At 38.6% G+C, this 144,179-nt stretch overlaps 1 protein-coding gene and 2 pseudogenes across 8 annotated transcripts; 2 read left to right on the forward strand and 1 right to left on the reverse strand.

The window, feature by feature from the left end:
* The first annotated feature begins 53,464 nt into the window (after window positions 1-53,464).
* Window positions 53,465-98,092, forward strand: LOC126625438 (jasmonate-induced oxygenase 2-like; annotated as a pseudogene).
* Window positions 98,093-106,281: 8,189 nt separating this feature from the next.
* On the forward strand, window positions 106,282-113,150 carry LOC126626044 (protein NRT1/ PTR FAMILY 6.3-like; annotated as a pseudogene).
* A 20,386-nt stretch (window positions 113,151-133,536) lies between these two features.
* On the reverse strand, window positions 133,537-143,212 carry LOC126626043 (oxysterol-binding protein-related protein 2A-like). 8 transcript variants are annotated; one of them, XM_050295214.1, is made up of 13 exons: window positions 143,085-143,211; window positions 142,281-142,810; window positions 141,554-141,631; window positions 140,654-141,013; window positions 137,881-137,977; window positions 136,678-137,123; window positions 136,238-136,393; window positions 135,892-136,059; window positions 135,601-135,741; window positions 135,235-135,461; window positions 135,018-135,131; window positions 134,113-134,303; window positions 133,537-133,954 (listed from the first exon to the last, which is right to left on the reverse strand). In XM_050295214.1, exons 2-12 carry the CDS (start codon window positions 142,701-142,703, stop codon window positions 134,120-134,122), a joined length of 2,394 nt encoding a protein of 797 aa, XP_050151171.1. In that variant the 5' UTR covers window positions 142,704-142,810; window positions 143,085-143,211; the 3' UTR covers window positions 133,537-133,954; window positions 134,113-134,119. The 8 variants fall into 8 exon arrangements, with proteins under 8 accessions (XP_050151171.1, XP_050151170.1, XP_050151172.1 ...); XM_050295213.1 differs by having other exon boundaries at window positions 142,275-142,810; XM_050295215.1 differs by having other exon boundaries at window positions 135,246-135,461; window positions 142,275-142,810; window positions 143,085-143,210.
* Window positions 143,213-144,179: the final 967 nt, after the last annotated feature.

Raw genomic sequence — 144,179 nt, forward strand, 5'->3', positions numbered from 1 at the left:
CAGAAACCGTAGGCTACCTTAGTGCACTCTGTAGCAACTTTAGGGTTCCAGGGTAGCTATTTGTAAAGCGTACTTCATAATGTGCCCCTTCCATCTCTGGGGCCCAATTCCCCTCGGATAAGGCCAAGAGACCCAAAATCCTTCAGCTAACTAAGCCTTAAAAAAGGCCATTGTGGCTACTTGTTGTATTAAACTTTTATATGTTTAATGAAGGGTAAAGCTTATTGTTAATCACTATTTATTGTATCATGTGTTTAAGCAATAAGGGAATCCAAGGAATGTATTTGATCTAAGAGATAAGTGATTTAAGTAAGTTAGATTATCGAGACCTTTCTCTTATGTTCATTCCTAAAACATTCCTAGCCATAGGATTGCCAATTGGGCATTGACAATCCGCTAACGTTAGTATGTGTTATGTCGACTCAAACGTGAGTATGACTAGTTTCATGTCATTTAGTGTTGGACACTAAGGCAAACACATAGGTGCTCGAAAGAGTGATCGAGTACACTGAACAACGATCAAAAGAGAGTTCGAACATACATGTCATGTAAGAACTCGAAAGTTGCAATATGCAAAGTAGTGCTTTGACCTGAGGCATCATAGATGTCTAATGGTTAGGTCCTTGATCTTTGATCATGTCAAAGGCATTCTATTGGAGTGTCCACAGCATTGTTGTGGTCAAGCTACCTAGTCATTTAGGCATATGAATGCACAACAAGGAATCTCTAACCTTCCATGGTGGAAGGAGAATACTCTAAGATATGATTCAAGAGTCATTGGCCAATGAAGGAAAAATTTTGTCCTAGCTAAGAACAAGTAAGAACATTTGAATACATATGCAAACTATTAACACTTTAAAGTAGGCATGCATTCAAAAACAATTCATAAAACCCATGACTTTCAAAGCCTAGTAGATGGTGAACCAATAAACTCTTTAACAACATTAAAGAGAAGTAAAGATTTAGAGTTTCTTTACCCTTGAAGCTCATCCTTGTTTACACAAGGGATTCACCCAAGTGGAGGGCCTTCAAGTCACCTCCTAGCTCCTTGGATATTGCTTGTGATTTCCTTCTCCTTTTGTGCTCCTTTGGACTTTGTGGATGTAAATAAAGGATCTCCAAAACACCAAAAGTTTGGTGTCTCTAAGTCTCCACACCAAGGGTTAAGTGTGAAGATGAAATGGATGACTTAGGGAAGAAGAGATTGCTAGATTAATCTCCCTAAGTGGCCGGCCTCTTTGTAGAGAGAAAGAGAGAAAATGTTTCACCTCTTTGCCTCAAAGAAAACCCTCATGAGAAAATAGCTATAAAGTTGCTTTTATAACACTTTTCTTTGGTGAGTGGCAAACTTGCAATTAAGCAAACTTTCACCATCTCCTCACCATGGCCGGCCTATATGTTGTGATTGGGCTTATTGCCCATTTTGTTTTAGTTGTCATACAACTTAAACATAATGGGCCTTATGGACCAAAACACTTTTGGGCCCCGAAACCCAAAACCAACTTAAAAGCCCAATACGAACCTTTCGTATAATTAATTAACTAATTAATTAATCTTGACCATTCTTCAATTAAACCATTTAATTGCATATCCATTTCATTTAATTTCTTCACTATCGCCCTTACTCGGTGTACGATCCATTAGGTTCCAATTAGCGAGGTAGTGGGCGGTTGTTACTCTTAACGATCGATTGTGAATTGAAACCACATTTCAATTCTCCCTTTATGATTAGTGTTTGCTAGTCATTAGGGCTTCCACAAACCATGAGTGACACCTAGCAGTATGTCATGGTTACCCAAGCTAAGTAGAATTGGTTGGAGAACCTATCCAGTTACAACTACAATGCAATACGGTCATTCTCTAATACAATACTCTTAATCACATTGTTTAAGTGATAGTTTGTTTCATGTCTACTATCCAATGTGATACTTTTCTATATGATTCCTTTGAATATGAATTGGAACAAACTTCCTAAGTCATATTCATTTGCTTTGGCCAAAGACTTACGAATCATCTCTTAGAGTATTCTCCTTCCACCATGGAAGGCTAGAGATCCCTTGTTGTGCATTCATATGCCTACATGACTAGATAGCTTGACCCCAACAATGCCGTGAACACTCCGATGGAATGCCGTTGACATGATCAAAGATCAAGGGCCTAACCATTAGACATCTATGATGCCTCAGGTCAAAGGACTACTTTGCATATTGCAACTTTCGAGTTCTTACATGACATGTATGTTCGAACTCTCTTTTGATCGTTGTTCAGTGTACTCGATTACTCTTTCGAGCACTTATGTGTTTGTCTTAGTGTCCAACACTAAATGACTTGAGACTAGTCATACTCACGCTTGAGTCAACATAACACATACTAACCTTAGCGGATTGTCAATGCCCAATTGGCAATCCTATGGCTAGGAACGTTTTAGGAATGAATATAAGAGAAAGGTCTCGATAATCTAACTCACTTAGATCACTTATCTCTTAGATCAAATACATTCCTTGGATTCCCTTATTGCTTAAACACATGATACAATAAATAGTGATTAACAATAAGCTTTGCCCTTCATTAAACATATAAACGTTTAATACAATAAGTATTCCAAAAGCTATTACATCAAATGAGTGGCTTTGTGGGCATACTTCCAACAGCCAAAGCATATGAATATGACTTAGGAAGTTTGTTCCAAATCATATTCAATTGAATCATATAGATAAGTATCACATTGGATAGTAGACATGAAACAAACTATCACCTGAAACAATGTGATTAAGAGTATTGTATTAGAGAAGGACCGTATTGCATTGTGGTTGTAACTGGATAGGTTCTCCAACCACTTCTTCTTAGCTTGGGTAACCATGATATGCTGCTAGGTGTCACTCATGATTTGTGGAAGCCCTAAAGATTAGCAAACACTAATTTTAAGGGAGAATTGAATGTGGTTTCAATTCACAATCGATCGTTAAGAGTAACAATCGCCCACTACCTCGCTAAATGGAACCTAATGGATCGTACACCGAGTAAGGATGTTGGTGAAGAAATTAAATGAAATGGATAAACAATTAAATGGTTTAATTGAAGAATGGTCAAGGTTAATTAATTAGTTAATTAATTATACGAAATGTTCGTATTGGGCTTATATGTTGGTTTTGGGTTTCGGGGCCCAAAAGCGTTTTGGTCCACAAGGCCCATTATGTTTAAGTTGTATGACAACTAAAACAAAATGGGCAATTAGCCCAATCAATTTGATATGGCCGGGCATTAGGGTGAGAAGTGTCAAACTTGGATTAATTACAAGTTTGCCACTCACATGTGATGAAGTATAAATTCAACTTTATAGCTTTATTTTCATTTAGGGTTTTTCTTGGTGAAATGAGGTGAAACAATTTTCTCTCATTTTCTCTAAAGAGGCCAGCCACCTAGGGAAGGAATAGCTAGCAATCTCTTCTTCCCTAAGTCATCCATTTCATCTTCACATCACATTCTTGGTGAAGAGACTCAAAGAAGCAAAGGAGCACAAAAGGAGGAAAACCACAAGGAAGATCCAAGGAGCAAGGAGGTGACTTGAAGGCCCTCTTGTGTAATCAAGGATGAGCTTCAAGGGTAAAGAAACTCTAAATCTTTCCTTCTCTTTATTGTTGTCAAAGAGTTTATTGGTTCACCATATACTAGGCTTTGAAAGTCATCGGTTTTATGAATTGTTTTTTAATGTATGCCTACTTTATTGTGTTAATAGTTTGCATATGTATTCAAATATTCTCACATGTTCTTAGCTAGGACAAAAATTTTCCTTCAAGTGGTATCAAAGCCTAGGCCTAGTTTATGGTGAATCCTTTTGGGTTTTGTGATTTTCATGATTTGTGATTTAAATGTTGTAAATGTTACAAGCTTTGTTCTTGCTTTTGAATATAAATTTTGGTTGAAAATTTAGCATCTCAAATGTTGTAGATGTAATTCATTAAAGCATGAATATTGGAACTAAAATTTGGTGCCATGTATGTTGGGAAATTCGGCCAAATCCAAAGGGTGGTTTTTTGGGTTCATGTTTGTCTTGTTAAAATGGTTTTAAAGTGACTTTTGGAACCCCTAAGTACCCTAGGATATTAACCCTCTTTTGAGTAGTGAAAATTTGAGTTTTGGTGAGTGAAAACATTCATGGAGCTATTATGAGTTTTCCTGAGTGTTCTTCAATGTTCTTGAAGTTCTTGCCAAGAACAAAAAGTTTTGAAGTTTTGATTCAAAAGTTTTATGTTTTTTCATAAAGTTTTGGTATATAATTGATGGGTGATGTTTATTGGTGAAACATGTTTAATGCCTTTAATGTTTTACAAAACATTTTATTACAAACCATCTAAATCACCTTTATCTCACCTACCAAATCAACTTACAAAAACTTTTTAGAAAATTTTTTCACTTGTTCTCTCATGGCCAGCCAACCTTTAAAATAGGGTAATTTTGGGCCTTTTGTGCAATTACATAAAGTTTTGATACTTTTGTGTTTTTGCATTTTGGCCCAAAAGTTTACGTATTTTTGCGTAAAGGTCCAAAATCACTAAAGGACAAATTGTTTTGTTTCTTTAATGAAGTTTTAGGAATTGTTGAAAATTTTGGGTTCTAGTTGTAATTACATAAAGTTGTGGACTTTTGTGTTTTTACAAAGTGACCCCAAAAGTTTTTTTTCTGTTTTTGCCAAATGGCCCAAATGTTGTGGTCATTGGTTTTGGCCCAAATTAAATAAGAACAAAATGGTTTTGTCGCTTTAAATGAGAATTAGATTTTCATTTTATTTAGTTCCGTTTAAATCAATTCTATGAATCCGAAAACCAATTGTTTAAGTTGCTTTCTTAGTTAATGTGATTGATTAAGAAAAGGGTGATTATGAACCAAAGGCCTCGATAATTGAGCTATGTGATTGGCCGCTTTACATTATGAATGTTTGGGTTTAGTAGTGTAGAATTGAATGTAATTTGATTAGTTCAAATTTGTTGTAAATGGACATAAGTCCATCATTTGTGTTGTAAAAGGGCATAAGCCCTTCTTATTATTTCATGTATTCCTTTTTGTTTATATGTATGCAAATTGGAATAGTTGGGTCCAACGCCTAATAGAAAATAACGGTTTAATTAGATTAAACGCGTAACTAAAATCAACAACTATCTACCTTAAACCCAAGGTCCAACACAAGGCTCGTGTTGGATCAAATCAAACGGTTCATAATCATCCTAAAACCTAATATGACTATATAGTCCATATGAGGATGCAAAGCATTCGTTAGTAGTTCCATATAGTCTCGCTTATTTCATCGAAATAGTGGGAGTATTATAAACTACTAATTCATATTAACTTGGACCAATGGTTGTGATAGGCCCAAGTTCTTTTAATAAGATTAAAATAATTTTGATGTAGCCCAACACTACTCCCTCAACAAAACGAATATTAAGTTGATAAGCGAGAGATGTTTTGAACATCTCTTCGTAGGCCTACCACCGTGGTGGGCTCCAATCGTTTGTGACTCCTACACCGGCTTCACCCTATCATGGGGAAGTTCAAAGTATGTGCTTACATCCAAGAGGAGTCCATAAACATATGATGAGGTGAGTGTAGGCAACGAGGATGGCCGATATCATATCATTGTGAGGCTATTCTTGAACCCCTTCACGAACTAAGCATGGTGGGAATGACTTAACTAAGTGCAATGGTGCCGATATCGTATCATCGTGAGGAATCATTCTCTAGAGGCCAAACAAGATGGGAAATTACAAAAGTTGTAAATGAATAAAGCGTTATTCTCTCATCATTATTTTTGTTAACCAATATCGTATCATCGTGAGGTGGGCTTGGTAATGGTGAGCCTATAACTCTCGAATTCCATTGAGGGATGTGGAATTTGCCCAAAATAGTGGGTGATATTATTTGATTTAAGACCCAATCAAGTAGTTTTAAAACAAACAATCTAATACGATTTCTGTTATGTTATGTAGTTAACGACATGCCTAAAATAATACCCACCATTATACTTGACAAAAGGGGCCTTAAGGGCCAACGTTTCCTTGCTTGGTATCGCCACATTGAGAATGTCTCAAAGGTGAAAGACATATTGTATGTGCTTAAGCAATCCCCACCTCATGTACCTCCTACGAAACTAGCTTCAAAAGAGGAGTGTCAAAATTATTTTAGACACTATGAGGATGACTTACAAGCCAAATGCTTAATCCTCACTTCACTTAGTGAGGCGCTTATAAAGCTACATAAGCACATGGACACTTCTTGTGCCATGGTTGAAAGTTTGCATAAGATGCATGACAATGAGACTAGTAATGTACGATTCTCAAATGTTTGTAGTCTAATGAATGCCAAAATGGCAAAGGGGACATCGGTCCATAAACATGGACAAAAGATGGAAAGGATCTTTCAAGATCTTCAAAGTTTAGGAACTTCCATCGATGGGAAAATGGCCCAAGACTTTTTCCTTGCATCTCTCTCGGATGATTTCACTAAGTTTATTGTAAACTATAAAGTGAATAGATTCGATCATACTTTAAACGAGATGATTGACATGTGCTGTAAATTTGAAAAAGGTTTCAAAAAGGACAGTGGGAGTGAGGATGCAATCACAAGGAAAAGGTTGCATAAGAAGAAGGCAAAGAAATCCAAAGGAACATGCATTCATTGTGGAAAGGATGAACGTTGGAAGAAGAAATACAGGGTGCGCATTGCGAGCCTTATGACACGAACTTTTGAAGAGACTATTTCCGTCATAGAGAGTGCTTTTACAGTGAGCTCCAGTTCCTGGATATTTAATTTAGGCACTAGCCAACATATCTGTAATACGATGCAGGGACTAGCGGGGAGCAAGTCACTGCGCAATGGGGAGATGGTTGTGCGAGTTGGGAACGGCACTAAAATCTCTGCAAAAGCAATAGGCACCTACATGCTTAAACTACCATCTGGGGAAATCCTGGAACTTAAAAATTGTTTATATTTTCCTTCATGTATAAAGAATTTGATTTCTATCTCTAAGCTTTTACGAGATGGGCACTCAGTATTGTTTGACAAAATGAGTTGCACTTTATACTTGAACGGTCGTATTATCTCTCATGGTAATATGATAGAGGGACTTTTTTACCTAGAGACGAATAGTGGGATGCACTGTATTGAAAGCGGGAATACCTCAAAACCCAAAAGGGCTAGAGAAGAAGTTAACCAAGAAAAGATGTGGCATCTTAAACCTGGACATGTGAACCTTGATAAGAATCGCAAGATGTCGAAAGACGGATATTTCCGCCCATTAGGTAATGACCGGATGGGTACTTGTGAATGTTGCTTGAAAGGGAAGATGACTAAATCTCCATTTACTGGAAAAGGATAGCGTGCCACTGAAATTCTAGGGTTAATCCACACTGACGTATGTGGACCTATGTCTACCACGTCGAGAGGAGGCTTTTCCTACTATATCACATTCACCGACGATCACTCTCGGTTTGGCTATGTGTATCTTATGAAGTACAAGTCAGAATCCTTTGAAAGGTTCAAAGAATTCAAGAATAAAGTTGAGAAGCAAACTGGGAAACAGATAAAGATCCTAAGATCGGATCGAGGGGGTGAATATCTGAGTAATGAGTTCCTAGATTATCTCAAAGAGTGTGGAATAATATCACAGTGGACTCCACCAGGAACTCCACAACTTCATGGAGTTTCTGAAAAGAGAAATAGAACCTTGATGAACATGGTTTGTTCTACGATGAGTTCCGATGATCTACCAATAACATTCTGGGGATACGCTCTATATACAGCAGCTTACTTGCTTAATAGAGTACCTTCCAAGTCAGTTTCACAAACGCCCTATGAGATATGGCATGGAAGAAAGCCAAGTCTTAATCACATTAAGATTTGGGGTTGTGAAGCATATGTCAAGAAGCTTGAAGCTATTAAGATTGAAATGAGATCAGTAAGGTGCTATTTTATGGGATATCCTAGAGAAACTATGGGATATGAGTTCTACCATCCTGACGACCAGAAAGTCTTTGTCGCCAGAACTGTTATGTTTCTAGAGGAACAATTTGTTCTCAAAGGAACTAGAAGTAAAACGATGGAAATTAATGAGATTAATGATGAACCACAAATAAGCACTCGACAAGTTGACAACCCTGTTCCTGAACCCCTAGCTCCACGTAGATCTGAACGGGTTAGTAAGCCACCTAAGAGGTATGGCTTAGACAATGACTTTGAGGAATTGTACCTTCTAAGTGACAATGACACAAAGGAGGACCCTAGGGACTACACTGAAGCAATGTCCGACATTGATTCGAAGAGATGGCAAGAGGCCATGAAATCTGAGATGGATTCCATGTATCAAAATCAGGTCTGGACTCTTGTAGACCCTCTAGAAGGTATAATACCCGTTGGAAACAAATGGGTCTTCAAGAAGAAGATAGGCGTTGATGGAAACGTGGAGACTTATGAGGCTAGACTAGTAGCCAAGGGTTACAGGCAACGAGAAGGGATTGACTATGAAGAAACCTTCTCTCCTGTAGCCATGATTAAGTCAATTCAGATTTTGCTTGCTATAGCTGCGTACCATGATTATGAGATATGGCAAATGGACGTGAAGACGGCCTTTCTAAACGGCTACCTAGAGGAAGAGCTCTATATGACTCAACCTGAAGGTTTCGTGTCCAAGTCTGAAAAGGCTAAGGTATGCAACCTTCAAAGGTCCATTTATGGACTTAAGCAAGCCTCTAGGAGCTGGAACATTCGTTTCGATACTGAAATCAAAACGTTTGGTTTCACTCAAAACGAAGACGACAATTGTGTTTATCAAAAAGTCGTTGGGGATGCAGTGGTATTCCTAGTGTTATATGTAGATGACATATTACTATTCGGGAATGACACTGCAGTACTTTCTTCTGTAAAAGTGTGGTTGTCCAAAACCTTCCACATGAAAGATTTGGGAGATGCATATTATGTACTTGGGATAAAGCTCTATCGTGATAGATCCAGAAAATTAATTGGATTATGCCAATCTATGTACATAGACAAGGTGCTAAGTAGGTTCCAGATGGAACAATCTAAGAAAGGTCTTCTTCCTGTAAGACATGGAATTCACCTTTCTAAGTCTATGGGACCTAAAACTCTTGAAGAGATACGGCAGATGAGTGTTATTCCTTATGCTTTTGCCATAGGAAGTCTCATGTATGCCATGATATGCACAAGGCCGGATATCGTTTATGCTGTGAGCATTACTAATCGATATCAATCTAACCCAGGATCAGAACACTGGGCAGCTGTTAAGACGGTCCTTAAGTACTTAAGAAGAACTAAGGACATGTTCCTCGTTTATGGAAGCCTATACAGACGCAGATTTCCAATCTGACGTCGATGATAGAAGTTCCAACTCCGGATATGTATTCACTCTAAATGGTTGGGCTGTTAGTTGGAAGAGCAAGAAGCAAAGTGTAATTGCTAATTCCACGACAGAGGCTGAATATGTCACTGCAGCTGAAGCCGGCAAAGAAGCGTTCTGGATGAAGAAGTTCATAACTGAACTTGGAGTGGTTCCCACCATTACATCACCAGTAACTTTGTACTGTGATAATAGTGGGGCGATAACTCAAGCCAAGGAACCCAGGGCTCATCAAAAGAACAAGCATTTTGACAGGCACTTTAATATCGTTAGAAGATATGCTGCTGAGGGGAAAGTCAACAACCTCAAAGTTGCCTGAGCAGATAACGTAGCAGATCCACTGACAAAGCCAATGTCTTAAATCCAACTTGACCGTCATATGGAAAAGATGGGTATGAGATACATGGGAAGGTGGCTTTGAGTGCAAGTGGGAGATTGTTGGAAGTATGCCCACAAAGCCACTCATTTGATGTAATAGCTTTTGGAATACTTATTGTATTAAACTATTATATGTTTAATGAAGGGCAAAGCTTATTGTTAACAACTATTTATTGTATCATGTGTTTAAGCAATAAGGGAATCCAAGGAATGTATTTGATCTAAGAGATAAGTGATTTAAGTAAGTTAGATTATCGAGACCTTTCTCTTATGTTCATTCCTAAAACGTTCCTAGCCATAGGATTGCCAATTGGGCATTGACAATCCGCTAAGGTTAGTATATGTTATGTCGACTCAAACGTGAGCATGACTAGTCTCATGTCATTTAGTGTTGGACACTAAGGCAAACACATAGGTGCTCGAAAGAGTGATCGAGTACACTGAACAACGATCAAAAGAGAGTTCGAACATACATGTCATGTAAGAACTCGAAAGTTGCAATATGCAAAGTAGTGCTTTGACCTGTGGCATCATAGATGTCTAATGGTTAGGTCCTTGATCTTTGATAATGTCAAAGGCATTCCATTTGAGTGTCCACGGCATTGTTGTGGTCAAGCTACCTAGTCATGTAGGCATATGAATGCACAACATGGAATCTCTAACCTTCCATGGTGGAAGGAGAATACTCTAAGATATGATTCGAGAGTCTTTGGCCAAAGCATATGAATATGACTTAGGAAGTTTGTTCCAAATCATATTCAATTGAATCATATAGATAAGTATCACATTGGATAGTAGACATGAAACAAACTATCACCTGAAACAATGTGATTAAGAGTATTGTATTAGAGAAGGACCGTATTGCATTGTAGTTGTAACTGGATAGGTTCTCCAACCACTTATACTTAGCTTGGGTTACCATGATATGCTGCTAGGTGTCACTCATGGTTTGTGGAAGCCCTAAAGATTAGCAAACACTAATTTTAAGGGAGAATTGAAATGTGGTTTCAATTCACAATCGATCGTTAAGAGTAACAATCGCCCACTACCTCGCTAAATGGAACCTAATGGATCGTACACCGAGTAAGGATGTTGGTGAAGAAATTAAATGAAATGGATAAGCAATTAAATGGTTTAATTGAAGAATGGTCAAGGTTAATTAATTAGTTCATTAATTATACGAAATATTCGTATTGGGCTTACATGTTGGTTTTGGGTTTCGTGGCCCAAAAGCGTTTTGGTCCACAAGGCCCATTATGTTTAAGTTGTATGACAACTAAAACAAAATGGGCAATTAGCCCAATCAATTTGATATGGCCGGCCATTAGGGTGAGAAGTGTCAAACTTGGATTAAATACAATTTTTGCCACTCACATGTGATGAAGTATAAATTCAACTTTATAGCTTTATTTTCATTTAGGGTTTTTCTTGGTGAAATGAGGTGAAACAATTTTCTCTCATTTTCTCTAAAGAGGCCGGCCACCTAGGGAAGGAATAGCTAGCAATCTCTTTTTCCCTAAGTCATCCATTTCATCTTCACATCACATCCTTGGTGAAGAGACTTAGAGACATCAAGCTTTTGATGTCTTGGAGAACAAATCCTCAAATCCTCAAAGAAGCAAAGGAGCACAAAAGGAGGAAAATCACAAGGAAGATCCAAGGAACAAGGAGGTAACTTGAAGGCCCTCCACTTGGGCGAATCCCTTGTGTAATCAAGGATGAGCTTCAAGGGTAAAGAAACTCTAAATCTTTCCTTCTCTTTATTGTTGTCAAAGAGTTTATTGGTTCACCATATACTAGGCTTTGAAAGTCATGGGTTTTATGAATTGTTTTTTAATGTATGCCTACTTTAATGTGTTAATAGTTTGCATATGTATTCAAATATTCTCACATGTTCTTAGCTAGAACAAAAATTTTCCTTCACATCCAAGTCTGGATATTCAGAGTGTAAGTTTATCCTCTCGCCTTGGAGAGCAGACCTATGTGTGTCGGGGAATTGGTTTACCCTATCGCTCTGGAGAACAATTAGTTTATCCTCTTGCACTGGAGAGCAAACCCATGTGGGTTTCGGGGAATTGGTTTACCCTTTCACACTGATGTGAAATGTTCTAACACACAAATTAAACCCTATTAAGATAGTTGTAGTATATGAAAGTAGGGTTCGTTCTAGGCCGGGGATTAACTAGGGCTGCTAATCTGCACAAATATGACTCAAAAACACAAAACTAGACTTAAAAACACTTAACTAGACTCAAAGAACTCAAAACAAACGAAAAGACTAAAACCAGCACAAAACAATCAAATAGACTCAAACTAGACACTAGAGGGTGAATTGGACGAAAATTGATTTTAACTTGACTCAAAACACTTAAAAACACAAATTGGACAGATTCTAACTAACTTGACACAGCAAAATAAAGGGGATTGGGTTTTTGACGAATTTAAAGTAAAGACAATTAAATTAAAAACTTAGACAGATTAGACACAAATTTGGGGGAAATATGGTTGATTGGCTAGCTAGAGGGTTCTTCTCCACACATGATACACTTGCATACAAAACGATTTCTAGTTGCTTTTCCAATAAACCATGAACCTCAACGCCCCAAATTAACCGTGAAAAGCACTAATTAACCCTCAGATTTTCCTTAAGTCATTGAATTGGATGGACAACGCATCGGCAACCAAATTATTTTTCAATAGTTCCCTACATTACAGCATAATAGAGATACAATCAAAGATCATTAAGGTTTGTGAAAATCATAAGCATTGACAAGGCATTCATAACTACGAACAACATGATAGTCCTGCTAGGAATTCACTTAACGCGATAGTGACTAGCAACCTCCACTACTTATAAATATAAGTTCATAACTATTATGTGAAACTCCCTTATATTTTAGCATCAAATCCCTGCATGCAAACTAAGTATGCACCCTTAATCAACAAACAAGAATAAGTTCTTAATCAAACAGTTAAGTAAATTGCATTCATGATTCATGAAATCACAATTGGAAATAATCAATTCATATTGCAAATATGTTCATGGCTTTGAATTTCCCCCTACCTAAAACGAGTTTAGCTTCTCATGTTCGCAATTAAACAAAGACAATTAAATTGAAACATTAAAACAATGGATAGAATACACCTAGAAACGCTCCAACAATCTAACGTCTTGAATGCTAAGCACGTCTCCAAGGGTCTCCTCTCCTTTCTCCTTGCAAATCTGTGGCACAATAGGATGAATGTGTATGGGTGTATATGGCACGAATTTGTAGTTAATGGTGGTAGAGGGTGGTATTCTGAATGAATGCTGCAGCAATTATATTTATAGGGAGAAAAGGCATGGCCTAGGTAGCATTGGAAAAGGATTGGCACTCCAAAACCCAAGTGGAATGGGTCAAAACAATCAGAAACCAAGGGAAATTAGGATGACTCATCAAAAACCATCAGGAACAAGGATATAGGGTGCAACACAACTAGGGAAAGGGGTTTTAGAAGGATTGGGGCACCACTTTTGTAGGGAGAGGAGATAAGGCTTCTAAAATCTGAAATATGTATTTTAAATGCATAATTATCCCTTATAAATGGCTAGAATTAAGGCACGAACTGATTTGGATAAGATAAGATTGGATAATGCTAGATTAGGAAAGGATAAGGTAAGATAAGGTTAGTTTGGATAAGACAAGGTTAGATAAGGTTTTGGATAATGCCTCCTTCTTTTGAGCTGATTCCTTATCTTCTTTGTCTTGGATTTATTTTCTTCATCTTTTCAGCACATTCCAAGCCTCTTAACTTCAAATTCGTCCATCCATCTTACTCCACTTATAAACTATCCATTTGATGCCCAAAACTACCTCAAAATGCTCCAAATTACACTTTATTGGCAACTTTGTCATTTGGACCTACAAACACACAAAAATAGCTTAAAACACTATAATAAACACAAACTAACTATGAAAATACAAGAAAACAAGCTAACTAAGTCACATAAATATACTCCTATCACACACTGGAGAGTAATTAGTTTACCCTCTCGCACTGAAAAGCATGGTTGGTCCATCGAGGGGTGCAATTCCTGCGATGAGTCCTTAAGAAGGATGCGGTCTTCTTTTGAAATGCAAGAGTGATAAGTTGTTGTAAGCATGCAGCCAAGCCAAGTTGTACATTACTTATGAATTCCTCATTGAAAAACGAGTGAAACGAACAAGAAGGTAAGAACTGCATAACAATTGGATAGTCCTCAACTTGTGAGGTAGTGCTTGTCAAACTGCTTGAGTCTTCGGGCTTTGATGTAACGGAAGGTCACACATGGTACTTCTTCATATTGTAGGCGGTCCACTGCTTTTCGATCTTTTTGTCGTTTCATGGTGGCGAGGGTGTAATTACTCTTGTCGCCTACTCTGCTGATCTTGTACGGACCTTCATAGATGGGATCCATCTTTTTGGAGCCTTATCTGTGGGCAGTGATGAAGGCTTTTCTTAGGATTAAATCTTCGGACTGGAATTGCTTCTTAGGACTAAATCTTCAGATTGGAACTGCTAGATCTTCACCCTTTTGTTGTAGCTGAAGAAGAGCTGCTGCTTGTAGGCTGCGATACAGGTGATGATCTGCTCACGCTTTTCCTCTGCCAGATCTAAGCTTGTGGCCATCTCTTTACTATTCTGCTCAATGCTTGGTAGTAGAGCGGTGATACTTGGCTTAAGGACATTGGGATAAATGATTGCTTCTAAGCCTAATGCCAAAGAGAAAAGAGTCTCACCGGTTGCTCATCTTTTGGTGGTGCGATATGCCCATAAACATCTGGGGAGTTTATCTCGCCATTTTCCCTTCTTGTTGGAGATTGACTTCTTGAAGCAGTCGAGGATCGTCTTATAGGATGTTTCAGCCTACCCATTGCCTTAAGGATATCTCAGCGTGGACGTGTGCTGCTTGATGCCATACTTTAGGAAGAACTTCACCAAATCTTTGCCTACGAATTGCGAGGCGTTTTTTGTGACAATGGATTGAGAGATGCCAAATCGGCAAATGATGTTCCTCTATATGAAGCACTCTATGTCCATCTGTGTCATGGTAGTTATGGGTTCTGCTTCTACCTATTTGGTTAAGTAACTGGTTATCACGATCATCATGCCTTTACCCCAGAAGCAGACGACATTGGCCCTACCAAGTCGATTGGCACTGCATGAATGGCCAAGGACTCATATATGGGTATGATTTGTTGGCAGGCAGTGCTGGTATCGATTTGTAACGTTGGCAGCGGTCGTACTTTTGTACTAACTCCTTAGCATCTTGGTGTATGGTAGGTCAGTAGTAGCCTGCGTTTAGAACCTTCTGTGCTAAAAATTAGCCTCTGGAGTGATTTCCATAAACGCCTTCGTGGATTAAGCTTAAAACCTTTAGGTCGTCAGGACGCACTCATCAGCAGAGATGTGGTCCAATGTAAATCCTTTGGACGAGAATGCCGTTCCACATGTAGCAGCGTACTGCCTTTATTTATAGGTTTCTAGACTCCAACCTTTCCCTGTAGAATGTGCCATTGACCAAGTAGTCTATAATAGAACTTTGCTAGTTTAGAGTTGTACTAAACTGTGACACTTCAGCTGCTGGCTCCACCTCTATGCTTGGCTTGTTTAGATACTTCATTGAAATAAAGTATTTTAAGTTGGTGGTCGAGAGTGGAGCCTAGGACGGCTAGTTCGTTCACGGGAGCGTTGTCTGCCTGTAAAACTTGTGTGAGGGTGTAAGTCTGAAACGCCTTAAGTAGTCTTGCTAGTGATTAGCTAGGAATCAGATTGAATGCGAGCTTTTTCACTGCTAAGTCTTTTGCCATTCGGAGGCCTGCTAATAGGGCCTTGTAATCTGCTTCATTGTTGTATGCTTTGAAGCCTAGAGTGATCGCCTACTCGGGTATCAAGCCGTCTGGGGTGGCAAGGACTACACCTACTTTCGAACCTTTGTAATTGGATGCGCCGTCACCATGCAAATGCCAGAAGTCTCCATCGGGTGGAACAGGCATGGCTAGGGTGTGCTCAGCTACCTCCGAGGCATCATTAGGTCACTCTGTTGCGTCACCTGGGCTAGGTGTGAAGGTGTAGTAGGGAGTTGTGGAGCTGGGGCCATGCTACACGTAGTAGAAAATGCTCAACTGCCGATATTGGGCTACTCTAGAGTTGAATTATGGAACAAGGGTCGATTGAGGTCATGTGTCATGTAGCAGGAGGTGGTGTTAGACTGCTGATACATGTTGCTCTTATGTAGAATCTTTTGGGACGACGAGGATAAAACTTGCTTCCGAGTATGTCCTAATAGCGTTCGTCTTCCCTTGGCGCGCCTTTGGGCCGAGTTGTTGCGTTCGTCAGAAAATTTTGCATCTGTCAGTGTCTACTCATTTAACATCGCGCGTCTGGATTGGGCAGAATAGTATGTCATAAGGATGCATGCGTGCATCTGAAGGTAAAACTTGAGCTTTCGGGTTGCACCAACTATCGCCAAAGTTAGCTTTTGAATTTTTGGTAGCATCAAGCAGAGTTTTTGAACTCTGGAATATAGGTAGTCAGGCCCCTAGCTCTTCTCATATGATGGTAGGGTTTATTCCTGCTTCAGATACCGTCAAACATGCGAATAAGTCTTCCACTACTTCCGGTTTAGATAGTAAAGAGGTGATGTCGAGTACTTCTTCAAGTCCTTGAATGTGCATCGGTGAGCCTTGTCTCAAAGTGCATACTTCTTTGCCAGAAAGATCTGAAATGTGACATGCTAAACTCGCGTGGAGGCTTTGCCTGCTCGATCTTATCTGTGAAGGGTGACCTACTTATGTTAGTCATGTTCCGTCATAATGCCTCATTGGTGACCTTGTTGCGTTGGAAAACACATAATCGCTTGGTCAAGAGTCTCTCTGAAGGAAAATTTTGTGAAAACATGTTCATTTAAGCAACATCAATAAGCATGCAATTAACAATTAAAGGCGGAATCATGCTAGCATGCACTTAAAAACAAAACATTAACCAAGAAATTCAAAGCCTAGTAGATTGGTGAACCATTAATCAACTCAAAACAAAGTGAGTTGAGATTTATACCTTTGTAGATTCCTCTTTGCATAAGCAAAGGCTAATCACCCAAAGAGAGGGCCTTCATTCCTTGCATAATAAATCTATGGATTTGGATGGAAGAATAGGTTTCTCCAAGTTCCCAAAATAGGGAACCTCTAAGTCTCTTCACCAAGGAGAGATTGGAGAAGAAATGAGTGACCTTGGAGCAGTGGGATTGCAAGATGCACCCCCAAGGTGGCCGGCCTCTTTAGAGAGAAATGGAGAGACATGTTCTCTCCAATTTTCTCCAAAACAAAACCCTTAATGAATTTTAGCTATAAAGTCATATTTATACCTTTATTCATTTGAGTGGCAAACTTGTAAATAAGTCCAAGTTCACTACCCTAAACATCATGGCCGGCCATTGGGATATTATTGGGCTATTATGCCCTTGTGAATCTTTATTCATTAAGTTGTCATACAACCTAAGTCAATGGGCTTGACGTTCGAAGCCCATTGGGCCTAAACGTCCAAAACTATCCCGAGGTCTTTAACGAACTTATTCGTTTGATTAATTAACATATTAATTAATCCTTGCCATAAATAAATGATTAAACCATTTAATCATTCTTACTCATCTCCATTTAATCTCCAATCTCCACCTCTTATGGTGTGCGATCCATTAGGTTCCTTTTAGCGAGGCAGTGGGCGATTAAAACCATTTCAAATCGATTGTGAATTGAAACTTACTTTCAATTCTCCCTTTAGTGATTATACACGTTTAGGGCTTCCACAAACCATGAGTGACACCTTGCAGCATATCATGGTTACCCAAGCTAATCAGAAGAGGTAGAGAAAACCTATTCAGTTTGGGATTACAAATGCAATACGGTCTTTCTCTAATACAATACTCTTGACCACATTGTTTGGTTTGATAGTTTATTTATTCATGTCTACTATCCAATGTGATTCGTGTGCTTATATGATTACCTTGAATGTGATTTAGAACGACTTTTCTAAATCTCATTCATACTCTGGCCAGAGATTCTAAATCATATCATAGAGTATTCTCCCTCAAACAGTTTAAAGGTTAGAGATCCCTTGTTGCGCATTCACTTGCCTCCATGGCTAAGTGGCTTAACCCCAATGATGCCGTGGACACCCCGATGGGGTGACTTTGACATAATCAAAGATCAAGGACTTAACCACAAGACAACTGTGATGCCTCAGGTCAAAGGACTAATTTGCATTATCCCAAACATGAGTTCTCATGTGACATGAGTATGAGAACTCTTCGTTGATCACGTTCAATGAACTCATTCTCTACTGAGCACCTACGTACTTGTTTTGATGTCACACACACCAATGACTCGAGACTAGTCACTCTCCCTGAGAGAAGACATAGCACGTACCGATCTTGATGGACTGTCAATGCCCAATTGGAAATCCTATGATCAGGAACATTTAGGATGTGTCCACGAAAGAATGGTCTCATGAATCTAACTTCATTAGATTACATTCTTCCAATCACATATTCCTTGGACTTTATCGTTTAAGCATATAACATTTATATGAGACGGCTCAAACAATAATCTTTGCCCTTTATAGTTAAACTAGATTAGTTTAACATGTAAAATGTCCGTAAAGTATCATCATATGATTGGCTTTAGGGCACATTTCCAACACTCTCTACTTCTTCCTGAATTTGTCTTTGTTAGGGTAGCGAAGCTCTCAGCTGCTCCCAGTCATAACTTGCTGGTCTAGGTTGTTTTTCCATGTGTTTGGCTCGTCTATGCCATAGATGCGGTGCATATGGTGCATTCCTAATAGGTGAGCGAGTTCTTCGTAGGTTGCCGATTGAACTTGAGCAAGATTGAGTAACTGCTTCTCTTCGTCCGTCGGGCTGCCTACTCCGATATGAGGTGGAGGATGCTTCTTACGGGCTTAGTTGCAAATGAACATTTCGCCTGAAAGGTTGCTCATGTTTACTATCAGAGTGCAACCCCAACCATGAATGTATGCTCGTCTGTGGGCCTAGTCGAGAGTGCACGCTCCTCCACGCGCTAAGACGAGACTATATGCTATCCTGAGGGCCCAGTCGGGAGTGTACATTGCCCGAACACTCGGTTCATGGCTGGTCGATTGGCTGCTAGTCGAGGCACTACTGGAAAGGTTCTTCGTCTACTCTTGTCCTATTTCGAGACACCTCATCTTGGGCACATTGCATCTCGGTGCGCTGCAAGAGCTGGTTCACCAAGGTCACCTGTTGTGCAAGGGTGCTCGTCAGCTCTATGACTTGTCGAGACAAGTGTTGTTCTTCATTTGGGTTGAAAGAGCTTGGAATGAATATATCTCCTTGAGCAGTGGAAGTGTGGTAGACTCCGGGGCAAGATTTGAGTTGGGAAATGTTAAATCTGCAGAAAAATATGGTGAAAATGTTCCCGGTTCGATCATTGGTCTTGAAATTTGAAGCCGGGATGATTGAACTAATCTAGAACCGATTTGGGCTGCTTAGAAAGCCACGGGAGCAAGCTGGGCCATGGCAGTGGGCTCCTCGGCGGGAGAAAGCTGGGTCGTGGGAGCAGGTTGGGCCACGAGAGTGGGATGATCGATGGGAGCAGGCTAGGCAATGGGAGTAGGCTACTCAGCGTGTGGTGCACGTGGGTGCGAAGCTAGGGTTCGGCTTGGCAACGCGTTGGGTTCTAGCGGCACGGGCTGGTTTACCTTGGCCTTGGAATGACACGACTTGGGCCTTGGTGGTGGCTCCATGGACCTCGCCGTGGGTGGCTATCGTGGTGGCCACCTCAGTGGTTGCCATGGTGGAGCCTTGTAGTGGTAGTGCCTCTCCACTTATTGTCACATTTAGCCTCGTGGATCGTCGTGGTCCCATCTCTTGAATATTGAAGTTTTCATTCGTTGAAGTTTCCAAACTTCTTGCCATTGTACTTTTCTTTTACGTTTTACCATAGAATTTTTGCAAATAAAAAATTCTAAAAATAAGAACATACAAAAAATCTACAAATGGACAAGAAAATAGAAAACCTTGGATGCGAGAGTCTTCTATGAGTGTGGGACTCAACTCTCAATGAAAGCACCAATTTGTGGATGCAAATTTCTTCCTCCTTGTTCTTGGACAAAATTGTACCTACAAAACAAATAACACCTTAGGTCAAGGCCAAGAGCCTCACGCGCCCACGATGAAGGGGGGCATTGGCCGAAGAACCTCTGATGCCAAAGTTAGAATTTTGAGGGAAAAGTGTTTGGAGAATTTTGAATGTTTTGTAGGAGTGAAGACTTAGGTTTTTAGAGAAAATGAGGTAGAATATATAAGGCATGGCCGGCCTCCTTAAGAGAGAAGGTGACCGGCCTCTTGTGTGTTTTGTGGGTGTAATTGGTAGTTTAATTAGTCATTAATAGATTAATTAGGTAATAAATCCATTATTTAGCTAATTAACATAATTTAAAAGGAATGTTTTAGGGGTTACCTTGTGGAGAAGATATGATGAGGGCTGGATGAAATAGGTTATAAATAAATACCTATTTGGACATTTTTGACTTGATTGAGGGATGATTGTCCATTGCTCGCGTGTAGGAATTCCAGTGCCTTGAGGATAATTTTGTCCTTTTTCATCCAAAAATCCATGTGTTGCCTCTTGATTATTTTTGGCTCCACAATGTGCAGGCTGAGATTTGTATATAATTGATGAATTGTTGACCCCGATTATGCTCATTAATTAAATCAACAAGCTATTTGTGACAACCCATCCCTAGTTCTAGAATTTTATAAATTTTAAAAGTGTGAATTTATGAAAATGCCCTGAGAGGCATGGGTACTGACTTACGTTGACCAACGTATAGTGAGATGTATGACTTATTCTTTTAGCATATCCTCGTAGTACTCATTGGTACGAACACATAGGCGAAAGCCGTTTGCAATTCCGAATTATAACGGTATAGTTATGGACGTTTGATTTTGGGTTATTCAAAGATTAGTTATAAATTATTTGAATTCCCACCTTGTGGGATGAGGACAAATTAAATTAAGGTACAAGGGACCACTCAAATAAAAGGGAACTAAGGACCAAACAACCAATAAGAAGAGAGATTAAGGAGGGAAAGGAGGGAACCAATCTCCCCCCTTTTTGGACCCGTGTACCCATATCACCCAACCCGTTCGGCTAGAGTTATTCCAGCCAATTTCCACCCTTTTTTTCTGGTGATTCATGTCAAATTAACACTTAGGAAACACTCCATGACCTTTCCTCTACCAATTACAACCCAAAATTTATGGAGTTTGGCTTTAATTTGATGAAAACCATACCTATGGGCGTGATGAATCCGTGTCTTCAATCCTCCAAATCTGAAATGATTTCATCCAATTACTACCACCATTAGATTTTCCTTGACGTCCAGAACAAAGCCCAAGCAAGTTTTAGGGCGTCAAAGTTCGTTCAAGGTCGAATGGAGCACACCCAAATTCAAGGGTTTCGTACGGTTCGTGGTGATTTGAGGTGTTTTTTTACCCAATTGACCTTAGTAGTAGGCATAAATCGATTATTCATGTTTTGTAGATGAATTCTCATGTTTGGATTATTTAATTTGGTGGAGAAATGAGATAGTTATAACGATTGTAAGGTTGCCCAGTTTCCGGCGACCTCTGCCACTTTTGGGGCATTTGCCGGCTAAACCACGGTGAGTTAGCCATCATGTAAGGTATCAATCTCTTCATCTCATTGAGAAGTATGATTTCCGTTTTTGAATCACCTGTTTTCGTTAAGTATTGACAAAGTTATGGACATTGAAAGGTTGCCCATAAATTCCAACGAGTTACCAGTTTTCCCGCGGACAGCCGTCTTTCAGACCATTTTCCGACCACCTTCGGCCACTATTTCGACTATAAGCTATATAATTTTGTTCTACATTTCTCTAGCTTCTATTTGGTATATTAAGGGTTGAATTTGGTTGAAAAACAAGTGAGATATAGAGTTCCAAATATCGCCCAGGAAATCTGCAAAATCTGCAGAATCCGGCAAAGTTCCACTAAGGTCCACCACTTGATTAGGATAGTAATCGATGATCCGACCATTGGATCATCATCAAAATTTAAAACATTATAGTGCATAATATTTGAGAACCATAGAAACTTATGGATTGGGAATCCGACGTACGGATCTTCCCGAATTGGATTTGTAAGTTCATAAAATAAAATGTTGATCACCACTTGGTTTTTGGCAATTGGCGGAGATCTGAGCGTTGGATCGTAATGAAACTTTAGGATGTTGTTCTAGAAGTATAATGTGAATCTTTGGAAGTAACGGATTGGAAATATGTGATGCGGATCTTCCGGATCAAATCTTTGGGTTGTGTTTTATGTAAATTACTTATTTTTATCGGTCAGAACTCTGAGATGTGATTTGATAATTGGTCATAGGTGATGATGGTTCGTGATGTGTCGATATGCATGCTAGGGAGTCGTGGTGCGGACAATTCCATAAACATTTATAAATTGAATTATCTCATATAAGTACTGTGAATGCTTTGAAATAATATGTGAACTAAGAATGGCTTGATCCCTGTTTAGGGTACGTAGGCAGTCTAACGAGACGTTAGATGCAGCCATACAATAAGTGAGATTAAATAATCAAGACAAAAGCTTTGTTTGGGAAAATGAGTAATGTGAAGGAATCTGGTGAAAAACTCAGATTTAACCCTATGTTTTGGGTGAATAAATGTTGGTTATAAATCAACGTACGAGGAAACGAGAAATTATGGTTTTATATTTTATAAATTCCATGCCATAATTAGTCTACATTTTAGTATGTGGTTTAGTACAACCTTGCACAGTGTTGCCCACCAATGCGGAGGCTAAGTTAAGTTCAGGTGAGTATATAATGTGGTAGGATTGATGAGATATGTTATTAGATATGAATATGTCGTACAAGTCACTAAAGGTGACTCCGACTTCTACGCTAGCCATGATTGATGAGATATATGATGAGATATGAATATGTCGTACAGGTCACTAAAGGTGACTCCGACTTATATGCTAGCCATGATTGATGAGATATGAATATGTCGTACAGGTCACTAAAGGTGACTCCGACTTATATGCTAGCCATGATTGATAACATATATGATGAGATATGTGGTGAAATGCTAGCATAAATGTGGTGATGTATGATGAGATGCTAGTATATATTTATGATGAATATGTGATGAGCTAACATATGTGATGAGCTAGCATATGTAATGAATATGCGATGAGCTAGCATATGTGATGAATAGGTGATGAGCTAGCATATATGATGAGTTAGCATATGTAATGAATATGTGATGAGCTAACATATGTAATGAATATGTGATGAGCTAGCATATGTGATGGATATGTGATAAGCTAGCATATGTAATGAATATGTGATGAGCTAGCATATGTAATGAATATGTGATAAGCTAGCATATGTGATGGATATGTGATGAGCTAGCATATGTAATGAATATGCGATGAGCTAGCATATGTAATGAATATGCGATGAGCTAGCATATGTAATGAATATGGGATGAGCTAGCATATGTAATGAATATGGGATGAGCTAGCATATGTGATGGACATACGATGAGCTAGCATATGTGATGAAATATGTGATGAGCTAGCATACGTGATGAATATGTGATAAGCTAGCATATGTGATGAATATGTGATGAACTAGTATATGTGATGAGATCGTACACCGTGTAAGGTAGAGATTGAAGAAACAACGGAGATGAATAAGGATAATTACATGGTTTAATTATTTATGGCTAGGATTAATGAATATGTTAATTAATCAAACGAATAAGTTCTTATAGACCTAGGGTTAGTTTTGGGCCGCAAAGGACCAATGGGATTTGAATGTCAACCCCATTAACTCAAGTTGCATGACAACTTGAATAAACAAAGGGCTTGAAAGCCCAATAAACCCTTAAGGCCAGCCAAATAGAGAAGGGTAGTGAACTTTCTTTAATTGCAAGTTTGCCACTCCATTATGAGGTGGTATAAAGGCAACTTTATAGCCATTTCATCCTTAGGGTTTTCTTTTGGGTAAAGGATGAGAACACAATGCTCTCCTTTTCTCTCTAAGAGGCTGGCCCCCCTCGGAGGAGATTAGCTAGCAATCTCTCATCCTCCAAGGTCACTCATCTCTTCTTCAAGTCCCTCCTTGGTGTGGAAAAATTAGAGGTTCTCAATTTTGGGAACTTGGATAATCCTTTCTACCATCCTCCTCCAAGAAATCGATGGAACTAAGAAGCAAGGAATGAAGGCCCTCTCCTTGGGTGATTAGCCTTTGCTTATGCAAAGAGGAATCAACAAAGGTATAAAATATCTCAACTCACTATGTTCTTGAGTTGAGTCTTGGTTCCCCTTTCTACTAGGCTTTGAATTTCATGGGTAATGTTTTGTTTTTGAGTGCATACAAGCATGATTCCACCTTTAATTGTTAATTGCATGCCATAGATGTTGCTCAAATGAACATGTTTTTCACAAAATTTCCTTCAAGTGGTATCAGAGCCTAGGTCTAGTAGTTGGTGAATCCTTTTGGGTTTTGTAGTTCATAGTATTTGATTTGATTGTTGTAATTGTTACAAGCTATATTCTTGGTTCTTTGAATGTACATTTTGTTAGAAAATTTGTCATCTCAAATGTTGTAGATGTAGTTATATGAGTATGAATTTTGGAGCTAAAATTTGGTGCCATGTTTTTGGGGAAATTCGGCCAAATCCAAAGGGTGGATTTTTGGGTTCTTGTTTGTCTTGTTAAAAGTGTTTTAAGGTGACTTTTGGAACCCCTAAGTACCCTAGGATGTTAACCCCCTTTTGAGTAGTGAAATTTTGAATTTTATTGAGTGAAAACATTCATGGTGCTCTTATGAGTTTTCATGTGTGTTCTTCAATGTTCTTGATGTTCTTACCAAGAACAAAGTTTGGCGTTTTTTATTCAAAGTTTTTGGTTGATTACATAAAGTCTTTGTTTTGTGTTGGTTGGTGTGACTTTTCTATCAACAAGACATTTATTTGAAAAGGTGATTGAAATGTTGATAGAGTGTTTGAATTTTTTTGTACATGATTGGTACTTTTTTCTTACACACCTATACCTACTTTTTCACACCAACCCATCACCCATCCTTTTCAACTTGCATGACTTTATGACTTCGTTTTTTATCAAAAAACCAATCCCTCACACTACCATGACCGGCCACCCTACATGTAGGGTACTTTTGGGGCTTTTATGCAATTACATAAAGTTTTGATACTTTTATGTATTTGTACTTTGACCCGAAAGTTTACGTTTTTATGTAAAGGCAAAAAATTACTAAAGGACAAATTGTTTTGCTCCTTTAATGAAGTTTTTGTATTTGATGAAATTTTTGGGTTCTAGTTGTAATTACATGAAGTAGTGGACTTTTGTGTTCTTACAAAGTGACCTCAAAAGTTTGTGTTTTGCAACATAGCCCAAAAAGTTGAGGTTATTGCATTTGGCCCAAATTAGTTGAGAACAAAATAGTTTTGTATCTTTAAATGAGAATTGGATTTTCATTTCATTTAGCTCCATTTAAATCAATTCTATGGAAACAAAAACCAAATGAAAATGTTGTATTCAAGTTTAATTAGTTAAAGCGTTAATTAATTAAAGAAATGGTGATTATGAACCTAAGCCTACGATAATTGAGCTATGTGAAAGGCCGTCTCAAATTTGTTTGAACCATGGGAATGTGAAGATTAGATTTTGGTTGTAATTTGATATGACCAAATGTTGTAAAAGAGCATAAGCTCTTCTTTACTTTAAAGTAATTTCTTTTGATCAAATGTTGTAAAAGAGCATAAGCTTTTCTTTACTTTGAAGTACTCCTTTCTTGTTTTATTTGATATGCATGAAATTGGAGTAGTTGGGTCCAACGCCCAATAAGAAAAACACGCCTTAATATGATTAAACGCGTAACTAAAATCAATCACTATCCCTATACCGAGATTCAACACTAGGGTCGTGTTGGATCTAATCAAAGGTTCATAGTCATCCTAAAGCCCTAAGGCAACTATATAGTCCATCAATGAATGCAAACCTTATGTTAGTAGTACCATATACTCTTGCTTTAAAACCGTTTTACAAGCTTAGTGGGAGTATTAAATACTACTAAATCAATCACATGGACCAATAGTTGTAATAGGACCAAATTGTTTTAATTAGATTAAAATGCATGCTTATATGTGATGAGACCTAAAACCCTCAACCAAACCATTATTAAGTTGATAAGCGTGAGAGTGCTTTGAACACTCTTTCGTGGCCTTCCACCGGGGTAGGCTCCGATCGTTTGTGACTTGTACACCAACTTCACCCTATCATGGGGGAGTACAAAGTGCGTGCTTACACTTAGGAGGAATTCTATATGCATACATGATGTTGTGAAGGTAGGCAACGAGAATGATCAACATCATATCATTGTGAGGTTGTTCTTGAACCCCTACTCGAACTTGCATGGTGGGAATGACTTAACTAAGTGCAATGGAGCCAACATCATATCATTGTGAGGCTTCATTCTCTAGAGGCCAAATAAGATGGGTACTTGCAAGAGATGCAAATGAGTAAGCGTACTCTCTCATTATTATTGATGTTAGCAATATCATATCATTGTGAGGTGGGCTTGGTAATGATGAGTCTCCCATACCCTACTGAGAGTTTCCTCCAAAACTCTCGAATTCCAATGAGGGATATGGAATTTGCCAAAAATAGTGGGTGATGCTATTTGATTTAAAGACTCGAATCAAATGGCTTAAAATCAATCAATTTATATTCGTTATGTATTTATTTACCAATATATTGGCAAACGCTATCCAAAACTTGACAAAGAAAAAGCCGAAAGCTTTAGTTTCCGGACTTAGTACTACAATCCCATAGATTGTCTATAATAGCTTGTATATGTACCTAAGTAGTCTCATCCTCGCAATCTTCCTATTGATAATGTATCATTGGAAGAACATGTTAGATAAGTCTATCATAAAGAGGACAACACTTTTAATGTCATAATTCTTCAATTACAAATTGTTGTATGAAGAAGTAAGAGTTGCTTTGAACAACCCTTAGTTAACACAAACATTAGTGCTCGTTTCTTTGTCACATGAACTAGGAACTTGAGAAGTAAGCACAAGGGCATGGACACTTTATGTGCCATGATTCTTCACTTACAAATTGTTGTATTAAGAAATGAGAGTTGCCTTGAACAACTCTTGAAAGTTTGTAATTGTGTTTAGGACATAATGGTTGGTTGACAAAAATAGTCCATCAACATGGATTTATGATGATTTTGAATCATTGAGTGTTGAAGTGTTAAACCACTTCTAGAGACGGAAACTAGGCAAGGACTTCACTTTTGTGTCTCTATCCAAATGGTTCACTAAGTTTATTGTAAACTATATAGTGAACAAATAACCACACGCTCTCCAAATTGTTTGATGTATATAACACAATTGAAATAAGTTTCAAGAGAGATAGTGGGAGTTTAGGGACCATGACTATTGTAGTCAAAGGAGAAGTCAAATGAAGAAGGCGAAATAACTCCAAGGGAACAAACTTTCTTTATGAAAGGAAAGACAATGGAAGGGGTATTTGCAAGAAATTTCTTGCAAGTGTCAAGAACACACCTTTCGAAGGTGTTGTAAATTGTTCTTGAAAAGTTTAAAACAGTTGATTCTTCTACTTGAATGCTTGATTCCGTATTAGTAACTATGTTTTACAATCGTTGTAAAGTGTGGCTAATAAGAAGTAGAAGATTAATGAGAGAAGAGAAAGTACTTCACATTCGAAACGTGAATCAAATATAGATCTCTACGAAAGCAGGTCGTACTTACTTCCTCATATGAACTACCAAAGAAAATGGAAAAACAAGGATTGTCTTTACATTCCAATTTGAATAAAGGAACTTAATTCCGTATGAGAAATGGATGAATGTTTTGTTTGACAAAACATTGTTCTTTATTAATGAATGATTAGATTATTGTAATCTAATTGATTATCTCTATAGTAGAGATCATATGGTAGTGTTAACTGTTTAGAATATAACGATGCTTAAAACCCAAAAGGTTGCAAGGTAGTGACTAATCCCAATTGAGTTGTGATACCTCTAAAACATAAATTACGAGTTGGTCATAGATGGATGCTTTGGATCGTTAGATCCGGATCCAATGCCTTCTCGTTAAAATTGTATAGAGGCAAAATGTTTGAATCTTTATTCTTTTGGAAAGCAAGAAAGAATCACAAAGTTGTTGAGGTTAATTCACTTAGATGTTAATGGCACTTGTCCACAACATAATACTACTCATGTTGTATGACATTCATTGAAGATCGCTCTCGGTTGGACTATCATTTATTTTGAATAAACACAAGTCCGAATACTTTGCAAAAGGTTTCAAAGAATTCAAGAAATGTAAGTTGATGAGTAAGATGTCTAAAGTATTTACCTCCTTAGATTTGATCCAAGGAAAGGTAACACTTTAGAACAAGTTTCCTTGAAAGATATCAAGGAAAGAAGCATCATAAGATAATGGATTTCTCCATTAAGGGAAGAACGAACTCGAATAAGAACTCATGTCACATAAGAACTCATGGGTGGGATAATGCAAAGTAGTCATTTGACTTGAGGCATCATAGTTATCTTGTGGTTAGGTCCTTGATCTTTGACTATGTCAAAGTCACTCTGTCAGAGGTTGTCCACAGCATAGTTGGGGTTAAGCCACTTAGCCATGGAGGCAAGTGAATGCGCAACAAGGGATCTCTAACCTTCAAACCGTTTAAGGGAGAATACTCTATGATATGATTAAGAATCTCTGGCCAGAGTATGAATGAGATTTAGGAAGTCATTCCAAATCACATTCAAGGTAATCATATAAGTAAATGAATCACATTGGATAGTAGACTTGATTAAACTATCAAACCAAACAATGTGGTCAAGAGTATTGTATTAGAGAAAGACCGTATTGCATTGTAATCCTAAACTGAATAGGTTCTCCACCTCTTCTGATTAGCTTGGGTAACCATGACATACTGCTAGGTGTCACTCATGGTTTATGGAAGCCCTAAACATGTATAATCACTAAAGGGAGAATTGAAAGTAAGTTTCAATTCACAATCGATCGTTCAGAGTAACATTCGCCCACTGCCTCGCTAAAAGGAAACCTAATGGATCGTACACCGTGTAAGGTAGAGATTGAAGAAACAACATAGTTGAGTAAGGATAATTAAATGGTTTAATTATTTATGGCTAGGATTAATTAATATGTTAATTAATCAAACGAATAAGTTCGTTATAGACTTAGGGTTAGTTTTGGGCCGCAAAGGTCCAATGGGATTTGAATGTCGAGCCCATTAACTCAAGTTGTATGACAACTTGAATAAACAAAGGGCTTGAAAGCCCAATAAACCCTTGGGCCGGCCAAATAGAGGAGGGTAGTGAACTTGCTTTAATTGCAAGTTTGCCACTCCATTATGAGGTGGTATAAAGACAACTTTATAGCCATTTCATCCTTAGGGTTTTCTTTTGGGGAAAGGATGAGAACACAATGCTCTCTTTTTCTCTCTAAGAGGCCAGCCCCCTTTGTAGGAGATTAGCTAGCAATCTCTCATCCTCCAAGGTCACTCATCTCTTCTTCAAGTCCCTCCTTGGTGTGGAAAAATTAGAGGTTCTCAATTTTGGGAACTTGGAGAATCCTTTCTACCATCCTCCTCCAAGAAATCAATGGAACTAAGAAGCAAGGAATGAAGACCCTCTCCTTGGGTGATTAGCCTTTGCTTATGCAAAGAGGAATCAACAAAGGTATAAAATATCTCAACTCACTATATTCTTGAGTTGAGTCTTGGTTCACCTTTCTACTACGCTTTGAATTTCATGGGTAATGTTTTGTTTTTGAGTGCATACAAGCATGATTCCACCTTTAATTGTTAATTTCATGCCATAGAGTTTGCTCAAATGAACATGTTTTTCACAAAATTGCCTTCATGCTTATGCTCTAACGTCACGTGTGGAATGAGTTCATTCCAGCTCGCTAGTGCACTCTGTTGGTACCATATTATATTGGGCCTCGTTACTTGGGCTTCCAGATATTGAGCCCATGATTCATGTAAAATGGGAGGAGCCCTTAGTTTATAAAAGGGCCTCCTCACCCTCACAATCCTCAGGTCTCATCCTCACATACAAAGCCACAAGGCTCACAAACAAATAAACTTTCTCAAACTATCTCTTTCTCTGGGGGACTCCCCCTCACACTTGTAATCCATACATACAGTTACAGAGAAATACGATCAACATCAGTGTGGACATAGCCCAAACATTGGGGTGAACCATGATACATCTTGTGTTCTTTACTTTCTTGCAGATTCACGGTCAGATTTTCGTTGTTCCAAGACCCCTCCGGTTTTGTGCATCAACACACTCTGATATTTAGGCACTCTTAGGTTTAAATTTATTCACAATTTTCCACATCATCACACTTTATGGCTTTGTCACCTTCCAAGTGTCGGCCAGCATAGCTCAATTCGAAGTCCTAGTCGACATTCCGGGTCGGGGTGTGTCACTATCTCATGAAAAGAGAGCTTTTCTGAAACATTATTTTGCAAAATGGAATCATTTTTCCTCACCAATTCTAAATTTTGGTGTATGATTATCATATGGAAGACTTTGGATGTAGTCCTTAGCTATGAATATTCTTTGATTGAAACCTTGTTGGTTTTTAATTTTTGATCGAGGTCCTTGAAATTAATGTGATAATTTATGTCTATGTACGTTACTATATTTTATAAATTAAAAATTATAAATTTTAGTTGTTTATATAAATGAGATATTAAAAGAAAAACCATAGTTTGTGGGATTAAAAATATTAAAATATAAATATACTATTGTGTGTGTGTGTGTGTAAACATAGGTACATTCATCAAAATTAACCTAAAAAATTATTGTATCAAAACATGGGTACATTCTTCAAAATCACAAAAAAAAAAAAAAAGATATTAGGCTTAATAACATTAGTAAATTTCTTCGATTAAAGTTGACATGGATACATTGTAAAATCAAAGAAAACCTAATGTATCCATATAAGTTTAAAAATGGATTAGAAAAAATTGAATAGATTTTATATAAAAAAAATGGTTTTACATATAACAAATTGTATATTTAAGAATGAGTACATTTTAAGATTAAAAAGTTTTACATGAATGGGTACTTATAAAAAAATATATGGGTGCAAATACAAAGTACAAATAAAAAAAATATATGGGTACATATACAAATAAACTTTAAAAAATATGGGCAAAAAAAAGAAATTAATATATGGGTACAAATAAAAACTGAAAAGAAAATTGGTACAAACTAAAACTAAAAATATATGATAAAAAATTTAGTCATAAATATAAATAGGCTTATTATATTAACACCCCACAAATTGTTAAATAAACCCCATATACTTAATACACCCCACATTTACTTTTTCAATTAAAAATTATCTTTATACACCCCACATACCTCTCCATAATACCCTCACACCCCACATTCTCAAAACACACATTATATTTCTATATACACCCCAATTTCTTCAAATTTTATAATACTCATTTTTTATTTTGATGGATTGAATCTAGATACCCTGCTATTCCAAGGCTAATTACTGCTATGATTGACTTGTTTTTCGTTTCCAGCTTGAGAGAATATTATCATTAACCGATATGGACTCTAACACTTATCTTAAATTTTTTTTTTATCTTTGTGCAGATTGGTAAATCTTATGTCACTTCCAAACTCAAGAATTATCCAAACTCAAGATTTTATGTAACTTTTCTATAACAAAAGAAATAAAAAAATAAAAAAGAATTATCGAAAGTTTCAAGCTGTTGACATTGCAATTCACAGAGCTGGTTCAAAGGCATAAGTTCTGAAGTTTTTCAACATAGTAAATGTCGGGATGTGATAAAATGTGTGGTTGGAGAGAAAATAATTTCTCGTAGTCATAGTGATCAATAGCATTGGCAGATTCATAGACATTTTGTTAGGGTTTTCTCAATCAATGTGTTTGTAGTTTCATTAGTTAGGATATTGTTCAACAATGGAGGGTGGTAGGGTTTTGATAATTGAAGAAGATAAATAATACGTTAAAAGTGATGTGGGGTGTATTTGGAAATTTCTTTTTTTTTTTTTAACTTAATAAGGTTGAAATTTTCATTGCATAGTAGAATAAATAAGTAATTTAATATTAAATATTTTGTGGGGTGCATTCAACAATATGTGGGATGCTAATAAAAAAAACTATATAAATACACTAATTGTAACATTTTTAACATTAAATGTCATATTTCGGCCCGGGTCTCCCACCCCCCACCATATCCCGGGCTCGACTCTGCCGTAGCACAATATTATCCGCTTTGGGCCCCGACCATGCCCTCACGGTTTTGTTCCAGGAACTTATACGAGAACTTGCCAGTGGTTCACCCATCATGGGATTTCTCTCGTGCCAACTCACTTAACTTCGGAGTTCCGATGGAACCCAAAGCCAATGAGCCCCCAAAAGGCCTCATGCTAGGTAGAGATGAGAATATGCATATAAGGTTTACAGGATCCACTCCCCTAGGCGATATGGGATGTTACAATCCACCCCCCTTAGGGGCCATACGTCATCGTCGACACACTTCCGAGTAGGGATTGGCTTTGATACCAAATTGTCACATCCCGACCCGGGCCCCCACCACATCCCCAACTCGACTCTGCCGTAGCACGATATTTTCTGCTTTGGACCCCGACCACGCCTTCACAGTTTTGTTTTTGGGAACTCACAAGAGAACTTCCCATTGGATCACCCATCATGGGATTGCTCTCGCACAAACTCGCTTAACTTCAGAGTTACAATGGAACCCGAAGCCAGTGAGCTCCCAAAATGCCTCGTGCTAGGTAGAGATGAGAATATACATATAAGACTTACAAGATCCACTCCCTTGTGCAATGTGGGATGTTACAATCCACCCCCTTTAGGGGCTCGATGTTCTCGTCGGCACATTTCCGACCAGGGATTGGCTTTGATACCAAATTATCACATCCTGGCCCGGGCCCCCACCATATCCCAGGCTCGACTCTGGCGTAACACGATATTGTCTACTTTGGGCCTCAACCACGCCCTCACGATTTTGTTTATAGGAATTCACATGAGAAATTCCTAGTGAGTCGTCCATCATGGGATTGCTCCCGCGCGAACTCGGTTAACTTTGGATTTCCAATGGAACCCGAAGCCAGTGAGCTCCCAAAATGCCTCGTGCTAGGTAGAGGGGAATATGCATATAAGTTTACAGGATCCACTCCCTTGGGCGATGTGGGATGTTACATTAAATGAATATATTTAGAAATAAAAAAAATATTTTATTATAGAAATAAATAATGATGTTATTAATACCCAATGACCTTAATCAAAATTTGAAAAAGGAATAGGATTTTAATCAATGGAATATCAAAAAGAAGGATGAGAACCTAATTTCACCTTATCATATACTCATTTGTTACATATTCTTCCACTCAATCTTGATTATTTTTTTCAAAATTAAAAAGGTAATATTTAATGTGAAAGTTAACTAGAGTTAGGTGAAATGACACTAATAAATAATTAGGTGTATGGTAAGCATACAACATAGTTATGGTGGTTAACAACAATGCTTCCTTTGAGGAGAAAAATTTGTGTTGAGCTCGACTTGCCACTAGACTATGTTGAGTGGCACTACCCACCCGCTCAAAACTTATCATTTGTTAAACCAAATTAATAAAAGATTACACATTAATTTCAAGTAAAAATTAAAAAGTTAATTAGTACATTATTAATTAGTTAATTAAAATCGAATAACAAAAATAAAAGAGTTTATTTTCTCAAGTGTATCTCCTTCCTTATCCTTGCCGTTCCCACATCATTAAAACAATCGATGCCCAGAAATATATTTAAATCTTGTTCACTTCATCTAACCTAGAAAACCCTTGTTCTATTTCTTCTACTCATAAAATTCTTTTTTTTGTTTGAATAAATATATAACATATATTGTTTCTATGTTGTTTGAGGGTTTATAGAGTAAGAATAAATATATAACATATATTGTTTCTGTGTTGTTTGAGGATTTATAGAGTAAGAATTGCTAAGAAAGAAAAAAGGAGGGTTTAAGGGGTTTGGCGGTTTCTTCTCGATCACTTTTTTTCAATTAATTAATCATACCCAGTAAGCTAGTAAGCTAATATGTATAGAAATCCTACTTCCTTTATTCAACCATATTAATTTCTCAAGCTGTAAAAGATTTCCATTTCCATTTGTCCTAAAATCAACATCTTTATAATTCAGATATGAACATCTTTGTGACTTTGACATTAAGGGTGCGTTTGTTGCACCGGACTGTGTCGGACTAGACTAGCTTTAGGGACTAAGTTGGACAGGCTTAGACTAGACTAAACTGGATTAGCTTAGTGAAGCGCTTAATGCAGTGTCGGACTAAGAAGCAGGATAATTAACAAACTCTAAAATTATTTATTATTTAATCCTTATCTTTTTAAATATGTTTTTATAAATTATCAAATTATAATATTATACTATTTAATCTATATCTTATTAATATTTTATTATTAATTTTTTCTTTTTATTTTTTGTTTCCAGAATGCATGGCAGACTCTAGAAGAGACCAGCTTCTAGAATCCCCTCTCTCACTTTTCTCCCTACCTATCTTCGTCCAACTCTAAAAGCTGGAGAGCTACAGAATGCACGGCAAACAAATCTCTCTAATCCTGTTTGAATTCCAGTCTTAATCCATCTGGAAGAAAAAACATAGAAGATGAACACAAAAGCAAAACTGGATCCCATTTGAAACCCAGATCGATTCCATCGAATTCCTCAAAATTACAGCATCCTACTCCCCCCATAACCCTTGCACCCTTATCCCAGTTAACTACCATGACAGCCCAGTTCATAGATGACGAGAAAAACCAATCCTCATCGCCCTTTTCTGACTTCCCAGGTTCGAATTCAGAAGCCATTGATGCCCGGAAATTACTTCTGCAGTAGAAGCTAAAAAAAAAAGATGAAGACAATGAAGCGCTCAAGATCCTGCAGCGCTTGGAGTGGATGTTCATAATAGAGAAGGTTCTCATTGAAATGGGCGAAAACGATGGGATGAAGAAACGGGACTACTAAACCCAACCTTTTGCACGGTATTAGTAGCGAAGCCCTTAGCGAACACGAGTCCCATTTAGTCTCATTAAACCTAATCCTTTACCCGCACCAAACAAGGGACTAGGATAGTTTCTAAGCCAATCCTAGCTAATCCTAGCTAAAGAGGCCAAACAAACACGGCCTAAGGTGTTAGAAAACTTCTTATCAGATCAATATTTCTATCTGCCACCTCCACCCCTACGTCTTTCCGATGGAGGTGGACTGTGGTAGGCTTTATGTTTCCTGTTTTCATCTTTCACTTTTAAATACTTTTTTAGGTTTTATGTTAATATTTTGAAACTGTTAATCAATTATTATATTCAATGTTTTAAAAAATGGCAAATTTTGAATGGGTGATAGTGTCACAGCCCGTCCCGGGATTTTATTCATCGAGGACGTGATATGACGGAATTACCCTTAGCGGGTACTAAGGTATGTGTGTGTGACATATAATTGGTTTAAAACATACATTCCTAAATTCTTGGAAATGAATTAAGTTTGATTTAATAAAGTGATATGTATGTTTGTGTGGCTAGGGTTGGGAGTTGGACTTGTTTTTTTGGATGGACCACACAACACACACTCGGGACAACCTTTTCCTTCCCTCTTCCCCGTGCTCTCTCTCTCTCCTCTCCGTTCAGTCTCTCTCTCACTCTCGAAACCGTACGGACACACTCACCATCGAGCCTACAAGCACGGATCGAAGATTGTGAAGGTACCATCGTGCTCGTGAGGACTATACGAACTCAACCACCCCCATTTCAGGTAAGAAATCTTTCGATTTCACGTCGAAATCACAAGCACCGATTTTGGCACTGTTCATGAACTTTATGTTGGTTGATTTTTAGGACAATCCAAGCTCATAGTGAGCTTTAGGAGGTTCTCACGAAGCTCGGGGATGTTCGTTTGGAAGTTTTGGACGTCGGGATCGTGTAGTTCGAAGTTGGCCGATTTCTTAGAATTTCTCCGGTGAGATTACGTGATTTTTAGAGCCTTAAAGTAGTGTAACGTGAAACTACATGTTTAGGGCTTCATTTTGATATAGAATATGAAGAAAATGGTTGAGAAATGACGGAGAACAAGGCGTTCGAAAAATGCCCAGAATCCGCCCACCGGAAAAACCAGTCCGGCGACTGGTTGAGGAAGAAGACGCGCGTGGGGGCGCGTAGGTCCGAGCCACCCACGGCGCGTAGGGGCACGTGACAAGCCCAAAAATTATTTGAAAAATTTGTCGACGTCCGTGACGTCGAGTAGGTCACTGTGGTATATTCCTATACCCAATTTGAGCATCGTATGAGAAATTATTACGAATTATTGGTTATGTGCTTTAAATAACGTTTTTATAGTTATTTCGCATATAGGTGACACCTATTCCGAGGACGAGCGCATCCAGGGACGTCACGGGGGTTACGACCCTTCGACTTATCAGTGAGTGGGCAGTATTTCTGTTTATACATATATACTATTGATATGTTTCCCAAAAATTGAGTTTGAACGAAAATACGTTTTCAAATGCCATGCATGCACGATAGGAGTTATATGAATTGATAATTGATGCATATATATATGTGAATTGGTGCTGTGGACGCACAGGTGAGTATCAGGTGAGTTTTATGTTATTCATGTGCATTGTTGATGTGTATTATGTTGATAGCTCATAACCTGCAATCATGGTGTTAGTGCTTATATTATTCACCTCGCACCGCACGCTCACCTTGGATCTAAGTAGGTGCATGTCGTACAGAACATGAGAGGGTTCCGACTGATAGGTGACCTTAGATTGTGTACATAGATGTTTGATGAGAGAAGCACTAGAGCGTATTATTATTACACCATCCTTATCGTACAAACTACTTCAGGTAGTTCCGATGTATATGCAGTGTAGTGCCGTACAGGTCACCGAGGTGACTCCGGATGGATTTGATGTTGAGCTATAAGATTAACCATACAGGATCAACTGCAGGGTCTCCAGTTAATTCATTATTTCACCTGTTACATTGATGCATCATTCATTCTGTTTTTGAAAGTTTTTAACATGGCATACTTTATGGTTTTTAAGAAAGATTGACGATTTGAGAAAAATGAAAAGTATTATGCTAGTATGCTATTTTCTGGGAAAGTATACAGGTTTTACAGCAAGGGGTTAGAAATGTTTTAAATGAAAGGTTTTCAAAAAGTTTTGTTTTATTGACCCACTCAATTTTGTTTTGCGCCCCTCCAGGTTCTAGTTAGCAGTTGGTGGCTCACGAGGCTTTCTTCGGCGTTCTGACAGACTCTCCTAATGTAGGACTCACCTGCGGGTGTTGTAACTTAATTATCGTCCTACTTGACTGCACCTAGTTGCTTATGCTCTGAAATTGTGTGTTGCACACTTTAACTCTCTCTAGCATGCTTTTGGTTATTCTTGCTAGTAGTTGGTTTTTTTTATTCTTTCGTAATTCTCTTATTTTGCTTCCGCACTGCACTTATGGTTACGTCACGCTCAGGTGACGACCAGCATGCCTTGATTCTAGGATCGGGGTGTGGCAATTTGGTATCAAAGCTTAGGTTGCAGTCCTGTATAATTGTTAATGTTCTAATGATCTTTTGGTGTCTTCTGTCAGAACCATGCCGCCTCGTAGGGAACAACGTCGTACTTCCGTGTCTAACTTCCCCGATATAGTTCAATTAGGGGAAGCGATGGCTCATTCTTTTCAAAATGTTATCCGTCCTCCTCCCCTCCTCAGAGAACACCCTGGAGACCATGTACAACCTGAAGTTAGACCGTTTCATGGGTAACGAGGGTCACGAAGGGGCAAAGAAATGGCTAGACCATATTTAGAAGACTTTTCAGGTGATGCAAAGTCAGGGGAACCTTCCTACTAATAGATGGATCGAAACCACTACATGGTTTTTGGGGCGAGAGCCAGCAGGTTGGTGGAAGAATCAGGCCCAGTTTATGTCATCGGAGATGGCATCTGATTGGGAGGTATTTAAGGAGAATTTTAAGAAGAGATTTGTTCGTCCAGAGTATATTGACCGTAAGAAGCAAGAATTCGCCTGACTGAAGCAAAAGGATATGTCGGCGCATGAGTACTACAGAAAATTTACAGACTTATCTCGTTACGATCCTGATACAGCTGGTAATCCAGTAAAGATGCTTCGCCGCTTTAAGTTAGGAACTAAGAGGAAATGGCGAACTTTTGCTAGTGCACTTCCTTGTAACGATTATCATAAGTTTTCTGAGATTCTGGTTCAGATGGAGGATTCTAATAACCTTCCCAGTAACAGTGAGGATGATGAAGAGAAGAATGATGCTCAGAGGAGAGATGACAGAGGAAAAGGTATCTTTATTCCGGGACCCCGTAGGACGCAGACTTTCAAGAGGAGTGGAGCGAGTTCTAGTTCTTCCAGTGGAGGGCTTAGTGTGACAGGCCTGAGGAGAGGTGGAAGATTCACTGGTGGACCTAGATTTCAGAGGCCGAGAGATTTTAGTGGAGCTGGTGGTTCAGGTGCTCCGTTGTGTCGTCGATGTAACTTCAGGCATCATGGAGAGTGCAGGAGAAGTGGTGGTAGTGGTGGTTGTTTTACTTGTGGGCATATGGGACATAGAGCTGCATAGTGTCCCCAGAGTCAGCAGAGACCTTAGCAGTCTACTATGCCACCTCCAGCACCTGTTCAGCAGAATTATGGATCAGGCAGCTATGGTCAGACGGGCCATGGTGGTGCTTACCACTATCAGGGGAATGCTGCTCCCTATACTTCCGGACCGAATTAGTATTCGCATGATCCTTATTTCCAGAGTGGGTATTCTCAAGATCCTGGAGGTTATTTTTCGTATTCTTCTATGCCAGCTAGTGGATCCCAATGGCATCAGGGAAATCAGCCCCGTCAGGGAGAGGTTACTGTTAGTGGCGCAGGACCGTCTAGGCAGGCTAGCCAGTCAGGACAGGGACGCACTTCTCAGGGGCGAGGTAGTCAGGGTAACAGAGGTCGTGGTGGACGACAGCAGGCTCAAGGACGTGTTAATCATATCTCACTGCAGGATGCTCAGAACCATCCAGACTTGATCATGGGTACGTTAAACATCCTTAGTCACTTTGCTAGAGTTTTGATTGATTGTGGTGCCACTCATTCTGTGATTTCTCATACGTTTGCTCAAATGACACAACCTCACCCTACACCTCTAGGATTTGATTTAGAGTTTGCTATGCCTAGAGGAGACAAATGTTATGTTGATAGTGTTTATCCAGGGTGTCCAGTAATGGTAGATGGCGTAGTTATGCCAGCTAATCTTATCCCGCTAGATATTGTGGATTTTGATGTGATTTTAGGGGCCGATTGGTTACATTATAATCATGCCCATATTGATTATTACGGGAAATCAGTTACTTTTCTTCGTCCTGGACTACCAAAGGTTACTTTTGTGGGTGAAAGAAGTAGGGTGAGACATGGTGTTATTTCTGCCATGAGAGCAAAGAAGTTGTTATCGAAAGGTTGTCAAGGATACTTAACACATGTGGTGTGAAATGATGTTGCTCCTAGCAGTATTGAGGAAGTTGGAAGTCAGGCACTATCCTGATGTATTCCCAGATGATTTGCCTGGATTGCTGCCAGACAGAGACGTGGAGTTTTCGATTGATTTGCTTCCAGGTACAGATCCTCTATCTTTAACTCCATATAGAATGGCTCCAGCTGAATTGAGAGAATTGAAAATTTAGTTACAGGAATTAACTGATAAAGGTTTCATCCAACCTAGTACTTCACCTTGGGGAGCTCTGATATTGTTCGTAAGGAAGAAAGATGGTACCTTGAGATTATGTATTGATTACAGGCAATTGAATCGGGTAACGATTAAAAACCGTTATCCATTGCCTCGTATTGATGATTTGTTTGATCAACTTAAAGGTGCATGTGTGTTCTCTAAGATTGACTTGAGATCTGGATATTATCAGCTGAAGATTAAAGATGAGGATGTACCTAAAACAGCTTTCAGAACCCGTTATGGACATTATGAGTTTTTGGTAATACCATTCGGATTGACTAATGCACCTGCAGCTTTCATGAGGTTGATGAATGAAGTATTCCAGCAATATCTTGATAGGTTTGTCATTGTTTTTATTGATGATATTCTGGTATACTCTAAGTCGAAAGCAGATCATATTCGACATCTTAACTTGGTGCTAAAGAAATTGAGGGAGCATCAGTTGTATGCCAAGTTTAGTAAATGTCAGTTTTGGTTGAATCAAGTGGCATTTTTGGGACATGTTGTATCGGCACAAGGAATTCAGGTTAATCCTCAGAAGATTGCAGCAGTGGAGAATTGGGAATAGCCACGAACCGTCACCGAGGTACGGAGTTTTCTTGGTCTAGCAGGCTATTACAGACGGTTTGTTCAAGATTTCTCTATGATTGCATTGCCACTAACAAAGTTAACTAGGAAGGATGTTAAGTTTGTATGGGATGAGAATTGTGAGCAAAGTTTCCAGCAGTTGAAACATTGCCTCACTCACGCTCCAATTTTGGTATTTCCTGACGATAGTGGTAACTATGAGATTTATAGTGATGCTTCCTTGAATGGTTTGGGATGTGTTTTGATGCAGCATCAAAGAGTGATCGCCTATGCTTCTCGACAGTTGAAGATTCATGAAAGGAATTATCCTACTCACGATCTTGAGTTAGCAGCCGTTGTTTTTGCTTTGAAGATTTAGAGGCATTATCTCTATGGTGAGAAATGTAAGATCTTCACAGATCATAAGAGTCTTCAGTATCTCTTCACTCAGCATGATCCTAATCTTTGTTAGCGAAGATGGATAGAGTTACTAAGTGATTATGACTGCACCATTGAGTATCATCCGGGTTGTGCAAATGTGGTAGCTGATGCACTAAGTAGAAAACCTCAAGGTCGACTTAATGCCTTGTATGCTTGCCGTGTTCCTCTACTTGCAAACTTGAGAGCTACTGATATAAAGTTGGAAATGGAAGAGCGAAGAGAAGCTTTTCTTGCTAGTTTTCAAATCAGGCCAGTTTTGATTGATCGTGTACTTGAAGCTCAGTTGGTTGATGAGGAGATTCAAGAATTGATTCAGTTGAGAAGTGAAGGGAAGAAGAAAGACCTTAGGATTCGGGAGTCGGATGGCATGCTTATGCAAGAGAACAAGATGTATGTGCCGAATAAGGAGGAATTAAAGAAAGAAATTTTGGATGAAGCACATTGTTTGACTTATGCGATGCACCCAGGAGGAACCAAGATGTATCATACCATTCGCCCATTTTATTATTGGCCAGGTATGAAAAGGGAAATTGCTGAGTACGTAAGTAGATGTATTGTTTGTCAGCAAGTCAAAGCAGAAAGGAAGAAACCTTTTGGTCGGATGCAGTCACTTCCCGTTCCTCAGTGGAAATGGGAAAATATCACTATGGATTTTGTGTATAAGCTTCCACGTACTTAGAATGGATTTGATGGCGTTTGGGTGATTGTAGATCGGCTTACCAAGTCAGCACACTTCATTCCAGTGAGAGAAAAGTATCCTCTAAATAAATTGGCTAAGTTGTTCATCACAAAGATTGTGAAGTATCATGGCGTTCCAGTGAATATTATTTCTGATCGAGATCCAAGATTTACTTCTAAGTTTTGGATAGCTTTTTAGGAAGCTCTTGGTACGAAATTACTGTATAGCACTACTTATCATCCTCAGACAGATGGACAATCTAAGAGGACTATTCAGACGTTGGAGGATATGTTGAGATCTTCAGTGTTGCAGTTTGGTGATTCTTGGCATGATCGCCTAGATTTGATGGAATTTGCCTACAACGATAGTTTTCATTCGAGCATTGGTATGTCACCATTTGAGGCACTCTATGGTAGAGCTTGTCGTACGCCATTGTGTTGGTCAGAGGTCGGTGAAAGAGTGCTTGAGGGCCCAGAGATTGTGGATGAGACTACCCTAAATGTTCAGGTGATTAAGGCTAACCTGAAAGCGGCCCAAGATCGACAAAAGAGTTTAGCAGATAGACATGCTACTGATCGAGTTTATGATGTGGGTAACTTGGTATTCTTGAAATTGTCACCTTGGAGAGGTGTAGTACGGTTTGGAAAGAGAGGCAAGCTAAGTCCTAGATATATAGGACCTTATGAGATCACTGAGAGGATTGGTGAAGTTGCTTACAGATTGGAATTGCCTCCGGAGTTATCTAAGGTTCATAATGTGTTTCATGGCTCGATGCTTCGACATTATGTTTCAAATCCTTCGCATGTGATTCCTCCTCAACCTTTAGAGATTAATTCAGATTTGGCGTATGATGAGGAACCAGTCACTATCTTGGATTGGAAAGACAAAGTTCTAAGGAATAAGACGGTGAGCTTGGTGAAAGTATTATGGAAGAACCACTCAGTAGAAGAAGCTACTTGGGAGACAGAAGATCGAATGAGAGAGATGTATCCGAGGTTATTCTATGAGTATTAAGTGGTTTGATTGGTTGTATGAATTTCGAGGATGAAATTCTATAAGGAGGGAAGATTGTCACAGCCCGTCCCGGGATTTTATTCATCGAGGACGTGATATGATGGAATTACCCTTAGCGGGTACTAAGGTATGTGTGTGTGACATATAATTGGTTTAAAACATACATTCCTAAATTCTTGGAAATGAATTAAGTTTGATTTAATAAAGTGATATGTGTGTTTGTGTGGCTAGGGTTGGGAGTTGGACTTGTTTTTTTGGATGGACCACACAACACACACTCGGGACAACCTTTTCCTTCCCTCTTCCCCGTGCTCTCTCTCTCTCCTCTCCGTTCAGTCTCTCTCTCACTCTCGAAACCGTACGGACACACTCACCATCGAGCCTACAAGCACGGATCGAAGATTGTGAAGGTACCATCATGCTCGTGAAGCCTATACGAACTCAACCACACCCATTTCAGGTAAGAAATCTTTCGATTTCACGTCGAAATCACAAGCACCGATTTTGGCACTGTTCATGAACTTTATGTTGGTTGATTTTTAGGACAATCCAAGCTCATAGTGAGCTTTAGGAGGTTCTCACGAAGCTCGGGGATATTCGTTTGGAAGTTTTGGACGTCGGGATCGTGTAGTTCGAAGTTGGCCGATTTCTTGGAATTTCTCCGATGAGATTTCGTGATTTTTAGAGCCTTAAAGTAGTGTAACGTGAAACTACATGTTTAGGGCTTCATTTTGATATAGAATACGAAGAAAATGGTTGAGAAATGACGGAGAACAAGGCATTTGAAAAAAGCCCAGAATCCGGCCACCGGAAAAACCAGTCCTGCGACGCGTAGGTCAGTGCCACCCATGGCGCGTGGGGACGCGTGACAAGCCCAAAAATTATTTTAAAAATTTGTCGACATCCGTGACGTCGAGTAGGTCACTGTGGTATATTCCAATACCCAATTTGAGCACCGTATGAGAAATTATTACGAATTATTGGTTATGTGCTTTAAATAACGTTTTTATAGTTATTTCACATAGAGGACACACTTATTCCGAGGACGAGCGCATCCAGGGACGTCACGGGGGTTACGACCCTTTGACTTATCAGTGAGTGGGCAGTATTTCTGTTTATACCTATATACTATTGATATGTTTCCCAGAAATTGAGTTTGAACGAAAATACATTTTCAAATGCCATGCCTGCATGATAGGAGTTATATGAATTGATAATTGATGCATATATATATGTGAATTGGTGTTGTGGCGCACAAGTGAGTATCAGGTGAGTTTTATGTTATTCATGTGCATTGTTGATGTGTATTATGTTGATAGCTCATAACCTGCAATCATGGTGTTAGTGCTTATATTATTCACCTCGCACCGCACGCTCACCTTGGATCCAAGTAGGTGCATGTCGTACAGACCATGAGAGGGTTCCGACATGTCGTACAGACCATGAGAGGGTTCCGACTGATAGGTGACCTTAGATTGTGTACACAGATGTTTGATTAGAGAAGCACTAGAGCGTATTATTATTACACCATCCTTATCATACAGACTACTTCAGGTAGTTCCGATGTATATGCAGTGTAGTGCCGTACAGGTCACCGAGGTGACTCCGGATGGATTTGATGTTGAGCTATAGAATTAACCGTACAGGATCAACTGCAGGGTCTCCGGTTAATTCATTATTTCACCTGTTACATTGATGCATCATTCATTCTATTTTTGAAAGTTTTTAACATGGCATACTTTTTGGTTTTTTAAGAAAGATTGACGATTTGAGATAAATGAAAAGTATTATGCTAGAATGCTAGTTTCTGGGAAAGTATACAGGTTTTACAGCGAGGGGTTAGAAATGTTTTAAATGAAAGGTTTTCGAAAAGTTTTGTTTTACTGACCCACTCAATTTTGTTTTGCGCCCCTCCAGGTTCTAGTTAGCAGTTGATGGCTCACGAGGCTTTCTTCGGCGTTCTGACAGACTCTCCTAATGTAGGACTCACCTGCGGGTGTTGTAACTTAATTATCATCCTACTTGACTGCACCTAGTTGCTTATGCTCTGAAATTGTGTGTTGCACACTTTAACTCTCTCTCTAACATGCTTTTGGTTATTCTTGCTAGTAGTTGGTTTTTTATTCTTTCGTAATTCTCTTATTTTGCTTCCGCACCGCACTTTTGGTTACGTCACGCTCACGTGACGGCCAGCATGCCTTGATTCTAGGATCGGGGTGTGTCAGATAGTGTCATTCAACCTATTTTAGTAGCAAGTCGAGTTCCGCACAAGTTTTTTTCCCCCTTTGAAGAATGCTAGCTACCTTTCCCACTTGCTTTCCCTTATTTAATAATCATTTGTTAATTAAATCATTAAATTATCCACTAAATTTGAAAAATCTATTTTTTTTATTATTAATAATTTTTAGTTTTTATTTTTATTTTTGTACTCTCTTTCTTTTTTATTTATTTATTTTTTCTTCTGTTTTTACGCTTTCTTAATTTGACGTGTGTGTTTCCTTCACACCTCTCTCAAACTCTAACGGCGCGCTTTTCTTTTCCATCAAATTAAAGTTGGAAGGCCTTTTATATATATTATCTACAATCTTCTTGTTGTATCTGCCCTATCTAAATTGACTACCAATTGAAGTCTTTGTTTACATTATGCAGCCAGCTAGTCCAAGGAACTCCCTCCTGCAAAGTCGTACCAGACATTACCTTTTTTGTGTTGAAGTAAAGGTAATTACTAAATGTTTGATTGTGCTTGTTAAAGTTTTTTCTATTTACCTAGGCTTTTTTATTATCATCCTACATAATGTTGAATAACAATTTCGACCTTATTGTGGAATGACAATTTCGACCTTATTAAAATTTAATATTAAATAACTTGTGTTCCTTATTGTGGAATGACAATTTCAACCTTATAGATTCTAAATACACCCAAATCACTTAATGTATTATTTATCTTCCTCAACTATCATAACTCCTTTCCACCTTCCATAGTTGAACAAAACCCTAACTAACGAAACTACAACACGTTACTTGAGAAAAATTATTTTTGACAAATGGAACACGAAATCGATGTTTCAGAAGCTTTACATGAGGTAAACCTAAAGCGTGCAAGAATCATTTGTAGAATGCACCCCGAGAAAATGACAAGTATTGACGGATATTATATATTGAAATAGAACCAAAGAATCTAGTCTTTTTCAGCCATATATACTAGTTAAATTGGGAACACAATGGCACAATAACACACCTAAAAAAGATGACAAAAGTAGAAGAAGAAAGATTTCCATTCAGAATTATGAAATCTTTGTTAATACAAAAATAACACATAAGCTTAGACAGATGAATGACATACCCCGACCAAAATCAGGGCATGCTGGTCGTCACGTGAGAGTGACGTAACCATATGCACAGTGCAGAAGCAATAATGATATAAGGGAATGCGAATAAACAAAAACCAAATCAACTAGAGTACTAGATTAGATAAGGTGTAAGTGCGAGATTAAATGTGAAATATACAACCAGAGCATAAATATCTTAGATGTAGTCAAGTAGGACAAGAACTAATTATTCAACACCCAAAGGTGATCCTACATTTATGATGTTCTATCAGAACCACCGTCAAAATCCCCGTGAGCCACCAAGCACTGCTACCTAAAACCTGGAGGGGCGCAAAACAGAAAGTGTGAGTGGACAAAAACAAAACTTTTCAAATCATTTCATTTCTCAAAAGTTCTAACCCCTCACCGTAAAACCTGTATAATTTCCCAGAAAAATATAATATCTCAAAACCATACTCAGAAAAACGGTATCCATAAATATGCCATGCTAAAGTATCTCAATGAAATGCCATAAATAACCCAGTTAAAATATATCAATGACAGGTATCATAACAACCAGATCTCCCTAACTCAACTGCATGGTTGAGTTTGTAGCTCATAATCAATCTCAATCATATCAAATCAATTCCTGCACATGAGTTGGAACCACCTAAACTGGTTTGTACGACAAGACTAGGTGTATTATAAATATGCTCTAGTGCTACGATCACGTGAAGACTATGCGAATAATCGCGGGTCACCTACGAGTCGGAAGCACCTAAAGTGGTCTGTACAACAATCATGTGCACCTAACTTGGATCCAAGGTGTGCATATGGTGCGAGAGGTGAACATCACGTGAAGGACTATGCCCTAACTTTGGGCGGGAGCACTAACATCGGGTGCAGGTTTATGAGCTCTCAATGCATCACATCATACATTGCATAACTGAAACAATCTCAAGTCTTTGATTTATGAACTTATCTAGCAATTACCTGTGCGTCTGCAACACCAATCATGAATGTATGCAACTACTAATGCATAATTAAAATAGGCAAATACTTGCATGGCATTTCCAAAATGTATAATCATTTAAACACATTTTCTAGGAAAAATCTCAAGTATATAGGTATATACGGAAAACCAAAAGCCCACTCACTGATATGTCGAAGGGTCGTAGCCCTCGAGCCTCGATTGATGGCGCTCGTGCTCAGGATAGGTCTCACCTATATGCGAAATAACTGAATAAATGTTATTTAAAGCACATACACAAAACTAGGAAATAACTTCTCATACATTGCTCAAATAGGGTATTTGAATATACCACCATAATTTACTCAACCTCAGGAACATCCCCATATTTTTAGAAAAAAATTTCATGACCCCATGCGCCCTTACGCGCCGGCCAAGCCACGACCAGACGCGCGGCTCATGCGCAGGCACGTGCCTAGCACACCCAACAGATTCCCTAACGACGTTAGGGAATATTCCGTTAAAAACTAGGATATGCCATTAAAATTACCTGACGTCGTTAGAATATTCCGTCAACTTTGACGGAATATTGTTCTCCTTCTTCCTTGGTTCGCCGGAATCCAGCACCGGTCACTGCTGCGATCATCGAAAACTGGGAAAATTTAAAACTTAAATATCTTTTTCATTTCTTCACCAAAATTCATGAAATTTGAACCAAATTGAGGCTTAAGATGAGAAGAACATATTCATACCACTTTCAAGCCCTAAAATCCAGGGAATCTCGCTGGAGAACCCTCGATAAATCGGCCAAAATTTGAAGAACTAGGACTTCCTAACGTCCAAAACACTCTAAATTTCTTCCCCGAGCTTCGTGAAGATGTTTGAAGGCTTCCTATAACCTTAAAACTCCATGAAAACTTCAAAATCACGAGTGCATGAACAATACACAAAATCGAGGTTCTTGGGTTCTCGGGGTTTCGAGGGTTTCACGTCCAACCAAAGGTATAGAACAACTCTTGAGCTTACTAGGAGTTCAAAGATGTCAACTACACCTTCGATCCGTGACTGGAAGTGAAGGTTGAAGGTTGTCCATACGGTTGTACAGAAATGGAAGAAAGTCCAAGAGAGAGAGGAGAGAGAAAGGTCAACGAGAGTTTGGACGTGTGTGTAAGTGTGTGGTCCAATTTTGGGTCACTAATCACAACCAAACCCACTAACTTTAAGTTCCAAAAAAACTTAGGAACTAACTAATTTAGTTTAAAACCCAAACTCAAGCCACAATACCACATAATGTACTCGACGTCCAAGGGCAATTTAGTCAATTCACATCATCGATAACAATAATTCAGGACAGGCTGTGACAACCTACCCCCCCTTAAGAAAATTTCATCCCCGAAATTCACATACGATAATTACAATCCACTAATAATCATAAAACAACCTTGGATACATCTCTTTCATACGCTCCTCCGTCTCCTAGGTGGCTTATTCCACCGAGTGATTTCTTCATAAAACCTTCACTAGGCGCACTGTCTGATTTTTCAGAACCTTATCTGTAATATCCCTCATTTAATTAAGGGTGAAGTATGATTATAATTGTTTTTATACAAAATTTTAGTCTACTTAGTTTTTATTTGTTTAATAGCTTTTAATACTATACTTTTTATTTATTAGAGATTTCTTATTATTGTTTAAATATATATAAATATATATATAATAATAATAATAATAATAATAATATTTGATAAAAGAAAGGAAAAGAACATTCTTTCATGTTCTTCCTTTCTGTGGGATGGAAACAAGGAAGCTGGGAGGAGGTGGCCTTCCATAGCTTTAGGAAAAAAAAAATCTTCTTTCTTCATACCCAAAAATCGGATAGAGATTAGGAAATCTTGTGATAGGTCGACCTTTGATTGATCAAAGGAGTGTGTCATAGAGAGTTGTTCATCTCCTATTTCACAAGGAGTGTGTTCGGCAGAGGATGAACTAAGAAGAGACACAGAGGTCTATAAGCAGAAGGTGGATGGCCTAGGAAGCTAGGTTTTTATCATGACTCTGATAAGAGTGAGTAGGATTAGAGAAACTATAAAAGGGGTTGCAGAGAAGTGGGAAAGCATCAGAAATCGAAAAGGGGTAGAGAAATTGAGAGTTAGAGAACGTGATTGTGAAGGAAGGATTCAGAGATTTGAAGGGTAAACTTCTTGTTACTTGATTATTTAGATTTTTCGAATTTACTTTCCTTAGTTGAATTGAAACTGCCATGAGATATATTTGGAGTTCTTAGTTTTATTTAGGGTTTTCTACTGTTCAATGAACCAATCTGAACTTGAATTAGAGTTGGGTAATTTGGATTGGGTGTGTGGATCAAATTTCTTGATCAATAGTTTGGTTCAAGGGGTCAATTTCTTGTGAGAACCCGTATTTCTTTTTAAATAAGTCTTAAGTTATTTATTTAGCTCGTGGGAATTTTACTAAAAATTTAGATTGTCACTTTAAACCCATTAAATATTTTGTTTAAATTGTTTTATTTGGTCACCATCGATCATATGTTTTCTACCCTAGGATAAGGACAATATATTCACATTTCCACCTTCTGTATGGTTGGTTTTGTAACTAAGCTACACAGCCACCTATTAGACTAGGTGTCCAATTTATAATTATGCAAACCAATTAGCCCCCATGCAAGTCACTTGAGTTGGCCACGTAGTTGATAGGTGTCACTTTACATAGTGACTAAGGTTAAGCTGGTGGCAAATTATGCCGCCTTTATGCCCTATAAATAGGAGCTAAGCTCCATTTGTTTTCCTGCCCGAGCTCGCATGCAACGCCTGCTCTGGAGCTCACGTAGTGTGTACCTATTATATATATATTATATTTAAAGAGAGAAATTAGAAGATAAAAGAGAGTAAAGTAGAAGTAGAAAGAAGTTTATATATGTATAAGAGAAGGGAATAAGAAGCTACACACTGAGAAAAGGCTTGTGGTGTTAACCAATCGCATGTTATGTATGGAGGTAATGATCTCTATATTTTATATCATTCTCATTCTTTTGCTCTCTTGTTTGAATAAAGAACTACTTTTGTGTGAACTTTGGGTTGTTCATAAGTTGTAATTTTGGCTGAAACTTTCAATAATGAATATGTTGTTTAGTTAATTTTGTTCCAAGCGAGTTGTACATGCTTTTATTTCATGTCACATTCTTAATTATATTAGTTAAGCTTATAATTAAGGTGTGATTCACATTCTAAACCAAGGTTTATGTTAATCCTTGGGTTGGGGCGTGACATTATCTTTCCAATCCAAAATAGTCACCAACTCCTCATCAAAAGTTAAATCCGGATTAATTTCCAAAGGTTGAGGAGGTATTACATGAGAAGGATCTGAGACATAATGACGAAGCATAGAGACATGGAAAACATCGTGAACCTTAGATAGCTCTGGAGGCAACTCGAGTCTGTAAGCAACCTCACCGACTCGCTCGATGATCATATACGGTCCAATGTATCTAGGACTCAGCTTGCCTTTCTTTCCAAACCGCACAACACCTTTCCATGGTGATAGCTTTAGAAATACTCAATCACCTACATTATACACCTGGTCAGTGGCATGTTTGTCTGCTAGACTTTTCTGTCGATCCTGGGCCACTTTCAGGTTAGACTTAATCACCTGAACATTTTGCGTAGTCTCATCCACGATCTCATGACCCTCCAAGACTTTTTCACCAACCTCTTGCCAACATAAGGATTTATGACAAGATTTACCATAAAGAGCCTCGAAAGGTGACATACCAATACTTGAATGAAAGTTGTTGTTATAAGCAAATTTCATTAAATCCAACCGTTAATGCCAAGCATCACCAAACTGCAATATTGAAGATGTCAGCATGTCTTCCAACGTCTGAATGGTCCTCTCCGATTGCCCATCTGTCTAAGGATGATATATTGTACTATAAAATAATCTCGAACCAAGAGCTTCCTGGAATGCTAACCAGAACTTAGAAGTAAATCTAGGATTACGATCTGAGATAATACTAATTGCAACTCCATGATACTTCACAATCTTCGATATGAGCAATTCAACTAATCGGCTTAAAAGATACTTCTCCCTCATAGGAATAAAATGTGCATACTTAGTAAGCCGATCAACTATCACCCAAATGCCATCATAACCATTCTATGTACGAGGAAGCATGTACACAAAATCCATAGTAATATTTTCCCATTTCCATTGTGGAACAGAAAGTGGCTGCATCAATCCAAAAGGCTTCTTTCTTTCTACTTTGACTTGCTGACAAATGATACACCTACTCACATATCCAGCAATTTCTCTTTTCATACCCGGCCAATAATTAAATGGTCGAATGGTATGATACATTTTTGTACCTCCTGGATGCATTGCATAAGCTGAAATATGTGCTTCATCAAGAATTGCTTTCTTTCATTCCACATTATTTGGCACATACATCCTACTCTCCTACATAAGCTTGCCATCAGTTTCTCGAATTCTGAAGTCTTTCTTTTTCCCCCGATTCCTCGCTTGAGTTATTTCCTGGGTCTCTTCATCATTCATCTGGGCTTCAAGTACACGATCAGTTAAAATTGGCTTGACTTGAAAATTAGCAAGGCTTCCTCTCAATCTTCCACTCCTAACTCCACTCCAGTTGACCTTAAATCTGCAAGAAGAGGAACATGACAATCATAAATGGCATTAAGTCTAACCGGAGTCTTCCTACTAAGTGCATCCGCCACTGCATTTGCACGACCAGGGTGATATTCAATCGTGTAATCATAATCACTAAGCAACTCAATCCACCTTCGCTGCCGAAGATTAAGATCCCTCTGAGTAAAAAGATACTGAAGACTCTTATGATCTGTGAAGATCTTACATTTCTCACCATAAAGATAATGTCTCCAAATCTTCAAAGCAAAGATGATAGCTACTAACTCCAAATCATGAGTAGGGTAATTCATCTCATGAGGTTTCAATTGTCGTGAAGCATATGCAATCACCCTACAACGTTTCATCAACACACAACCCATACCATTTAGAGAAGCAACACTATAGACCTCAAAATTACCACTATCATCTGGGAATGCCAGAACAGATGCATGCATGAGATAATACTTTAAATGCTTAAAACTTTGCTCACAATTATCACCCCACTCAAACTTAACTTCTTTTCTAGTCAACCTCATTAATGGCAAAGCAATGGCTGAAAAATCCTAAACAAACCGTCTATAATAACCTGCTAGGCCAAGAAAACTTCATACCTCAATGACGGTTCGTGGTTGTTCCCAATTCTCCACAGCTGCCACTTTCTGAGAATCCACTTGAATGCCTTGAGCAGAAATGACATGTCCCAAAAATGCCACTTGATTCAACCAAAATTGACATTTGCTAAACTTAGCATATAATCGATGTTCCCTTAATTTCTTCAATACCAAAGTAAGATGTCGAACATGTTCTGCCTTAGACTTAGAGTATACCAAAATGTCATCAATAAAAACAATGACAAACCTGTCTATATATGGCTGAAATACTCGATTCATCAAATCTATGAAAGCTGCTGGCGCATTCGTCAATCCGAATGGCATCACAAGAAACTTATAATGACCATAACGAGTTTTGAAAGCAGTCTTAGAAAACACATAGGCACCTCGAAACTGATCAAATAGATCATCTATACGTGGCAACGAATAACGGTTTTTAATCGTTACTTGATTTAATTGCCTATAATCAATACATAGCCTCAAAGTACCGTCTTTCTTCCTTACAAACAACACTGGAGCTCCCCGGGGTGAAGTACTAGGTTGATTAATACCTTTATTGACTAATTCCTGCAACTGGACTTTCAATTCCCTCAATTCAGCAGGAGCCATTCTCGTACCAGGAAGCAAATCAATAGTGAACTCCACATCTCGGTCTGGCGGCAATCCAGGTAAATCATCAGGAAATACATCAGGAAAATGTCTGACTACTCGAACATCCTCCACACTACTAGTAGCAACATCATTCAGCACTACATGAACTAAATTTCCCTGGCAACCTTTTGATAACAACCTTTTTACTCTTACAGCAGAAATAACACCATGCCTCACCCCACTACGATTACCCACAAAAGTAACTCCAGGTAATCCAGGACGATGGAAAGTAACTTTTTTTCCCGTAGCAATCTATATTAGCACGATTATAGTGTAACCAATCTGTGCCTAAAATCACATCAAAATCAACAATATCTAACGAGATAAGATTAGCTGGCATAACTACTTCCTCAACCATCACTGGACATCCTGGATATACACATTCAACATAACATCTCTCCCCTCTAGGCAAAGAAAACTCTAAATCATACCTTAAAGGTGTAGGATGAGGTTGCGTCACTTAAGCAAATGTATGAGAAATGACAGAATGCGTGGCACCACAATCAATTAAAACTCTAGCAAAGTGACCAAGAATGTTTAACGTACCCATGATCAAGTCCGGATGATTCTTAGCATCTTGCAGAGAGATATTATTAATACCTCATTGGGCTTGTTGTCATCCTCCACAACCTCTAATAGCTTGATTTCCTTGCCCCTGCACACCTCGTCCCTGATTCGGCTAACCAAATTGCCTATAAGATCATGCACTACTGAAAGCAATCTCTACCTGCTAGGGCTGTCCTCCCTGATACCACTAAGATCAACCAGCTGGAATGGAAGGATACAATGTATACCCTCCAGATACTGAGAATACCCACTATGGTAATAAGGATCCTACGAATACTGATACTGCCATGAAGCATAAGGAGCGGCATCGCCCTGATAATGGTAAGTACCACCTCGACCCATCTTACCATAACTACCAAACCCCGGAACTTGCTGGATCGATGCTGGTGGTGGCATAGAAGGCTGTTGGGGCCTTTGTTGACTCTGGGGACAATTTATAGCTTTATGTCCTATCTGCCCACAAGTAAAACATCCATTGCTGCCTCTCCTACACTCTCCAAAATGCCTATTATTACATATGAGGCACAAAGGGGCACTTCCTCTTCCAGCATCACCCTGCCTCTAGAATCTAGGACCTCTTGAAAATCTACCACCTCTCCTCTGACCAGTGGCACTAAAACCTCCGCTAGAATAACTGGAACTAGTTCCACTCCTCTTAAAGCTCTAAGTCTTGCGAGGTCCTTGAGAAGACTGACCTTTTCCCTTATCGTCTATCATCTGATTCCCATTCTTTTCTTCTTCTTCTTCACTCTCACTGGGCATATTTTATGAATCCTCAATCCTCAATAAAATCTCATAAAACTCCTAGTAAGTGGCACAATGAGTCGAGGTCGCTATAGAACGCCATTTCTTTTTAGTGCCCCACCTGAAACGATGGAGCATCTCAACCGAATTACCAACAACCTCCAGATGATAGCGAGACAAGTCAATGAATCACCTATAATACTCATTTGTCATCATCTTCCTCTGCTTCAATTGAATAAACTCTTGCTTTTTGCGATCAATATACTTAGGGGGAATGAACCTTTTCAGAAACAACTGTTTAAATACTTCCTAGTCCATAATTTCCTCTAGGGTCAACTGATAAGACTCCTGTCTCCACCTGGATGCAGGCTTCGGACCCAAAAATCAAGTAGTTGTCTCGACCCACCTATCAAGAGGAAGATTTCCTTGACTTTGCATTACACAAAAAGTCTTCTCAATATGATTGATCTATTTCTTCGCTCTTTCATGTCCTTCATTCCCCATAAAATGATTCAGCTTCAGATTATACACAGTTTCAAGAGGTGTCCTTTGGGGAAGACGGAGCAAAGACTGAATGGCATTAGCTATAGGTTCCCCTAACTGAGCTATATCGGGGAAACTAAGCTCAACAGAAGGACGTGGATCTCTACGAGGCGGCATAGTTTTCACATAAGACATCAAAATAATTAGAAATTCTCAAGATATGTCGGACTGCAAACCTAATGCTCTGATACCAAAACGACACACCCTGACCTAAATCAGGGCATGTTGGTCGTCACGTGAGAGTGACGTAACCATGTGCACAGTGCGGAAGCAATAATGATATAAGGGAATGCAAATAAACAGAAACCAAATCAACTAGAGTACTAGATTAGGTAAGGTGTAAGTGCAAGATTAAATGTGAAATACAACACCAGATCATAAATATCCTAGATGCAGTCAAGCGGGACAAGTACTAATTATTCAACACCCAAAGTTGATCCTACATTTCTGATGTTCTGTCAGAACCACCGTCAAAATCCCCATGAGCCACCAAGCACTGCTGCTTAAAACCTGGAGGAGCGCAAAACAGAAAGTGTGAGTGGGCAAAAACAAAGCCTTTCAAAATAATTTCACTTCTCAAAAGTTCTAACTCCCCATCGTAAAACCTGTATAATTTCCCAGAAAAAATAGAATATCTCAAAACCATGCTCAGAAAACGGTATCCATAACTATGCCATGCTAAAGAATCTCAATGAAATGCCATAAATAACCTAGTTAAAATATATCAATGACAGGTATCATAACAACCAGATCTCCCTAACTCAACAGCACAGCTGAGTCTGTAGCTCATAATCAGTCTCAATCATATCAAATCAATTCCTGCACATGAGTTAGAACCACCTAAAGTGGTCTGTATGAGAAGATAGGTGTAATATAAATATGTTCTAGTGCTACTATCACGTGAAGACTGTGCAAATAATTGCGGGTCACCTACGAGTTAGAACTACCAAAAGTGGTATGTACGACAAGCCTGTGCATCTAACTTAGATCCAAGGTGAGCATATGGTGTGGGAGGTGGACATCAAGTGAAGGACTGTGCCTTAACTTTGGGCAGGAGCACTAACACCAGGGTGCAAGTTTATGAGCTCTCAATGTGAGAGTTTATGAGCTCTCAATGCATCACATCATACATCGCCTAATTGAAACAATCTCAAGTCTTTGATTTATGAACTTAACTGGCACTTACATGTGCGTCGGCAGCACCAATCATGAATGTATGCAACTACTAATGCATAATTAAAATAGGCAGATACTTGCATGGCATTCCAAAATGTATAATCATTTAAACACATTTTCTAGGAAAAATCTTAAGTATATAGGTATATACGGAAAACCAAAAGCCCACTCATTGATATGTCGAAGGGCCGTAGCCACCGAGCCTCGATTGATGGCTTTCGTCCTCAGGATAGGTCTCACTTATATGTGAAATAATTAAATAAACGTTATTTAAAGCACATACACAAAACTAGGAAATAACCTCTCATACATTGCTCAAATAGGGTATTTAAATATACCACCATGATCTACTCAACCTTAGGAACATCCCCATATTTTTAGAAAAAAATTTCATGACCCACACGCCCTCATGCGCCGGCCAAGGCACAGCCAGATGCGCGGCTCACTCACAAGCACATGCCTAGCACACCCAACGGATTCCCTAATGGCGTTAGGGAATATTTTGTTAAAAACTAGAATATGCCGTTAAAATTACCTGACGGTGTTAGAATATTCCGTCAACTTTGACGGAATATTCTTCTCCTTCTTCCTTGGTTCGTCGGAGTTCGGTGCCAGTCACCGCTGCAATCGCCAGAAACTGGGAAAATTTAAAACTTCAATAGCTTCATATCTTCACCAAAATTCATGAAATTTGAACCAAATTGAAGCTTAAGATGAGACGAACATATTCATACCACTTTCAAGCCCTAAAATCCACGGAATCTCGGTGGAGAATCCCTGATAATCCGGCCAAAATTTCAAACTCACGAACTGAGACTTCCTGACTTCCAAAACACTCCAACTTTCTTCCCCGAGCTTCATGAAGATGTTTTATGGCTTCCTATAACCTTAAAACTCCATGAAAACTTCAAAATCATGAGTGCATGAACAATACACAAAATCAGGGTTCTTGGGTTCTCGAATTTTCGAGGGTTTCACGTCCAACCAGAGGTATAGAACAACTCATGAGCTTACTAGGAGTTCAAAGATGTCAACTAGACCTTCGATCCATGACTAGAAGTGAAGGTTGAAGGTTGTCCGTACGGTTGTATGGAAATGGAAGAAAATCTGAGAGAGGGAAGAGAGAGAAAGGTCAACAAGAGTTTGGATGTGTGTGTGAGTGTGTGGTCCAGACACTTTATAATTTACCCACAAATTTGGAGATACGATTCAATCTCATTTTCTGCCCCATGGAAAGCAGCAACTCTGCAAAATTTATGTCCGAAAAAAGAAAACGAAATGAGATGTAAAAACCAGTGTTTGTATGAAAATGTGGGGTGTATAGAGAATGCAGGATGTATGTAGAAAATGTAAGGTGTATGTTGAGAATGTGGGGTGTGAGGGTATTATGAGAAAGTATGTGGGGTGTATTTAGATAATTTTTAATTGAAAAAGCAACTGTGAGGTGTATTAAGTGTGTGGAATTTATTCAACAATTTATGGGGTGCTAATATAATAAGCCTTTTATTGTTTAATTCTTGTAGCGATGCCCTTATTTGAACAACAATTTCATTCTGATTTGGTCTTTTTTTTTTCTTTCTCCACTGATTGTTGGTCTTTTTTTTTTTCACTTTTCATTCCCGTATAATCCCTTATTTTTGCATCTTTTGACAAATTTATGGCTTTCTCAAGCAATTCACTGTTGGTCTTTTTTTTTTCAGTTGTTATTGGACAGTGGCATATTGCTTTCTAAAACATAGATTTCAAGATCAGGCTTCTCATATGTATATATTGATTGTTTTAGCTTTTGTATTTGTTAATAGTTTGATTTTCTAGGCTTTTCCTTTATTTTACGAGTTGAGATATTATTTTGGGTAAATTACCTCAACTATAAGGTCATTAGCAGTTTCATACATCGTCTTTAAAAACTTTTAATGTCATAACTCATCTACGAATTTGTTACAATTTCATACCTTCCGTCAATTGTCTATTAATTCCTCCGTTAAATGCTAACATGGCTTGAGGCGGGACCCATTTTTTATTAAAAAAATAATTGAATATTAAAAAAAATAATTATATATTAAAAAAACAAAAAAAAAATATCCAAACCCACACCCAAATCCCCTTCCCCACCCCCTCCCCCAAGAATCCCCATCCTCATCCCCTTCCCCTTCGACCTGTCCCCAACGCCCCCCAAAATATTCCTTCCAAACCCAAAACCCCACCCCCACTTGATGCGAAAATTAACTTAACACACAAATTAAACCCTCTTGCTGTCAATTGTAGTAAAGAATGTAAGTAGGGATTGTTCTAGGCCGGGGATTAGAAGGGATTGCTAAAACACCTGAAACTGACTTAAAAATGTAGAATAAAGTTTAAAACACCAAACTAGACTCAAAAGATGCAATACAAACTAAAAAGACTCAAAACTAGTTTAAAAGACTCAAAACAGCTTAAAACAATGAATTAGACTCTAAATTGACTCTAGGGATGGGTTTGGACGAAATTAGGTTCTAACTTGACTCAAGACACTTAAAAACACAAATCAAAACAGATTTTGACTAATAAAACACTTTAAAGTAAAGGGGATTGGATTTTGACGAATTTGAAAACAAAACAAACAGATGGTAAGCTAAAACAGATTTTGGACGAATTTGGGTAAACTATGGATGATGGGCCAGCTAGAGGGTTCTTCTCCACACATGACACACTTGCACATAAACCAATTTTCAGTTGTTCTTTCGATGAATCATGAAACTCAACACCCCAGGTTAATTAAGTCCGCTTAAATTAACCTTCAAGTTCTCCTTAAGTTATTGAATTGGATGGGAAAGCACATACAACAATTCTAGTAACGGGTTGATTTTGAGTCGAGTCATATTACTCGTTTACTTAAACGGGTATTACATAACACAACCTGTTAAGCTATCGGGTATGACACGAAAATGACACGACCACGAGAAATACGACACGAATGCTAGGTCTAATCAAGATGGTTCCTGAAATTGAAAATCAATCAATGTAGTCCTTGAAAATAGATGTTGCAAATCAATGTAGTCATTCTGTCATAATTCTGTTAAAAAAAATCTATGAAGTGCTGATATGGCACATAAATGGGCCCCATAAGTCCTTTTCTCACAAAATGGTCATTGAAATTAACATATGGCATCAAAATGGTCCCTCAAAATGACTCGTGACATCAAAATGGTCCACGAAATTGAAAATTGATCAATGTAGTCCCTCAAGTAAGTGTCTCAATTCAATATAGTCCTTCTATCACAATTTTGTCAAAAATTCTGTTATGTGTATGTGCTGATGTGACACATAAATTGTGACAACCCGTCCCTAAAATTTCGTTTTTATTTGTTTTAATCGAGGGAATTGACAAAAATGTCTAGAAACAAGGATTTTGACTTCTGTTGACCATCATCTAAAGGAACGTATGACTTATTCTTTTAGCATACCCTCATAGTACTCATTGGTACGAACGTATAGGTGAAAGCCGTTTGCGAGTCAGAATTATAATAGTATAGTTACGGAAGTTTAATTTTGGTTATTCAAAGTTTAGTTATAAATTATTTGAATTGCCACCTTGTGGGGATGAGGACCAATCAGATTAGAGTACAAGGGACCAATCAAATAAAAGGGAACTAAGGACCAAACAACCAATGAGAATTGAGCGAAAAGAAAAAAAAAAAAAACAAAGGGAAGCTCATCTTCCCGTCGCCTCACACACAACCCAATTTGACCTCCCATTTTCCAAGGCCGAACCTGGCCAACTCCGGTGGAGTTTTTCGATGCCATCATCTCCATCTTGAAGCTCTCATTCCCCTCTTCAAAACCCAACCAAGAACCACCTTTATTAACCACCATATGTGGCGGGGCGAAGCCTCGAAATCCAACGCGTCAAAACGGTGCTCCGACCACAATTTTCACTTTTTCGGCGAATCAGAAAAGCAATAGCCAATGCCACCACTTGGGCTTTGTAGCCCATCATCCCAGGAGAAAATCCCAACCAACTTGACCACGTTGGACCACTGTAGACAACGAATCGATGCCGGGAAGCTTTAGGCACCCACCGGCTTTGTGGGAAAAATTGACCACATTCCGTCCACTTTTGGACTTCATGGCAGGTATGAAAGTTGTTCCTCCCTTTGAGATTTTCATTCTTGTAAAATTTGGTAATTTTTAAAAATAGTTGAATTTTCCGGCGAGTTGGAGTGGCGTGTGGGCCGAGGTGTCCCCTAACCTTCCTAGACTAAATTTAAATACCTTGGTTCCATATGTGAAGTCCAATTGACGAAATTCAGTCATTTGAACCTAGTTCCATTAGGGTCCACCACTTGAATATTATAGCAACTGACGATTCAACCGTTGGATCGTCACCAAACTTGAAGTCCAATTACATTATAGTACGTAATATTTGTGGAACATAGGAACTTACGGGTCGGGAATATGATGTACGGATTTTCCCAAATTGGAATTGTTAGTTCATAAAATAAAGTGTCGATCTCCACTTGGTTTTGGTCAATGGGTTACCAATCATTCGAGAATGTCCTTGAGGATATGTTTTATGTAAGTTACATGTTCTATCGATAAAAACTCTGAGATGTGATTTGATAATTGTTCTAAGCGACGATGGTACATGATGTCGCAATATTCGTGCAAGGGAGTCGTAGCATGGACCTTTCAACTAACAATGGACGTACCTCGGTTATAACTTCATTATCTCAAGGCAAACCTCATCATTCTTTGCAACATCAGACCACTAGGGAAGAGTCGGACAAGCTCTAGAAGGTTGTGAGGATGTTGATCGCCTAAATATTAACAATGGTGTCCTAGAAGTCGTTGCCAATGGACCAACCCATCACTAAAGTATAGAAATGTTGATAGAGATTGAAGGAAGTATAGAAATATGGACTGGGATCGGAGGTGATTGTAGGACTGGGTTTTTAGGTTGACAATTTTTTTATTAACTATTAAATTATGAAGTCTATTTGTAATTTTTAAAATTTAATAAGACTTGTGTGACCCATGTGTGACACACCCCGATCCGGAATGTCAACTAGGACTCTGAATTGAGCCGTGTTGGCCGACACCTGGAAGGTGATGGAGCCATAAAGTGTAATGATGTGCAAAAAGTTAATAAATTTAAACCTGAAAGTGCCTAAATACAAGAGTGCGCTATGAGCAGAAATGAACCCATTTCACACGTGACGTCAAAGCATAAGTAAAGTATAGTAGAGTGGATTGAAAATCATACCATTGAAGGTAATCTCCAATACCAAGACTTGCCATGAATCCTCGTCGATACGAAAGCTCTGCTACTAGAACTAGAGGGATAAAAACAAGAGTGAGTGGGCCAGAAAATAAAGCTTTAATAAAGACCTTCTAAACGATATAATCCTTCACCATAACACCTGTTTAGTTTCCAAAAAATCATACTATGTATAAGTATGAAATCAAAAGTATACTAACAGTGAATCCAAAAGTATACCACCATACAACATATCATTAGCAATATAAATAATCATGTGCTTAATAACCCATACTAGCACATCAGTCGAAGTCACCTATGGTGACCTGTACGACTACAACCATATATCATCAATCAATGCTAGTACATAAGTCGGAGTCACCTATAGTGATCTGTACGACTCATCCATATCTCATCAATCAATGCTAGCTCATATGTCGGAGTCACTTATAGTGACCTGTACGACTTATCCATATCTTATCAATCAATGCTAGCTCATAAGTCGGAGTCACCTATAGTGACCTGTACGACTTATCCATATCTCATCAATCAATATCCCAGTAATATGTCAGTCAGATCCACCTCTTATGGCATGTACGACTGAACCCATAGCTTATCACGTATCCCTGCACACGAGTCAGAACCACCTCTAGTGGTTTGTACGACAGGCTGGGTGTAAATAATTACGCTCAAGTTCTACGATCTTGTGAAGGCTATGCGAAGTATCAAAAGTCACCTACGAGTCGGAACCACCTAATGTGGTATGTACGACAGGCTAGCACCTACCTTGAATCCAAGGTAAGCATGTGGTGCGGGAGGCGAACGATCACGTGAAGGCTAGGGCCTATCCTCGGGTGAGAGCCCTAACACCGGGGTGCAAGGTTATGAGCTCTAAATGCATCTAATATGGTATGTATGACTTATAGACAACCTATATGACAATGTCGGAGTTGCCTCTATTGCAACTTGTACGACAGTGTCGGAGTTGCTTAAAACATAATATAGGCATGCCATCACTCAACCGTTCTAAATAAAATGTAATCATAACCATGCATCCCACATTTCACAACATATACTCACCTGAACTTATCTATGCATCCTGCGTTCACCTTCGTACTTTAAAGCATTCACAATAATTATGCGCAATAATATACTTATGGACATGCCCTGATGCAATTCTAAAACTTAACCATATCGTAGTGCTTCCAAATATATATATATATATATATATATATATATATATATCAATAATGTGGTGTAAAATGCACAATCTATAACGCCTTACTCCCGAACTATTAATTTTCGGGAATAATTATCGATGACAAGCTCAACTAAACACTAGTTTAACTAACTATCAATACTTACGATTCTTTACTTCAATTTCTCGATCCTTCACAAAATGATTTATGACCAACATCCAATCACTAAAGCATAAGGTTAAATCTCACATTTTCCATCAATGTCCCTCACATGGCAATACTTCCCAACCAAGGCTATTGTCTCAATTATTTAGTCTCATTTATGGTATGGCTGCATCTAACGTCTCGTTAGACTGCCTACGTACCCTAAACGGGGATCAAGCCATTCGTAGATCGCATTAGAACTTTAAAGCATTCATAGTAATTATATGCAATAAATAATTTATAACCGCTTGTGGAATTATCCACTTGCACACCCCCACTTAGGCCTTGGTTAAGCCCCCACTTATAGAAAGGAAAATACGCACTTGCACACCCCTACTTAGGCCTTGGTTAAGCCTTATGCCTTTAAGAATTTATGGAATGGAACTCTCTTCAGAGTATGTCACATCTCAGGCCAGGCCCCCACCACATCCCGGGCTCGACTTCACCATAGCACGATATTGTCTGCTTTGGGCCTCAACCACACCCTTATGGTTTTGTTTCTAGGAACTCACACGAGAACTTCCTAGTGGGTCACCCATCGTGGGAATGCTTTCGCCCGAACTCGCTTAACTTCGGAGTTCCGATGGAATACGAAGCCAGTGAGTTCCCAAAAGGCCTCGTGCTAGGTAGAGATGGGAATATACATATAAGGCTTACAAGATTCACACCCCTGGGTGATGTGGGATGTTACAGAGTAGGCCCTACTATAAGACAAAAAAATCAGTTGTGCAAAAAAGTATTTAGGCAACTTTTTAATTAATTATTAAACCCACATCAGCACATAACAATTTTTTTTACAGAATTGTGGTGGAAGGTGTTCCCATAACTGATTTTACATTGTTTAGAAGCTTGGTGGGTGCTTTGCAATAATAAACTTTCACTAGGCCAAATAGAGCATTCGCAGTAAACTATGCCTGTCACTTTATGCCTACTCCTACAAATGTCCTTTTTCATCTAGTTAAAAGGATTATGCACTACGTTTGTACCATACTTAGGGCCTCCGTATTTAGACCTCGTATAAATACTCGAGGGACTCAAGTGTAGTTATGTAATGAATGAAGGGGCAAATATGTAATAAGTAAGAAGCCCTTAGTCTATAAAAGGGACTCCTCACCCTCACAATCCAGAGGCTCTCATCCTCACAAACAGAGAGCTCTTTCAAACTCTTTCTTTCTCTGGGGGACTCTCCCTCACCCTTGTAATCCATACATACAGTTAGAGAGAAATACAATTAACATCAGTGTGGACGTAGCCCAAACATTGGGGTGAACCATGATACATCTTGTGTTCTTTACTTTCTTACAGATTCACGGTTAGATTTACATTGTTCCAAGACCCCTCCGGTTTTGTGCATCAACATTTGGCGTTGTCTGTGGGAATCAACACAAAAAATCTATGTCAGTTATCTCTCAATTTTTCATCTCACCACCATAAAACATTCACAACCTCACCACTGTCCACAGTGAATCTGTACAACCCGAGATCCTACTAGATTTGCAACCAGGGATTTCAGAGAGACCAGACGGCTGCAGATATAAAGGAAACACCACCACCCCACCATCAGTAAAGCAAAGCCAACAAGGAACTGAATGACAAGAAGAGGCTGGCAACGAGCGGTTGATGCGAATATTACTTGACACACAAATTAAACCCTCTTTTGACAATTGTAGCAAAGTATGTGAGTAGGGATCGTTCTAAACCGGGGATTAGGAGGGCTTGCTAAAACCTCTAAACTGACTCAAAAACAAAAAGAAACAAAGTTAAAAATGTAAACAAAAGATTTTAAAACAAGAAAGTAAAAGGGGGATTTGAGTTTGGTGAAGTTGAAAGTAAAAACGAATAAACTAAAAACTTAAATAGATTTTAAACAAATTTGGGTTGAATGGATAATGGAAGGCTAGCTAAGGGTTTCATCTCCACATGTTATACTTGCATACAAAACGATTTCCAATTGCATTTCAATAAACCATGAATTCTCAACGCCCCAAGTTAATTAGGTCCGCTTAAATTAACCTTCAGATTTTCCTAACGTTATTGAATTGGATGATTGCATACGACAACCCAAAACATTCCCCACAAGTCCCCTACATGATTGCATAATAGAGATACAAGCAAGAATCATTAAATTCTATGAAAACCATAAGCATTAACGAAGCACTTGTTACTATGATTGCATGAAACTTATGCCAAGAATTTACTTAACGCGATTGAGATCATCAACCTTTACTACTTGTGAATATAATTCCATAACGATTAGGTGAAATTTCCTTATATCCTAGCATTCAATTTATGCATGATAATTAAGCGTGCACTCTCAACCAACACACACAAATCAATGTAATTCACATAGATAAGTAAATTGAATTCACAACTTATGAAACGCAATTAGAAGTAATCAAATCGTAACTCAAGCATAAACATGTATTTCGAATCCCCCCCTAGCCAAGGGGGGGTTTAGTTCCTCATTATTACAAAACAAAGATAAACAAATTTAAACATTGAAAAACAAAGGGAAGAAAGCACCTAAACGTTCCAACGATCCATGTTGGATAGCAAGCGCGTCCAAGGACTTTTCTCCTTCTCCTTGCCGCAACAACAAGGTTGGAATGATGTTGAAGGGTTGGTTATTTGGAGGAATGGATGGGAAGGGGTTTAGATATGTAGGAGAGGCAAGGAAAGGCTTGGAGAATGGTTAATTTCTGGATGATTTGAATGAGGTTGCTGCCATGGTATTTATAGGAAGAGGATGGACATGTTTAATGCAAAAATCTGGTGGAATGAAGTAGGTAAGGCATGGCAAGGTGGAGAATTGTTGGTGAGGGTAGGTATTGAGTCATCCACTCACATGTCATGGTGAGTTAAGCATTGCATCATCCACTCAAATGTCATGGTGAGTTAAGCATTACATCATCCACTCAAATGTCATAGTGAGATAGGCATTGCATCATCACTAAAAAATCTAGTGGAAGTAAAACAAAGGGAAGGCCACGGCATTGATGAATTTTATGGGGTATGCATGGTTTTGAGTGAAGTTTTGGCCAATCCTTCTAGAAATTTATCCCTTCTTGCAACTTGTATTTGTTTCACCAGATTTTTAGCATGTTCCTAGCCTCTTTTGTCTTCAAATTCGTCCATCCATCTTGCTCATATCATATGTAATCCATTCCAAGCTCAAAACTGCTCCAAAATGCACCAAAATGCACTTTCTTGCTACCTTAGCCCTTTGGACCTACAAACACACGAAAATGGCTTAAAGTACTAAAATAACTAAGAACTAATAACGTAAATGCAAGAAAACTAGTTAACTAAGTCGCATAAATATGCGTCTATCAAATTTCCCCACACTTAGCTATTGCTAGTCCTCGAGCAAAATAAAACAAATAAAACATAAAAAAAAAACACAAAACGAAACCAAACAAACAAAAACAACCTAAACCTTCCAACGTTTGCCTTAGGGATTTCCAATGCACATGACATGTTAAAGAATATCATTCCCACAGAATTGAGTCAATTAACACTTAAGCACATACTTAATCATAGTCACTACTTACAAATTCACAATTAACCAATTAAAACAATGTTTTGAATGTAGTAACATGCCTTAGAGAATTCCCTCAATCCTTACAAGATATGCACTCTATTTTCACTCAGATTTTCTAACTACACACCCTATACTAGTTATATGTGAGAGAATTGATGTAGATATAAAAACGAATGCTCACATATATGTATAACAAAGAACACAATTTCTAGAGTTAATAAGCATGTTGAGATATGATCTCATGAATGGAATGCTACTACTTAGATGCGAGAACCAGTGACCATATGCTCATACCAAGTTCAATCTCCACAAATTGAAACACATAACACTCAAGATAGAAGTCAAGGGTTGTAACGGGGCTTGGGGTATTGGCTAACAAAGAAAGGATAAGGAAAACAAACGTTCTTAAAGTGATAGTAAGCAAAGTAATGAAATTGAGACTTAGAATTTACTTAGATTGCAGAAATTAGCTTTAAAACACAAGGGGAAGATTTAAACAACTCCTTAGGGTCGAATTCATTGTTTTGGACCCCTTCTTCATCAAACAACACTTTAGAACTCTTTTTCACTTCTTTTCAACTCTTTTCGCATTCTTTTCACATTTTTCTTTTCTGTTTTCTTTCTTTTTACCCGTGCCTATGGCACATAATTCCTCATGAAAAACACTTCCCCCACACTTGTTTTCTGCCACAAAGGAATTCAATTTGAATCATGCTTTACTACGCTTTAAGAACAAGGTTAATGGATGGTCCTAATCTAAGCTAGGTGAGGGTAATGTGGGTTACAAAGAAAAGGCTCACAAAGCTCAACGGGGTTAAAACGTACAAAACATAATGACATAGGGGATTCACGGCTTTTTGGTTATGGTGGTGGTCACTACACAACTTTATCTTGAATATGTGTTATGCAAATCAATGACATGCTTTGAATGAAATGGGTATGAGTTCTAGCATTTGGAACTAAATGATGAAACGCCTTCTAAGTAGTAACCAAGCAAAGAATAATGAGATCATGCAACGACTTAGAAAACAATAAATCACAGATTATTAACTCTCCAAATAAACGTTTAGGCTCAAGTCTCACAAGGTTGTAGCGTTAGTTTGAGTTCTTTCCTTCAAGCATGTTACAAAAACTGATTTTTCCTTTAAGATTGCATGTAAATTCATAAGTTATAACCACAACCAAGCATAAACAAAGAGTAAATCAAACTTTCATCCATGTTAATCACTCTCTTTAACAGCCATGAAATTACAAACCAAATCCTCATCATTGTGTTGGAAGGTACCCTAAGACACAAACAAACACACAAAAACAACTCTTTTTGGGTTTTGCAAAGCAATTTTTCAAATTTTTATGTGATTTTCGGAGTTATAAGTCAGCACACACTAAAACACACCAAAACAGCCTAAAAAACACCTAAAAACAGCAAGAAACAACATTGGGAAGTATGAGTGAGAAAACCTTACGAATTTGCATCAAAACACTTTGGTTACCCCCCCACACTTAAACCAAACATTGTCCTCAATGTTTCAAAGCATAACTAACACAAAAACACATAAACAAACAAACAAACACTAACAAACTAAATGTGGCAGAAACTAATTAAACAACAAAGAGAAGGGTTTAGGAACGCAAATCTGGAATTGGAGTGCTCTCTAGGCCTTCCTTTCTCGAATGCATGGGTTGCCTCCCACGAAGCGCTTTCTTTAACGTCTTCCAGCCGGACGGTACCTCCGTTTAAGCTTAACTAGGTGCCACGGCATGGAGGGGTACATCCTCCATGACATGCTCCTTGAAATACTCATGCATTGGGTCTATGTATGGCAGTGGATAATGATGGTCCCAGATTGTGGCATTGAGCTTCCCAAGGTGAAAGTAAAAACTCCCATAATCATGGATTCGATTTGGTACCTGCACCACAGAAGGAAATAACCTTTTAGTGGAAATGGGAATTGGAATTAGAGGAGGAGGCTTACCAATGCATGTAGATGAAGACTCAAAAGGGGCAGCAAAGGTGGTGCTCTCGGCCAGATTTGGTATTTTGGGTGTAATGACATGTTTTGTATGCTCCACTCCAATACCCTCTTCGATGATGCATCTAGGGACATCCTTCTTGATTGGTGCGCATGAATGTTCCTTCCCCACATGTTTAATCACATCTATTGCAAAACAAGAACGAACATCATGAGGATTCTTAACATATTCAGGAACTTTGAATTTAATCAATTCATCACCAAACTCCATTGTTAACTCTCCCTTAGCCACATCAATCTTGGTTTGGGCTGTCTTCATGAAGGGCCGCCCTAATAGTTGTTGGAAATGTGCCCTAAAGCCAATCATATGATGATACTTTACGGACATTTCACATGTTAAACTAATCTAGTTTTACATATAAAGGGCAAAGATTATTGTTTGAGCCGTCTCATATAAATGTTATATGCTTAAACGATAAAGTCCAAGGAATATGTGATTGGGAGAATGTAATCTAATGAAGTTAGATTCATGAGACCATTCTTTCGTAGACACATCCTAAATGTTCCTGATCATAGGATTGTCAATTGGGCATTGACAGTCCGTAAAGATCAGTACGTACTATGTCTTCTCTCAGGGAGAGTGATTAGTCTCGAGTCATTGGTGTGTGTGACATCAAGACAAGTACGTAGGTGCTCAATAGAGAATGAGTACACTGAACGTGATCAACGAAGAGTTCTCATATTCCATGTCACATAAGAACTCATGGTTGGGATAATGCAAAGTAGTCCTTTGACCTGAGGCATCACAGTTGTCTTGTGGTTAAGTCCTTGATCTTTGATTATGTCAAAGTCACCCCCTCGGGGTGTCCACGGCATCGTTGGGGTTAAGCCACTTAGCTATGGAGACAAGTGAATGCGCAACAAGGGATCTCTAACCTTCAAACAGTTGAGGGAGAATACTCTATGATATGATTTGGAATCTCTGGCCAGAGTATGAATGAGATTAGGGAATGCGTTCCAAATCACATTCAAGGAAATCATATAAGCAAACGATTTACATTGGATAGTAGACATGAGTAAATAAACTATCATACCAAACAATGTGGTCAAGAGTATTAGATTAGAGAAGGACCGTATTGCATTTGTAATCCCGAACTGAATAGGTTCTCCACCTCTTCTGATTAGCTTGGGTAACCATGATATGCTGCTAGGTGTCACTCATGGTTTGTGGAAGCCCTAAACGTGTGTAATCACTAAAGGGAGAATTGAAAATAGTTTCAATTCACAATCGATGTAAAATGGTTTTAATCGCCCACTACCTCGCTAAAAGGAACCTAATGGATCGCACACCGTAAAAGGTAGAGATTGGAGATTAAACGGAAATGAGTAAGAATGATTAAATGGTTTAATCATTTATTTATGGCAAGGATTAATTAATATGTTAATTAATCAAACGAATAAGTTCGTTAAAGACTTCGGGATAGTTTTGGACCTTAAGGCCCAATGGGCTTCGAATGTCAAGCCCATTAACTTAAGTTGTATGACAATTTAATGAATGAAGATTCATTAAAGCCCAAAAGCCCAAAATCCCCTAAATGGCCGGCCATGATGAAATGAATTAGGGTTTTGGTTGTTTAGGTCACTTAAAGAAGTGACTATATAAATGATTTTATAGCCAAATATTCATTATGTGATTAAGGGTTTATTTTGGGGGAAAATTGGTGAGAATTGTCTCTCCATTTTCTCTCTAAAGAGGCCAACACCTTGGAGGGTACATCTAGCAATCCTACTACTCCAAGGTCACTCATTTTCTTCTACAATCAAACCTTGGTGAAGAGACTTAGAGGTTCCCTATTTTGGGAACTTGGAGAAACCTATTTTTCCATCCAAATCCATGGATCTAAGAAGCAAGGAATGAAGGCCCTATCTCTTTGGGTGATTAGCCTTTGCTTATGCAAAGAGGAATCTACAAAGGTAATAATTTCAACTCACTTTGTTTTGAGTTGATTATTGGTTCACCAATCTACAAGGCTTTGAATTTCATGGTAATGTTTTGTTTTTGAGTACATGCAAGCATGATTCCGCCTTTAATTGTTAATTGCATGCCATATGATGTTGCTCAAATGAACATGTTTTTCAAAATAAATCCTTCAATAGTATCGGCAATGGGGTAGAATAGGGTGAATCCTCCATGTCAAGCATGTAAAAGTCCGCTGGAAAAATCAAATTGCCCACCTGCACCAACACATCTTCCAAAACACCCTTTGAATATGCATTAGAACGATCGGCTAATTGAATAATCACACCATCGTTTTTAAGCTCACCTAAGTTCATAGATGCATAAATAGAGTATGGCATAACATTAATCGAAGCCCCTAAGTCTAACATGCATTGTTCAAACTTAGTCTTGCCAATAATGCACGGAATTGTAAAACTACCCGGATCTTTGCATTTAGGGGGTAATTTCCTTTGTAACATGGCAGAAACATTCTCACTTACTTGGACCACCTCTTTGTTCGAAATCCTTCTCCTTGATGTACAAAGTTCTTTTAAAAAATGAGCATACCTCGGGACTTGCTTAATTGCATCAAGGAGCGGAATATTGACTTGAACTTTCCGAAAGGTCTCTAGAATGTCCTTCTCGGCTTCTTCCTTCTTTGATTGCCTAAACCTGCCAGGAAAGGGCACATTTAGTGGAATGGAACTAGAAAAAGTCGAATTTGGACTTACCTTGGTGGTTTGGGACGGCTTAAGAGGGCTAGATGGTGGTGGCAAGGATTGTTCATCCTTGGCCGTGAGTTTTGGTCCCTGTGCTTCCTCTTGTAGCAACTTTTCATCCTCATCGTGACTTGATTTGGATGATTTTGGTTTGGCTCCAACCTGTGTACCACTTCTCAACATGATTGCATTGACGGTTTCAAAGCCTCCTTTTGGATTTGCAATGGTTGAGCTAGGCAACTTGCCTTGCTCTCGAAACTGCCCCATGAACTCGACAATTTGCCCTACTTGTTTCTCCAACTCGTCCACCTTTTTGTCCCTATTTTGCATTCCCTGCGCCATAGAAGTTAGTAAATTAAAAATTTGATCATTATCAATAGACGAACCTGATTTTTGGGCAGGTTGTGCTTGGGGTTGAGTTGGTGCAAACGGCTTTTGATAGAAACCCGGGGGTTGTTGCCTCAATCCGCTTTGTTGTTGGCCTTGTTGGGGTTCTCGCCATTTGAAATTTGGATGATCACGCCAACCGGGATTGTAAGTATTGGAAAAGGGGTCATTCCTTGGTTGGTATTGGTTGCCAAATCCCACGGCATTGAGGGTCTCCCACCCTCCATTTTCTATCAACTGTGGGCACTTGTCCGTAAGGTGGCCTTGCATGGAACACACGCCACAAGCTGCCACGTTTTGCACTTTTGGACCTTCCACTACCTGAGAAAGCAAAGTAGTAAGGTTTGCCATTTGATTTTGAAGTTCGGTTATGGCACTTACCTCATTGACTTGATGTGGTCGTGGGTTACTCCTTTGTCCAACGCCTTCGTATTGTTGAGCATTCAACGCACGGTTGGAAATTAAAGTCTTTGCTGCCGTGGGGGTCTTGTCCACCAAGGCTCCTCCCGCCGAGGCATCTAGCATTTGACGTTCGATAGGTAGTAGCCCTTCGTAGAAGTATTGCAAAAGAAGTTCCTCCTTCATCTGATGCTGTGGACAAGAAGCAACAAGAGATTTAAAACGTTCATAATAAGTAGGAAAAGATTCACCTTCCTCTTGTTGAATTCCACTTATCCTTTTCCGTATGAGGATGACTCGAGAAGTTGGGAAAAACATCTCCAAGAAGGCCCGTTTCATGCTTTCCCATGATGTGACGGTTTCGGGTGCCAATTCGTACAACCAATCCTTCGCCTTTTCCAAGAGAGAGAAAGGGAAGGCTTTCATCTTCAAAATACTCCCATCGACATTGACAGGGGTCATGCTCGAACACACCACCTCGAATTCTTTCAAGTGTTTGTTAGGATCTTCCATGGACAACCCATGGTACTTCGGAATGTGGTGTAACAAGCTTGACTTCAATTCAAATTCTTCTGTCTTTCCTCGGGCTGCTGCGGGGTATTGGATGCATAGAGGTGCGGCATTGTCCAATCCCGAAGCTGAAAGTTCTTTGATTGTTCGATTGTCCACCTCCATGTTTTTTTCTGCCTCATCCTTTTCTTCAAATTCGGATTCAGAACTAGAACTAGGTGGATTAGGTTCTGGTACTTTCCTTTTCCTTCTCAAAGTTCGTTCAAAATTGTCGTCAAACTCCGATATATGTGCACAAACTGGTTGAGAACTACGAGTCATAGACTAGTACCTGAAATAAACAAAATAAAATTAAAACTAAAATTAAAACACACAAAAAAGAAATAAAAAGAAACAATGGGGATTTAGCAAAGTTGCTAATCCCCGGCAACGGCGCCAAAATTTGATGCGAATATTACTTGACACACAAATTAAACCCTCTTTTGACAATTGTAGCAAAGTATGTAAGTAGGGATCGTTCTAAACCGGGGATTAGGAGGGCTTGCTAAAACCTCTAAACTGACTCAAAAACAAAAAGAAACAAAGTTAAAAATGTAAACAAAAGATTTTAAAACAAGAAAGTAAAAGGGGGATTTGAGTTTGGTGAAGTTGAAAGTAAAAACGAATAAACTAAAAACTTAAATAGATTTTAAACAAATTTGGGTTGAATGGATAATGGAAGGCTAGCTAAGGGTTTCATCTCCACACATGTTATACTTGCATACAAAACGATTTCCAATTGCATTTCAATAAACCATGAATTCTCAACGCCCCAAGTTAATTAGGTCCGCTTAAATCAACCTTTAGATTTTCCTAACGTTATTGAATTGGATGATTGCATACGACAACCCAAAACATTCCCCACAAGTCCCCTACATGATTGCATAATAGAGATACAAGCAAGAATCATTAAATTCTATGAAAACCATAAGCATTAACGAAGCACTTGTTACTATGATTGCATGAAACTTATGCCAAGAATTTACTTAACGCGATTGAGATCATCAACCTTTACTACTTGTGAATATAATTCCATAACGATTAGGTGAAATTTCCTTATATCCTAGCATTCAATTTATGCATGATAATTAAGCGTGCACTCTCAACCAACACACACAAATCAATGTAATTCACATAGATAAGTAAATTGAATTCACAACTTATGAAACGCAATTAGAAGTAATCAAATCGTAACGCAAGCATAAACATGTATTTCGAATCCCCCCCTAGCCAAGGGGGGGTTTAGTTCCTCATTATTACAAAACAAAGATAAACAAATTTAAACATTGAAAAACAAAGGGAAGAAAGCACCTAAACGTTCCAACGATCCATGTTGGATAGCAAGCGCGTCCAAGGACTTTTCTCCTTCTCCTTGCCGCAACAACAAGGTTGGAATGATGTTGAAGGGTTGGTTATTTGGAGGAATGGATGGGAAGGGGTTTAGATATGTAGGAGAGGCAAGGAAAGGCTTGGAGAATGGTTAATTTCTGGATGATTTGAATGAGGTTGCTGCCATGGTATTTATAGGAAGAGGATGGACATGTTTAATGCAAAAATCTGGTGGAATGAAGTAGGTAAGGCATGGCAAGGTGGAGAATTGTTGGTGAGGGTAGGTATTGAGTCATCCACTCACATGTCATGGTGAGTTAAGCATTGCATCATCCACTCAAATGTCATGGTGAGTTAAGCATTACATCATCCACTCAAATGTCATAGTGAGATAGGCATTGCATCATCACTAAAAAATCTGGTGGAAGTAAAACAAAGGGAAGGCCACGGCATTGATGAATTTTATGGGGTATGCGTGGTTTTGAGTGAAGTTTTGGCCAATCCTTCTAGAAATTTATCCCTTCTTGCAACTTGTATTTGTTTCACCAGATTTTTAGCATGTTCCTAGCCTCTTTTGTCTTCAAATTCGTCCATCCATCTTGCTCATATCATATGTAATCCATTCCAAGCTCAAAACTGCTCCAAAATGCACCAAAATGTACTTTCTTGCTACCTTAGCCCTTTGGACCTACAAACACACGAAAATGGCTTAAAGTACTAAAATAACTAAGAACTAATAACGTAAATGCAAGAAAACTAGTTAACTAAGTCGCATAAATATGCGTCTATCAGCGGTACAAACTTTGCAAGAGCATTTACTGTTCAATTTGGATCATGCAAGTTCCCAGAGAACTTCACTGGCTGCCAAGATCTCGCCAAGCAGAAAGCAAAAAAGGTAAAGAAAATCTGGGTTCCTTCTGTAAATCGCAGTAGCGGTTGAAGGTGCAAGCTTTAAAAAAATTGAAGCAGCGGCGGAGAAGCCCATCAGGGTTCAAAGCCTGGGCCCAAGCTGGTCTGACCCAAGTTCCGCCCTAATAAATTTAACCTCCCCAGTACTGACCCAACCGACCATCATCCTCAACCAACATTCCCATCATCAACATATTTGGAATCGACCCGACCCGCCGCAACTCGGTTCGGGCCTCAATCGGACAAGCCTGCAGAAACTGGGGTGCCTTCTGTAACATCCCATATCACCCAGGGGAGTGATCCTTAAATGTATATTTCCATCCCTACCTAGCACGATGCCTTTTGGGAGTTCACTAGCTTCGGGTTCCGTAAGAACTCCGAAGTTAAGCAAGAAGAAGGCCAGAGCACTCTCAGGATGGGTGACCCACTAGGAAGTTGTTCGTGAGTTCCCAAAAATAAAACCGTAAGGGAATGGTAAGCCCAAAGCGGACAATATCGTGCTACGATGGTGGAGTGAGCCCGGGATGTGGTGGACCCCGGGCCTGGATGTGACAAATGGTATCAAAGCCAATCCCTGGCCGGAAGTGTGCCGACGAGGACGTCGGGCCCCTAAGAGAGGAGTATTGTAACATCCCACATCGCTCAGGGGAGTGATCCGTAAATGTTTATTTCCATCCCTACCTAGCACGAGGCTTTTTGGAAGTTCACTGGCTTCGGGTTCCGTAGGAACTCCGAAGTTAAGCGAGAAGAAGGCCACAACACTCCCAGGAGTGGTGACCCACTAGGAAGTTGCTCGTGAATTCCCAAAAATAAAACCGTGAGGGAATGGTAAGCCTAAAGAGGACAATATCGTGCTACGGTGGTGTAGCGATCCTAGGATGTGGTGGACCCCAGGCCAGGATGTGACACCTTCCACGTTACCAATCACGACATACCCACTGCCTTACTCGATACCATTAAGCACGCCGACCACACCTTCTTCAACGACAGCTCAGTCGAAGACAAGCTAAACTATGTGTGCGATTCGAGCTCGTCAGCGTCGAAGAGGCACGGCAGCTAGATGTTGGAGAAGAAAGACACCATTTTGGACTAGAGAGACTACTTCGACCACCACACTCTCCCCTTCGCACACTTGGACCCTACGCGATGACCTAATTTTCCTGCGGAATACCGACGAGTGGTATCTGAGTATAGCGATCGAATAGCTTCACTGGCGCGGGAGCTGCTGGGACTGTTGTCGAAAAGCCTGGGGCTTGAAACGAGGCGTATGAAGGAGGCGGTGATAGAAGCATATTTATGCGACTGAGATAGCTTGTTCTCATGCATTTATGTTGTTATTTCTTAGTTAATTATGTATTTTCAGCTATTTTCGTGTGTTTGTAGGTCCATAGGCCTTATACAGTAATAAGATGCAGTTTGGTGCATTTTGGAGCAGTTTTGGGCTTGGAATTAATAGCACATACATGGAGCAAGGTGGATGGACAAAATTGAAAACTAAAGAGGCTAGGAATGTGTTAAAGAGAAAGAAGAATTAATGTAAAAATGACAAAGAGCTCAGCCATAAAGGGGTGTCACTCAACCATTCACCTTTCCATCATTGTCGTGCACCACCATTGCACTCCCTTTGGATTCCTATGTCATGCATCATCATTCATGTTCCCTCCATTGACTCATTTGTTGCATCATTCCACTTCCTTTCCTTTGTCTACCATGTGCACAATATCCTTTCACCTCCTTGCACTCATTGATTCACCACTTACTCACCTTTCTACCCATGCCATGCATAATCACCCTTGTTCCCTCCATCATTTCAGATTTCATGCATCATTACATTGAATCATTGCACTCAATTGCTACACCATTCCTTGTTCCCTCAATCATTTCAATCATTTCAGATTCATGCATCATTACATTGAATCATTGCATTCAATTACTACACCATTCCTTGTTCCCTCCATCATTTCAGATTTCATGCATCATTACATTGAATCATTGCACTCAATTGCTACACCATTCCTTGTTCCCTCCATCATTCCAAATTCATGCATCATTACATTGAATCATTGCACTCAATAGCTACACCACTCCATGTTCCCCTCAATTGCCATGCACTTCCTCTATAAAAGGAAGTGTGTGTAAGATAAATGGAGTTCATAAAAACCTTCCCTTTTCTACAATTTTATTTTACCATGATTGTCATTTTTATTTGTTGCTTGTTTAATTGTTTTTGGTATGGGTTTATTTTTGCAACATTGACAGATATGCAAGGTATTTTACATTAAAATTCATTGAAAATGAACAGGAGGCAGAAAAATATAAGAGGGAGCCTTCACAAAGGCTGCTTAGGAGAAGTCTCAGTAATCGGTAGAGCATCAGCAGTTGGTGCAGCCACAGAATGAGGAGGTATCGGAGGTTGATCATTTGGAGCTTCACTACGCGGTACAGCCCAGAAGACGAAGACAAATGTTGTTGGAACAAACCCACAAACCTCTGATGATCAAGTAAAATCTGACCATCGGATTCCTGCATCTGGTCAATCTTCTTCTTCATGTTTATAGCATAGTTATGTGCAAGCTTGTGCAACTGTTTATTCTCATGCTTAAGCCTTCTAATCTCCTGTTTAAGACTCATCACTTCAGCCGCCAATGATTCAACTTGACGGTTTCGAGCAAATAGATGTTGGGCCATATTAGACATAGAACCCGCACACTGCACACTGAGAGCCAGAGAATCCTTCACAGCCAACTCATCAGACCGTTCGAAAAGTAGTCTGTTATCTTTTGGAGTGACAAGGTTCCGGGCCACCACCGCAGCGGTCATATCATTCTTCATCACCGAATCCCCAACGATAAGAAGACCAGGAGGGGATATGAAAGATGGGCATCATATGTTGTCTAGAGAAGGCATGGAGGCCTCTTCGCCAAGGTTCAAGTCAAAACGATGGTCGGAGGGGCCAGATATTTTCAAAGGTGTTGAAGAAAGAAGAGGTCAGAAAAATCGAGATCTTAGAAGTACAATGAAGGGAGTTTCTATGGGCAGAAATTCAAGTGTGCTTAGAAACGAACTGCTTATCCTCTATAAAAATCAGCACTCGACGGGATTTCAAAGATCGAAGAGGTGAGCTCAGAAATCGAAGAGGCCAATTCAAAAATCGAAGAGGCACTAGCTTTCTCAAAAGCTGGGCTTGCTCAGAAACCACAGGCCATCCTCTATTCCAGATTTGTCCGCACTTGTCACAAGCAACCTCTGCACTCGACGGAGCTTAGAAATCGAAGGGGCAAGCTCAGAAATCGGAAAGGCATTTGCTTTTCCAGACGTGTCAACATCTGTCATATGCATACTCAGCTTGCGGAAATCACAGGCAATTTGTCAAAACGCCGATCTCAGATATCGAAGAGGCATTTGCTTTTCCAAACGTGTCAGCATCTGTCACATGCACACTCAGCCTTGCGGAAATTACGGGCAATCTGTCGAAGATTTCTGGTGACGTAGAAAGCACGTGACGATTACTATTCAATCATCCTACGGTTGCCAACAAGAGTGAAAGAATAGTACCGATTATTAATTCATATAAATGTCGACCTTCACCCTCCATTGCGAGGCAGACATACATAACCCTTTCTTCATCTCCGAGAATGCCTTCCTAACAAAGCCTCTCGAATCACTCAGTGTTCCTTATTCCCTAGGATACCTTTGCAAACAACCCATCAAAAGCAAAAGTACTTCATATCATGAAGGTTGAAAACAAGAGTATCTCATATCATGCTTTCTTCCTGTCATTCTCCTTGTCGTTGTTTTTCACCTACGGGACAAGGAGAAAGAGAGCAATCAGCCAGCACTTGGTATCAATCTTCCGATCTAGAACCAACTGCCTAGAACCCCTTCCTGATTGCTTACCTAGCCTTGCTCTCGAGTACTCATTTTCAACATCTTATGCTTCCTCAAGCTACCACATCTGCCTAGGGAACAGATAAGGGAGGTGAAAATGATACCTCAAAGCATGTGGAGACAATGTGCTAATTCATCCTCAGCTAAGGACAAGGAGAAAGAACGCAAATGGTCGGCACTTGGAAAGATTGAACAAAGAAACAGACCAACACCTCTACCTTCTGCCTGCCTGCCTTGCAGAAGAAACAAGCAAAAAAGAATGCAGACTGCAAAACCAAGGAACTCTAATATCCCCCACTCAGAATTCCAAACCAGTTCGAGATCAAAGCTGTGGAAAGTCAACAAGATCATCTATCTCCAAAACCAGATTTGCGTTGTTAAACTCTACTTTGTCTGGTTTTTACTTTGCTATACGTGTCATGTTTATTTGTTGTTTGTTTGTTTGCTTGTTTTTGTGTGAGTTTATAATGTTTGATTTAAGTGTAGGGGGTAACCAAGTTGTTTTGCATGAAATTCGCTGGTGTTTATCACCCATTACTTCTAGTGTTGTTCCTTGCTGTTTTTAAGTGTTTTTAAGCTATTTTGGAGTGTTTTGACATAAAAATCCGAAAATCTCATAAAAATTTGAAAAATTGTTTTGATAAACCCAAAAAGAGTTGTTTTTGTGTGTTTATTTGTGTCTTAGGGTACCTTCCAACACAATGATGAGGATTTGGTTTTTAATTACATGACTGTTAAAGAGAGTTATAAACATGGATGAATATTTGATTTACTCTTTGGTGTATGCTTGGTTGTGGTTATAATTTATGAATTCACATGCAATCATAAAGGAAAAATCAATTTTTGTAACATGCTTGAAGGAAGGAACTCAAATGAACGCTACAACCTTGTGAGACTTGAGCCTAAACGTTTATTTGGAGAGTTAATAATCTGTGCACCATTGTTTTCTAAAGTCGTTGCATGATCTCATTATTCTTTGCTTGGTTGCTACTTAGAAGGCGTTTCATCATTTAGTTCTAAATGCTAGAACTCATGCCTATTTCATTCAAAGCATTCTATTGATTTGCATAACACATATTCAAGATGAAGTTGTGTAGTGACCACCAAAGCCAAATTGCCATGCCCCTATATTTCATTATGTGTTTAAGTTTAACCCCGTTGAGCTTTGTTAAGCCTATGTTCTTTGTTAATCCACACTATCCTTACCTAGCCTAGTTTTAAGATCATCCATACCCTTGTTCTTGAAGCATAGTAAAGCATGACTTAAAATGAACTCCTTTTTTTATCAATATATTGCAGAAAGCAAGTGTGGGGGAAGTGATTCTTGTGTGTGTGTGTGTGTGTGTGTGCCAAAGTCCTTAATAAGGCACGGGTAAAAAAGAAAAAAAAAGGAATTGAAAAGAGTATGAAAAATAGCTCTAAAGTGTTGTTTGTTAAAGAAAGGGTTCAAAACATTGAATTCGGCCCTAAGTGTTGCATGAATCTTCCCTTTGCATTTAAAAGTTGATTCTACATTCTAAAGTTATTTCCAAGTGTCTATTTCATTGCTTTGCTAGCTATCTCTTTAAGAACGTTTGTATCCCTATCCTTTCTTTGTTAGCCATTACCCCCAAGCCCTGTTACAACCCTTGACTTCAATCTTGAGTGTTGTGTGTTTCAATTTATGGAGTTCGAAATTGGTATGAGCATATGGTCTCACTGGTTCTCGCATCTAAGTAGTAGCATTCCATTCAAGAGATCATATCTAAACATGCTTAATAACTCCAGAAAATTGCTTTCTTTGTTATAACATATGTGAGTCTTAGTCTTCCGTGTTTACATCAATCTTCTCACATATACTAGTGTAGGGTGTGTAGTCAAAAAATGTGTGTAAAAATAGAGAGTATCTTGTAAGGAATTGAGCAAATTCTCTAAGGCATGTTACTACATTCAAAACATTGTTTTAATTGGTTAATTGTGAACTAGTAAGTAGTGACTGTGATTAACTATGTGCTCAAGTGTAAAGATGACCAAAATCTATGGGAATGATGATTTTTAACATGTCATGTTTCATTAAAAATCCCTACGGCAAATGTTGGAAGATCTAGGTTGTGTTTTGTTTGTTTCATTTGTTTTGTTTTGCTCGAGAACTAGCAAAAGCGAAGTGTAGGGGAATTTGATAGGAGCATATTTATGTGACTGGGTTAGCTTGTTCTCATGCATTTATGTTGTTATTTCTTAGTTAATTATGTATTTTAAGCTATTTTCATGTGTTTGTAGGTCCATAGGCCTTATAAAGCAATAAGATGCATTTTGGTGCATTTTGGAGCATTTTTGGGCTTGGAATGAATAGCACATGCATGGAGCAAGGTGGATGGATGAAATTGAAGACTAAAGAGGCAAGGAATGTGTTAAAGAGAAAGAAGAATTAATGTAAAAAGGACAAAGAGTTCAACCACAAAGGGGTGTCACTCCACCATTCACCTTTCCATCATTGTCGTGCACCACCATTGCACTCCCTTTGGATTCCTATGCCGTGCATCATCATCCATGTTCCCTCCATTGACTCATTTGTTGCATGATTCCACTTCCTTTCCTTTGTCTACCATGTGCACAATATCCTTTCACCTCCTTGCACTCATTGATTCACCACTTACTCACCTTTCCACCCATGCCATGCATAATCACCCTTGTTCCCTCCATCATTTCAAATTTCATGCATCATTACATTGAATCATTGCACTCAATTGCTACACCATTCCTTGTTCCCTCCATCCTTTCAGATTTCATGCATCATTACATTGAATCATTACACTCAATTGCTACACCATTCCTTTTCCCTCCATCATTTCAAATTCATGCATCATTACATTGAATCATTGCACTCAATTGCTACACCACTCCACGTTCCCCTCCATTGCCACGCACTTCCTCTATAAAAGGAAGTGTGTGTAAGTGTTGCGATGAAAGTTAAGCACTCAAATTAAACCCTCTTGTTGTCAAATTGTAGTATAAATGCAAGTAGCGATCGTTCTAAACCGGGGATTAGGAGGGCTTGCTAAACCTCTAAACTTCCTCAAAAACATAACAAAGTTAAAAACGTTTGAATCGACTCAAGGGACTCAAAACAGATTCTAAAGACTCAAAACAACTTAAAAACACTCAAAACTGCCTAAAAACACAAACTGGGCAGATTTGACTCTAACACAACTTTGGACGAATTTAGTGTTTTGACTTAAATCAAAACACTCTAAAACACAAACAAAACTGATTTTAAACACTTTGGAACAAGAAAGTAAAATGGGGGTTTTGATTTGGATGAATTTGAAATAAACAATCAAGTTATAAAACTAGGCAGATTATAAAATGAATTTGAGAAATAAAATGATGGAGGGATTAGTTAGAGGTTCGTTCTTCACACATGACACACTTGTACATGAATCGATTTCCAATTGCTTTTCAATAAACTATGATACTCAACACCCCAGATTAACCGTGATGCACAAATTAACCCTCAGATTTTCCTTTACTCATTGAATTGGATGAATGCATGCGACAACCCAAATCATTCTCTGAAAGTCCCCTATATGAATGCATAATAGAGATACAATCAGAGATCATTACGTTCAATGAAAATCATAAGTGTTGGCGAGGCAATTATAACTATGAATGCATGATACAATTGCCAAGAATTCAATTAACGCGATTGTGATAGATAACCTTCACTACTCATGAATATAAACTTGTAACGATTAAGTGAAACTCATTTATATTCTAGCATCTAATACATGCATGAAAATTAAGTATGCATCCTTAATAAACATACAAGAATCAGTTATGAATAAAATAGATAATTGAATTGCAATCACAACTTATCAAATCACAATTGGAAGAAATCAATTCAAATCTCAAGCATGTTCATGGCTTCAAACTTCCCCCTAACTAAATAGGGGTTTAGCCACTCATAATTGCAACAAAATTAGAAAATAAAAAGTAGACATTGAAAGCAAGAACAGAATACACCTAAAATGCTCCAAAGTTCCAGGCTTGAAACGTCAAGGACCTTTGTTTTCACCACCTTGTTGTAGCACAAGTGTCTAGGATGTGTATGGATATATGGATGGAATGGATTTGCACGACTAAGAGATGAAAGTGTATGGATTGGTGAGATGTAGTATGGCTAGATGAATGGATGGAGGTCACGGCAAGGAAATTGTGTTTGTGAATGAAGTTGTGAGATGTGAAATGTAGTGTCTTTGGATGATGGCCTCCAAATTATGGTGAAGGTGGATGTATTTATAGGCTAGGGAGAGGAGTGTATGGAGTTGTAATGAGTGGATGCAATGGGTGTAGTGGGTGAGTATTGTGGTAATGAGTGGATGTAATGGGTGTAGTGGATGGATGTTTGGTAATGAGTGGATGTAATGGGTGTAGTGGATGAATGTTTGGTAATGAGTAGTGTTTGGTAATGAGTGGATGTAATGGGTGTAGTGGGTGGATGTTTGGTAATGAGTGGATGTAATGGGTGTAGTGGGTTGTGGTAATGAGTGGCTGTAATGGGTGTAGTGGGTAGATGTTTGGTAATGAGTAGATGTAATGGGTGTAGTGGATGAGTGTTTGGTAATGAGTAGTGTTTGGTAATGAGTGGATGTAATGGGTGTAGTGGGTGGATGTAATAGGTGTAGTGGATGAGTGTTTGGTAATGAGTGGATGTAATGGGTGTAGGTGAATGTGTTGGGTGAAATGAGTGGATGTAGTGGTAGGTGAATGGATGTGTTGGGTGAAATGAGTGTGCTAAAATGGTTATTTATAGGGAGAGGATGATGCACAAACTTCAAATTTCGTCCATTCCTTTTGCTCCAAGCATATGTCATCCATTCCATGCCCAAAAATGCTCCAAAATGCTCCAAAATGCACTTCTTTGCCACATTAACCCTTTGGACCTACAAACACACGAAAATAGCTTAAAATACTAAAATAACTTTGAACTAACAACATAAATGCCAAGAAACAAGCTAACTAAGTCGCGTAAATATGCTCCTATCAAATTCCCCAACACTTAGCTTTTGCTAGTCCTCGAGCAAAACAAAACAAAACAAAACAAAACACAACCTAGACCTTCCAACAATTGCCTCAGGGATTTTTAATGAAACATGACATGTTAAAAATCATCATTCCCACAGATTTTGGTCATCCTTACACTTGAGCACATACTTATAGTCACCACTTACTAGTTCACAATTAACCAATTAAAACGATGTTTTGAATGTAGTGACATGCCTTAGAGAATTTACTCAATTCCTTACAAGATACTCTCTATTTTCACACACATTGACTACACACCCTACACTAGTTATATGTGAGAAGATTGATGTAAACATGAAAACGAACACTCACATATATGTATAACAAAGAGGGCAATTTCTGGAGTTATTCAGCATGTTTAGATATGATCTCATGAATGGAATGCTACTACTTAGATGTAAGAACCAGTGACACCATATGCTCAAACCAATTCCAAACTCCACATATTGAAACGCATAACACTCAAGATAAAGTTAAGGGTTGTAACGGGGTTTAAGGGTAATGGCTAACAAAGAAAGGATAAGGATAACAAACGTTCTGAAAGCAATAGCAAGCAAAGTAATGAAATAGACACTTGGAATTCACTTAATAATGCAGAAATTAACTTTTAAACACAAAGGGAAGATTCAAGCAACACTTAGGGCCGAATTCAATGTTTTGCACCCTTTCTTCAACAAACAACACTTTAGAGCTCTTTTTTCACATATTTTTCAACTCTTTTTCACTCTTTTCACAACTTTTCTTCTTTTCATTCTATTTTCCACGAATGTTTCTTTTTTTCTTTTTCTTTTCTACCCGTGCCTTATTAAGGACTTTGGCGCACACACACACACACACAAGAATCACTTCCCCCACACTTGTTTTTCTACAAAAGTTCAACAAAAGGAATTCCTTCTAAATTATGTTTTACTATGCTTCTAGAACAAGGTATGGATGGTCCTAATCTAGGCTAGGTGAGGATAGTGTGGGTTAACAAAGAACATAGGCTACAAAAGGCTCAACGGGGTTAAACTTAAACACATAATGAAATAGGGCATGGCAATTTGGCTGTGGTGGTCACTACACAACTTCATCTTGAATATGTGTTATGCAAATCAATAGCATGCTTTGAATGAAATAGGCATGAGTTCTAGCAATTGGAACTAAATGATGAAACGCCTTCTAAGTAGCAACCAAGCAAAGAATAATGAGATCATGCAACGACTTTAGAAAACAATAGTGCACATATTATTAACTCTCCAAATAAACATTTAGGCTCAAGTCTCACAAGGTTGTAGCGTTCATTTGAGTTCCTTCATTCAAGCATGTTACAAAAATTGATTTTTCCTTTATGATTGCATGTGAATTCATAAATTATAACCACAACCGAGCATACACCAAAGAGTAAATCAAATTTTCATCCATGTTTATAACTCTCTTTAATATTCATGTAATTAAAAACCAAATCCTCATCATTGTGTTGGAAGGTACCCTAAGACACAAATAAACATACAAAAACAACTCTTTTTGGGTTTTTCAAAACAATTTTTCAAATTTTTATGAGATTTTCAGATTTTTATGTCAAAACACACTGAAACACTCCAAAACAGCTTAAAAACACTTAAAACAGCAAGGAACAACATTAGAAGTAATGGGTGATAAACTCCTACGAATTTCATGCAAAACAATGGTTACCCCCCCCCCCCACACTTAAATCAAACATTTTCCTCAATGTTTCAAGCATAAACTCACACAAAAACAAGCAAATAAACAAACAACGAATAAACATGACAAGTATAGCAAAGTAAAAAAAAACAGACAGAGTAGAGTTTAAGAACGCAAATCTGGTTTTGGAGATAGATGATCTTGTTGACTTTCCACAGCTTTGATCTCGAACTGGTTTGGAATTCTGAGCGAGGAATATCAGAGTTCCTTGGTTTCAAATCAGACTCTTTATGCTGGGTTGATTTGATTGTGCAGTCTGCATTCTTCTCTGCTTGTTTCTTCTGCACGGCAGGCAAGCATGAGGTAGAGGTGCCGGTTTGTTTCTTTCTTCAATCTTTCCAAGTGCCCACCTCTTGCTTTCTTTCTCCTTGTCCCTAGCTAAGGATGAATTGGCAAATTGTCTCCACATGCTTAGAAGTATCATTTTCACTTCCCTTATCTGTTCCCCAGGCAAATGTGGTAGACGAAGAGGAAGCATAAAATGATGAAGATGAGTACTCGACAGCAAGGCTACATAAGCAATCAAGAAGTGGTTCCAGGCAGTGAAGGATTATTTTGTGAAAACATGTTCATTTGAGCAACATCACATAGCATGCAATTAACAATTAAAGGCGGAATCATGCTTGCATGCACTCAAAAACAAAACATTACCCATGAAATTCAAAGCCTAGTAGATTGGTGAACCAAGACTCAACTCAAATCAAAGTGAGTTGAGAAATTTATACCTTTGTAGATTCCTCTTTGCATAAGCAAAGGCTAATCACCCAAAGAGAGGGCCTTCATTCCTTGCATCTAAAATCTATGGATTTGGATGGAAGAATAGGTTTCTCCAAGTTCCCAAAATTGAGAACCTCTAAGTATCCACACCAAGGTAAGATTGATGAAGAAATGAGTGACCTTGGAGTAGTGGGATTGCTAGATACACCCTCCAAGGGGGGCCGGCCTCCTAGAGAGAAAAGGAGAGACATGTTCTCTCTAATTTTCTCCAAAAGAACCCTAAATGAATTTTGGCTATAAAGTCATATTTATACCTTAATTCATTGGAGTGGCAAACTTGTAAATAAGTCCAAAACCCACTCCATCTCTAATATGGCCGGCCATTGGGATATTTTTGGACTAATTGGGCCTTTGTGAATCATTATTCATTAAATTGTCATGCAACTTAAGTCAATGGGCTTGACGTTCGAAGCCCATTGGGCCTTAAGGTCCAAAAATATCCCGAGGTCTTTAACGAACTTATTCGTTTGATTAATTAACATATTAATTAATCCTTGCCATAAATAATTAAACCATTTAATTATTCTTACTCATCTCCATTGTTTCTTCAATCTCCACCTTACACGGTGTACGATCCATTAGGTTCCTTTTAGTGAGGCAGTGGGCGATTAGAACTCTTTCAAATCGATTGTGAATTGAAACTTACTTTCAATTCTCCCTTTAGTGATTACACACGTTTAGGGCTTCCACAAAACATGAGTGACACCTAGCAGCATGTCATGGTTACCCAAGCTAATCAGAAGAGGTAGAGAAAACCTATTCAGTTTGGGATTACAAATGCAATACGGTCTTTCTCTAATACAATACTCTTGACCACATTGTTTGGTTTGATAGTTTATTTATTCATGTCTACTATCCAATGTGATTCGTGTGCTTATATGATTACCTTGAATGTGATTTGGAACGACTTCCTAAATCTCATTCATACTCTGGCGCCAGAGATTCTAAATCATATCATAGAGTATTCTCCCTCAAACAGTTTGAAGGTTAGAGATCCCTTGTTGCGCATTCACTTGTCTCCATGGCTAAGTGGCTTAACCCCAACGATGCCGTGGACACCCTCCAAATGGAGTGACTTTGACATAATCAAAGATCAAGGACTTAACCACAAGACAACTATGATGCCTCAAGTCAAAGAACTACTTTGCATTATCCCAACCATGAGTTCTCATGTGACATGAATATGAGAACTCTTCGTTGATCGTGTTCAGTGAACTCATTCTCTATTGAGCACCTACGTACTTGTCTTGATGTCACACACACCAATGACTCGAGACTAGTCACTCTCCCTGAGAGAAGACACAGCACGTACTGATCTTAATGGACTGTCAATGCCCAATTGGCAATCCTATGATCAGGAACGTTTAGGATGTGTCTATGAAAGAACGGTCTCATGAATCTAACTTCTTTAGATCGTATTCTCCCAATCACATATTCCTTGGACTTATCGTTTAAGCATATAACATTTATATGAGACGGCTCAAACCATAATCTTTGCCCTCTATATTTAAACTAGATTAGTTTAACATGTGAAATGTCCGTAAAGTATCATCATATGATTGGTTTTAGGGCACATTTCCAACAGGCAGTCGGTTCCAGATCGGAAGATTGATACCAAGTGCTGGCTGATTGCTCTCTTTCTCCTTGTCCCAAAACAATGACAAGGAGAAGGACAGGGAGAAAGCTTGATATGAGATACTCTTGCTTTCAACCTTCATGATATGAAATACTTTTGCTTTGGATGAGTTTTTTGCAGAGGTACCACAAGGAATAGGGAACACTGAGTGACTCGAGAGGGTTTGTTGGAAAGGCATTCTCGGAGAAAAAGAAGGGTTATGTATGTCTGCCTTGCAATTGAGGGTGATGGGTGACATTTATAGGAATTAATAACCGGTACTATTCTTTCACTCTTGTCAGCAACCGTTGGATGATTTAATAGTAAACTTCACGTGTTTTTTACTTCACAAGAGATCTTCGACAGATTGCCCGTAATTTCTGCAAGGCTGAGTATGCATGTGACAGGCGTTGACACGTCTGGAAAAACAAGTGCCTCTTCGATATCTGGAATTGACGCTTCGACAAACTACCCGTGATTTCCGTAAAGCTGACTCTGCATGTGACAGATGTTGACACGTCTGGAAAAGTAGATGGTTGGAATCGGCGCAAGCCCAGCTTTTGAGAAAGCTAGCACCTCTTTGATTTTTGAGTTGGCCTCTTCGATTTCTGAGCTTGCCTCTTCGATCTCTGAAATCCCATCGAGTGCTGATTTTTATAGAGGTACGCAGGACGTTCAAAGCAAACTTGAATTTCTGCCTGTAGAAACTTCCTTCTTGCACTTCTACGATCTTAACTTGGCCGACCTCTTCTTTCTTTAACACCTATGAAAATGTCTAGCCCCTTCGACCGTCGTTTTGACTTGAACCTTGGTGAAGAGGCAGTCTCATCCTTCATATCCCCTACTGGTCCCCTTACCGTTGGGGATTCGGTGATGAAGAATGATATGACAACTGCGGTGGTGGCCAGGAACCTTGTCATTCCCAAAGATAACAGACTACTTGCCAAACAGTCTGATGAGTTGGCTGTTAAGGATTCTCTGGCTCTCAGTGTGCAGTGCGCAGGTTCCATGTCTAATATGGCCCAAAGCCTATTTGCCCGAACCCATCAAGTTGAATCATTGGTGGCTGAAGTGATGAGTCTCAAGTAAGAGATTAGAGGGCTTAAGCATGAGAATAAACAGTTGCACAGGTGCGCACATAACTATGCTACAAACATGAAGAGGAAGATTGACCAAATGCAGGAATCTGATGGTCAGATTTTACTTGATCATCAAAGGTTTGTGGGTTTGTTCCAACAGCATTTGCCTTCGTTTTCTGGGGCTGTACCATGTAATAAAGCTCCAAATGATCAACCTCCGATGCTTTCTCCTTCTGGGGCTCCGCCGACTGCTGAGGCTCCGCCTACTATTGAGACTTCTCCTAAGCAGCCTTTATGAAGGCTCCCTCTTGTATTTATCTACTTAATGTTCCTTTTTTTTTTTATGAATGTAAAAATACCTTGCATAACTGTCAGTATTTCAAAAATAAACCCACACCAAAAACAATTAAACAAGCAATAAATAAAAATGACAATCATGGCAAAATAAAACTACAGAAAAGGGAAGGTTTTTAGGAAAGCAAAACCAATCGTGGAGCAATTCAAAAATCTTCCTCATTTGAATACATGGGTTGTCTCCCAAGAAGTGCTTTCTTTAACGTCTTGCAGCCGGACGATACCTTCTTTTAAACTCCACTAAGGCTCACGACATGGAGGGGTATTTCCTCCACCATATGCTCCTCAAACAGGTCGTAATAGGGCTTCAAACGATGCCCATTCACCTTAAATTCAAGACCGGTTTTTATGCTTTGGACTTGGACTGCACCGTGGGTAAAAACCTTAGTAATAACAAATGGTCCAATCCACTTAGAGCGTAACTTACCGGGGAATAACAGAAGGCGAGAATCAAATAGGAGCACTTTCTGCCCCTTGGAAAATGTCTTTGTACGAAGCATCTTGTCATGATACGCCTTGGTCTTATCCTTGTAAATCCGAGCATTCTCATATGCCTCGTGCCTGATCTCCTCGAGTTCATTTAATTGGAGCTTTCCATGTTGAAGGTCTTTACAGCCCAATGTGCCTTGTGCTCTAACTCGACGGGCAAATGACATGGCTTACCATAGATGAGCCGAAAAGGGGACATGCCAAGGGGAGTTTTGTAGGCCGTACGATAAGCCCACAATGCATTGTCTAAGCGCAAGCTCCAATCCTTCCTTGTTGGCCCCACAGTTTTCTCAAGGATTTGCTTGATCTCTCTGTTTGAAACCTCGGCTTGCCCATTGGTCTGAGGATGATAAGGTGTTGAAACCTTATGTGTAACGTTGTACTTTTTTAGCAAAGCCTCAATGGTTCGATTACAAAAATGGGAGCCTCCATCACTAATGAGAACTCTAGGCATTCCAAACCTAGCAAAAATGTTAGTTTTCACAAAATTTGTAACAACCTTAGAATCGTTAGTACGAGTGGCTTTTGCTTCCACCCATTTTGAAACGTAATCAACAGCTAGCAAGATATAAGTGAAACCATAAGATGGAGGGAAAGGACCCATGAAATCAATACCCCAAACGTCAAAAATTTCAACAAAGGATAAGGGTTGTTGCGGCATTTGATCCTTGGTACCTATGTTTCCCATTCTTTGGCACCAATCACACGTTAGACAATAAGTTCTAGCATCTTTAAACAACGTGGGCCAATAAAATCCACATTCAAGAACCTTTAATGTCGTTCTTTGAGTGCTAAAATGTCCACCACAAGCATAAGTGTAACAAAATCTTAGGATCGAAAGAAATTCACAATCATGCACACATCTACACAAAATCTGATCAAAGTAATCCTTCCACAAATAGGGATCATCCCAAACATAGAAACGTGCATCTTTTTTAAGTTTATCACATTGGTACTTGATGAGAATGCTAGGAACTTGTTTAGACACTAAGTAATTCACTAGATCGGCATACCATGGTTCATTCACCTCAATGGACAGTAGCTGCTCCTCGGGGAAAGTTTCAGGGATAGGCACGTCATGCTCATGCTCCTCATGGACCATTCGGCTTAAGTGGTCAGCCACCACATTCTCGCTTCCTTTCTTGTCTCGAATTTCAATGTCAAACTCTTGAAGAAGAAGCATCCAACGAATGAGCCTCGGTTTTTCTTCCTTCTTCGTTAGTAAGTACTTTAAAGCTGCATGATCAGTATAAACAATCACTTTAGTTCTAATTAAGTAAGATCGAAATTTATCTAAAGCAAAGACAACAGCTAGAAGTTCTTTTTCCGTTGTGGAGTAGTTCAATTGGGCATCATTGAGAGTCCGAAAGGCATAGTATATAACATGCGGCTGCTTGTCTTTTCTTTGCCCCAAAACAACGCCTAATGCGTAGTCGGATGCATCGCACATAAGCTCGAAAGGAAGGCTCCAATCGGGAGGAGCAATGATAGGGGCCGAAGTGAGCTTCTTCTTGAGCTGCTTGAATGCTGATTCACACTCCTCATCAAACTGGAAGGGCACATCTTTTTTAAGCAATCGGCAAAGGGGGTTGGACATCTTGGAAAAATCCTTGATGAAACGCCTATAGAACCCTGCATGGCCAAGAAATGAACGAACCTCTCTAACCGAAGTAGGAGAGGGTAAGTGATGTACAAGGTCTATTTTTTATTTATCTACTTCAATTCCTTTTTCTGAAACAATATGGCCTAAAACTATACCTTGTTTAACCATAAAGTGGCATTTTTCCCAATTCAACACAAGGTTAGTTTTAACACATCGTTTCAAGATCAATGTCAGATTATCCAAACAATTATCAAAAGACTCCCCAAATACACTGAAATCATCCATAAATACCTCAATTATCTTCTCAACATAATCGGAGAATATACTTACCATACATCTTTGGAAAGTGGCAGGTGCGTTGCATAGGCCGAATGACATGCGATGATAGGCAAAAGTTCCAAAGGGACATGTGAATGTGGTCTTCTCTTGGTCATCCGGTGCTATCACAATTTGGTTATATCCAGAATATCCATCAAGAAAACAATAAAACGCACGACCGGCTAACCTTTCAAGCATTTGGTCGATGAATGGCAACGGAAAGTGATATTTCCTTATTGTAGCGTTTAGCTTCCTATAGTTAATACAAACACGCCATCCAGTTTGAATTCGTGTAGGTACCAACTCGTTCTCATCATTCTTGACAACGGTAACTCCAGACTTCTTGGGAACGACTTGAACTGGTGAAACCCAATGGCTATCGAAGATAGGATAGATCACGCCACAATCTAAGAGCTTGATTATTTCCTTCTTCACAACTTCCATCATAGGAGGGTTGAGACGGCGTTGAGCCTCTCGGGATGGTTTAGTCCCCTCTTCAAGAAGTATGCAGTGCATGTAAGTGGTGGGGCTAATTCCCCTAATGTCGGCCAAGGTCCACCCTATGGCTGTTTTGTGCTCTCGTAGCACCCTTATAAGCTTTTCTTCCTCATGTGCCGTGAGACTTGAAGAAACAATGACGGGCAATGTCTCGTCATCTCCCAAAAACACATATTTCAAATGGTCCGGCAACGGCTTAAGTTCAAGAGTAGGTGCCTGAACAATAGAAGGTAACATCTTAGTAGAAACTGAACTTGAAATTGAGAGTGGAACCTTACCATATTGTCGTGGAAGTGACTCAAGGGCAGCCACAACCTCCACAACTTCCTCATTAAATGGCACGGCATTGGGATCCCAAATCTGGCCATGGGTTTACATTGCCCCAAGTTCTTGGTTTTTGAGTTTTATGCCCTTCGCAATGGCTATTTTAAGGGCATCCTCGTTCAATTCCTCCAGATACTCCTACGCAAAAGAATCAATAACATCAATAGAAAAGCAAGAGTGATCATCAATGGGATATCTCATAGTTTCAGAAATATTAAAATCGATAACTTTCCCATCGAATTCCATCATCAAAGTTCCCTTGAATACATCAATCTTTGTAAGGGCTATCTTCATGAATGGCCTACCAAGGAGAATCGGCAAAGAGGTGGAATGGACTGAATCTTCCATGTCTAAAATGTAAAAATCTGCCAGAAAGATCAAATGGTTCACCTGCACTAAAACATCCTCCGAAACACCTTTTGGGTATGTGTTAGAACGATCAGTCAATTGTATAATCACACCATCCTTTTTCAATTCACCCAAGTTCATAGATGCATAAATAAAGTAAGGCATGACATTTATAGATGCACCTAAATCTAGCATTGCATTTACAAATCGAGTATTGCCAATCACACAAGGAATCGTAAAACTTCCTGGGTCTTTGCATTTAGTGGGCAGTTTATGTTGCAATGCGGCTGAAACATTTTCACTTACCTTAACTACCTCTTTGTTTGACATTCTTCTCTTAGTTGTGCACAACTCTTTGAGAAATTTGGCATATTTCGGGACTTGTTTAATTGCCTCAAGGAGTGGAATGTTTACTTGCACTTTCTGGAATGTTTCAAGAATGTCCTTCTCACTCTCGTCCTTGTTCGATTGCATGAACCTACGAGGAAAAGGAACATGGGTCAAATTAGTATTAAGTGAATTTGAATTCAACTTACCTTGTTTGGCCAATTTAGGAATGATAGGGGCCTGGGGCAATGGTTAATTCACCCTTTCTGTGGGTGTGCTAGTGCTCCCCTCCTCATTTTGCAGCTTTTCATCCTCTTTTTGGGCAGATTTGGGAGTGTATGACTCACTTCCAACTTCGTTTCCACTACGCAACATGATGGCTTTGGCAGATTCGAATCTGCCCTTCAGATTCATAACGGTTGAACTAGGCAACTTACCTTGCTCTCTGAATTGTCCTACAAACTCTGCAATCTGCCCAATTTGCTTCTCCATTTGGTCCACCCTTTTGTCTCGGTTTTGCATTACTTTGGCTTGATTTTCTTGCCCCTGAGACAAATTGATGAGTAACTTAAGAAGTGTCTCATTATCTAAAGATGTACCTGAGGTATTTTGGGCAGGTTGTTGTAGGGCTTGTGTTGGTGCGTATTGCTTGGTATAGAAGCCCGGAGGTTGCTGCCTAAAGCCTCCTTGTTGTTGGGGTTGTTGGGGCTCCCTCCACCTGAAATTTGGATGGTCTCTCCAACCTGGATTGTACATATTAGAATATGGATCGTTCCTTGGCTGGTTTTAACCTTGAAATCCAATTGCATTGGCACTTTCCCATCCACCATTTTCAATCAATTGCAAGCACTTTTCAAAGGCATGTCCTTGGATAGAACACACACCACATACACTTGGTTCTTTCATCCCCATTCCTTCGGCCATCTGAGACACAATGGAAGTAAGATTAGCTAATTGCGATTGAATGTCGGATGTGGAATTTACCTCATTCACTTGCTACCGTAAGGTGTCCCTTTGACCAACGCCTCAATGCTCGGTTAGCAATTAAGGTCTTGGCAGCCATGGGTGTTTTGTCCACCAAAGCTTCTCCCGCTGAGGCGTCTAGCATTTGGCGTTCAATTGGTAGAAGCCCTTCGTAGAAATATTAAAGAAAAAGCTCATCCTTCATCTGGTGCTGTGGACATGAAGCATCAAGGGTTTTAAAACGCTCATAGTAAGTGGGAAAGGATTCACCTTGGTTTTGCTGAATGTCACTAATCCTTTTGCGTAGTAGAATGACTCGAGAGGTTGGGAAAAACTTCTCCAAAAATGCCCGTTTCATACTCTCCATGATGTGACAGTTCCGGGGGCTAGCTCATACAACCAATCTTTAGCCTTTTCTAAGAGAGAAAAGGGAAAAGCCTTCATTTTCAGAATGCTTCCATCAACGTTCACAGGGGCCATGCTCGAGCAAACAACCTCAAACTCCTTCAAGTGTTTATTAGGATTTTCCATAGACATCCCATGGAACTTAGGAATGTGATGCAACAAACTTGATTTCAATTCGAACTCGTCCGTCTTCCCTAGGGCAGCCGTGGGGTATTGGATGCATAGGGGAGCGGCATTGTCCAATCCTGAAGCGAAAAGCTCTTTGATTGTTCGATTGTCCGCTGCCATGTTGGGATTTCCTCTACAACCTGTGCCGTGGGCTCCTTTTGCTCTTCTACTTTGTCTTCTCTAAGATCTGGTGCAGGTTGAGATGGTTGGGGTTCTTGTTGATTCCTTGCTCGTCTCAAAGTTTGTTCAAAATCGTCGTCAAAGTCACGGATGTGCTTATGAATAGGTTAAGAACTTCGAGTCATAAACCACCTAAAACAAGAAAACAAGTAACGTCATCAACTAGGAACAAAAACACATGAAAATAAACAAAAAGAAATAACAAGGGATTAGCAAATTGCTAATCCCCGGCAACGGCGCCAAAATTTGATGCGATGAAAGTTAAGCACCCAAATTAAACCCTCTTGTTGTCAAATTGTAGTATAAATGCAAGTAGCGATCGTTCTAAACCGGGGATTATGAGGGCTTGCTAAACCTCTAAACTTACTCAAAAACATAAAAACAAAGTTAAAAACGTTTGAATAGACTCAAGGGACTCAAAACAGATTCTAAAGACTCAAAACAACTTAAAAACACTCAAAACTGCCTAAAAACACAAACTGGGCAGATTTGACTCTAACACAACTTTGGACAAATTTAGTGTTTTGACTTAAATCAAAACACTCTAAAACACAAACAAAACAGATTTTAAACACTTTGGAACAAGAAAGTAAAATGGGGGTTTTGATTTGGATGAATTTGAAATAAACAAGCAAGTTATAAAACTAGGCAGATTATAAAATGAATTTGAGAAATAAAATGATGGAGGGATTAGTTAGAGGTCCATTCTTCACACATGACACACTTGTACATGAATCGATTTCCAATTGCTTTTCAATAAACTATGATACTCAACACCCCAGATTAACCGTGATGCACAAATTAACCCTCAGATTTAACTTTACTCATTGAATTGGATGAATGCATGCGACAACCCAAATCATTCTCTAAAAGTCCCCTATATGAATGCATAATAGAGATACAATCAGAGATCATTACGTTCAATGAAAATCATAAGTGTTGACGAGGCAATTATAACTATGAATGCATGATACAATTGCCAAGAATTCAATTAACGCGATTGTGATAGACAACCTTCACTACTCATGAATATAAACTTGTAACGATTAAGTGAAACTCATTTACATTCTAGCATCTAATTCATGCATGAAAATTAAGTATGCATCCTTAATAAACATACAAGAATCAGTTATGAATAAAATAGATAATTGAATTGCAATCACAACTTATCAAATCACAACTGGAAGAAATCAATTCAAATCTCAAGCATGTTCATGGCTTCAAACTTCCCCCTAACTAAATAGGGGTTTAGCCACTCATAATTGCAACAAAATTAGAAAATAAAAAGTAGACATTGAAAGCAAGAACGGAGTACACCTAAAATGCTCCAAAGTTCCAGGCTTGAAACGTCAAGGACCTTTGTTTTCACCACCTTGTTGTAGCACAAGTGTCTAGGATGTGTATGGATATATGGATGGAATGGATTTGCACGACTAAGAGATGAAAGTGTATGGATTGGTGAGATGTAGTATGGCTAGATGAATGGATGGAGGTCACGGCAAGGAAATTGTGTTTGTGAATGAAGTTGTGAGATGTGAAATGTAGTGTCTTTGGATGATGGCCTCCAAATTATGGTGAAGGGTGGATGTATTTATAGGCTAGGGAGAGGGGTGTATGGAGTTGTAATGAGTGGATGCAATGGGTGTAGTGGGTGAGTGTTGTGGTAATGAGTGGATGTAATGGGTGTAGTGGGTGGATGTTTGGTAATGAGTGGATGTAATGGGTGTAGTGGATGAATGTTTGGTAATGAGTAGTGTTTGGTAATGAGTGGATGTCATGGGTGTAGTGGGTGGATGTTTGGTAATGAGTGGATGTAATGGGTGTAGTGGGTTGTGGTAATGAGTGGATGTAATGGGTGTAGTGGGTAGATGTTTGGTAATGAGTGGATGTAATGGGTGTAGTGGATGAGTGTTTGGTAATGAGTAGTGTTTGGTAATGAGTGGATGTAATGGGTGTAGTGGGTGGATGTAATGGGTGTAGTGGATGAGTGTTTGGTAATGAGTGGATGTAATGGGTGTAGGTGAATGTGTTGGGTGAAATGAGTGGATGTAGTGGTAGGTGAATGGATGTGTTGGGTGAAATGAGTGTGCTAAAATGGTTATTTATAGGGAGAGGATGATGCACAAATTTCAAATTTCGTCCATTCCTTTTGCTCCAAGCATATGCCATCCATTCCATGCCCAAAAATGCTCCAAAATGCTCCCAAATGCACTTCTTTGCCACATTAACCCTTTGGACCTACAAACACACGAAAATAGCTTAAAATACTAAAATAACTACGAACTAACAACATAAATGCCAAGAAACAAGCTAACTAAGTCGCATAAATATGTTCCTATCAGTAAGATAAATGGAGTTCATACTGGGTTAGATCATTCACTCCCATTTCAACACAACCTTCATCCAAACACATCCATTCATCTTCACATCCATTCCTCTATACAAACAAACCTTCAAACACTCACCAACACCTTGTGCCGTAGCAAAGGAAGGGAAGGAAAGTGCTTGGACGTGCTTGTTGTCCAACTTGGATCGTTGGCCCGCTTAGGTGTTTTCTTTCTTTTGTTTCTAATGTTTAAATTCATTTCCTTTCATTTTGTTGTAAATACGAGTGGCTAAACCCCTCTTGGCTAGGGGTGATTTCAAAGCCATGACTATGTTTATTGCAATATAATTTGATAAATTCTAGTTATGAACTCTTGAATCGTGAATGCAATTGGCTTAACTATTTGATCGATAACTTATTTGTATTTGTTGATTAAGGGTCGACACTTAATTGGCATGCATAAATCCGATGCTAGAATATAAGAAAGTTTCACATAATCGTTACAAACTTATATTCATAAGTAGTGGAGGTCGCTTATAAACGATCGCGTTAAGTTCAATTCCTAGCATGAGTGACATGATGTCATAGTTGCAAGTGCTTTGTCAATGCTTATGATTTTCATTAAACGTAATGATCTTTGATTGTATCTCTATTATGATGTCATGTAGGGAACTTTTGAAGAATGTTTTGGGTTGTCGAATGATGTCATCCAATCCAATAGAACAAGGAAAATCTGAGAGTTAACTAGTGATGTCACGATTAATTTGGAGCATTGTCATTCATAATTCAATGAAGTAGTAACTGGAAATCGAGTTATTTGCATACATGTCATGTGTGGAGAAAAAGCCTCTAGCTATCCCATCCATCATCTTATTTCTTAAATTTGTTTTACAATCTGTCTAGTTTTTCATACTCAACTTCGTCCAAAACTCAATCCCCCTTTACTTTAGTTTGTCTAATTAGTTAGAATCTATTTTAATTTGTGTTTTTAAATGTTTTGATTCAAGTAAAAGTCAATTTTCGTCCAAAGTCATTCCTAGTGTCTAGTTTAAGTTTATTTAGTTGTTTTAAGCTGTTTTGAGTATTTTAAGTTTGCTTTGAGTCTTGTGAGTCTTGTTAAGTATTTTTAAGTTTAGTTTTATGTTTTTGAGTCAGTTTAGAGGTTATTAGCAAGCTCTCCTAATCCCCGGTCCAAAATGATCCCTACTTATACTTATACTACAGTTGTCAAAAGAGGGTTAAATTTGTGTGTTAAGTTAATTTTCGCATCAGGCGGTGGGGGAGTTTTGGCAGAACATTACGATTAGCTACTACTCGCCATGTCCTTAGCCAGAGCTGATTTTGGGCCTACAGTCCCATTTGGATTTTGCGGCGATCACGCTGCTGGTCCAAGATGAGGTAGGCAGGCTTGAGGTGCTTAAGGACGACGATTGGGTGCCGGTGAAGCCTTTGGGCGGCGACGCCGTTGATGTGCTCTTAGCTGACCAAACTGAGTAGGGAATTATTAATTTTTCTGTGGGGACTTTCATGATACAACCTACTATCCCATTACCCACTGAAAAAACCATCAGACGGCTCAACCACTCCCACAAAAGAAAAGGAAAAATGACCTCTAGGGAGGCTAGAATGTGCAGGAAAAGAAGAACTTCTTTATCAAAAGCTACAGCATCCCCTAAAGGACAGTTGTGGAGCCATACAATGCCACCCTTTCCATCCATCAACTTGTCGAAAAAGAGGAAAGCAAAAGCAAAGCAGAAAACAAAAGGTCCCAGCAGCAACCAGGCCGAAAGCAAAAGCAAAGCAGAAAAACAAAGTAAAAGCAGAAAGAAAAAGAATATAAAAAGAAGCAGACATAATTGCGGTGGTGATGGCATGCATAAAAGGGAATTATGGGATTGACCCATTGAGCTGAGGGTTGGATTTATTTTTGAATTATGTGATTTATTTTTGTTATCTTTCGGAGACATCTGTATAACCCCATCAGAGGGTAATAAAAAAAACGGCAAGCCCAAAATAATGGGCTAGAATGTTATGTGGAGGGCGAAGGCCCATATGCCCAAAAGAGCCAGGCCCTCTATTATCACCAACCAGGTGAGCAAAAGTACGTCCAGTACTACAAAAAATTATTCGGCAGCCTACCGCCATTATCACCAACCAAGTGATCAAAAGTACGTCAAGTACTACAAAAAATTATTCGGCAGCATGCCGCTATTATCACCAACCAAGTGATCAAAAGTACATCCAGTACTCCAAAATTATTCGGCAGCCTGCCACTATTATCACCAACCAGGTGATCAAAAGTACGTCCAATACTCCAAAATTATACATGAGCATCACTCATGTCAATCATACATAAACATTCATGAGCATCACTCATGTCAATCATACATAAACATTCATGACCATCATTCATGTCAACATTCATGAGCATCACTCATGTCAACATTCATAAGCACCACTCATGTCAACATCCATAAGCATCACTCATGTCAATCAACATAAACATTCATGAGCATCACTCATGTCAATCAGCTTCGAAAGCCTTATTTACAGGGCTCCAGCTTCGAGAGCTCCAACTTCCAAAGCTTCATTTACAAAAGATCCAGCTTAAAAGCATCACTTGCAAAGCTTCACCTACAAAGCTTCAGTGCATGGTCTACAAAGACCGCCTCCGAACAACCACCATTTCGACCCATACATGGATTGAATTTGAAGTCTCCAGCCAACAGCCTCTATTGGCTGAAGACTTGGGGGACTACACTATGTACCATATATTGGGCTTCCACAACTGGGCCTCATGAAAAATACTTAGGGGACTTAGCCCATTATTTATGTATTGAGGAAATAGCTCTTATTCTATAAAAGGGACTCCCTCACTTTCATTAGAGAACACTTATTATTCATGTACTGAGGAGCGAGCCCTTATAAAAAGGACTCCCTCACCTTTATTAGAAAGCATCGCCGCCAGCTGAGCAACCGCCTCGCCACAAGCATCACTCCTAACCCATTATTCATATACTAAGGAGCGAGCCCTTATTCTATAAAAGGGATTCCCTCACCATCATTAGAGAGCATCGTCGCCTACTGAGCAACCGCCTCGCCGCGAGCATCAACTCTAGCCCATCATTTATGTATTGAGGAACGAGCCCGTATTCTATCAAAGGGACTCCCTCACCTTCAAACGCCATAAGCCGAGCCAACCAAGGCAACATAAGCCACATGCCGAGCAGCCTCACAACATGTGCTACTTCTAGTTGAGCATCATTTCAGATTGAGCACCGCCTCATATCGAGTATCAGTTCAAGACGACATCTAGTTACTTCGGCCCACACATGGACTAAATTTCAAGTCTCCAGCCAAAAGACTCTCTTGACTAAAGACTTGGGGGACTACTGTTTGTACCATACTTAAGACCTCCGTATTGTATAAATACTCGAGGGACTCAAGTGTAGTTATGTAATAAATGAAAGGGCAAATATGTACTAAGTGAGGAGCCCTTAGTCTATAAAAAGGACTTCTCACCCTCACAATCCAGAGGCTCTCATCCTCACAAACAGAGAGCTCTCTCAAACTCTCTCTTTCTCTGGGGGACTCCCCTCACCTTTGTAACCCATACATACAGTTAGAGAGAAATACAATCAACATCAGTGTGGACGAAGCCCAAACATTGGGGTAAACCATAATACATCTTGTGTTCTTTACTTTCTTGCAGATTCACGGTCGGATTTACGTTGTTCCAAGACCCCTCCGGTTTTGTGCATCAACACACTATTTACAAGGCGCTATTGAATGTGGTCTTCATTATTCTGTTTCACAAATTCTAGATTTACAAGCGTATAGTGATGCTAACTAGGCCTCTGATCAACTATTGACTTTGTTGTGCTTCTGGGTAAAAGAAGTATTTCTTGTAGTTCTACAGAGGCAAAATATAAGCGCTTAGCCAATGTTGTTGCAAATGTTGCTTGGATTAGATTAATTTTGATAGATTTGCAAGTGTTTCTGCTTCTCCACCACTTTTGCATTGTGATATTGTTTCAACATTTGCTCCATTTTCAAATCCTGTTTTTATCTCCACTTTGTGAGAGAAGGGGTACATAAAGGGGACTTCCAAGCAGTATATTTCAACTGGTGAAATAGCAGATATTCTTACAAAGGGCCTTCATTGTCCTACATTTTTCCAACATTGTTACAATCTCAAAATGGGATTTCCCAGTTCAGATTGAAGGGGGGTGAACATGTGACATGATCTTGTAAACTTAAATTGTTCAGTAGATAGAAAGGTTGCTTATTCATTAAGCTAAATGTGCTATATATAGTTAGCTCACTTCTCTCTTCTTTTACAGCTTCATTCTTCGTTAATTCTATGATGACCTATTATGAGTATTAATATAACATCTCACATCGCCCAGGGGAGTGGAACATATAAGCCTTATATTTATATTCTCATCTCTATCTAGCAAAAGGCATTTTAGGAGCTGACTAGCTTTGGGTTCCATCGGAACTCCGAAGTTAAGCGAGTTCACATGAAAGCAATCCCATTATGGGTGACCCACTGGGAAGTTCTCATGTGAGTTCCCAGAAACAAAACCGTGAAGGCGTGGTTGGGGCCCAAAACGGACAATATCGTGCTACAGGGGAGTCAAGCCTGGGATGTAGTGAGGGACCGAGCCGGGATGTGACAATTTGGTATCAAAGCCAATCCATGGGCAGAAGTGTGCCGACGAGGACGTCGGGCCCCTAAGGGGGGTGAATTGTAACATCCCACATCGCACAGGGGAGTGGATCATGTAAGCCTTATATGTATATTGTCATCTCTACTTAGCATAAAGCCTTTTGGGAACTCACTGGCTTCAAGTTCCATCGGAACTCCGAAGTTAAGGCGAGTTCGTGCGAGAACAATCACATGATGGGTGATCCATTGGGAAGTTCTCATGTGAGTTCCCAAAAACAAAACCATGAGGGCGTGATTAGGACCCAAAGCGGACAATATCATGCTACGACGAAGTCGAGCCTGGGATGTGGTGTGGGGCCCGAGCCGGGATGTGACAATTAAGTGATGAACCAGCTCATGTTCAGATACACTAAAAAAAAATAGTTTATATATACAAGAATGGAAACATAAAAGATTAACTAAACAGTTATAATTTAATTTCAAAACTCAATATATTAAGTCAAACTTAATAGCATTTACAGTATTGTTAACCTATTATGAGGCTAAATATTATCTCTCATTTTTAATGTGGATAATATCATTTGTTTATAAAAAAACCCACTACCAAAAAATCAAAATAAATTATGATGAAGTGGCTAACTTCTTAAACATAAGGTCATCTCCAACCGAAGAGTCCAGAGGGCCAGAGGGCCGAAAATAGCCCTAAAACCGTCTCCAACCGAGGGCTAGGCCAGAGGGCTCTGGAATCTGGGAGGGCCCCACGGGATCGGAGAGGGTTGGAGGGCTTGAGGGCTGGCTGCTTTCAGCCAGCCAGCCAGCCCCGAGCTGGCTATTTTTTTTTTAATGATTTCCTATTGCTGTCGGTTATAGCCGACAGCATTAAAGATATTCTTTTTTTTTTAATAGTTCTACTATTAGTGTCGGTTATAACCGACACTAATAGTTTGAAATGTTTTTTAATATAACGGCTAGTAGCTGTTGTATTATTAGGCTTCTTTTTTTTTCTTTTTTTTTTTTAATGAATTTAAACTTCTTTTTTTTTTTTTTTTTAATGAATGTAAACTTCTTTTTTCCCCCTTTTTTTTTCCTTTTCATATGAATCAAATTTTGTTTCATATTTTTTTTCCTATAACTTTTATTTCACAAAATTTGTTTCATATTTTTTTTCAATTCTATTTTTTTCGTATAACTTCCTAGGCCATTTATACAACATTAAATTGTAGTTTTTAAATAATAAATTATGTTTGGCCCTCGGTTGGAGACGGTTTTTTGTGACAGAGCTAAAACGAGCCCTTTGGCCCTCTGGCCCTCGGTTGGAGACGGAGGCAAATATAGCCCTGTACTATTTATTAAAATATTAATATCTTGAGAAATCTTGGAGGGCTAGAGGGCTCAAACTAGCCTTCTGGCCAGTCTTCGGTTGGAGATGGCCTAAGATAATTAATACATAGGTCATCATTTAAAACCAAGCATTATCCATCCATTACGCAATGAACATAGGACGGCCTTGTTTTTTTTCTTCCCGTAAATATTATTAATTAATACAACCACAGTTATCTGACACGTTGGTTGTCCATCCCTGTCTCTTCATTTTTTCTGACACGTTGGTTGTCCATCCCTCTCTCTTCTATTATGCAGGATAGAGACTGTATAATCATCCAGCGAGCAGACCAAGCAGCCAACCAATGTATAATTAATACAATCAAATGTTAATCCAACGTAAAAGAAGAAGTTATATTTTGAGTAGGATTCTCTTCTCTCATATTCTCATCTATTTTTTTTTCTTTCTCTAACATATTATTTTTTGTCTTTCTTTATAAAAAAATCAATATAAGATATTGACGTAATTGCCGTAAACGTTCAAATAGGAAGGGAGGGAATGAGAGAGAGATTAAGAGGGAGAGAATCCTACTCTGTTATATTTTATTTACCAAAAAACAAAAAAAAACATAAAAGAAGAAGTTATGATTCATTCCCTTTTCACATGCTGTCAGCTGGTTCATTTTATTGTATAATTATTTCAATGATTTATGCAAAACTAAAACTTCGTGCTCCTATTTTTGTCAATTTCACTCCATTTAAATGAAGTTTAGTAGTTTTTCAAGGTTGCATTAATAAAACGAAAAACATCACCGATCAGAAATACAGTCCCAGGATAACGTTTGCCTGGATAACATTTAGTAGTTTGTTTACAGATAAAATTTAATCCACTAACATTATTGCTCTACTCAATTTGTTTTAAGCTACTATTAAGTAAGAAACGAAACACTTTTGTAAAGAAGTAATGACATATTTACTTACAAGGAATATATTTATAAGAAATGAGTCTCATTTTCATTGCCCTAAGTTGGTCGTGCATTTGGCATTTCCAAGTTTCAAATTTCAATTTCATATTTAATCAATTGCATCCAAAATCATACAATGGTAAACTTCTAACTCATGACAGATAGTTCTGCATATCAAAGTATTAAATCAAGAATAATGTGGTAGTGTTTTATTTGCTCACATATTGACCTAAAGTATATTTATTTATTCTAACACTTAAAATTAAAGCAATCATGAGTGTAGTCATTGTATTGGTTAGAGTGGATTTTACACGATCACTCGAGTTCAAATTCTCTTTTTTTATACTTTAAATTAATTTAAATTAAAATATCGTTTGTAATAAGAAGATAAAATATTAACATGTCACCTATAAATATTAGCACTAATGCTTTTGAATACCGAAACCCATATGTGCCAATTGCAAGACTATGTCAATTTAAATGTAGATGCTACAATTGCAAGACTGCCAATCTGGATTCAAATGTAGATGCTACAATTGCAAGACTCTGTCGATTTAAATCATTCATACAGAAATATGTGCAACTATTGAAGCCTTCATTTTCTATGGACTCTGTCGATCTAAATATATATTTAAAAATTAAATAATATATATATATTTTTTTCGGTTCGGTTTGGGAATACCGAAATCCCAAAAACTTGAGACCGATTCCCGTACCGAAATTTCGGGATCGGTTCGGTATTGGGTACCGAAATTTTCGGGAATTTCGGTTTGGGATTTTTTCGGTTTGGTTTCGGGAATTTTTCGGTTTGGTTTGGGATTTTTGGGATTTTTTTCCAGCCCTACTAAAAACAACTATTTGTGCGTATACCTAGGGGAAACATTTAGTACTATAATTCAATTGCACTTTCTTTTTCTTTATATACGCCGTGAAAGTTATAATGTCGAAGTAATGGCATGCGGGTGGAAGAATCTACGGTTATAAACGAACTAAGGAAAAAGAAGCAAGATAATTTAAGGGGAACATCATATTTCATTCAGGGAACGAGAATAGACGAGATTTATATATATATGAAAAAATGATTTCAAGACAAGGGTATTTGCAAATCAAGATTTGAAAAGACAAAATAATAATCAAGATTTAAAATCTAATATTATTAAAGTCTCCTGTTTATGTGCTGATAGTACTATGCATTCATCCCAACTTGCAAACCAGAGATTTTAAGTTTGACTATCATAAATCACAAGTTAGACATTTAATTATGGTTGGCCTATTAAATAAATCCTCCATTAATATTTTATTTTTTAACAAACGATATCATTTGTATGTGGAATGGGAATTTGTGGGATTGAAACCGTACCATAATGCATAAGTATTATTGTTTTTCGTCATTGCAGTCAAGCTTCATCTACATTACTATTCTATCTAATTAGCTGGATATCACCTCTAACTATTTCAGCTACACATCCCTTGTAATATGTAAGGAACTTGTAATTTAGTTGGCTAATAACATCCACTCTTGCACTTGAGGTTTCAAGTTTGATTCTTCCCTCATCCAATATTTCTTTTTAAGAAAGAAATAGTAGCCATGTGTAGATATATGTCCCATCTGGGAGTGATTACAAGTCAACAAGAGAAAGAGAAAGTTTCTTTCTTCAAATGGAAAAACTTTCCTTTTTCTTCTTTTTTTTTATTACTCCAGACTGGGCTAAGAAAAACAAAATAGCTTAAACTAGGGATGGAGCAGGATGAAAATGAAAACTTAAATCAACCAAAATAATCCCCCATTTGCACTAACAAAAACCTTAATTAGGCTTTGTTTGATGTCTAGTGAGATTAGAAGAGATATTTTTTTCATGTCTAATACATCCTTTACCTTCAACTTGTACAGGATTTGAAAATTGCATCCATGTTTCATATAAGGTATAATGAATATAAAGAGTTAACTAATTCAAGTCAATCATAAACACCAAACAAGACCTATGACACTTGAACATCGATTACAAAGAACTTCAAAGCTAAAGAAATATACACAATTGAAAATAACTCTTCTACTCTTTCTTCTCTCCAATCTAAGTGGCATTCTTATATTGGAGATTACAATAGCTCTATTGCAATCTAAGGCATGGGAATCAAGTCGTTTTCCATTATTTTATAGTTACGAATGTAACATAATTTTCCATACAAAATTCATAACTTAGCAACCGAACATATATTGCAGCACAAAGATAAATTACACTGATGTCGTTCTAATCTTTGAGTCATTATCTTGACTATTTTTGTTGTTTTGGGAATGTACCATAATGACAAATGTTCTGCAGTGGTAACTTAAATCTGTCCGCCCGTTTCCATTTTGTGTAAACCTTGATCCCTTCGTGTAAACTTTTGTGTAAACCTTTGGAAATGTAGCATAACGACTATTTTTGTTGTTTTTGTTGTTTATACAAGCATATGCTCAAACATCCATACATTTCCACTATGTGTAAACCTTGATCCCTTCAATAACGCATGGGATTAATAATATTCCAATTTATAGAATGATTATTTGGTCTTAGAATGTGCGACAAAATCAAGCTAGCTAGGCTACAGGTGTCATTTCAAAAAAAAGGAGTTCTGTTTGATCAATGATCCATATCGATTTATATAGAAAAAAAAAATTCTTATATAATGCACAATTTAATATGCTGCCACTGTCATCTTCTATCTATGCAACCTCTTTTGCAATAAGCTCCCACTATAAAAAGGCCACAAGCCTTTGCATCCATTGTGCCAGACTCTCGCCCTCCTTACATATATAGTTGACAAACATTTTTGGCCTGAACCAGAACAAGAAAATTAGTGTCGTTAATTAGTACAATGAGTGATAGTACTACCCTCCCAGATACACAAGGAAAAATCACCCTCCCAGATGCATGGGTCTACAAAGGCTGCCCAACCGAGCGGTCAAAAACTGGCGGCTGGACAGCGGCCGCCATGATTCTAGGGATAACTAGCTACCCACCCTGCCTATGTTTATGTGCTCCCTTCACTCAATTGCTTCTTGCATACACAGTGCTGGTCTTTGATATTTATTTATAAAAATTTTTAGGTGGAGAGGCATGTGAGCGGCTAACAACGCTAGGAATTGCTGTGAACTTGGTGACTTATTTGACGGGCACCACGCACTTGGGCAGTGCTACCGCGGCCAATACCGTCACCAACTTTCTTGGAACTTCCTTTATGCTCTGCTTGCTCGGCGGTTTTGTGGCAGACACCTTTCTTGGCAGGTAATTAGTTTTCAATTGACTTCACATTTTTATTTTGGATTTGCCAATACCATAATCAATGTCCGCTCATTCTTGGTGTATGTGCGCTTTGAATTTACTTACAAATAATCATTCATGATTTATCTTCTCATACGAAAGGATCTCATTTATATTAGATTTAGATGTTAATTAATTATAATATAATTTGAAAAACTTCTCTTACATTACTTTTCAAATCTCGGCAGGTACCTGACAATAGCAATATTTGCCACCATCCAAGCAATGGTAAGGCTTCTAATTTACCATTGGCATTGAGAAGAGACTCTCACCCAAAATAAATACATAATCAATTCATTTCTAGGTGTATTTCTAAATACGTATCTTATACCATTGATGAAGTCCATTAACTAGGGTAACTTGCTCTTTTGTATAAGCACACACATTAATCAACCCTACTTGTTTTCGTGTTGTTTTTTATTTTTTCTTTCTTTAATTTCTTGTTTTGGTTAATAGGGTGTGACAATATTGACCATCTCAACCACAGTCCCCAGCCTCCAACCCCCCAAATGCACCGCTGGAACCGGCTCGCAGTGCCTCCCGGCCAGTGGGAAGCAGCTGACGATCCTCTACACAGCCCTCTACCTCACCGCCCTCGGCACAGGAGGCCTTAAAATCGAGCGTTTCAGGGTTCGGCTCTGACCAGTTCGACGAATCGGACAAACAAGAAAGAAAATAAATGACGAACTTTTTTAACTGGTTCTTCTTCATAAGCATAGGCTCACTCGCTGCAGTCACAGTTCTTGTTTACATCCAAGACAACTTGGGGAGGCAATGGGGTTATGGAATCTGTGTCTGTGCAATTGTGCTCGGCCTCATTGTGTTCTTGTCAGGCACACGACGGTACCGTTTTAAGAAACTTGTGGGTAGCCCTCTGACCCAAATTGCAGTGGTGTTTGTGAACACGTGGAAGAAGAGGAATATGGAACTGCCGTTGGACTTGACTTTGTTGTACAACGTTGGTGACATAGATGATGGACTCACGGAGAAGAAGAAGCAAATGTTGCCTCATAGCAAGCAGTTCCGGTTAGTGTTATCAACCCTAATTCTTACGTATTTAACTACTTCAATTTGCATCAACTGTTTTTTAACTTATTCATCACATCCTTTGTTTACAAAATAATGTGTTTATATGACTTCTCAAAAGAAAATACGATTTAAAGTGAACTCAAATTTAAATTATCTAACATTGTTAATTTATTTGATGAATAAAATTTGATAATTTCTTTTTGCATCTTACAAGCTTTGAATTAATTACAACCTATCTAACCATTTAACACGTTAAAAAGTTGAATTAACAATCTATCTAACCATATAATACGTTGAAAAGTTTAATAATATTACATATAAAATTATTCCAGAGTGAAATTTACATGAAGTCTGTAGTGTTTATTGATTAGTCCAAATGTGAAATTAAACTTATTTGTGCATCAAGCATTATTGACGAGTCAATTATTTAGGTTAGCTCTTAGCTGCTAATACTAAAGACTTGAAATAGTTATTGAAGAAAAGATTTAAAATTATTGAACGTAAAATACTACAAAGAGTGGTGTTCGTGTACTTTGTCCCTACACTAGTTAGGGGATGTGACAATTGTAAAGGGGCTTATCCTCTCTTTTCTTTTTGGATCATTACATGCACCAACCAATAGGCAACTTTAATTATCCAATCAGTGAATACATATGAAGACACCTAGTTTTTGAAAGGATGAAATGATGAAATGATGAAAAATATATACTGTTCGGGATCACTAAAAAAAAATTACATATTGCATCTTACAAAATGAGTGTCAAATCTAAAAATGAGTGTCTGATATCCTAACCCATTTGATATAAGATTCTTGGTTATCGGCCTGCAGCGAGAGAAACCTGGCCATGAAATAGACAGCTAACTGACTTTTGTTTGAGAACCCATGCAATTTATGGAATAGTTATCAACTAATTAATATGTATCACTAGATGTATGTACCCATTCAACCAAACTTATCTTTGCTATTATTCCTATGTAACAATTTGTCCATTCATGCAATTATCGGGAGATAAATTAAGTTTTCCTCATTTGAAACAAACAACCAAAATCATTTTTCTTTTTCATAATTCATTTCTAGCCTTGGGATCATTTATCCATTTGTGATATCATAATTCTATGTGTCTTATTTATTTACAATATGTATATGAAAAAGATTAAATTATTTTATATATATGGACAAATAAGTTTTTACAAAGACATTCTAAAATGAGTATCGTTTAATTTAATGGATATAGATTTAGATTTGGATGATTTTTAGTATAGATAATCTTGAAGAGAAAACCTGAAAGATACACAATTGGATCGTTGAAATACATAAGTGTGCACTAAAACAATATATGTCAAAATGTGTGTCAACCATAGATGAAAATATCGATAATATCGGCGATATTTCGCCGATATTATCGTTTTTTTCATATAACGATATTTCGCGAGTTTTTCTTTAATTATCGTTATAATATCGCGATAATATCGCGAGATGAACCTAAAAATATTTGAAAATTTCTGAAAAGTCTCAAACATGCACATAAAGGGATTCGAACTCCTCCCATCTAACTCCTTCAGCGCCTTGACCACTATACCACTTACGTTTTTGTGAAAACATGCTAAACTATTTATATATATGGTTTTGTTTTGAATTCTTTTTGCAAGAAACAAATTTGCACATATTCCAAATTTTTTGTGGTATTATATTTTAAATTGTGTCAATTAATTACTTAGTCAATGGCATGTGGTTTTTAATTTTTCTATTTTTTATTTGGTCACTTACATGTATGGTTGGAAAAAATTCTCAAAAATCCCAAACCAAACCGAAAAAGTCCCAAACCAAAACCATCCCGAAAAATACCGAAATTTTCGATATGGGATTGGTTTCCAAATCCCATTTGTTTGGTAATCCCGAAATCCCGAAAAATACCGAAGTATTCGGTTTCCTATTGACTTTTGGGTTTCGGTTCTTGAAAGTCATTGTCATGGTTGCTGACTACTCTTCACAATACACTTACTCTACACATAGAGATGATGAAGATAGTGAAAATTTTGAACCTCATAGGAACTCTATGTGGTACTTAGTCACTCATGTATCTTACCATGCAATGTATAAAGTGTAAAATATTGTACTAATTCATTATATATAAGTGATTATGGTGTGTTTAAACTTCTTTCATTAATTACTACATATTTTCTACACTCACAATATTTGACAGCTCGCTATATAATCAACTTAAATCAGTTAAATCCATCATGCAATGCATTTCATTCTAATTTTTTGTGATAAACTAATAGATAATTGACTAAATAAACATCCTGCAAAGTTTCAATAAAAATTTCCAAGTTTTTCTTACAATTTCCGTGGTTTCCATGTAATTTTTATCGATATCGATATTATCCCGATATTTCCATCGATATTTCCGTGTTTTCGGACTACCGATATTTCCGATATTACCGATATTTTCTTCCTTGGTGTCAACAAATGTACTTGTCCATCGATTCTAATCCATATATATAGAGAGTTACGGAACTTCTATATATCATATATTTCAATAAGAAACTATATAATCAACAATTTAGATTCTGTTGGACACAACTCATGGACCAATATTTTCTCACATATATTTTGTTACATATAAAAGGATAATACTTGCATCCGATCATGTGGGAATAAACACATTCTTTTATTTGTGAATAACGCATCTTGACCGAATAAATTCAATAATTAGAACATTTCAATTTATTAATCCTTATTTGAAGACCACTCCTACAAAAAATCATTCAAATTGGGGATTGTTTAACATATTAATCAAATGGACAGTTCATCATGATATGTTATTTGGTACCTTTACTGTCGATTTGTTTTATACATTTGAATGACTAAATGACTTCAAATGAAGATTAAGAAACTGAAGATTCTCTAATTTGTATAGTCAAAATATGTTATTCACAAACCCCAGAGGAAATGAAAGTACTATCCTATGTAAAATGGTGAGTGCATATGTATGTGTAGTATGGTGCTATATATAATTTGGAGAGAATCAAAAGGAGTATAGATCCTCTCCGGATCTAAAAAAACAAAGTCTAAGTATCAAATGATCTGGACCGTTGAAATTTGATCCAACAGTTACAAACAAGGGCCCCCTCTAAAAATTATAATAATTGTAACCATTTAATTAAATTTCAACGGCCTGAATCATTTTATTCTTAGATTCTGTTTTTTTAGATTAAGAGAGGATCTGTACTCAATCAAAAGCATATCACGAGGGACGGGGCCAGTCTGTCCTGCATGAAATTCAATCGATCCTCACGCTATTTGTGTTTTGGAGTTTGGTTCTAGTTATCGCCATCCCCAGTCATCCAAAACCAAAAGTCATCATGTTCCCCAGCTCCATCGGTCACGGACATATTTCCTTTGCTTATATATTCCACTACCTCCTTCTGTCCCTGATTTGCGTTGTTCCCTATGCATTCCATCACACACTATTATCATTTGAAAAATCTTTTCTTGGCACAAGAGAACAACTCCCACAAGTAAAAAAATAAAATAAAACAAAAGTGATGATCATGTGGCTCACAAAACTTCCCTTGTGCTTGTTCACATGACTATGTTCTTATATTTGTGTTATTATTGGGAACAAATTTCTTTTTTTCCCATAATACTGCACCTAGAAAGATGTTCAACCTTAACTTGGTCACACATGTGCAACGTAAAACTACAGAAAATGGAAATAGGTAAACTAATTAAGAAAAAGTTAAGTGGAACGTTTCTTTCACGTGACAAATCTAATAATATGAAGAAGAAAAAAAACTTATAATACCTGTCATGTTTTAATGAGACTCGATTAATTTATTACTAACCTTTCATGTAACAGGAAATTTTTCATGAATATTTTTCTTAAACGAATGAAGATCTATATATGTTTAAATAAAATATCGTTCACTACACCACTGATGGGAACTATTTATTACATGCATACAAACGATGCTACCATGAAGAAGTACAGTTGGCTGATAAGAACATGTATTAGGGTTTAGGGTTTTGTCAACAATTTGAATTAATTGATTTCTCCTAGTGCAGTTTCTTGGATAAGGCAGCAATCAAGGAACCAAAAATAGAAGGTGGTAAAACCACGATCGGAAACAAATGGAGTTTAACAACCCTAACCGATGTTGAAGAAGTAAAATTGATCATCAGAATGTTACCAATCTGGGCCACTACCATAATTTTTTGGACAGTTTATGCCCAAATGACCACATTCTCAGTGTCCCAAGCAACCTCCATGGACCGCCACATCGGAAAATCGTTCCAAATCCCGCCGGCATCACTCACTGCTTTCTTTGTAGGCAGCATTCTATTAACTGTCCCAGTTTACGACCGGATTATAGTCCCAGTTGCAAGAAAAGTACTAAACAATCCTCAAGGACTAACCCCATTGCAACGCATCGGGGTTGGTTTGGTCTTCTCAATATTTGCCATGGTAGCAGCAGCACTCAAGTGAAGCGTCTGAACGCCGCAAGATCACATGGGTTGACAGGCAATCCAACGGCTGAGATCCCACTGAGTGTTTTCTGGCTGGTCCCACAGTTCTTCTTTGTGGGGGCAGGAGAAGCCTTCACGTACATTGGGCAGCTGGACTTCTTCCTTAGGGAGTGCCCGAAAGGAATGAAAACTATGAGCACAGGGCTGTTTCTGAGCACCCTCTCGTTAGGGTTTTTCGTGAGCTCACTGTTGGTGAGTATAGTGCACAAGGTGACAGGGGGACACGAACCCATGGCTGGCTGACAATCTCAACCAAGGAAAGCTTTATGATTTCTATTGGCTATTGGCACTTCTGAGTGCTTTGAATTTGGTTGTTTATTTGTTTTCTGCCAATTGGTATGTCTACAAGGACAAAAGATTTGCTGACGAGGGCATAGAATTGGAGGATACCATGTTAAGACTGCAGAGACCTTGAAGAAGAAAGATTCAGAATGCAGAAAGAAGGAAGAGAGAGAATTGAGCTGAGAGAGAGAGAGAGAGAGAGAGAGAGAGAGAGAGAGAGAGAGAGAGAGAGAGAGAGAGAGAGAGAGAGAGAGAGAGAGAGAGAGAGAGAGAGAGAGAGAGAAAAAACTATTCGTTGTATTTCTTGAATGTTAAGCAACAGTTTACAACAATCTGTTTTACTTGGTTACAAAGCTTTCTCACTAAGTTAGAGACTAACTACCTTATAACAACCTATGTAATCTCTTGACAAGTGTCACTCATTTTTTCCATAGATTCATCTTTCACTTGGATACTGGTTTTCTTCACTTCACTACTCTTACATCCCCCCCTCAATCTCATGCTTGAATGATCTAAGCATGAGATTGCCACAATGTAACTGAAACAATGGTGCAGACAGTCCTTTGGTCAATATATCAGCAGATTGATCAGATGAAGAGACATGTTGAATTTGAAGATCACCTCTTGTTACTCTTTCTCTTACAAAATGGTAATCGATTTCAATATGCTTGGACTTAGCATGGAATACTGGATTTGTAGATAAAGCTATGGCTGAGACATTATCACAATGAATTATGGGAGGCAATAATGGAATGTGAAGATCACAAAACAATTGCCTTATCCAGGCAAGCTCAGCTGCAAAGATGGCAAGGGCTCTAGACTTAGCTTCAGTTAAAGACCTGGAAACAGTATGTTGCTTCTTTGAAGCCCACGAAATTGGGTTTCAACCAAGAAAGACAATGAAACCAGATTTAGACCTTATGTCATTAGGATTTCCAGTTCAATCGGCATCACTATATGATTGCAGATAGATAGGTCCTGGTTGAAATTGAATTCCATACTCCGAGGTACCTTTGAGATACCTAATTATTCTTTTCACTGCAATAACATGTGACTCCATAGGATTGTGCATAAACTGACAAGCTTGATTAACTGAAAAGGATATGTCAGGTCGAGTAAAAGTGAGATATTGAAGTGCTCCAACAATACTTCAATATTGCTCAGGACTATGATATGGTTTCCCATCATTTTTTAGCAATCTATGATAGGGAAGACATGGAGTAGCATAAGGTTTGCAATCCTAAAGGTCAACTTTGTCAATTAACTCCTTTATATACTTTGATTAAGACACAAATAAACCATCAGAAGTATAATGTATCTATAGTCCTAAGACGTAAACTCCCAAATCCTTCATATCAAACTCTTTTGTAAGATCTGCAATAACAACAGACACTAACTGAAGATCACTGCCTGTGAGAATCACATCATCGACATAGAGCAAGAGAACAACTGTGCCTTGTGATATATGTTTAACAAATAAAGAAGGACCTGCTTGAGAACTTTGAAATCCCAATCCTGGCAAAAAACTTGTAAACCTTTCATTCCAAGCTCTAGGAGCTTGTTTCAGACTATAGAGGGATTTTTTAAGCTTGCAGACATAATTTAAAGGATGATTAGGACTTTGAAAACCTTGGGGTTGTTCCATATACACTTCTTCTTAGAGTAACCCATGCAAGAATGCATTTTTAACATCCAGTTGTCTAAGAGTCCATTTAAACTGAGCTGCCAAAGCTAGAATCAATCTAATTGTTGTTGGTTTAACCACGAGACTAAACATTTCACCATAATCTATGCCTTCTTCTTGACTATAACCTTTTGCAACAAGCCTTGCTTTGTATCTAGATATTAAACCATCTGCATTCCTTTTGATTCTATACACCCACTTGCATTCAACAAGTTTTTTATGTGGAGGGAGAGGAACAAGGGACCATGTGTTTTGAGAATGTAGAGCAACAATTTCCTCTTGCATTGTAGACTGCCACTCTTGTACTTTTGCAGCTGCTTTGAATGTTCTTGGTTATGTTGGTGTTGAAGTTGTAGCTACTAAAGCAGAATAAGCCTTTTTCTTGACAATTCCACTTTTTGACCTTATCTGCATTGGATGCAGATTCATATGGATGGGAAGATCAACAATTAGTTGCTCTTGTTGGAAATCAGGATCAATAGGGATATGGAACTGTGTAAATTCATGCTGGCAAGGTTCTGTGGGTGTAGATTGTAAGTGTGTATTTGAACCATGTAATAAGGGTGTTTAAATAAAATCTGAGGTATTACATGATTGTGTTTCCAAGAACTCTGAGGCTGTAGATGTAGTCAAAGATTATGTGGCACTAGATGATGATGGACTCAAGGACTCTGGGGCTCAAGATGAAGATGAATGCGTATGAGATGATGGTTATATGGCTTGATTATAAAAGGAAACTAATGGGATTTGATGATGCAGATAAAGATAGTGATGATTTGTGTATTGGTTGTATGACATGAGATATAGTGGATGATGTGGTTGAATATGGAAACTGTGTTTCATCAAAAAGAACATGTCTAGAAATATAAACCTTGTTTGTGCTCCTATCTAGGCATATAAAACCTTTGTAGTTTTCTGCATATCCTAAGAAAATACAAGTTGTTGTTTTTTGTTGTAGTTTTGAACTGGTATATGGCTTTAGTAAAGGATAGCATGCACATCCAAATACTTTGAGATGTGTAATAACTGGAGTTTGACCAAGTAACAACTTGTAAGGGGATTGCATTTGTAAAGTAACACAGGGCATTCTGTTAATCAAATATATGGTTGAAGAACAAGCAAAAAACTAGAATTTGGATAGAAGTTTAGCTGTTTGTAATAATGTGATGGCTGTTTCCAGAATATGTATGTTTTTCCTTTTTGCCAATCCATTTTGCTTTGGGGTGTATGGGCAAGATTTTTAATGCAAAATTCCTTTTGATGCTAGAAAATTTTGAAACTGGTGACTTTTATATTCACCACCATCATCACTTTGAAATATCTTAATATGTGCAGAGAATTGGGTACTTAAGAATGTATGTAACTTAACAAATATTGGAAATACTTCAGCTTTATTTTTCATTGGAAAAATCCATGTGTATCTAGTACATTCATCAATGAAACTAACATAGTACTGAAGGAAATTTTGTGAAAAACATGTTCATTTAAGCAATATCTATAGCATGCAATTAACAATTAAAAGGCGGAATCATGCTTGTATGCACTTAAAACAAAACATTAACCATGAAATTCAAAGCCTAGTAGATTGGTGAACCAAGACTTAACTCAAATCAAAGTGAGTTGAGAAATTTATACCTTTGTAGATTCCTCTTTGCATAAGCAAAGGCTAATCACCCAAGGAGAGGGCCTTCATTCCTTGCTTCTTAGATCCATGGATTTGGATGGAAGAATGTGTTTCTCCAAGTTCTCAAAATAGAGAACCTCTAAGTCTCCACACCAAGGTAAGATGTGAAGAAGAGATCAGTGACCTTGGAGGAGAAAGATTACTAGCTAATCCCTCCAAGGGGGCCGGCCTCTTAGAGAGAAAAGAGAGAGATATGTTCTCTCAAATTCTCTAAAAGAAACCCTAAATGAATTTTGGCTATAAAGTCATATTTATACCTTAATTCATTGGAGTGGCAAACTTGTAAATAAGTCCAAAACTACTGACCAATCCCGAAACTACTAAGCACCGGTCAACATTATACCGTCAAGGACCCAGAAGAGCTTCCCTTCAACCAGGAGGCCAATCACAATGCGACACATGTCGACATCAGAAGCCAATCACAGCTCGACACGTGTCAACATCAGAAGCCAATCACAACACGACACGTGTCAATGTTAGAACAAAACTAGAAACTCTCTTCTATAAATAGGGATCATTCTCCCACAATAATCTCTAATGTCATTTTGTACTAAACTATTCACTAGAACTCACAAAATGAGAGCTTGAACCTATGTATTTGTGTAAACCTTTCACAATTAATGAGAACTCCTCTACTCCGTGGACGTAGCCGATCTGGGTGAACCACGTACATCTTGTGTTTGCTTCCCTGTCCCTATTCATTTACGTACTTATCTTCACTAGTGATCGAGGCAACCAAGCGAAGGTCACAAACCTGACACTTTCTGTTGTACCAAAGTCCTCGCTGATTTTGTGCATCAACATTTGGCGCCGTCTGTGGGAATGACACTTACTCCCACTCTCTTCAGCTTTGTTAAGCTGGTTTCCACCGCTCGTACACTTTCTTTTGGCCAAACATCTCTCTCCAACATGGGGAGCGAAAGAAGCCATAGCACACAGAATGACACCCTCATTGGACCTAGTATGAAGCAACGAAAGCAGGAAGGAAATAGAGTTACTCTTCAAGCTAAAGTCGATGAGTTAGAAGTTCAGAACAACAAGATAGTGATGAGGAACGAGGTCCTCCAGGAGCAGTATGAAAAACTTTTTGAGATGCTTCACGAGGCTAGGCATGCTCAAGCACACAAGCTCGTCGCCCCTGCTGAGGTCAACAATCATCTGAATGCCCCCCAACACGGAGGGTCATCGATATCCAACACGGACATCCCTGATAAGGATCGAGCTACACATCAATGTGATAATCAACATGAGACTTCTCTCAACCCAGCTGCTTCAACCCGAAGCAGAAGGAGTAGAGGAAAGCACCTCCTCACAGAAGGAGTGGAAAGATCAAAAGCCATCTATCGCGATTGTCGAGACTTCCTAAAGCAACGTCGAGAGAATCCCATCCACATAAGCTCGAAGATCAATGACCCAAGAGTTTCTGAAAGACTCGGTCCTCTCCCACGACCCAGGCCAGCAGTTAATCTAGGGAATGGGCAACAAGTCCCAGAAGAACATGAAGGTACAGGGGACTCGGAAATGTTCCGACATACTCACTCTAGGAGTCAGTGTGACGAGTCCAAGGAAAAATCATGCTATCTTGATCAAACTTTCCTACTTCCAAGAGGCGATGGGGACTTACGGAAGAAAACTTCAGTGGTGCACAACTCCACTCAGGACCCCCTCGTCCTACAACTCCTAGAGGAAGTAAACAAGTTGAAGGCTGAACGTCAAGCCGAGATACCTGACCGGAACCAACCCAGGCCTGGCCCCCTCACAAGAAGGATCCTCAACACCCCCTCCAAGCGAAGACAAAGCAGAAGCTTGACTTACAACTCTATACTGGAAGGGAAGACCCGATTGAACACCTTAACCTCTTTGAGTCCACCATGGTATACCGGAGACACACCGATGAAGAACGGTGCCTTCTTTTCCCCTCCACCCTCTCTGGCGGAGCTTTAAACTGGTATTGCCGTCTTCCACCCGAGACGGTAGACTCATTTGAAGAGTTGAGGAAGTTGTTTGTCTCTCAACACATCTTTCAGACCGATCGCTTGCATTCCGCAGATGACTTGTACACTATTCGCCAAAAGCCGGACGAGTCATTACGAAAGTATGCTGGCCGCTTCAGCCATGAGTATTCCCGCTGCGCTGAGGCAGATGACAAGACCGCCCTCAAGGCCTTCACGGCAGGCTTACGTGACTGTTTCTTCAAGTACATGATCAATGCCAACACTTGGAAGACTTACTCTGAGGTGATGGCACAAGCTTACAACCATGCCTCTGCCGAGGCAATGACATATCAAGGGAAACCCCCTACAGTCACCCCTTATCAGCAAGTAGGGAGTGGAGGCCAGATCCAACCGAATGAAAAGACCTCAACCTTCCAAACGGTAGCAGCACACCCCCCGGCCTCATTTAATGCTTCGCCAAGTCAGCAGACATATCAATCCCAAGGCAAAAGGAAAGATTTCCATCCTCACCAATCTCATTTTAATAAAAAGAATAAGGGGCACTATCGGGATAACTCAGGATATCGTCACAATAACGCCCGTCCCTAGGCAGTCAATGCAGTGGGCCAATCACATGTCAAGACAGGCCCTACCCCGAGGTATGAGACATACACACCTTTAAACGCTACATGCGCGGCCATCTACCCCAGTATAGCTCATTTGATACCAAAGCCAAAGCCAAGACAGCCAGATTACAAGTCCACGAAAAACACAGGCATGTTTTGCTGCTATCACGAGTATAATGGCCATGATGGCGAGAAGTGCGTCATCCTCCGTGATCATATTGAAGCTTTGGCACGTGAAGGAAAAATTGATCAGTTCCTCCTTCACCCTCCAAGGGATAACTGTAACCAATGCCAGGTGAATGTGATATACTCCAACATTGAGAAATTAGCTCTAGCATTGGTCATGTCTGCTCGAAAACTTCGCCCTTATTTCCAAGCACACGCCATCATCGTGCTTACCAATCACCCTCTTCGACAGATACTCCAGAGTCCTGACACGTCTGGGTGATTGATCAAATGGGCGATAGCATTAGGTGAGTTTGACATCTCCTACCAACCAAAACCAGCCGAAAAGGGTCAAGCAGTAGCAGATTTCATCACTGACTTCACATATCCTGTTGACATTGCTTCTACACCTGAAGCAATAGCTTCATTACCATCGGAAACTCAGAAGATAGGATCAACAACCCCATCATGGAGTCTGTATGTTGATGGCTTATCCAACCAACAGGGCTGCGGAGCAGGATTAGTCCTCATTACCCCTGACAAAGTGGCGATAGAATACGCTCTTCGTTTCAAATTCAAGGCATCGAACAACGAGGCCGAATACGAAGCCCTTCTAGCAGGCTTACGTTTGGCCAAGCATCTTGGAGTTAAACAAATTGATATCTTCAGTGACTCCCAATTAGTGGTCAACCAAGTCACGAACAACTTTGATGCTAAGGATAGCTCCATGGCAGCATATCTTGCGCAAACACAACTTTTGCTCAAGCACTTCCACTACCAGATCACCCAAGTTCCTCGAGCGGTAAACAGTCATGCAGACGCTTTGGCTCGCCTCGCCTTGGCAGTGGAAGACAAGATTGGGAGAAAAATTCATGTCGAATTGTTGGCAGCACCAAGCACCATGGTCGCGGAAGTGTGCAATTTACAACAAGGAGATAGTTGGATCACCCCAATTTATAAATTCCTTGCCCATGGCACCCTCCCAAATGACAAAGTCCAAGCTAAGCAGATTCGATACAAGTCTGCTCGCTACCTAATCATTAATGACCAACTCTACAAGCGCGGTTTTACCCTGCCCTACCTAAGATGCCTTACACCTGCAGAGGCGGAAATTGTCCTTTGGGAAATACATGAAGGAGTCTGCGGAGATCATGCTGGGTCTCGATCCCTAGCACACAAGACTTTTCGCCAAGGATACTATTGGCCAACACTCCACCAAGATGCCATCAGAATATCTCGCTCATGTGATAAGTGTCAACGCTACGCAACTATCCCTCACTCCCCTCCCGAGCCGCTCACTCCTATGATCAGCCCTTGGCCTTTCGCCCAATGGGGACTTGATTTGATCGGCCCAATGCCTGCAGGGAAGGGCAAGGTCCGCTATGCAATCGTTGCAGTTGACTACTTCACAAAGTGGGCTGAAGTAGAACCCTTGGCAACCATTACTGAGGGAAAAATAGAAGACTTCGTATGGAAGAACATCCTCTGTAGATTCGGCATTCCCAATGCGATAGTCACGGACAATGGGCGGCAGTTCGACAACAAGAAGTTCAAGATGTTCTGCTCTAAGTTCAACATCAACTTATGTTTTGCCTCTCCAGCCCATCCCCAATCTAATGGACAAGTCGAGGCCGTTAACAAAATAATCAAGCGCACTCTAAAAACTAGCTTGGACAAAGCTAAAGGTTGTTGGCCAGAATTCGTACCCCAAGTTCTTTGGTCATACCGCACTTCATATCGGACTTCCACAGGAGAAACTCCATTCTCACTTGCTTTTGGTACAGAAGCAGTTGTCCCGGTTGAGCTTGAGCAAGCAACATACCGAATCCAGAATTACATGCAGAGTGAAAACGACAAACAACTCACCCTCAACTTGGATCTAGTCGAGGAACACAGAAATCAGGCTCACCTGAGGAATGTCGCCTACAAGCAGCGCATTTCCAACTACTACGACTCAAGGGTCAAACCTCGCTCTTTCAAAGGGGGAGACTGGGTACTGAAGAAAAGATTACTCTGTGATAGGGTCCCGAGTGAAGGAACACTCAGTCCTAACTGGGACGGACCATTCGAGGTCATCGGCATCAGCCGCCCTGGCTCCTACAAGCTCAGAAACTCCGACGGCAAGACCCTTGGCCATCCATGGAATGCTGACCACTTGAAGTACTATTACAAATAGACTCACATTGTACAAGTGTTAAGCTACAGCCGTTCGGCATCCTATGTAACAAAGACCATTTGGTATGAATTCAATAAAGAGGTGATTTAGCCAACTCGGCCCTAAACTCTTTTACATTCTGAGCAATGAAACACTCAAGTGTTGAAGCTTCAACGCAAATGTTTCCAATACAAAAAAAAATCTAAGTATGTGTCAACAAGACTATACAAATGATCTACATCATACATTCCAATACATTCATACATAAACATCATACATTCCAACACATTCATACATAAACATCATACATTCCAATACATTCATACATAAACATCATACATTTCAACACATTAATGCATAAACATCATACATTCCAACACATCCATACATAAGCCAACTGTGCTTCGAAAGGGTTCAACACACTTTGTGTCATTCGACATTTGCCACAATGTGCCTCGACACCTTGCCCTTATTCTCACCAACTAGGTGATGAAGGAACTCACCTTCGTACCACCAACTAGGTGATGAAATGTACAACCCGTACTCTAATATTATTTGGAAACTTGCCACCCTTATCACCAATCAGGTGAAGAAGGAACTCATCTTCATGCCACCAACCAGGTGATGAAATGTACAACGCGTACTTTCCTTCATGCCACCAACCAGGTGATGAAATGTACAACGCGGACTCTCCTTCATGTCACCAACCAGGTGATGAAAGGTGATTAAGGAATTCACGTTCGTACCACCAACCAAGTGATGAAAGCAACCCACCATTCATTCCACTAACCAGAAGACGAGTGGTACAACTTGTACATGTGAACTCCTAGAATTCACAAATAATCAAAAACCATCAAGCTTTACAACTCAACTAGGGGAGCACTTATGCCTAACAAGAGCTATAGTCACCAACAAAGTCTTATTGCAAGCCAACAATGGCTTCAGTGCATGGTATACGAAGATCAAACTCTTCAGCCCTCTTGCATCTGCTTCAGACATTTCTCTTCTGTAACAATGCAAACACTACAACTCATAGAAAGTTTCACACGCTCTTGATCAAGACTGTTCGAAGCAAATTCAATTTATATGGTTCATCCAAACCTTCGACTACTACAAGATGTGGCTTGCATCACAATCTCTCGCTTAACATTATGGAAGCAAAATTTGTATACGTTGTCTCTCCCACATTTTCAAATTTCTAGTTTTCCCAAAAAAAAAAAAAAAAAAAAAAAAAAAAAAAAAAAAAGGGAAATTGGAAATTGGGAAATTCAACAAAGCTTCATCAATGGAACACAACTACAATCCTCAAAAGCTTCGCACTATCTTCATCAAGATAGTGTGAAGCAAAATCAATTTATGGTGCCAACAAAAAGCTTTGCACTATCTTCATCAAGATAGTGTGAAGCAAAATCAATTTATGGTGCCAACAAAAGCTTCATCAATGGAGGACAAATATCAATCTCAAAAGCTTTGCACTATCTTCATCAAGATAGTGTGAAGCAAAATCAATTTATTGTGCCAACAAAAGCTTCATCAATGGAGGACAAATATCAATCTCAAAAGCTTTGCACTATCTTCATCAAGATAGTGTGAAGCAAAATCAATTTATGGTGCCAACAAAAGCTTCATCAATGGAGGACAAATATCAATCTCAAAAGCTTTGCACTATCTTCATCAAGATAGTGTGAAGCAAAATTAATTTATGGTGCCAACAAAAGCTTCACCTATAAAGCTTCAACCCCAAAGCTTCACCTATAAAGCTTTAACACCAAAAGCTTCACCTATAAAGCTTCAACCATTCAACACCAAAGCTTCACCTATAAAGCTTCAACACCAAAGCTTCACCTATCAAGCTTCAACCCCAAAGCTTCACCTACAATACAAAATTTCAACACCAAAACATATAAAAGCTTCACACACTCTTCATCAAGATAGTGTGAAGCAAAATCAATTCATAATGCCCAACAAAGCTTCAACCTCAAAGCTTCACCTACAAAGCTTCAACACCAAAGCTTCACCTACAAAGCTTTTAAATATATATATATATATATATATATATATATATATTATTTTTATTTTATTTTTTCGGAAATTCGAAAATTCAAAAATTCAAAAAAAAAAAAATCAAAAAAAAAATTTGCCTAGGCCTCATCTTCTTTGGGCCTAACAACTTTCATAACAAATATATATGAAGAAGGAGTTTTGGGCTACCACTTAGAAAGGAAATGCCTCATTCGTCAACTCCCTCGACCAGAGACTTGGGGGACTCCTACCATATGCTACTGCACCTTGATACTCGGAAGTCTCACGACCACTTAGTGACTTGGATTTTTTAAGTCTCCAAACGAGAAGTTTTCCTCACTCGGGAAATTAAGGGAGCACTACCTCAACCTACATGCTTCACTCACAAAGTTTCAACATACAAGCTTCAACAAAAGAAAAAATTCAAAGAACTTAGTGAAGAAGGCCCTGGTATATTTAACACAATACGTTGAAATGAAGCAAATCTTGTTTATTGATATTTCTGATAAGTTACAAATATGTACATATACATGAATCAAAATAAACAAACAAGAGGGAGCTTTCACAAAGGTTGCTCAGGGGAAGTCTCAGCAGTCGGTAGAGCCCCAAAAAGAGAAAGCACCGGAAGGTGGTTATCTGGAGCCTCAGTACTGGACAGAACCCCAGAAGGAGGAGGCATTGGAGGTTGATCATTTGGAGCTTCATTACGCGGTACAGCCCCAGAAGACGACGACAATAAATGCCTTTGGAACAAACCCACAAACCGCTGATGATCAAGTAAAACCTGACCATCAGATTCCTTCATCTGGTCAAGCTTTCTCTTCATGTTTGTAGCATAGTCATGTGCGAGCCGGTGCAACTGTTTATTCTCATGCTTAAGCCCTCTAATCTCCTGTTTGAGACTCATCACTTCAGCAGCCAATGATTCAACTTGGCAGGTTCTAGCAAATAGGCGTTGGGCCATATTAGACACAGAAGCTGCACACTGAACACTAAGAGCCAGAGAATCCTTAACAGTCAACTCATCAGACCGTTTGGAAAGTAGTCTGTTATCTTTGGGAGTGAGAAGGTTCCTGGCCACCACCGCAGCGGTCATATCATTCTTCATCACAGAATCCCCAACGGTAAGAGGACCAGTAGGGGATATGAAGGATGGCCGCCATATGTTGTCTGGAGAAGGTGTGGCTGTCTCTTCTCCAAGGTTCAAGTCAAAACGACTGTCGGAGGGGCCATACATTTTCAAAGGTGTTGAAGAGGGAAGAGGTCAGACAAATCAAGATCTTAGAAGTGCAAGAAGGGAGCTTCTACTAGTGGAGATTCAAGTGTGCTGTGGAACTTAATGCCAGCCTCTATAAAAATCTGCACTCGACGGAGCTTCAGAAATCGAAGAGGCGTTTGCTTTCTCAAAAGCTGGGCTGCTCAGAGACCACGAGGGCCGATCTCAAAAATCAAAGAGACGCTTCTTTTCTCAAAAGCTAGGCTACTCAGAGACCACGAGGGCCGATCTCAGAAATCGAAGAAGCACCTACTTTTTCAGCCTCATCAGCACCTGTCACATGCACACTCAACTTTGCGGAAATTACGGGCAATCTGTCGAAGATTTCTGGTGAAGTAGAAAGCACGCGAATCTTGTTGTTCAATCACCACTCTCCACACGCACCATCAACTCCTCGGGTACCACATATAACTTTGCCAAAGATCTCTGACAAAGTTTAGGCGCGAGAATTTCGAAGTTCCAGCTACCCTACTATTACCCACAAGGGTAAAGGAACATCACCACTGCTTGACAACTGGAAAGTCCCTTTGTGTGTCGACCTCCATGTTCTGTGGCAAGACAGGCTGGCAAGAACGTCCAACCTTTACTCACATTCGAGAAAAGACTCCCAACATAATTACTTTCTCAAAAACCGAAGCGGCACCACTTTCCGAATCTCGAGAGCCAGATCCCCGACGGGATTGCTTTGTTCGAAAACCGAAGAGGCACAGCTCTCAGAACTTCGAGAGCCAAATTTCCTTAGATAAAGCTTGTCTGTAATCTTCACACGCAACATTAGCTTTCCAGATACCACATACCACTTTTTCAAAGTGCTCTGACAAAGTTAAAACACGTGAAGCTGGCAGCTCCCACTACATTGCTGTGACCAAGAAAGGTAAAGGAATAGCATTACTACTTGTTATTGGGAAATCCCTATATACATCGACCTCCCTCCTCAACGGACAGGCAAACCTGCAAAAATGCTCAACCCTTTCTCGCATTCGAGAATGCACCCTCAACATAACCTCTCGAAATACTCAGCTTTATTTCCCCCCGATAATACCTCAACAAATAAGCCACACCAAGAACAAGAGTATCTCATATCATCAGGGTCGAAAGCAAGAGTATCCCATATCATGCTTTCTCCCTGTCCTTGTCTTCGTCCTTGTCCACACCTGCAAGACAAAGAGAAAGAGAGCAGTCAGTCGGAACCTGAAATCAAACCTCCAATCTGGAACTGACTGCCTGAGACCTTTGCCTGGTTGCTTACTTAGCATTGCTCTCGAGAACTCATCCTCAACTGCTGTCAAGGTCATGAATTCCACCGGCACATACCTTATGACAGTTGATCAGATATTGGCTCTTTACACTGAAGCTGCCAAGCATGGATGAGTCACTATGAAGGAATGTTCTGAATGACCATTTAAATGTAAAGGTTGCACACCACTTCTGCCATGCAAAAGATTAAAGCAGAAGGTTCAACGGTGAGCTGAAACAGATCACTACAGCACGACACCTTTCCATACCACATTCATTATTCCGTCAACAGCAAAAGTATCCCATATCATCAAGGTTGAACGTACTCTAGATTTGATGGACTTGTTTTGACCCTCAAATTCTTGAGTCGGCCTTATACTCTGAAGGGAACCAGAAAACCCTCCAGCACAGTTCAAGAATAAGCCTGTGGAAAGTTACTTCTTCAAAAGCAAAAGTATCTCATATCATCTCTTCTCCATTTGCTTCTCCTTATCCTGGCAGCTGAATGAGAGACAAGGAGAAGGAGAACAATCAACTGGAAGCCGAAGTCGAACCTCCAATCCTGGGTTGCTTGCTTGGAAGTTTGACTGCTTACCTTGTCTGTCACCTCTTTCGGCAGATCTCCTAGCTCGGCGACTTGGGGGACTCCTACTATAGGGTTTGTATCGCACTTGACCAAGCCCGAAACTACAAGTAAGCTTCAAGTGAAATTGATACATTACCTTGTACATCTTCATCGGTAAAAGATACCACCCATGGATGGAGGAAAAGTACTTCCAGAGAAGATGCCACATCTACATATGAGACAGATAAGGCACGTGAAAATGATACCACACTTCAGTACTTAGAAGTTTCGTGATTACTCAATGGCTTGGATCTTGCAAGTCCCCAACCGAGGAGCTTCCCTCACTCGGGAACTTAGGGGAGCACTGTTTGTACCATACTTGACCAATCCCGAAACTACTGAGCACCGGTCAACGTTATACTGTCAAGGACCCAGAAGAGCTTCCCTTCAACCAGAAGGCCAATCACAATGCGACACGTGTCGACATCATAAGCCAATCACAGCTCGACACGTGTCAACATCAGAAGCTAATCACAACACGACACGTGTCAATGTTAGAACAAAACTAGAAACTCTCTTCTATAAATAGGGATCATTCTCCCACAATAATCTCTAATGTCATTTTGTACTAAACTATTCACTAGAACTCACAAAATGAGAGCTTGAACCTATGTATTTGTGTAAACCCTTCACAATTAATGAGAACTCCTTTACTCCGTGGACGTAGCCGATCTGGGTGAACCACGTACATCTTGTGTTTGTTTCCCTGTCACAAACCTGACACTTTCTGTTGTACCAAAGTCCTCGCTGATTTTGTGCATCAACAGATAGCATGCACATCCAAATACTTTGATATGTGTAATAACTGGAGTTTGACCAAGTAACAACTTGTAAGGGGATTGCATTTGTAAAGTAACACAGGGCATTCTGTTAATCAAATATATGGTTGAAGAACAAGCAAAAAACTAGAATTTGGATAGAAGTTTAGCTGTTTGTAATAATGTGATGGCTGTTTCCAGAATATGTATGTTTTTCCTTTTTGCCAATCCATTTTGCTTTGGGGTGTATGGGCAAGATTTTTAATGCAAAATTCCTTTTGATGCTAGAAAATTTTGAAACTGGTGACTTTTATATTCACCACCATCATCACTTTGAAATATCTTAATATGTGCAGAGAATTGGGTACTTAAGAATGTATGTAACTTAACAAATATTGGAAATACTTCTGCTTTATTTTTCATTGGAAAAATCCATGTGTATCTAGTACATTCATCAATGAAACTAACATAGTACTGAAGGAAATTTTGTGAAAAACATGTTCATTTAAGCAACATCTATCGCATGCAATTAACAATTAAAAGGCAGAATCATGCTTGTATGCACTTAAAACAAAACATTAACCATGAAATTCAAAGCCTAGTAGATTGGTGAACCAAGACTCAACTCAAATCAAAGTGAGTTGAGAAATTTATACCTTTGTAGATTCCTCTTTGCATAAGCAAAGGCTAATCACCCAAGGAAAGGGCCTTCATTCCTTGCTTCTTAGATCCATGGATTTGGATGGAAGAATGTGTTTCTCCAAGTTCTCAAAATAGAGAACCTCTAAGTCTCCACACCAAGGTAAGATGTGAAGAAGAGATGAGTGACCTTGGAAGAGAAAGATTACTAGCTAATCCCTCCAAGGGGGCCGGCCTCTTAGAGAGAAAAGAGAGAGATATGTTCTCTTCAATTCTCTAAAAGAAACCCTAAATGAATTTTGGCTATAAAGTCATATTTATACCTTAATTCATTGGAGTGGCAAACTTGTAAATAAGTCCAAAACTCACTCCATCTCTAAATGGCCGGCCTTAGGGTATTATTGGGCTAATTGGGCCTTTGTGAATCATTATTCATTAAGTTGTCATACAACTTAAGTCAATGGGCTTGACGTTCGAAGCCCATTGGGCCTTAAGGTCCAAAACTATCCCGAGGTCTTTAACGAACTTATTCGTTTGATTAATTAACATATTAATTAATCATTGCCATAAATAATTAAACCATTTAATTATTCTTACTCATCTCCATTGTTTCTTCAATCTCCACCTTACACGGTGTACGATCCATTAGGTTCCTTTTAGCGAGGCAGTGGGCAATTAAAACTATTTCAAATCGATTGTGAATTGAAACTTACTTTCAATTCTCCCTTTAGTGATTATACACATTTAGGGCTTCCACAAACCATGAGTGACACCTAGCAGCATATCATGGTTACCCAAGCTAATCAAAAGAGGTGGAGAGCCTATTCAGTTTAGGATTACAAATGCAATACGGTCTTTCTCTAATACAATACTCTTGACCACATTGTTTGGTTTGATAGTTTATTCATGTCTACTATCCAATGTGATTTGTGTGCTTATATGATTACCTTGAATGTGATTTGGAATGACTTCCTAAATCTCATTCATACTCTGGCCAGAGATTCTTAATCATATCATAGAGTATTATCCCCCAAACGGTTTGAAGGTTATAGATCCCTTGTTGCGCATTCACTTGCCTCCATGGCTAAGTGGCTTAACCCCGATGATGCCGTGGATACCTGCGGATGGGGTGACTTTGACATAATCAAAGATCAAGGACCTAACCACAAGACAACTATGATGCCTCAGGTCAAAGGACTACTTTTCATTATCCCAACCATGAGTTCTCATGTGACATGAGTATGAGAACTCTTCGTTGATCGTGTTCAGTGAACTCATTCTCTATTGAGCACCTACGTACTTGTCTTGATGTCACACACACCAATGACTCGAGACTAGTCACTCTCCCTGAGAGAAGACACAGCACGTACTGATCTTAACGGACTGTCAATGCCCAATTGGCAATCCTATGATCAGGAACGTTTAGGATGTGTCTACGAAAGAATGGTCTCATGAATCTAACTTCTTTAGATCGCATTCTCCCAATCACATATTCCTTGGACTTATCGTTTAAGCGTATAACATTTATATGAGACGGCTCAAACAATAATCTTTGCCCTTGATATTAAACTAGATTAGTTTAACATGTGAAATGTCCGTAAAGTATCATCATATGATTGGTTTTAGGGCACATTTCGAACAAGTGCCTAGACCCTTCAAAAGACAACACAGGGGCAGGTCCCCATACATCACTATGAATTACCTCTAATGGATTTACAGACTAATTTGCAGGAAAAGAGAAAGACAGTTTTGTAAATTTGCCTTCCAAACATGGTGTGCAAATAGTTTGACAAGAATCTGTGTATGCAGAAGCCTTAGTGTGCTGCAACATTGCAGAAGTGATTGCATTTGATGGATGCCCTAATCGTTGATGCCATAAGCTTGTGTGAACTGGTTTGGCTAGATAGCATGTATGTATTTTGGAAGATGCAGGTAATGTCTTCTATGAAGAATAAAACAGGATAGGATAATATCCAGCTTTACATAATCCCTTGAGGAGTATTTTCCCTGTGATTTTGTCTTGAACCCAAAAGGAAATATCATCACATAGGAATCTACATTTGTTATCCTTGCAGAGTTGATATATGGATAATAGATGTTGTGATAGTTTAGGAACATGCAATACATTTTTCAATGTAAAAGTATGACAATGAGCTTGCAGTTTAGATGTACTAATACTGGAAATTGTCAAACATGCACCACTTGCAGTGGTTATTGTATCAGTGCCTTGATATGTAGTAGCCAAGCCTAGATTTGCAAGCTCTAAGGTCATGTGAGATGTAGCACCAGTATCCGCAACCTAGAACTGTTCAGGTGGTGCAGAAAGATTGACTAAGGGTGGTCTCCCTTGATATGCAAAGTTGTTTTTGTGATAACATTGAGTGGCTGAGTGCCTATAATTCCAACAGATTTGACACTAATTGCTGCACCATGTCTAGTAGTTGGTAAATTGTGCCTTTGAAAACAATCTGCAGCATCATGCCCCTTTTTGTTGCAGATTTGACAAGTAGGAATCTCATTTGGATGATCAGAGCAAGTATGTTGAAATATTTTTGGAGCTCCAAGAATTCCAAGACCAGAATTGTATGCTAAAGAGTGAAATCTTGGACCATTATTGGATTGAAATCTGCCTCTTCCTTTTCCTCTATAGTTTGACCCTTTGTATCCACCAAAAGAAAATGAATTGCCATTGAAATTTCCAGAGCCATATTGTGAGGATGACCCTTGTCCAGAGTTGTATTCATTAGAATGAGACCCTCTATTGAGATTGTACTCCTGGCTTGAGGATCCTATGTCAAAGCCCTAAGACTGAGATGGATTGTGATCAAGACTAAGAGCTTTTCCTTTTTCTGATTCAGTGCTTGCAACCATTGCAAATCCAAAAGGCACAGAGGACTCCCAAGACTATCCAATTATGGCTTCTTCAACAAGAAGTTGTGATCGAAATTCTTTCAAAGAGATCCTAGTTTCTCTTCCTTGAATAACACATCGAAATGTATTGTAATCCGCAGATAACCCTTTTAGAGCAAGAATGATTATATCAGTATTGTTGAATAGAACACCAGTTGCAGCAAGATTGTCCCTTGCATCTTTGATTTTCTGTAGATAGACAGATATTGAATCAAATCATTTTTTAATGTTCTGAAACTCTGTCTTCATTTGAAAGATTGTTGCCTTTGTAACTGTAGAGAATCGTTCTTTGAGAGTTGTCCACATTGCATGAGAACTAGTACTTCAAAAAATGCAAGAAATCTCAGTAGATAACAATGTGGCTATGAGAAGCTGCATAAGAGCACGATCGTGCATTTTCCAAACTTGATAGGCATCTATTTCAATTCCTTCAAGATTTGCCTCATCAAGAAACCTTGGGGGACATTCCTTGGACCCATCAACAAAACCAAGAATGCCATGACTTTCGAGCAGAAGATTGATATGAAAACTCCATACAAGGTAGTTTGAATCATCCAATTTCACTGTAACAGAAGATGACACAGTAGAGATGAGACTTGTAATGGGTGATTGCCAAATTTGCAATTGAGCCGCGGTAACCATTGTTGTAACAGCAAAAAATTTCTTCACTTCGGACTTTTATCGAACAGTTGATGTGCAACTATTTGTGAGTCGAATATCTTGAGAACTGGGATGTTGATGAACCCAAAAATCACACAGAATTAGCAAATCAGAGGGTTAAGAGAAGAAATATCAGATCGTATGCGGAAGCTTTGGATCCACCTATGGCGAGGATACCATGTTAAGACTGCAGAAACCTTGAAGAAGAAAGATTCAGAATGCAGAAAGAAGGAAGAAGAAAGAGAGAGAATTAAGCTGAGAGAGAGAGAGAGAGAGAAAAAAACTATTCGTTGTATTTCTTGAATGTTAAGCAACAGTTTACAATAATCTGTTATACTTGGTTACAAAGCTTTCTCACTAAGCTAAAGACTAATTACCTTATAACAACCTATGTAATCTCTTGACAAGTGTTACTAATTTTTTCCATGAATTCATCTTTCACTTGGATACTGGTTTTCTTCACTTCACTACTCTTACAGGAGCCATGCATATGTCCCCCACTATTTTTGCACCCATATATATTATATAATATATAATTTGTTCAACAATAAACAAATAGAAGATAACCCAGTAAGAAAAAGAATACTGGATTGTTTCTCTCTCATAAGTCCATAGGTCATACTACTGGTCCCCAAATAAATGTGATCATTCAATTACTTGAATTGAAGTGTTAACAATTAAATTCATATAAGACATTTAACATATATTATAATACGATTTTATATTGAATTGGCTTTCCAAAAAATATTAGTGTCTTAAAACATCATGTTAAGAAGAACCGTATTTAAAATTTCTGTACAGAACTTTTAAATTCTCAGAGACAGTTCTGATGTTTAACACATATACATCACTTGTTCACTGGAAAATTTTTTAATAGGCAATTTTAAAAGGATATAAAATAAGGAAAACTAATGAAAAGAGTTTGAAAATTTTGAGTTTTAACAATAAGCACAAAATAAAGGGTAAAGTGAATAGTATCAAGATTGACTTTTTAGTGTAAAAATTTAATTTTTCATTAAAATGAACAGTACCAGGAGCTTTTCGTTAAAGTTCCCTATAAAATATCCATCTTAACATGAAAATGTAAATATTTATATAAAATTACATCTTTTATCACATCTCCAGGATAGAGAAAAATACAATATTAGCTCTGAGTTCAAGAAGAGGTGTCCAAATTCAAATTTACATCTCCTAATTGGAGTAAAAAACCACATTTACATGATTAAATCTTCCTAAAATATAAATGAGATACAATTTTACATTTTAAATTTGCAGCTCGCCATTGGAGACGCTTTTAAAAAGGTGGTCAGTGATGTGAGTAAAATATGATTGGGTTTATATTACAAATGGTCTCTAAAATTGACGCATACCATCAAAATGATTCCTAAATTTGACAATCAATTAATGTAGTCCTTGAAAATAGGCATTGCAAATCAGTGTAGTCCTTTCGTAACAATTCTATCAAAAATTCTATTATGTACTGATATGACACATAAATGGGTCTCGCAAGTCTTTTTTTTTTTTATCACAATGGTCACTGAAATTGAAAATTGATCAACATAGTCCTAATATGATTTAAATAGAATGACCATATTAATTTGTGACACCTATTTCAGGGACTACGTTGATCAATTTTCAATTTCAAGGACCCTCTTGATCGCATGGATTAATTTCAAAGACCATTTGTGATAAAAATTCTTACATCTTGTGGGTCCCATTTATGTGCCACATCAACATGTAATAGAATTTTTGACATAATTGTGACAAGAATTATATTAATTTGTGACACCTATTTTAGAGACTACATTCACCGATTTTCAATTTACAGAGACCATCTTAATGGTGTGATTCAATATCAGAGATAATTTATGATATAAACCCAATATTTGGATTTAAATGGCAGACTTCCAACCTGCGGTCGAATTAGAAAGCGGGAGAATGGAGCTGATGATTACTGAGTTATAGAGCATTCACTTGGCCTCCATAATTAGATTTGGACCACATTATGCAAAAACCAGCGGCTAGATTTCAGTCTCAAGCATGGGATGAATCTTGTCCATTGGAATTTAGAGAATTTGGACCTCTAAATTTAATCGTTTATCCGAAAGCCCGGATCACTCTCACTATAATTCAACTACTCCACTGTTCCAACTCGAGTGGCATATAATTATTATGAAAAACTAATATTAGATTCCAAGTCTAAATCATGTTGAAAAACAAAGGGGGACAAGTTGGTGCGTCTGTAGATTAACTTTAAAATGGAAATCATAATTTCAGCTGTTTTATCATATAACTCAAAATTACCGAAAAAACCATAGTTGCATGTTTTGATGAGTTAAGGAATTATTACTCCAATTAGATTAAAGTTAGGAGACAATTACCACCATATTCTCAGATATATAAGACTGAGATTGAGTTTATTCGGAATCGAGTTCACCCCGATGATGGTCCTAGCAAGAACACTACTTGTTAATAATGGGCAGCCCAAAGTTATTACATTAAGGAATGGTGATAGAATTACATTTTACTTTTTATTCCCAAGAAAATACAATTAAATATGAAAATGCTCAACCAATGGTTGGCACCAATACAAAGAAAACGAAAACTACAACATGTGACAGATGAAGAGAGGGAGGGAGAGGGATTAGACAAGTAAGCTAATATCCCATGACACTGAATGATAACATTACAAGGGTATATATATATATATATAAGACTACGATCTAACCATCAACGTACAGCCGAGTGAAAGGGAATTCTTCGCTTAAATGCCCGAATGCTATCAATCTCCTGACCGCTCTTGAACAAATACACCGAATCAGGAAATGCCAAGCTATACCGCTCGCAGTTTCGGCTGTGACCATCTCAAGGCAATTTATGTTTCCTGCATTATAAGAAAATTTACACATAAAAAAGTCTTAGACGTTTCTAGTGAACGAGTTTAGTAGAGTTGAATCATATATCGACGGAAATGGAGACGTTTGTGGATATTGCAGTTTTAAGAATGTATCAAACATGGTTTTGTAGACAGTAAGCACCTACATGAATTTTAATCAGGACCCTTCTGTTTGATCATCAAGGCCTTCGTTAAATTCACCAAAAATGTCTGGGCATTCATCCCATTTTCCCTGCTTCCGTGTTTCCCAATAGCCACCAACATAGCGGAAAGGTCCACCTTCACCTTCTCTCTCGAACCACCTGGGTTTCCACCCGTTTTCTTGTAGTTTCCTCGACTGTGCATTGAGAGTTTCAAGGATTCTCACCAGCATTAATAGTAATAAAGAAATACTTCAGTTAAATCATATGCCATCTGCTTGTAAACATATTTATTGGAAACTATAATACACTGGAAGTATTCCTAAAGATCTGTATATTTTTTAATTCATTAAATAATTTTCCGTATTTGCTCTTCAAATCTGTAAGGAACTCAATAATATATTGTGAAAGCGTAAGAGGAGTAAATGGGGCAAGAGCAAAGACATCCATTTTTTTCTCATGTTGGAACTGGGTGAAGTTGCTGAAGTCGCTTGCAATGCAAACCAATAACAAAACTGACCAAAGAGTCATAACTTATTATTTATCAGCAATATAAATTTTCCAACTGTCCAACATAAAAGTTGTTTCATTGACACAGTTGACTCTATTTTGGCAAGTGACTTGGTCTCTAGTATGGATTATTCATCATTTGGTATGATCATAGTATGAATTTTAACTTTGATCGCATGAAGTATAGGACTAATAAATATTCTGATTGGGAAGATCATAGAAAAACCATAATCCATGACCAAGGAAAACAATACGAATATCGGATTACCTTCTACACGTAAAACCTAGAATCAGTGAAAAGAAAATCAGCTGATGAGGCTGGCATGGATGTGTGTGTGTGTGTGTGTGTGTGTGTGTGTGTGTGTGTGTGACCAAAAGATACAGAAAGAAGCTAAAATTACCATTCTTTGCCTTTTTTCCAGCCGCTGTTTCTCTGCATTTGCCTTTTCGTACTCTCCATTCTCCAGATGCCGTTGGTCTGGCCTGAGCCTGGAATCAGTGGGTGGGAGCTTCTCCTTAATTCGTGATCAAATATCCAGGATCAGACAAAGCTATAAGAACCAATGAGAGATGCATAAGGGAAAAATGAGAATGCATATGAAACATTTGATGTATTACATCATGTCTACCTGCAGTCCAGGTGTTAGTTCATTCAGTGTCATTGCGAATGACGTTAAGTTGTATCGTGTGACATCAGGAGGTTTACTACTTTTCCACAACAACGAAGCATCTGAAGGATTTAACTTGCCACTCCCATCACCATTAACATAATGCATGCTTTCATCCCACTTCCCAAATAACGTAGCAACCTTTTGCCCCATGACATCTTCCACAAATCCATGGACCTATGTGGATGTAGGTGTACAGTTGCAATTAATCCAGCAGCACAATATCAGACCAGTAAACAGCAATGATAATGATTCAACATTCTCTACTACAACATAGAACCATCGTACTGGACAGAAAAATAAATACGCCACTAACCTGGTGAGGATTTCGGTCAAGAATCGATTGCTCTTTGAACTTCAGTTTGCATGAATGCTGACAATTACCACGTATATGCATTGTACCATGGTGATCACAATACACTTTACCAAGAATTAGATTATATATGCTTGTTGTGACCTATTAGACAACGTAAAGATATTTAAGCACTTGTAGCATACCTAAAAAAAACGTAACATAGAAATGCACACCTTGGTGGTTATATTACTCAAGAAAATGATTCTAACGATCTGTCAATTTAGAGTAAAAACACAACATAGTAATGCATACCTTGCTCCACTGGAAAATTTCACCATCATCAAACTGCAAGCTCAGAACTCCAACAGGGTCAAGCTGAATTGATCGCCCCCAAAATTTAGTGCGGATATTGCTGTCAGCCCAGAACTTCCACCCTCTACCTTCACAATGGCAGGCAATGAGTGTTGGATGGTGACTAACCTGTATCAAGTAAAATTTTATTTAAATATTTTGGATTGAGTAGGATAAATTTAGGAAAAAAGTAAACATTTATATAAAACCACTGTAAGAATATCAAGATAATAAATAGCCTTCCCATGCAAATATCACCCTTATTTTCACTTATCACACCCGTGCTCGTTTATTTTACTTCCCTTACCTTTTCGGAGAAGAAGCGAATTCCTTTATCAGGATAGTTAGCTTCATAAGTTTCCCCTAACAAGGGATTGAATGGCTTGCAGTGCCGCCCTACAGATGATGCATATCCAGAAACCGCAAATGCAGCAACATTTAGAACCCTTTGGAGACTGTTTCCCTAATAAGATAAAGGACCAAAAACGAACAATGTGAGATATTTCAAAAAAGTTATAATCTTGGAGGCACTAAAAAATATTCTAGTGCACATTCCAGGCAAATAAAAACTTGATTTACTATTCTAATGCAAGAAATTGACCGATGGTCTATTCTTCCTGCAATCCTTCTAAGACTTACTAAACATATAAGTATGGGCAGTCATCAATACAGACAATCTCTACCACAAACATGAAATTAGTACTGCAATGTATAATGAGGAAAAAAGCCCACACTCCCCAACCTTACCATTTTCCCATACTCATATGCACGGTCCAAAAGATACGAGTACTCCAAATCCTCACAACACTTCTGAAGAGATGATATTGGCTCATTAAAGTACACAGGAAGGCATACTCGAGTGAGATCCTTTCCCACATTGTCTTTAATCATAGACCAAAGGCTGACCCCTTTCTCCTTCTCAACTGGAGTGGGAAGCTCTTTTCTTCTTTCAACGTGTGGGTATTTATAATCCTGAACTTCCTTCTCAGTTTGTGTCTCCTCACCTTTATTAGATTGACTTTGAGTGTCACTTTGCTTATTACTGTTAGTTACCACTCCTTTCATAGACCCACAACTTATGATGGGTTCAGTGAAATACTCTTGTGTGTCATGAAATGGCATTTCGTCTTCATCTGACACTTCCTCATGCTCTTGTTTCTCAATATCGTCAGATGACTCAGTTGTGCTGCACTCTATAAGGCAAAACAGTATTAACACAATCATGAATGCTAAGAAGTGAAGATAAAACAATGCTCTGAGATTGCAGAAATTTTGAATAATTAGGCATTCAGAGAGTTCATTAGCAAAAGAAATTCTTTGAGACAAAGCGAGAACAGATAAAGATGTTTTTCCCAAGTCCTAAAAATAACAGCCACCTTGAGCCAAATGAAAACAAGAAGCTCAAACCTAACCATCCAAATTGGTAATCAGTCAACATTAATTACAGAATATAGCTCTATTGGTTCAAATAAAACTATCTGTGTACAGATAGATTATCAATTTACCATAATTTTTACATGCATCAATTAATGAGATCACTTGTAAACAATGTTACATCATGCACGGCAGGTTCTATTACAAACAGCTAGACTGTGACATGATTTCTGCAAACCGCTCTTTTTGCATGCGCACACACATATACTTATGCACAATGTGTACATCCTCAGCGCAACTCTCATATTGAAAAGAGGTTTGCAAAACTTCTATTAAAGGATGGATCTTCAATGGATTAGCTTAAAACAAAAAGGATTGCGTAGGTCATGTCTAACATGTAGTCACGAGTCAAACTCTAACATCTCATGAAGTGCTTTACTATAGGTCTGAAGAGATCAATTGTATACTCAAGAATAACAACTTTGTTTGTTCATTATACAAGGAAGGTGTATCGTATTCAAAAGTAGAAAATGAAAGAATGTATTAAAAAGTGGATAGGTAGCATAAGTTGGTTACCACTATATTTTCCCTGTCCCAAACTAGAAAACTCATGCTTCGTCAATTGGTATTCCCCATCATGAATTCCAGAGGCTTCAGCTTCATAATTGGCTGCCTGCATACGAAAAAGTATCAGGCATAATGATATTGCAAAAGCGGTATGCTTATCTATACTATTTATTAATAGAACACTCATTGTCAACCAAATACGCAGGGATAGATGATTTTAACCCTACACAGATAACTTACTTCAATTTAAGTATGTTATTACCATGGATAAATTTATCCAACAAAAGCAATAAATGAAAATAAAACAAAAAATAAAAACCCCACTTTCTCACACTCTCATCAGCTTCTCTACTGAACTCATATCTCTCCTGCAACTGCTAATCACTTCTCTCACATTCTCCTCAAGTTCAACCGCTTTTTTATTCAAACCACCCAAAAATATGTCAATCCGAAAAAGCAATTAAAATTAAAAAAGAAAGGTGAGGATAAATAGATCGGTGGTTCTCTCTTCTCGCTCTCAGAGTCAAAAACTTCCCTCGCGTTCAAATCTGTAAATTTTGCAATAAACTTTGCAGATTCTCAAGCATTTATGTTTATCAACTTAGCTAAGTATTTAACTTTATTGCAAGACGGATATATCAATAAATGGCTACATATGTACTTTAGAGTATGTTTGCATATTTTCATGTACGGACACAATTTTGAACTCCGAATCAATAATTTTCCCTGTGCTACCTTCAATTCTTCTAAAAGGAACAACCAGCAATCCTACCTTAGGTCTTTGACATTCCCTTTCAAAACTGAGGTTTTGTATGTTTTTGCTTAAAAGGAACAACCAGCAATCATCTACATACACAATTAGTATTTTTTTTTAGTTCAGTCACTTTTTTAAATTCAATGCTTTACCATTCAATAGGTACATGATTTTTGCTTCATTTTTGTGTTTTTGAATTTTGGAGTTGTTTATACCATATTTAGAGCCTCCGTATTTAGACCTCGTATAAATAATCGGGGGACTTAAATGTAATTATGTGATAAAGGAAGGGGCAAATATGGAATTAGGGGAGGAGCCCTTATTCTATAAAAGGGCCTCCTCACCCTCACAAACCCTAAGCCTCTCCTATCGAGAGCAAAGCTCTCACACTCTCTCCCTCACTTCTCAAAGAAATACAATACAATCAGTGTGGACGTATCCCAAACCTTGGGGTGAACCACGATACATCTTGTGCTATTTACATTTCTTGTAGATTCACGGTCGGATTTACGTTGTTCCAAGACCTCCGGTTTTGTGCATCAACAGGAGTGTATTTGGATATGGAATAAGTTGAGCGTTTAGTTATATTTTAAGTTATAGACCACAATTTTAAAACGCTTTCAAACTCCAATATGGACCAAAATTGTGTTTCACGACAAAAAATATAATCAAATTTAGTTGCACACACCTCACGTGTGTGCCAGTTGCAAATAACTTAAAGATGAGAGGGTAAGACAATAATGAACCATAACAAACCGTTTTAATACTTTGACATATATCGGACTGGCACACCAAACACCAGAAAGAATAAAACTATATCTATGAATGGAAACATACTGTAATGCTCAACAAATTATTCAAAGGAGAAATGACTACCACAAAACATCCAATGGCTCAAAGGAAGGTATAGAAATGGTAATGATTAAAGGCTATAAGCCCACAGACCACGTTAATTGGGAGCAGTTCATATAAAACATACTCCAGTAAATTTGGAATGAATCTTGCTTGCATGTACTTGAGATTGTTTACGAATTAAAAGTGGTTATAAACTCGGTAAGCATATCCAAGTGTGCTAATTTAATCCTTATAAACGAATATTCCTGGTACTCTAGAGTATCTTATATTAGGAGGTTTGTAACCGTTATGATCCCGCAGTATAGAATACCTTGGAGCATATTAGAAAATCCCACTTATAAATCCACATATTAATGTGAAATATAGTAACCCTCTCCTGCCAAATTGTTGATTAAGACTATACATTCAGACACGATCTGCTTGCAAGAGACCATTACATATATATGCACTCAAAAGATGTGTAATTGATCTACCAAGACAAGCTTTGCTGCTGATTGGTGGGTCCCACACAGGGTCCAATTCAATCAACAGTTAGCCAACTGATGCTATATTTCTTCCTACCAGCAGTTGGGGACATGGAAATTATCAATTTTTGGACTGCTAGACACAATAAATGAGTGCATCCATGACAAGCACCTGTTCTATGAGAGATATTTGCGAATGAAATTCCACTGACCATAAAAGTAAAGTAAAGTACACTGTTTTAATTAGTTGAGATATAGATGTCCCAATATATCAGTAAAAGTAACTACAAAGTTCAAAACTGAACTCAAGATAGTGAGTACAAAGATAATTAATGAATGCAGTCCTAAAACAAAATTCTATCTTCATTTTTGTGTTTTTGACCAAAATTCTATCTTCATTTAGAAGATCCAGAGTATCCAATACTCCGAAGCACCCTAGAACATACCACACTAAAATATTAGATCAAAGATTTGGATCATTAGTTTCCGGATGGGACAAATTCGAACCAAACTAAGTTCCAACATCCAACCAGGAAGAAGATTTTTCATTACTTCAATTGTAGTTAGAGCTGTGTGAAAGTACGATTTGAAAAGATACATGGCTGACTAAAATTTAATTGTGACAAACATATCCCTTCAAGATATCATGTGGAAGTGCAAGCCTTCAATTAACATTCGAAAAGTGTGACAAATACTAAGTAGTAGTTACCTCGAATTGCCTTAATGTGTCCAGTAAATTTGATCGTTCTTCACATAGAACCTTCAGCTGTCCATGTAATTGAGAGAATTCCGAGAGCATTATCCGCTCGCAATCCTGTACAACACCCTCACCGGTTCCTTCTTCAAGCAGGCGCTTTTTCAGTCCTTCGGTTGATACAGATAAATCAGTTGGTACAAGAGAGAGGTTATCATTCAAGGATCTATGAGGAAAAAGACTCCGAGTTGAGACCAAAGCTTGTAGCCAAGCCGCCCGCTCGCTCTTTGAATTAGTCCTTAAATGAAGGGTCTTCGTAGCAGTAAATATGTAAAACTTCCGATCGTCAGACTTGCTTTCTCTGAAGGATGAGATCTGCAAAACAAATTAGAACAAATCATCTCAGATTACACATAAAATACAAAGTACTACCACTTAGTGTTCAACAAAAATACAAATATATAGTCGCTTTGGAAAACCAACAATAGAAAAAAGCAATTGCCTTGTAAATCAAAAGGAAAATGAAAATCATCAATGCAGAAAACACCTTCAATCTGCAGACAACAACAAAGTGTCGAAAGCGAGATCATTCGATGTCCTTCCAAAAAACCGACCAGAAATTCTACCCAAAACCGGAAAACCCGCCTCGGTTCTAAGCTATCACTGTACAGAAAAATCATGAGGACAGAATTTAAGCATTTCCACCAATAACACTAAAACCTAGGTTTTGAAAGGGACCAAGAGGATGCTTTAAAAATTAAAACAAATCCACCTAATGGTCTCAAGTCTTCCCACAATGTAATCAAACCCATCGTTCAAACCGCTACTCTAGCATTAAATGATAAAAACTCAACTTGTAAACTAACCCCACACCAAGCAAGTCAAAAGCAAACAAAAATACCCAGAAAAACTCACAGAATCCTTCCCACTTCCATTTTTCAGATCAAACACCGTCCCCACCGTCCGATCACTGCCTTCTTTCCATGCCTTTTCCTTAAAAAAAAAAATATTAATATAAAACCCCAAGTCACCTCCAAAAGTAGAGAAAAACCCAAACTTTACTTTTTTCTCCATTTTTGGGTGCTTCAAGTTACACCACGATGGGACGTGAGAAATTAAAATTTGGAGAAAGGGTTAAAAATTTAGCTTGAATCCAACGAACAAAAACTAGGGGTGATATGATCACAGGGTAATACCTAGGCCTGCAACGTACCCTATGACCCCCCCCCCCCCCATATCCACCTGGTGATGTGACCCACTCACACTAACATCCAGTTAACTGTTATGAAATTGAAATTCACAAAACCCAGGACACGAGGAACAATGCGGTGAACCGCCGGTCCACACCCGGTTCCCGCTCAGATATCGGTCAATGCTTCTTGCAGATTCAGAATCGAACCAAATTAAATAAAATTAAAAAAAAATATAATTAATCGGAACGACCTGAGAATTGACAGAATAGAGAAAAGGTAACATTTTTGGTAAATTTTTTAATCAAGTTCCTGTCCATATTAGAGAGCGGTACTGAAATAGCGCCAAAATTGTTTCGGCGTCCGCGGTTGCAGCATTGCTGCTCTGCAACCGACCGCAGAGGAGAAAAAACAACAAGGGCAACGGTGTCGTTTTTGGTACATACATTTACCTTGAGGTGGACGATTCCAACGTTTTTCGGGGGCTTGTTGCTCCGCCTTCCGGTCCCGCTGTCCATCTGGGAAAGTCGGTGAGTGGAGATCTCGCCAATGAGTCGAACGTCGTCGTTTGGGGTCAACAGGCTCAGCGTTTCGGGTCGTCGTATCTTGGCGTAGGAGAGGACGCCGTTGCGGAGGAGGAACCACCTGGATCTCCACCCCTTGCTGTAATTCGTCCACTTGTGGAGGACTCCGGCGACGGTGGCCTCAGATCCCGATGCCCCGATGGCGGCATTTGCGTCAGATCCGACCTGCGCCGCGGCCAGACTCGCTGGAAGGCTCCGGGTCCGCGAGAGAGGCATGTCCGGCGACTGGTCGCCGAGACCCGCGCTCTCGAGCGTGATGCAGCAGAGCGGGTGCATCTCTTTGACCCGCATTTTCGCGAACTCAAACGAAACGACGTCGCGTTGCAAGTAATTCGGAAAAGAGACGATTGGAAGCGATAATCGAGCTAATTCCCCATTTTTACGTGTTGAAGAAGTACCTGCAACGAAAAGAGACTGACTGATAAGAACAATGAATATATTTATACACACATATACATACACATATATAAATAATTATATCTATAGGTGTCGGGTACCATCAATCAAAATCAAAATTAAATATGAGCAGGGAAAATGCAGGCATGCATATGTCGATCATCGTCGTTTTCAAACACTCAAAATTAAATTAGGATTCTGAGACTCAGAGTAGGAGAGAGAGAGCTGTTGTTTCTTTCTCCCTCTAGACTCTATATCTCTGGGTTAGAGACCAACCTGGGGAGACTGGGGAGCTCTGAAACTGAGAGAGCTTCGGGGAGAGAGAGAGTATATGAGGAAGTTGGGGATTATTAAAATCACTTAGACTGATATGTTATTTTAACAAGTGTTTATCGGATTATCCGATAACGATCTAATTAATTATTTTGTTAACTTAAAATTTTTTTAATTTTATATTATTTTGTGTCGGATTAACGGTCGTGTCAAAAATTGTAAGACTTACATTTAGAGAGCTTTTTTTTTTTTCTAATATATTTTTTAATAGGAAAACTAATGAAAATGACTTGAAAACTTTGAGTTTTAATGATAAGGACAAAATAAAGGGTAAAGTGAATAGTACCAGGATTGACTTTTTAGTGTAAAAATATGATTTTTCGTTAAAGTGAACAGTACGGAGAGCTTTTCGTTAAAGTTCACTTTTTTAATTTGTGACTTTAAAAAAATATATATATGTATATGATATGTATTGGTTTGGCTTGGATTGAAGGCAAAGTATTTTACATAGAAAATGTGAGCGAGGGGTTAGTTGTCGACGTTTGGTGGGTATACGTACACGATGAGAGAAGAGAAGTGCGTGTGAGACTGAAGAGAGTCTCTGAGTCTTGGGGGTGCAGGTAGTAATTAAGGGGTAGCAGAATGGTAATTTATTGCATCGGGAAATCAGATTACCATTCTAGCTGGATACGACTTCACCCTTTCTTCATCTGCGCTTAAATATTTGATGGGAAGACGAGAGAGGGGAGTTCTTCTCGCGATATGAGTGAATATACCGGTAAAATCTCACCGTGTACGACAATAAAATTTTAATTAATTTTTTTTTTAAAATACATCTAACAAATTTAATTTATAACAAAAAAAATATATCTGTTAAAAAAAGAGAAAATTTGACTTTGTCATGTCAACTATCTAATTAACATTTCACATTTATCTTTTGACATCTTTATTGGAGATGCTCTTGTATGTTACATGTGAGTATCTTTCTATATGAAATTATATCTTTGGCAAGAAATATCGTAGAAATTGTGTATCCGTTTTATAAAAATTTATTCTCTAAAGTTAAATTTCAAATTTATTATAATTATATATTATCTT

Source organism: Malus sylvestris, chromosome 6, assembly GCF_916048215.2.
Source record: "Malus sylvestris chromosome 6, drMalSylv7.2, whole genome shotgun sequence".
NCBI lineage: Eukaryota > Viridiplantae > Streptophyta > Magnoliopsida > Rosales > Rosaceae > Malus > Malus sylvestris.

Coding starts and splice junctions, on each gene's coding strand:
- LOC126626043 (XM_050295213.1), bottom strand. CDS start 142,703: ATGCGGGTCAAAGAGATGCACCCGCTCTGCTGCATCACGCTCGAGAGC. Junction 141,014..141,553: donor ATGGAAGTGGGAAGGATTCT/GTGAGTTTTTCT, acceptor TTTGTTTTGCAG/ATCTCATCCTTCAGAGAAAG. Junction 135,742..135,891: donor AAATTTTCCAGTGGAGCAAG/GTATGCATTACT, acceptor GTTGTCTAATAG/GTCACAACAAGCATATATAA.